General features: G+C 42.5%; 1 protein-coding gene across 2 annotated transcripts; it reads left to right on the forward strand.

The window, feature by feature from the left end:
* Positions 1 to 9,139: 9,139 nt before the first annotated feature.
* Positions 9,140 to 88,033, forward strand: GALNT1 (polypeptide N-acetylgalactosaminyltransferase 1). Of its 2 annotated transcripts, XM_054724536.1 has the most exons (13): positions 9,142 to 9,203; positions 36,012 to 36,066; positions 53,039 to 53,280; positions 56,914 to 57,088; positions 61,975 to 62,141; positions 67,843 to 68,050; positions 71,550 to 71,720; positions 73,788 to 73,905; positions 75,118 to 75,298; positions 76,242 to 76,381; positions 81,632 to 81,730; positions 82,189 to 82,323; positions 85,927 to 88,033. In XM_054724536.1, the coding sequence occupies exons 3-13, from the start codon at positions 53,142 to 53,144 to the stop codon at positions 86,071 to 86,073; spliced, it is 1,680 nt and encodes a 559-aa protein (XP_054580511.1). In that variant the 5' UTR covers positions 9,142 to 9,203; positions 36,012 to 36,066; positions 53,039 to 53,141; the 3' UTR covers positions 86,074 to 88,033. The 2 variants fall into 2 exon arrangements, with proteins under 2 accessions (XP_054580512.1, XP_054580511.1); XM_054724537.1 differs by lacking the exon at positions 36,012 to 36,066 and having other exon boundaries at positions 9,140 to 9,203.
* The last annotated feature ends 56,146 nt before the right edge of the window (positions 88,034 to 144,179 follow it).

The following is a 144,179-nucleotide window of genomic DNA, read 5'->3' on the forward strand; positions in this document are numbered from 1 at the left end:
ATGTAAGAGCCATTTAAGAATTCATTCTTCAGCCCTAGCTGGTTTGTTCAGTGAATAGAGCATTGGCCTTTGGACTGAAGGGTCCCAGGTTCAATTCCAGTCAAGGGCATATGCCTGGGTTGTGGGCTCTATCCCCAGTAAGGGGTGTGCAGGAGGCAGCCAGTCAATGATTCTCTCTCATTGTTGATGTTTCTATCTCTTCCTCTCTGAAGTTTTTTTACAAAAAGAAGTCATTCTTTAAGCTAGAGTGCAAATGTCCTGTAGATTGAAGCTCTCTGAGAAATAATTGTGTTCCTTGAAACTCCATGAAAACTAAAAAGCTCTATAGCAAAATCATGGCTTATATAAAACAAATTACATGTAGCAAGGTTCAGAATAGCACATGGAGGGTAATGAATGATTTAACATTCAAACTTTGTTTTCAAAATATTTGTTTTTGAGCTACATATATTTAGAAAAAGTGTTTCATTTCCTTCTTTACAAGTCCAACTACATTTCTTGATTCTGCAGAAAATAATAGTGTTTTAATAGTACACAATTATAGTATTTTAAGTGTCCTTTATTTGATCTAGCTTTTTTACTCAACTTATATACAGAGCATAGATGACTTAATTATAGTTCCAAAACAGAAAGGAAATGTTATAAACCTTCACAATGTATGAGTTATGAGATGGAAAGGGAAGAGAGGGTATGAAAGTATAAGAGTGTACATATCTTCCTTTTTTATTATAAAGGTTTGAGAGATACTGTTTGAAGTTGAATGATCAAGAAATTACTTTCTTTGTATAATTTAAGGTTATAAACTAAGCAAAGGAACTACTAATAAGATGATACAAGCCTCTAACAAAACTTTGAGAAGAGATAGAGGTAGTGTTAATAGGATCAATTCCTTATTTTTGATAAGTGCGAATCAATAGAAACTTATGTGATAGATTGCATCATTGTTCCCAACACTGCTCTCTCTCTCTCTCTGTAATAGATTATACATTCACACTCATTGTCATATGATTTCTGCTATGCCTCCTGGTGGGGCATATATCTGTAGTATCATCCCTGCCCCCATAAATTCTGGGCTTGGCGGTGTGAATTATTTTGAACAATGGAATGTGGGTGGAAGTGACAGAGGCTAGTTCTGAACAGAGGCTTTCAGAAGTATCATGTGTTTCTGTGGCTTCTCTTCAGCTATGGCCCTTTGCCATGGGGAGAGCACACCCCAAATAATGATCACTTCTTTAGCCCAAGTCCAAAATGAGAAGACACACGGAGCCACACCTAGCCAAGTCAGCATCGAGGCAGCCAATGACTTGTGAGCTTGCAATACGTGTTTACTGTTATATATTGCAATATGTGTTTATTGTTATATGGCAGCAAAATTGACAAACACACTCTCTAAAGTTGATAAATTAGAAATTGGAACTATAAGTATTTATTTAGAGTTAGAGAGATATCCACCAGGAGAGGTAAAGGTGACAACCACGAAACAGAGTTAGTTAAAGGTAGTTTTGGTGATATTCTTGGGGGAGGGAACTAAAGTTTTTGTTTCACACCGTCCTGTCCCATTTGACTCTTAATCATATGTATGTATTACTTTTACATTTAAATGTACAAGTACAGTGCATACCATCCAGGAGGTAATATAAGCCTTAAATACATGAAACATTATAACAACAATATGATAAGGCAGCTAATTTGTGTTGGAAAATAAAATGCTACGGGTGATTAAATTATAGGAATTTAGAAGAAAGAAAATATCAACTTGACTGAAGAGGTTGTAGTAGGTAGAGAAAATTACACTAGAACAGAAACCTTAAGGCTTAAAATAGGTGGAGAAAAGTGGCCAAAGAAGAAACAAATAGCATGACAAATAGGAGAGTGAAGTGGTGGTGTGGCTGGAGCAGAGAATTCTTACCGGTGAGCTGTGGGCAAGAGGTCTGGGACTGGTGGAATGGGACCAGACTGTGACGAGCCTGGAATGCTTGACTAATGTGTGCAGACAGAGACTGGCTTCATGAACTAGGTGTTTTAGGAAGACCAATATAACAGGGCTGTGTAGGACAGATTGCACTGGATAAAAACAGCCCTCAGAGCTAAAGCAGAAACTCTCAAGGGTCATTTAGGCATGTGTTCTGGCATCTGCCAAGGTATTGCTATTAGTCAGGTGGCTTCTCTTACTACATCCCTTGGGCCTAAATTTATAAAAAGCAGCATTTCACTCCCTTACTAGAAATATGTAGAATCATTGTTTCGATAGACTGGTGCCTTGTAGGACTAGAAAGATATTACTTGGGGAAAGATAAGACCAAGAAAACATATTTTATAAATCTCTAAAAGCCACTGTTAGCTGGAAGAGACTTGTGGTACTTAGAACGGTTTTATTGAGTCTCCCTAAATGCCATCTAAGCATAGCATTAATTCGTGTTCACTCATAGTTAAACTTTTGGTCAGATTACTCTATAGCATCTCTTTCGAACTAAGAACCTATCATCTCTTCAGTTCTCTTTATTTCAGGTCCATGCCATTTGATTTCCTTTTGAGTAATGACGGCCCAAATCTAACACCCACCAAGACTTGCTTTCATTGTCCTTGAGTTTTGTACCTTAGATTGTCCTTCTATTCTGACTCCTGCTTTCCATAAAATTAATATATATATATATATATATATATATATATATATATCATATTGAAGACTTGTCTGACTTTTATATTCAGTTTCTTAGGTTCATTTCTGCCAACTACCTTCTTTTTAAAAAAATATATATATTATTGATTTCAAAGGGGAAGTGAATCATTGATTGGCAGCCTCCTGCACACCCCCACTGGGGACGAGCCTGCAACCTGGGCATGTGCCCTGACCGGGAATCAAACCATGACCTCCTGGTTCATGGATCGACACTCAACCACTGAGCCACAATGGCCAGGCTGCACACTACCTTTTCCATTCATTGGCCACGGTCTGAACTGTGTATCCTGCGCCTCATCAGTTCAAGGCCAGTTCACCTGCATTGCCTCAGGCCTGTTCTCCCTTTATCAACTTTTTCACTCCTCCATTCTTGCTGCTTCAGATTCCAGTGTGTCTCTGATCTAGCAGTTTCCATCATTTCCCCATTTTTTCTATATGATAAACATTATAGCCCATATAAATGTTCAGAGTACATGTGTGAAATTTCCAAGAAACTGCAATAGGTCTTCCTTTTCCTATCTCAAGATAACCTACTGGAATGCAAGAAACAGGGAGGGACATTTTTAAAGGCATAATCTGAAATCTGATCTAATTTGTTTTTCAACTTTATTCTCAGCTTCTGGTTCCAGACCAAGATGGAATCATGGATGGAGTACCCTTCAATTTTAAGAACCACTAAAAGCTCTGGTTATGGCGCATAAAGCAAACATAAGAAGATTCTGAAAGGTAGAGAGAAGAAGGCAAGTGACTAAGGACCTTGGGATTGAGGAATGACAAGGCAACACGTTGCCTGAGTTTTCTTTTTGCCTCCTGGACTGAGTGTTGGAGAAGCTGGCAACTGGAAACAACACAGGGACAGGTGTTTTTTAAAAAATCTCCGGGGTGGTGAGTACACAATACAGTATACGATGATGTGTTAAGCACCTGGAACCTGTATAATTTGTTAACCAGTGTCACCCCAATAATTCAATAAAAAGGAAAAAACCCTATCTACCTCCCAGGTCCCGGGGGAAGCGCCGCAGCCCTGAGTAGAATATTATTACTTTAATAAAAGAGTAATATGCAAATTGACCATCACACCAACACAGAAGATGGCCACCCCCATGTGGTCAAGATGGCTGCCCCCATGTGGACACAAGATGGCCACCACAAGATGGCCAGCAGGGGAGGGCAGTTGTGGGTGATCAGGCCAGCAGGGGAGGACAGTTGAGAGGGACCAGGCTTGCAAGGGAGGGCAGTTGGGAGGGACCAGGCCTGCAGGGGAGAGCAGTTAGGGGCAACCAGGCCTACAGGGGAGGGCATTTGGGGACGACCAGGCTGGCAAGGGAGGGCAGTTAGGGGCGACCAGACTGGCAAGGGAGGGCAGTTAGGGGTTACCAGGCCTGCAGGGGAGGGCAGTTGCGGGGGACCCAGCTCTGCAGGGGAGGGCAGTTGAGGGGGGGACCAGGCCTGCAGGGGAAAGCAGTTAGGGGTGACCAGGCCTGCAGGGGAGGGCAGTTGGGGGCCACCAGGCCTGCAGGGGAGGACAGTTAGGGGCGACCAGGCTGGCAGGGGTGGGCTGTTAGGGGCAATTGGGCTGGCAATGGAGCAGTTAGGCATCAATCAGGCTGACAGGGGAGTAGTTAGGGGGTGATCAGGCTGGCAGGCAGACACAGTTAGGGGCAATCAGGCAGGCAAGCAGGCGAGCAGTTGGGAGCCAGCAGTCCTGGATTGTGAGAGGGATGTCCAACTGCCCTCAAGGGGTTCCAGATTGGAGAGGGTGCAGGCTGGGCTGAGGGACATCCCCCCTACCCCCCCAGTGCATGAATTTCATGCACCAGGCCTCTAGTAAAATATAAAGGAAAAATATCTCCAAGGTTTGCTTTCTAGAGCCAAAGGATTGGGAAAGAGGTATCCTAGAAAACTTAAAAAAAAAATTTTTTTTTTTAATATGTTTTCATTGTTTTCAGAGACAAGAAAAGAGAGGGAGAAATAGTCAGAAACATCAGTGATGAGAGAGAATCACCAATCAACTACCTTCTGCACATCCCACACTGGGAATCGAGTCTGCAACCCAGGCATGTGCCCTGACTGGGAATCGAACCGTGACCTCCTGGTTCATAGGTAGATGCTCAACCACTGAGCCACACCGGCCATGGGCTTTTAGATATAACTATCCTGTATAGTACTACACCTATTAGTGACCATTACCTGCCCACCCCTCACAAATGCCTACAATGTACTGCTCTTATCACTAGATCCCAAGCAAGATACCTTCCTGTTTTTGATCCACCTTCAGCCCCCAGCCCAAGGACTGCCCTCCCTATGCCGATATACCCTCCCTGCCTGACCTTACCCATGATCACCACCCAATGGATGAGTGGACCAAGCGCCTGCCTCCCTTCAATTTGCCCCTCCTGCTGCTGGGTGTTAGAGCAATGCCGTGGTCATGACAATGATGTTGTGTTGTGGGCAGGAGAGCTGGGAGAGGAGGAAGGGCACCCAGGTTCCTGAGGCTTCAGTCACAAGGCAGGGCTGTCAGGTCTTAGGTTGGCAAAAGCAAAAACAAGGAGTAAAAAAAACATATAATAATAGCATCTATGCGTTCTGCATGATGACCACTGACTCCTGTGTGGGTTTGTATTTGCCAACCCACCTTCTTCTGTTCTTCAATGTCACCTTCTTCTGTTCTTCCTCATCCGGTCGGCATGTTTGACCCACAATTCTGCGTAACAGATCCCTTCTCTCCTCCTCCCACCTACCAGGTGGGTCAATTATTCTTGGGCAGTTTACCCTGCCCTAGGCAATCTCCCACATCCCCCATTATAACCAATCAAGCCAAGGCCCTATTCTCTTGCTTTCTAGCTAAGTGGGGACAAACAACTAGTTCTTATTCACAAGGTAGAAGAATATTAGTATTACTCAAATAACCATCATTTTAAAGAGGGCCTGATAGAAACAACGAAGGGAGACAATCGCTCACCCAAAAGAGCAGGTCTGTGTGTTTGCTTCTCAGGGGCTGTAGTGAAGAAGCGTCAGGGCCGGCTGACTACTTCCTGTGGGATAGTCCACCTTCAATGTGTCTCCATAATTAATCTTCAAGGGATTCTTCTATGGTAAAATCATAGATATCATAAAAATCCATAGTCATGAAAACAAATTATCAATCATACCGTTACCCAGCCCAAAGGTAGTGCTCCCGCTGAAGCACACCTGCCCTAGAGGAAGCCCGTGGGTCAGGGCTCAGGGCCAATGGAAACTAGAATAACTTGGGGAAAGATTATGTCATTGTCCTTACTTTGGATTCCCAATCTGAGCCCTTACAACCTCCCCGCCACCCCATTGTTCTTTTCCTCTTTTCAGCCATGCTTACCATTTCTACCCCATTTCTAATTCTTTTAGTAAAGTGAAGATACATTTTTGAATAAATAGGAAATAGACTTGAGTGAGATGTGGAAGAGTAATTGTGCTTGGTTATACAACCAGTTGCAAAAAGTACATTTTATTACCTTGTACTGTGCTACCAGCACACGATTTTCCATTTGTTTTAGAAGAATTTTAAAAAATTTATTGCCGCCAAGTCCGGTTTGGCTCAGTGGATAGAGCGTTGGCCTGCGGACTGTAAGGTCCCAGGTTTGATTCTGGTCAAGGGCATGTACCTTGGTTGCGGGCACATCCCCAGTGGGGGGTGTGCAGGGGGCAGCTGATCGATGTTTCTCTCTCATCGATGTTTCTGACTCTCTATCCCTCTCTCTTCCTCTCTGTAAAAAATCAATAAAATATATTTAAAAAAATTTTTTATTGCCAAGAACTAGTTCCAACTAGATAGGGTACTATTATCCTGGGCTACTAATGGCATATAGATCCCTTCTCGCCCCCAAATACTTTGAGGTAAAATTTATGTACCATAAAATTCATTAGTTCCAAGTACACAATTCAATGATGTTTAGTAAATCTATAGTCCTGTCACCATTACCACAATCTAATTGTAGTGTATTCCCATCACTCCCAAAAAGATCTCTGGGCCCCTCTGTAGTCTCTCTATTCCCATCAGCCCTAGGCAACCACTAATCAACTGTCTGTCTAGATTTGCTTTTTCTAGACATTCCATATAAATAGAATCATACAACATGTGCTCTTCTGCAACAGGCTTCTTTCACTTAGCTTAATGTTTTTGAGGTTCCTCTAAGTTGTATCTGCTATTACTATTTCATTGTTTTATTGCTGAATAGCTTTCCATTGTATGGATATATCACATTTTATCTATCCATTCACCAGGTGCTGGACATGTGGATTGTTTCCACTTTTGGGGTACTATGAATAATGCTGCTATAACTACTTATGTACGTGTTTTATGCACATTTTCAATGTTTTGGGGTATATACTTAGGAGTGGAATTGTTGGTTCATATGGTACTTCTATGTATAACTTTTTTTTTTTATTATTGATTTTTTACAGAGAGGAAGGGAGAGGGATAGAGAGTTAGAAACATCGATGAGAGAGCAACATTGATCAGCTGCCTCCTGCACACCCCCCACTGGGGATGTGCCCGCAACCAAGGTACATGCCCTTAACCGGAATCCAACCTGGGACCCCTCAGTCCGCAGGCTGACGCTCTATCCACTGAGCCAAACCGGTTTCAGCTATGTATAACTTTTTAAGAACCTAACAAATTTTTCCAAAGTGATGTACCATTTCATATTCCCACCAACAATGTATGAGGATTCTAATTTCTCTATCTTCTCACCAAAACTTTTTTCAGTCTTTTTTTTTTTTTTTTTTCAGCCATTGTAGTGAGTAAGTCGTTTTCTCATTGTGGTTCTGATTTGCATTTTCCTAGTGACTAATATGATGAGCATCTTTTCATGCTATTTTCGCCACTTAAATATTTGCTTTTTAAAAAATACCTAGTCAAATCTTTTGTCCTTTTCAAATGATTAGTCTTATTGAGTTGTAAGAGTTTTTTTATATGTTCTGAATTCAAGTCCTTTATCTGATATGTGATTTGCAAATTTCTTGTCCCCTGCGATACGGTATTTCTTATTTAGATGGGTAATTTTAAGAGACACAAACTTCAAAGTGGTTTCCTTGTGGTATATTAACAGGTCAATGATTCGCGTTGTTTCAAAATATTATATAAGTACTTTTAAAAAACAACTTTTTACTTTTATCTTACAATACTTGGGAAATGTATTAAGCACAAAACAGGATAGAAAAATTCCATTGATCATCTTTGGTAACACGTTTTGCTTACAGCCAGGCTGTGTGGTAAACACACACAGCACTTATTTAAAAATAAAATAACATTTAATTAAATTTAAAAAACATTTTAAACACGAGTCTCTTCTCATTCCAGTCTTGGCTGGCAAGCAGACACATAAACCACTGAATGGCTTGAGTAGACAATTTATTAGAACAGTGGGTTATGGCTAGTGTGAGTGACGAGGGCCAGGGTTGGGTCTTCTCATCAGGGTCAGACACAGCTAGGTATGGAATCAGGACCAAAGAGGGCTGTTTCCCACGTGGGCACAGTGGAAGGGCCCCTCTCGGAGCAGGAAACGCTTCCCCAAACTGCCCGCCTCTGCAGGCGACCGGGCGTTTTAGTCCCCCGAGGACTGAAGCGCCTTCCGGCGGTGCCAGTGCCGCTCGTGACCTCCCCTCTCACCGCCCGCCCCGGGTCCTGGACCTCCAGCATCCCGGGCGCCGGGCGCAGGGCCGGCCAAGGCGCCGCCGACAGTCCGCCAGCTCCAGGTCCGCCTCGCTGCCACGGGCGGCCCCACCCGGGTCAGGAGCTGCCCTGAGCTCGGGCCGCGGCCGGTCCGAGGGCCTCCTCCGCGCGGTGAGGGCACTTCATTTCCTCCCAACCCGCGGTCTACTCGACGTGCAGCGGCGCGAGTCCCATTTTTTCTTGCTGCGGCGGCCTCTTTGTCCGGCGCGGGTTCAGGTGCAGACCACCCGCCCCGGACGGCACGCCGAGCTCGTCGTACACGGAGTCTCCCGCCCCGGCGCCCGGGTCCGCGCCTTCCCGCGGGTCAGGGAGGCAGGGGTGGAAGCGCCGAGACGCCGGAACCTCCCCGGTCCCGGGGGAAGCGCCGCGGCCCCGAGGTGGGCTCGCCGCAGGGGCGGAGGCGGCGCATCCGGGTGAGTGCGGCGCCCCCGCCTCCCCGGCGCAGCGCACGGCCCCCGCCTCCCCCGCGCGCGCCGCGCCGAGAAGACCACGCCCGGGCGGTCGGAGCGGGCGGCCCTGCGTCCCGGCCCGCCGCGCGGAGGCGCCCCGAGCGAGCGGCAGTGGCGGCGGCGGCGACCGCATGCGGCGCGACTCGGAGTAGCGCGCCCAGCCCGCGAGGCCGGCGCGGGGGCGGGAGCGGGAGGCGGGGCCCGCGGCAGGCCCGCCCGCCCGCCGGGGGAGCCGTGGGCAGTGGCCGAGGAGGCGGCGCGGCGGACGGCGGCCCGAGAAGAGCGCCCGCGCTCGGCCCGCGGGACCGCGCCGCCACCACCCGGGCTGGCCCCGAGGAACGCCCGCGCCGCCGCCGCGCGGACCGAGGTGAGTGCCCCCGGCGCCCGGCCCTCCCGGAGCCGCGGCCGCCGGCGCGGGGCTGGCGCGGGTGCTGGGGAGGCCCGTCCGCTTTCGCGTCCCGCGTCCCTTTGTGGCCGGCGCTGCCGTGGCCGGGGTGCGGGCGCGCTCGGCATCGGGTCCGGGTCGGGTTGGGGACTCCGGGGCTGCCGGCCACGCGGCGCCTCTGGCAACTGCGGCGAGCAGCGAGTTTCCGTCCTAGTTTGACATTGAGTTAGAACCGTTTTTTCTTTAGAAGACGGAAGTTTGTTTTATTGACCAAAAATACAGCTAAATATGGCTCCTAGGTTCGGCCGGGCCGTGGGGGACTTGGAGCCCCGCTGCCAGGCTGACCCTCGCCGGATCGGCGCCGCGGGGGAGGGGAGGACCCGCGGGCCCCGGGCGGGGGCTTCCCGGCCCTCTGCGCGCGAAGGAGACCCGGCCTCGAACGGCACAGGTCTGTGGGTGGGGAGTAGCGGGCGTTCGGCACTGTGGCGGTCCTTCCTGGAAGAATGAATGAATGAAATGTCATTTGCTCTTCTGTAAGCAATATAATGCCCATTTAAAGATTTGCCAGGAATTGTGATGACTTGCATTGTCATCGCCGCTCTTACCTGTTCAAACTTGTTAAGTGAGGGTTCCCCCTCCTCTAAACTTATGACCTTGGCCTGATTCTCAAAGCCGTGGAGCTAAGCCACGGAGCTAACCAAACCGCGCCTCGCATTTTCTGGCAAGTGTGGGCAATAGGCAAAGTAGTCTTTGTGATTGTGAACTGTTTTTGGAGGGCAGAGAATGGTACCTTAATCATACCTTATGGTTAATACATTGACTTACAGTTCTTCCTTCAAGAACCCAGAGAGGTGTGTGTGTATGTGGGGGTCGGGGAGCAGGGGAGCGGTGTCTTTCCTCATTTCGCAGATGAAGAAGTTGGGGTCCTGAGAAGTTGTAACTTTCCAGGTCACAGACTAAGCAGCAGAGTTGGGATTCACAACCCAGGCCTTACTAATCCAGCACTTTTTAAATCACATCTGTGTCTGGACCTGGATTGTCCATTGTGGTAGGCACTAACCACATGTGGCTACTTAAATTAATTAAAATTAAATTGAAAAAAAATTCAGCTCTTCCCTCGCACTAGCCACATTTCAATTGTTCAGTAGCCAAATTTGATCAGAGCCTACTATTGATCAGTGCTTGTCTAGACTACATATCCATTTATTTACTCAGTAAATATTTATTGAGTGCCTCCTCTCTATGAGGCACAGTTTTAAGTCCTGCGTATACTGTGGTGAAAAAGAGAGACAACATGCCCTTGTTTTTATGGCGCTTGCACTTTACATGCTAGTTGGAGGGATGTTTCCATGGTACTTCAGAGCCTTGCTAATTCAAAGTGGTAAACTCGCAGCAGCAGCCCTGTCATCTGGGAATTTAGAAGAAATGGAGACTCTCAGGACACAAACCACATTAACTGAATTAGTGTCTGTTAAAGTGACTTAACAGATCACAGGTGATAGATCGTAGATCCATCTCAGCTGGTTTGTGTTCACATTGAAAACTTTATTCAGAACACCGGTGATAACTGGTTTGAGGAATGTTCTGATAGATTGCTTGGTGGGGCTTTTAAGAGTCAGGCTGTAAAACTCTCGGGAGCTTTCACAATTTATGCAAATACTTGTTAAATGCCTGGCTTCTCCAATAGAGTCTCAGCTTTATGAGAGCAGAGATTGTCTTCCTTTTCCAGCCACGTGTGCCAGAAACTTCAAGGTGCCTGTTAAGCAATGGGGTGCTCAATAAATGCTTGTTGAGTACAATCGTGCCGAAGGAAGTTTGAGTCAACAACAGACCACAGATATGATGATGGTCCCATAAGATTATAATGGAGCAGAAAGATTCCTTTTACCATAGCCCTCGGAAATTGTAGCACAACACATTATTCATGTGTTTGTGGTGATGCTGGCATAAGGAAACCTGTGCTGCCAGTTGTATAAAAGTATAGCACATACAATTATGTACAATACATAGTACTTGATAATAAACGGCCATGTTACTGGCTTATGTATTCACTATACTGATCTCTTTAATCGTTATTTTAGAGTGTACTCTTTCTGCTTATAAAAAGTTTGCTGTAAAACAGCATGGAGTGTTAAAACCCCAGCAGCATCATACATCTCTTGTTCACCGCATCTCTTGATTGCATCATTTTCTCTTGTGCTTGTTTTCATCTCGTGTTTTGTACAGTAACATGCTGTAGAGGCTTGTGGAGCAATAGACTGTACCATATAGCATAGGTGTATAGTAGGCTATAACACCTAGGGTTGTGTAGGTGTTTTTTTCTCCATAGGCGCTGTGCACTCTATGATGCTCACATATGACACATTTCTCAGAATGTGACCCCGTCCTTAACACATGATTGTATGAATGAGCATGCTAAGGAAGTCAAAACTAGTAGTTAATCTCAAGCAATTGCAGGCAAGGTAATTCTCATGGCATTAGGTAAGAGCCAAAATGAAGGTAGATCTATATATGTGATTTGCTTTTCACCTTCAGGCCTCAGCTACCCTGGCCTGAGTTGCACTCCTAACTGACTTGCCCCATCTCTTTCTCTTTCATAATAATACTAGAGGCTTGATGCATGAAATTCATGCAAGAGTAGGCCTTCCTTCCCCCGGCTGCTGGTATCGGCTTCCCTCTGGCACCCAGGACCCGGGCTTCCCTCGCAGCCCTGGCTTAGTCCGGAAGGTCGTCTGGTCTAGTTAGCATATTAGTCTTTTATTATTATAGGTAAAATGATAAATTTGAATCGTAATCATTTTTTAGTGCCATATATATTTTTAACTAAATTCCAGACTCTATTTGGATTTCACCAGTTTTTCCATTAATATGTGCTTTCTGTTCCAGGATCCATCCAAGGTACTACATTGCATTTAGTCATTGTGTCTTCCCAGTCTTTAGTCTGTGACAGTTTCTGTCTTTCCTTGTTTTTCATGACTTCAGTAGCCTTGAATACAGCCAGATAGGATCATCCAGTTATGGGAAGGACTCTCGTGTTCAGGAAAGTAAGGCAACAGGAATAACTCTATTTCTTAAAAAAAAAAAAATTTAAATTGATTTTAGGGAGAGGAAGGGAGGGGGGAGAGAGAAATATCGATGAGAATCATCAGTGGGCCTCCTGCATGCCCCCCCTACTGGGGGTCGAGCCCACAACTCAGACATGTGCCCTGACCAGGAATCAAACTGGCAACCTCTCTGTACATGGGATAACATTCATCCAACTGAGCCACACCAGCCAGGAAGACCTCTGTGTCTGCTCTTGTTTGTTCATGTAATATATACATCTATTACGCTTATGTAACACATACAACCGTAGTACTTGCCGTAACAGATTTCTTGAGTACCAGTTTCTAAGTGGTTGTGATTCAGAAGAGTGTTAGAACATTGCAATTCTGAACCACGGTTTTAATATATATATATAGTTTTTATTCTTATAATGGATTAAGAGCTGGGCTGAGGTGAAGGAGTAAGGAAAAAGGAGAGATTAGCTAAAAGAGGCGGTAGATCAGAGAGGGACCAAGGTGAATGAAATGACATATAATGGAGGAAGAGGAGTGGGGTAGCTGCGTAGAAGAGAAGTTAGGAGTGAATACTTTTAATTTGTTCATTCCTTCAGTTAATACTTTATTGAGTGCTTCTGGTGTGGCAGGCCCAGTGCTAAATACTCAAGATAACAGGGTAGGACAGCACTAAACAAATGAACATGCAGATAAGTACATAATAATTGTAACTTGTGATTAGTTCTATAAAGAAAAAGTGAAGTGTGCTGGAGAGATTATGAGTGGGAGAGCTGCTGCTTTTGGTTGGCTGGGATGGTGAGGAAGGCTTCTCTGAGTGACATTGAACTCTTCTCTCTGGCTTTTGGGCACCCTGCACACTTTCTGTTGTTTTATAGCACACATGTGCCTTTTTCTCCATAGGCGCTGTGCTTATTTCTAGCTCTGGGTCTTTATATATGACTAGAGGCCCAGTGCACGAATTCGTGCACAACTGGGGGGAGGGTACAGCTGGAGGTTGGCTGGCCCGCCCCGCCCCCCGCAGTGCATGTCATAGCGACCAGTCATTCGGTCACTTAGGGTTTTACATATAGATTTCTTCCCAAGATGCCCTCCTCTTTGCCTCCACTTGTGGAAGTGCTACCTCTTACTCAAGGATTTACTCAAATCTCATCTCCTTTATGAAGTCTTCACTGTTGATTTGTGCCTGTGTTTGTCAGTCTACTTGAGCATATGGTGTTTGAGGGTAGGGATAATATTTTCTGTTTATATCTGTGTGTCCTCACTTAGTCCAGCACAAAGCCAGAATTAATAAAGGTTAAGAGCGTCGATCTGTTCTGAAGTGTTAACATTTGGATGATGGATCTTAGAGAGGTCAGGGAGGTTCAGTTTTTTTGGTTTTGTTTTCTTAAATCTTTTTGTGACATCATTGTAGATCCACATGCAGTTATAATAATTCAGAGAGATCCCATGTACCCTTTACCCAGTTGCTCCCAACATATGGAAACAGCATGATTTTTCTTCTTTAGCTTATTTATATGATGGATTGGTTTATTTTATTTTTATCTTTTTTTAATATATTTTATTGATTTTTTACAGAGAGGAAGGGAGAGGGATAGAGAGTTAGAAACATCGATGAGAGAGAAACATCCATCAGCTGCCTCCTGCACACCCCCTACTGAGGATGTGCCTGCAACCGAGGTACATGCCCTTGACCGGAATCGAACCTGGGACTCTTGAGTCCGCAGGCCAACGCTCTATCCACTGAGCCAAACCGGTTAGGGCGGATTGGTTTATTTTTGAAATGAGACTGTCTTGCAGCCCTGAAGTAAACCCCACTTGATCATGGTGTATAATTCTTTTTATATATTGCTGAATTCTATTTATTAATATTTTGTTAAGGAGTTTTTGCATTTATATTTATGGGGGCATTTACACTATACATTTCCTTCTCAGCACTGTTTCAGCTCTGTCCCACAGATTTTGATAAGCTTTATTTTAATTTTCATTCAATTCAATGTATATTTTTATTTCCCTTGAGACTTCTTGGACTTATGGATTAATTAGAATTGAGTTGTTACGTTTCCAAATGTTTGAAGATTTTCCTATTATCTTTCTGTTTTTGGTTTCCAGTTTGATTTCATTCTGATTGGAGGACACACTGTATGATTTCCGTTCTTTTAAATTTGGTGAGCCTGCTTTATGTAAAGCTCAGTATATGACCTGTCTTGGTATATGTTCCATGGACACATGAATATAATGTGTCTTCTGCTGTTGTTGAGTGGAGTATTCTGTAAAGGTCAGTTAGGTCCTTGGTGGTGTTGAGTTCTTCTATACCCTTGCTGCTTTTCTGCCCAGGTAGTAGTCCATCAGTTGTTGAGGAGGGGTTTTGAAATTTTCAACTACATTTGTGCATTTGTCTGTTTCTCCTTTTGAGTTAAATCCATTTTTAGCTTTACTAATTTTGCAGGTCTCTGTTTGGTGCATACACATGAAGGATTGTTGTGTTTTGGTGGAGTACTCTTTTTATCATTATATAATGTCCTCTGTCTCTAGTAATTTTTTTATTTTTTAAAAAAATATATATTTTATTGATTTTTTACAGAGAGGAAGGGAGAGGGATAGAGAGTTAGAAACACCAATGAGAAAGAAACATTGATCAGCTGCCTCCTGCACACCCCCTACTGGGGATGTGCCCGCAACCAAGGTACATGCCCTTGACCGGAATCGAACCTGGGACCTTTCAGTCCACAGGCCGACGCTCTATCCACTGAGCCAAACCGTGTTTTTTTTTGTCTAGTAATTTTATTTGCTCTGAATTCCATTTTATCTGATGTTGACATAGCTACTACTTCTCTTCCCCTTTTTAAAAAAATATATTTTAATTGATTTCAGAGATGAAGGGAAAGGGAGAGAGAGATGGAATCATTGATCGGTTGCCTCCTGTACGCCCCCTACTGGGAATTGAGCCCGCAGCCCAGGCATGTGCCCTTGACAGGAATCGAACCCGGGACCTTAAGGTTAAACAGTGAATGAAAATTTTCTGGCTATGTTGTAACATTTTCCCATTTCTAGGAGTTAGCATGTTTTTCTCAATAAACACTTGACCAATTTTTACAAGTCCCCATGCATAGCAGTGACTTTTAAAGGGTAAGAAGGTAGTAGCACTGTCACAGTGAGAAGCCTGACCACTTCAGAGATTAAAGTCCATATTTTGCTCATAATAAGACTGCAGCATTAATTTTAATTATTTTGAGTGTTTCCATGAAAGGAACACTACCTGAAGTAATTAGGGCTGTTGTAGGGAGAGGACCCATGAGAGTTTCAACGTTTACCCAGATTAAGGGCATGAGAGAACTCGGACTAGAAAATGGTGGTAAGGCGGTCTCTGATATGAAACTTGGGTTGGGAATAAGAAAGTAGAGGGAAGAAGAGGTGGTTAATTGTAGCCTAAGAGTCTTTGAACAGGGCTGGAAATGCTTTGATGAGCAACCTTTGGGTCATTTCAGTGCATGAGATAGAAAAACACTCCTGGAGAAGAGCTTTGTGGCAGAGCTTTTGACTGGAAACACCCTTGAGTTGGTGGAGGAAATGCAATACTGGCAGCTTATGACTGGTGCTCCCCCTGCTGTGGGCTGTTGCTTCAGAAGGGCAAGTTGGAGGAGGAGGAGGAGCAGAACAGTGAGCTGGGTCTAAGAGGCCGGGATGTAGGCTATTGGTAATTGGAGATGGGGCTACAAAACACTGTGTGTATAGCAGTGACCAGTGCCAGGCACCGTGCTGAGTGTTCTACTTATATTAGTTAATTTAATCTTTGTAACCGTATTCTCTTATCATTATCCTCGCTGTCCAGATGAAGGAACGGTAGCACAGAGAGGCTAAGTGGTGAGGCTGAGATCTGCACCTGTCCCTGTGTATTAACATGGCAGTCTGGTCCCAGAGTCCAGAGTCTCACCCACCAAACTAGATGGACTTGCTAGGATAGTTTTGGCAAGATTGCTAGGCTTTGATTAACAAGCGAAAGAGGATGGATGCTATTTGGAAGGCAGTAGGGAGCCATTGAAGGGTTTTGATAAGAATATTGATTATGTTGACCAGAATTAAGCTTTAATGTACATGTAGATGGATGATTGTTATTTTAAAAGACTAGATGTAGGAAATGAATCTAATGCACTAGTTCAGTTGACTGCGTGTACAAGAGCGTACATGTGCATATTTAGAAATGGAATCAGATGTTCCTTTCAATGGGTAAAGAGGGAAGTCAGTCACTCGACCTCCAAGAAAATGCCATCATTAGCAGCAATGGGGGAAAAAGGAGAGTCTGTTTAAGGATATAAATGAACGTGTGTCTTGAGACTTGTCCAGCTGCAGGTGCCAGAGAGAGACTGTAGGTGGAAGTAACCTGTAGGCATCATAGTTGTGGAACTCAATCTTGGGAGCCAGCAGTGAGATGATGGAAATAGGGAGTGGTAAGGAGGGCTGAGAAATAGACCTGAGGGGATGTTTATGGTTGGGACAGAGGAGGAAGCAGTCTTTTACATCCTCATACACAGCGAACAAAAGAGACCCGGTGCCTGTCTTGTTAGTTATACAACCTAATGGAGCAAAAAAAAAAAGACAATTACGTAAATGGGGGAAATGACATTCCAGCAGAGACCAGAGAGAGGTCAAAGCATTAATACAAAGAGTGGGGGCAAGAGGATTCCATGTAAAAAGAAGGGTATGTGCCGAGACCATGTGTCAGAAGAGAACTGATTCTGTTTAAGGAACTGAGAGATCAGTGAGGCTGAAAGGCCACCGGTGGAGTCAGATGAAGGGAGAAAAGTCATTATGGGGCAGATGATGCAGGACCTATGCTCAGTGCTAGCAAAAGGTTCTGAGCAGCAGAGAGCCCTGTTTGGAATTTTGAGCAGGTCACCCCTGTGCCCTGTGGAGAATGGATTTGGGCGAGGGTAGGATGGGTGAGGTGGAGGCATGGAGACCAATCAGGAGACTCTGGGACTAAAGTGGTGGCAGGGGAGCTCTGTGAGGCTGAGGAGGCTCTAGTGTTTCTCTCAGCAAGCTGCTCGCTGTCCCTGGCCTTCCCTGAGGGCTGCTGTTTTTCTCTGTCATATCCTGGTATCATGTTGACACTGTCAGCTTATCCATCTGTGTCCCTTTTGGACTGACTGACTGAATTTCTTTGGCAGGGACTGTCTCTTACTGGCCTCTTAAGCACCAGTACTACCACCTGAGAAGTGATCAGTAAATGTTGAATAAATCAGTGTACTTAAACCTTCAGAGATGCAGGACGGACTCTAGTCAGGTTTTAGACCGAGTCTTTTTCCTGTTGTTCTCCCCGCCTCCCCCAAACTCCAAGACATGAGTTGGCCAGTAGCAGTATTACAGGGAGGAGTATGATGACTGCTTGGGGCCGCATGGCATTCAGAGGTGTTTTCAGATGTCTGACCTTTGGAGGGTTTACATGATTTCCTCAGTAGGAGAATTAGAAGAGGCAAACTCAGGAACCCCAAGGGAGGAGACCTTATGAGGAATGACTGACATTGCTTCCTCTGCTCCTGTAGTTTCAGCAGAGAGGGAACAGCAGAAATCTACCACAAGGGGCAGGAATGAGGGCCTGGTGGCAAGTGGTGACCACAGACTGGTCCTTAAAGTATTGTGGGGAGGAGGAAGGAGGAGGGTGTAGCTTGCATTGTAGGTAATTGAGGAAAATGTTTTTTACTAGTATAGTAGGAAGGATCAGAGCCAATTATTTGTCAACAGTAGAGTGTGACCAATGAGAGTCAGGGAGTCAGATGGATGAGAGTCAGTGTGGGTCTGACAGGGGACAAGGAGAGGGTATGGTGATGCCCTGGAGATGGCAGGTGCCCCACTGCAGGGCTGACCATGTCAGCTCCTAGGATTTTGCTGTTTGGGTGTGCTCGCTCACTGCTGGCAGAGGATTCTGTTCGTTTTAACAGAGAAGCCAGAAATCCTGATTATTTGAGTGAAATGTCCTGATTTTTAATTGTTCTATGAATATCCAAGTTCTATGAATCTTTTTTGGGGGGCAGTGGGGGAGAGGGACAAAACCTTCATCTCTGGGCACAGTTTGGCCTGAAAGTGACCCTGAGAGGAAGAGCTGGTGGAGTTGGTGAGAGAAGGGCAGGAGAGGAGTATTTGTGGAATAAGACTTCCAAGGCTCTGGGAAGGGATGCAATTAAATGCACAAGTGGAGAGCATCCTCTATAAGGAGGAAGGACTCAGAGAGGAGCAGAGGGACTGAGGTCAAAGTGAGGTGAGGGAACTTGAGTCTGAGGAGGTGAGAGAGACTGGTAGAGTCAGAGGGCAGGACTGTGTCAGATGGTCAGTGAGAGTGTGCACGTGTGAAGTGGGGTGTGAGGGGAGTACAGGAGAAGAATGGTAAAGAACAGTAAGGGCTCCATCGGGCTAGTTAGTACAGGTTTACAGTGGGCTCAGCCAGCCTTGTTTCAAAACTTTCTCTGTGGTGTTAATGTCTTGGAAATTGAAGCAGAAAAAGTGAGTTAGTGGGACTTGTCTAAGATTAGGAATTGAAAGGCTGAAAGGTCCAGTAGGTGAGGGATTTTTTTGTGTAACTTCTCAGTAGGGAGCTAAGCACATGAAGCCAGAAACCTGCTTAGGTGGGGGAACAGAAGGTGAGGAGGAAGCAGATGGAGAAGAGCAGGTTTGTCGGGGCGAGAGAATCTAAGTACCATATGGTCAGAGACTATGGTTGGGTTTGTGTCTGGGTTTGATTTTGACTGAAGCGTCGGTTTAAGATATCCATAGACAAGTTGGTGTTGGGCCCCGGGACAGAAGACATCACCAGGTTCTGGGCTGCTGAAGACAATAACTATGTTAGAAGGCAGCTTAAGAGTTGCAGGCAATAGGGTAGGTGGGGGTGGAAGATGGTGAAACTAGTGCTGACATCAACATACTGGGAAGGTGGAAGGAGCCTTCAACATCAGTCTCAGACTATAACGATACATCTTTGGGAGTGGGATGTAGATGAAGTAGCAGATTTTGACTAATCCATAATTCTAATTTATTACAACATGCTATTATAACATTACTAGGGGCCCAGTGCATGAATTCGTGCACCTTGAAAGGAACTGTGGTGAGTACAGGGGTGGGTCTTAGCCCATCCTCTGCACCCCCGCCCAGCCCCTCCTGCCGCAGCCCCGCTCCTGCCGCCACTCCCACGCACTGATGGAGCCGGCCCTGCTCGCACCCACTGATGGCATGGAGCGATTGGGGCCGGTGCCAGCAGTGGGTGCGAGTGGAGCCGACCCCGTCAGCGGGTGCAAGCACTGGCTGCAGGTGCGAGCAGGTGCGAGCGCCAGGCGGGACCGCAGCATGCGGGAGCAAAGAATTTTCAGTGACCACCAGAGGCCTGCCCCAATGACAGCAACTGGCACCCTGCCTTGGTCTGGCGTACCCGCTCACCTGCTCCACTGTGGTAATGCCCGCCATGTTCTGTGCTCTGCCGCCTGCTGCCAACGCCCGCCGTGTTCTGTGCTCGACCCCTGGTGGTCAGCGCACATCATAGAGACCAGTTGGTTGTTCCGCCATTCCGTCTGTTTGCATGTTAGCCTTTTATTATATAGGATGGGAAATATCCTTTGTAAAACACTCTCCATACTTAAATAATCCAATATCAAATAATATGTGAGAAGATTTGGACTGATCCATTTTGCTTAGGGCAGGCAGGGTGGAGTCCATGGGATTCACTTCAGCAACACCCACAGAGATGCTCAGTTACAGCCCTGACCTATTCTGATCTGATTCACCAGCAACTCCCAGACTGAGAAATGGCAGTGACTAACCCAGGCATGCTGTCACCTGGGGACCTGGAAGTATGTGCAGAACCACTTGCTGAGGAGTCAGGGGCTTGGAACAGGTCTTGAGGTTTCCCTTACACTTTCAGCAGTGGAAGAGCATTGTTTTGTGTAGTAAACTGACTAAAAACCTATGGCAAGAAGCTGCTGCTGTTCACTCACCACCCTCCTAACAAAACTAAACAAAAAGGATTAGGAATTTAGGGATGCTGTCGTCTCATCTGATGTTCACATGCATAAAAATACTATCCACAGAGTAAGTAGAGTATAACTTATTTTTGCATTATTGAATAATGGGATTTATTTTTTAAAAATAGGAAAAGTAATGTGTATGTGGGAAAATATCAAAAGGTATACAGTGAAAAGTAATTCTTCCATCTAGTATTTATTTACTTAACATAAATGGAAGTCATAGATAGTTCTGGGCCAGATGAAAGTAGCTTCAAGTGTGTGTGTGTGTGTGTGTGTGTGTGTGTGTGTGTGTGTGTGTATGTGAACTAGAATATTATGAAGGTATATGATTACTGAGCTAGAGGGGAAAGAAACCATCATGTGATTTGCTAGTAGGCTTTTTTTTTTTTAAAAAAGTTAATTTTGTGGTGCATTTTGAGAAATGGAAGAAGCTAAGGAAGTGTATTTTGGAGAGGGGGGTTGCTGTGAAGATCAGGGAAAACAGGAGAGAGTTTAGGGAGAAGGTAGGACACTGGGTGTGTGATAGAGAGAGTGGTTAGGGTAGATTATGTCAGCAGAGAAAAGTATGAAGTCAGATAACGTGTATCTGAGTCCTGAATTAGAAAAACTTCTTTTCTCCAGGGAGCTAAAAGCAGTAGCTTGATCAGATTGGGTGTGAAGATACAAATAGGTAGACAAGTCAAAGTAGTCTAGGATCTAGTGATGTAGATTGGGATAGGAAAAATAGAATTCCTAGGAAAAATTGTTGAGGACCTTAAACCCGTATAAGCCACCTGGATAACTTTTATACTGTTCTCTCTGATTAATCTCTGTCCTTAAGTACTGTCGAGTTGTAATAGAAGTTCATTATTAATTTGAACCTTCTATGTGCTAAAGTGTAGTGAACTAGGAAAAAGGATTTCTACCAGAGACTGAGAGTAAGCTGGGGAAGGCCTCCCCCTTTGTATCCTTGTATAGATAGCAGCATTGAACTTGAACTCTTTATATATTAGAACTCTTTGAAAAAGGTCTCATAAAAACACTTATCCTAGAATTTCACCAAGCAGAAAGTTTCAGTGAGAAGTAGGTGAGCTCTCTTCCATGTAACTTGCCCATCACACCACGGTTCTCCAGACCTCAGGGGTAGTCCCTCACATCCATACACGGGAATAAACCTTATCCCATTTCTCATCACATCTTAGTCTTCTGGCTTCTCCTTGAACTTTCTAAAACATCTTCCTGACTTACCTTTCTCATCTTCACAGAGCCCCACTTCCATTCTTGAGTCCCAGCACAGTACGTTCATGCTGTACTCCAGGGACTAATCTTCGTTCACTTCTTATTTGGGTCCTTTGGGTGAGGCAGCAGAATCCAACTCTAATTTAAGTAGGAGGTAATGTATTGGAAAGGAATTGGAAACTTACAGAACTATCCCCACTGCTAGGGAACCAAGCGTAGGAACAGGTGGAAACTTAAGGCAGCTTTGGGGAGCTGCAAAGCAGAATTTTAAGAATGATCTGATGAGAAGGTCACCACTGGGATGAATGACTGTCCCCTGTATCTCTCACCTTTGCAAATTACTTGCTCATGAGACTCCTAGAGAGCACGTCTGATTGGCTGAATGTAAGTCATGGTAGATATACCAGGGATTTAGTTTAAAGAACCTCCAGGAATCCTTTTGGCCTCATAGTGGGAAGGGAGATTCATTAATTTACAGTCTCAGCAAGATTATATAAGGCACTGGAGAGGTAATTCTCCAGAAGGAAATTAGGAAATGAGAATAAATAGATGCTTGGCAACCAAAAAGAAATGCCTCCTTTTCAACATCAAAAATTTCTCCACATCATAAGTAATTTACTTGTGTGAGACAAGTAATAGCTAGAATTTACTTAGTGCTACGCTCAGTACAATTTATACCGTGCCTGATCTCGTTCCTTTACATGCTGCCTGTTTTGTTGCAATTAATCTTGTGATGTATGTAGGTAACCACTTGGGTGAACTGATACCTGATTGTAGGTATCAAAGCCAAGCACAAACCCAGGTAGTAATCTGGTACTGTATTGCCCTATGCCATTTAAAAAATTATTATGGATTAGTTAATACTTTTAAATAAGTTTGGGTTTTATTAATTTTAGAGTATTTGTGCATATTTTAAAATGGTAGTACCATGTTTCTCTCTCTCTCTCTCTCTCTCTCTCTCTCTCTCTCTCACTCTCTCACACACACACACACACACACACACACACAATTATATAATTCAGAAAGAGTTAGGCTCTTTAGGCTGTCGATTACTGATCACTGCCTGTCCTTGTGCCATGTGGTTCTCTCCCAGTCGTGGCCTCTCCTTCCCTGCTGTGTGGCAATCAGTGGTGGACCAGGGTAATCTAAGGTAATGATGGTAGTCCCATTCCCCCTTGCTAAGGATTGATTTAGAAATAGGCATGTTATCATTTTAGGCTGAGCAAAATTTGCAGAAGCTTCTGGAAAAGACTTTTTTCCTTGTCCGAGGCCACCTCTCTTTGTGTAGACATTGTCATACATGAATGTGAGGCTCTGAGCTGCTGCAGTAATCTTATTATCAAACCCACAGAGGAAACCAGCTCAGGGAGAAACCGGCTTATAGAGCTGAGAGAATCATCAAGGGATGGAGCTGGAGCTGCTAGGTTAAGCCAATCCTGAAATTCCACCCCACTCTTGGACTAACAGTTATGTGAGTCAGTAAATTTCCATATGTTTAAGCCACTTTGAGGTGTGATTTCTGTTCACTTTATAACATCCCAACTGATGGCATAAAGCAGAATTGCAATGGGAAGAGAGGTTTCTTCTGCTGGATGTTTAAAGTAAAATCACAAAACTTTTTTTCTTTTAAAGGGTCTAACCTGGCAAGAATTAGAGTAAAGAAACCTGGGCTATGTCACCAGACCTAAGTTTTCTATTGGTAATAACAGGGTTGCCCTGGATGAGCTGTAATGTACTTTTCATTTAAAATGTTTTCTAATTTTGGAACCCATGAAAAGTATCTGGTTAAACTTAATTAGGATTTAAGGAGATGGTTTTTAAAAACCAGTGAGCCATCTCAGCTTTTTACTATAATCTAGTAGCCCCAAAACACTTCATTTCTACAACTTGTCTCTAAGTAGTACTGGTAAAGTCTTTTTAATCTTCACTCGAGAATGGATTTTATATTGATTTTTAGAGAGAGTGGAAGGGAAGGAGGGAGAGGGAGGAGAGAGAAACATCGATGTGAGAAAGACACATCAATTGGTTGCCTCCTGCATGTGCTCTGACTGGGGCTGGAGCTTGAACCTGCACCCAGATAACATGCCCTTGACTGGAATTGAACCCGTGACCTTTTGGTTCTTGAGCCGACATTCTAACCACTGAGTCTGGTAAAGTCTTTTAACAGTGTTATTAAAACTTTTTTCTTTCTAAGGGCTTAGACCTAGTAGCACTTAAAAAAATATTTTGGTTTCTTTAAGATTTTTCAGATTTTATTCTTTGTCTCTCTGTTTCTTTAACTTTTTGTTGTGAAAATCAAATACATATAGAAGTAGAGAGAAGTGTGTCATGAACTCGCACATCCTCACCTCTCACCTCAGTAACTGTCAGCACTTGACCATCTTCAAACAAGTGACTGTCAGTGCTTACATTTGGCTCTTCTCAGCTAAACTTCAGGTCTCCCTTGTTTTAAAGTTTCAGTTTACTTAATATCTTTTTTAACATCAAAAGAAGTTACAACACTGAAAACAAGTCTTTATATTAGTAGGTGTGGTCAAACAATTATGAATATTTAGGCATTCACATTTGTACATGTCAAGGTAGGAAGAGTTATACTGTCCTAACATACAACCCCCAGATCTCAGTGGCTTAAAACAACACAACTCTGGTACTGGTTGGCTGTGGACTCTGCTCTGCCTCAGACCCCGCTGGGACCCACACTGAGGGAGCCGTGACTGTCCTGAAGGTTGCCAGCACTGCCCCAGAAGGAAACAGAGCAGGGCAAATTGTGCAGTCTCTTAAAGCTTCTGTATGAAGAAAGGCATGCCATTTTGTTCACACGTCATTGGCAAATCACAAGGCCTAACCCATTTTTCAATGGGATGGAAAAGTGCAAATCTACCATGTGCCTGCAAAGAGAACCAGAAATATAGGGTGTCCCCACAAAATGTATACACACTGTAACAGCTGATAGCTCAGTTTTTAAAATAAAATGTATTTTAGTGAACATTGCCTTTATAATTATTCACAATGGGTGTGTACATTTTTTTGGGACACCCTATATTTGGTGGATAACACTAATGACTCACACTATCATGACCAAATGGAAAATCTCATCTGCCTTTCACCTTTATGTGTAACAGCGAAGGCTTCAAGACTTGTTAACTCTCATGGAACAAATGCAGGTGTTAAAATTAACCTCATTGTTTTTGTAGCTCTTGTTTATTTAAAAGCCACTTTTAGACCAGTTAATTAGAAAAAGTCCTCAAGAGAGGCAATACCAGTTTCTAGATTGGATCCCGTTGTTTTTTTTTTCTGGAAGATACAGACTTTTCATTTTTCTGGGTAAGGCCGTGTACCAGGGGAGGGCAGAATAATTTAGCTTCTTTATTTCTCATTAGAGGATGACCTTCCCCTCATCTTCTTTATTTAATTAATTATTTATCTATCTATTTATTTAAATGTTTTTCTTGATTTTAGAGAGAGAGAAAGGGAGAGTAAGAAAAAAACATTGGTGAGAGAAATATGGCAATGGAGCAAGAGGCTCTCAAAAATAATTAGGCAAGCTGATATTGAATGTCAGCTATAATTGAAAAAAAAAAACACACCAAAAAAATTAAGGTAAGCTGAATACAGTGAGTATATAAAGGAAATACTGCATATTGAACAAAGGGTTTCTTCTAGGCAGGCAAGCATGTTTCTGCATTAGAACATCTATTAATGTCATTATCCACATGAACAGCTTAAAACTGAAAAACAAAACAAAACCCAAAAAACCCATATCACCCCAAAAAATGCAGAAAAAGCATTGATTAAAATTCACTCTTTTAGGATAAAGACTCACCCACACTAAGGATAGGAGAGAAGTTTCATAACCTGACAAAGGACAGCTACAAAAAAACCTACAGCAAACATACTTGATAATGAAACAATAAAAATATTCCTTCAAAACTCAGCAACAATATAAGTATGTTCCTTGCTATCCCTTCTCTTCAGCATTGCACTGGAGCTACTTATTAGTTAGTACAGCAAGAAAAGTTATGAGGCTGGATTGGCTGTAAGGAATGAGCAAAAAGAGTCAGTATTAACACTTTCATAGAAAATTCAAGTCCATGGATACATTTTTAGGATTTATAGTAGCAAGTTGCTGAATATAAGATCAATACAGTAAAATCAGTTCTATTACTCTAACCTAGCAGCTCACAATAAAAACTGTAATAAAGATATTTCACAACAGTATTTTAAAAAAAGCTACCTAGGAATAAATATAAAAAGAGGTACCAAGATCTTTTTATAGAAAGTTGTAAAGTTGTATTGGAAGACACTAAAGACCTAAATAAATGTGGGGCATATCATGGTTATAGGGAGAAAGACTCTCTCTTGTAAATATATCAATTTACCTGTCATTAATAAATTGATAAATTTATTGCTATTTTAATGAAAACCCTGAAGGGTATAGTTTTATTTGTTTGTTTTTGTGGAACTTGACAAGTTAATTCTAAAGTTTATTTGGAAAAGCAAAGGGCCAAGAATAGCCAAGATATTTCTGAAGACTGCTTATCCTACCAGATTTTAAGTTAATGTAAACTTTAATAATTGAATTAGTGTAGTATTAGGGCAAGGAGAGACTTATAATTGGCAAAGGATTTTTTAGTCACTAACGCACACACATGACTTGTGCGGAAGGCAGTCAACGAATGTCTCTCTCCCTCCTCCCTTTCTGTCCCTTTTCTTCCCTCTTCCTCTCCCTTTCTTTCTCTAAAAAGAAAAACCCACAAATAAACATGTCCTTGGATGAGGATTAAAAAATAATAATAATAAAATAAAAATGAGAACTTTTTTTAATGTAGCCACAATCTTGATAAAACTAATTCCTTAATATCATCTAATACCCAGCCTATAGTCAAATTTCCCCGATAGTCCCAAAAGTGTCATTTGACTTGGTTTGTAGATTCAAAACTCAAATCTACACATTACATTTGGTTTCTATGAAAAAAATCTTATGAAGAAATAAAGCAATAACTAGATTTTATTATTTCTCTCCTTTTTCCTCCTTTCCGTTTTTTAAAAATACCTCTCCCTCCCTGAAGATTATGCTTCTTTATAATAAGAGTAAATTTTGCTATATCAGATAAAGTTTTCATCTCCTTTAAGACTGCTTTGCTGGATTCTTTTTTTGTTTTAGTAATCAAGCAGTTAACATGTATAGGGCAGTACTACAGTTTACAGCACAGCAGAAAGCAAAACTGACAAGTTACAGTTAAAATTAACTATCCCCTCAATACTATTAGGACTTTTCATTAAAGCTGTAAAATTATTTTATAGTCATTAAAAAGTGTATGCTGCCAAAACCGGTTTGGCTCAGTGGATAGAGCGTCGGCCTGCGGACTCAAGGATCCCAGGTTCGATTCCGGTCAAGGGCATGTACCTTGGTTGCGGGCACATCCCCAGTAGGGGGTGTGCAAGAGGCAGCTGATCGATGTTTCTCTCTCATCGGTGTTTCTGACTCTCTATCCCTCTCTCTTCCTCTCTGTAAAAAATCAATAAAATATATATTTTTTAAAAAGTGTATGCTCTTCGTTAATGTTAAATGTATCATATTTTATAATTATTCCTCTTGATTTTATGGTTATAAAAAGGAAGCTGTAACACAGTATGTGTGTTGGAAAATTTTGCTCATGAACTTAATTTTTAAATTTTCTAAAGCTAAAATGTAAAAATGCCATTTGCAAAAAAAATTATCTTTTAGTTCTATTGGTAATAAAGACAAATGTGCAACTGTTTAGTGTATGTAAGGAGGAAAGGAGGGATAACCCAGATGTTTAGAGGTTTTGGCAGATTACAATTTTGAGAATTAGGTAGAACTTAAAAAAATAATGGAGAAGAAATGTTTTGAGTTATTGGTGTGAATTAAATAGCAGTATTATTTTAGGGACTTTAAAACAATTTTCTTGTTAATTTTCTATTAATATCCTAATCACAGTGGTGTTTTGGGTTCTGAGAGCAGTAAACAAATCCTATAATCTGCCCCCAAAGAGCAGAAAAAGTTCAAAGAAAAAGGCACTTGAGATGGTATATTTAGTGTGGATCTTAACTAGTAGCAGTGCAGAAGCAATCTGATACTAGGGGAAGACTGAATTGAGAGAGTGGAGCCTAGAAGAGCCATTCACAGAAATAAAAGGTAACGGACCAGAAAGTTGAATCAGATCAGCAGGGAGAATGCAGAACAACCACTAAAGTTGTAAGCTAAGAAAATAAGTTAAATGGCATTAGGGTGAAACCAAGTAAGAGAGAAACCATTCAGGAAATAAAAAAACCACAAAACAAAAATGGATGTACCAAATTGCTGACTAGTTAAGGAGAAAACAAAGGGTATATGTGTTTTGCAGTGTGTACCTGTGATAAATCTATTCAGTAGAATTCATGATTAACTGGAGCACAATCTTGCTGTAATATACTAATAAATGAATGATTTGTTTTTTTCACAAGGTAATTAAATATTTCAGATTATTACTGTAGGCCAAAATCTACCCCTATCCCAAATTTCTGTTTTTATTTGGCCTGTTGAGCAAAACTTTAAACTTTTTAGATTTCAAAATACTGCTTCAATTAATATGCAAGTAATATCACATAGTGTTTTAAGTGAAGTAATTCTCAAAAGAACCTTCAAGTTTGCAATTGTAAAAGACAAGTAACCTTCCTCTTAGGTCCTTACTGTCCTTTGATATTTTTTCTTCTCTCTCCCCAGATGATTCAGTTGTGGAGGAGAAAAAGTATGGCACTGAACTCCGGGGAATGCAAGAAGGGAAAATGGGGGAAAGGGAATGACAACAGAGTTTCCATTTAGTTTGCAGATTGTTTTTGGTCTTTTCATCCCTAGACCAGAGCCAGGAGACTGTGGTGTCTTGCAGTCTTGCTTGTTATCCAAACTGGCAGCAGCAGTGCTGGAGGCGATAGTATAGTGACTGCTCCCTCCCGGTGCCGTTGCCGTTTCTAGTGTGGGGGTGAAAAATAAAGTTCCCTTCCATCTTTCTAAGTTCTTCAGGCTGGACTAATAGTCAAATTAACATGAGTCAGGTTAACAAGAGAAAATGTCCAAATTGATTACATACATATATGTATGTGGAAGTTCCATAATCACATGAGGCTGGAGGACAGATTGGGCAATTGAGAGTTAAAAGAGAAAGTAAGGGAATGCACGGGTAAATGAGAACGCAAACGCATGTGGTAAACAAATTCTTACTGGGCCACCTGAAACAATAGGACCCAGAGGGGAGTCCTACAAACAGGCTTTGCCCTATTTCTCCCCTCTGCCAGCCACCGATGCTGCCTTCTTTAAGCAGGCTTTTCTATCGGAACTCCTATAGGCAGGTAAGCGGGGAGGGTTAAAGGTTCTTTCTGAGACTTGTGTTTTAATGACCACCTTAAAATCAATATTCCGAAAGGCATATTTTAGGGTGGCAAACTATGGTCCCTCACTAATGGATATCTACTCTGGTTACCCACCTCATGAAGTATATATGTTGCCTTTGCATTTTTGGCTTTATCTGTTGGCTAACAGTTGTGTATGGGTGTAACATTTTAGAATTTGTTTGAAATCAGAAATGTAACATATTTTTTAATAAAGAAAGTTAAACATATATATCTTTTACAGGTCACCCCGGTAAGAGAGAAAGAGAACTCTTTTTGTTCCCTGGGAATTACATTATCTCGGATTTGGGAAGAACCAGAAGTTTTTTTGTTTTTTTTCAAATAACCAATCAACTTCCCAAGCTTTCGGGGCTTCTGATGGGTCCACCCCCTAACCAATGATCCCTTTCCCAGGTTAGACCGATAGGCCTCTGTTGTCAAGCGCCTCCCTGTGCCAGTTTGGCTTCTGCTGTGCATGTGCTTATCTCCCTCTGCTCCCCTCTCTGCCCCACAGAAGGTCGGGGAAGGGAGGGGTGTTAATCTAGGTGGGGTAGTGCAGTGATCCCCTGGAGTGTGTGTATGAAGCTGTAGCTTCCTGGTGTAGCAAACAGGCTTATGTTCCTTAGTTGATTATGCTTAATAATATCTGATCCCCTTTGTTCCCTTCCTTTATTGATATCTAGCTACCTAGGATAACACTAACACTTGAGTTTGGCCAATTTGATGAGGTCAAATTAATTTCCCTGAAGACTACTGAAGTGGAGCATATCCTATATAATAAAGATGTAATATGCATATTAACCCTCACGCCCTCACAAGATGGCTGCCTATGACCAGGCCGGCAGGGGGGTTAGTGAGGCACAACCAAATGACTGAATGAGCAGGCTGCGTGGGACAACCAGGCCAGCAGGGGGGTTAGTGAGAGATGACCAAACGACTGAACAGCAGGCTGCATGGGGTGACCAGGCTGGCAGGGGGGGCAGTTGGGGGCAACCAGGCCAGCAGGGGGGGGGCAGTTGAGGGCAACCAGGCTGGCAGGGGGGGGGCAGTTGTGGGTGACCAGGTAGGCAGAGGGGGAGCAGTTGGGGGCGATTAGGCTGGCGGGGGGGGGGGAGGGGCAGTGAGGGGCGACCAGGCCAGCGGGGGGGGCAGTGAGGGGCGACCAGGCTGGCAGAGGGGGGCAGTTGGGGGCAACCAGGCAGGCAGGGGAGTTAGTAAGGGGTGACCAGGCAGGCAGGCAGGTGAGCGATTAGGAGTCAGCGGTACAGGATTATGAGAGGGATCGGGCCTAAACTGGCAGTCGGACATCCCCCGAGGGGTCCTAGATTGGAGAGGCTGGGCTGAGGGGACCCCCCCACCACCACCATGCACGAATTTCGTGCACTGGGCCTCTAGTTTTTATATGTTCATTAGTTATTTGTGCTTTGCCCATTCATACCTTTTGGCCATTTCTCACTTATGTGTTGTTCGTTTTGATTTGGAGAAGTTTTTAATACATTCTTATTTTTGGTTGATTATTTCTATTGTGGATATTTTCCTTGACTCTTTGCCTCTCTGTGATGTCTTGGGTTGCATAAAAAATTTTTAATTTTCAATTAAACTAGAAATTACTCATTTTTTAATGGTTTGTGCATTTTGAGTATTTAAGAAATTCCTCCCTACCCAAGGGCATGAAGATATTTGCCTATATTTTATTTTAAAATTGGTGTTTTGTATGGTGTGAAGTAGGAATTTTATTTTATTTTTACATATGGATAAACATTTATTAAATAGTCTATCCTTTTCACACTGGTTTGTAGTGCCATCTCTGACATATTCTTATCAGAAATTGAGTGGACTGCCCTTCTCCATTGCTAGTGAGAGTGGGGTTCTTGGGGTACCGAAGGAATAAGGATTTCTGGAGGACCCCATGGGAGGATGAGATGTGACAGAAAGCTTTATTGCATGGAATTACATCCCACTATTTCCAAAGTCCCATTTCCCTTAAAACAGTCATGGAAAGGGTGCAGCCTGGGATTCAGCAGAGTTAAAAGCAAAGCCAGTGTCCAAGGTTCCCATTCCATGGTGGAGCGGGGTCGAGCAGAGCATCAGGCTAATTTTAGTCCATCAGTCCATTTTGTGTGGGTCCATGTGGCCGTGAGCCACGTGGGCGAATGCAGGAGCGTGACAGCACATCCCCTGCAACAAGAGTCCCAGAGAGCAGATGGGCCAAGAGAGGGATCTCCCTTCATTCAGGAGTTTATGTATCTCAGAGTTGACACCCTTGCAGTGGCCACGCCTAGTCTGGCCAGTGGCCTGCTCCTAGGTATGATGTCACCTAGACTTTCCTGGGCATGTCTGTAGTCTTTTTTTGTCCAGTCCCTTTCCCTAGGATCTTTGAGAAAAGACCTGGGGAGTGTTAAACTGCAGCTTTCTGGCAAAGCTATACAAATGGCATGCCTTTATTATCCAGCCTTCCCTTTGCCCTTTTTCTGTTAATTAATAACTGGGTTAATTACAATGGTATCTATATATCCAGTCTGTATATTCATGTGGGTCTGATTCTGGACTCTCAGTTTCATTGGTCTTTTAATCTATCTTTGCCATTTTATCACACTGCCTTAATTACATAGCTTGATTTATGGTAGACACTGCTCTTTCACCTTGTTGTTCAAAATTATATTGGTTTTTTTCCCCCCGCTTTGTTCTTCCATGTGATTTTTAGGATCTGCTTTAAGTTCAATACAACTTTAAGTTTTAAACTTTAAGTTCAATAAAAAAAATACATTGAGATTTTGAGTAGAACTGTATTAAGGTAGGTCAATGTTGAGAGAATTTACTTCTTTCTGTAGTAAACCTTCCATACATGAACATGCCCTCTCTTCTTTTTTTTAGGTCTTTCTAAACAAAGTTCTAGTTACTATTGGCAAAAGAATTCCATTGGATTTTGTATGTTAACCTTGTATCCAGCAACCTTGCTAAAAGTTCTCATTAGTTCTGATTGTCTTTATTTTATTGGATTTTCTGTTTCTTTTTCCCTCCCTTCTTTCTGGTTCTTAAGTGTGTTTCTTTTTCTTGTTTCACTGTTCTGCATAGGACTTCTTGGCAGGAAGAAATGATAGAAGGCAGCTTTTCCCTTTTTTCTAACTTTAAAGGGAATACTTCTGTTACCAAAACGAACAAGGTTCCACTCACCCAATGAACAGCAAATCCAAACACTGAACATTGAGGTTTGCATTGAAGAAATTTAAAGCTGTTTTATTTGCAGATCACCAAGCAAGTAGACAGGAAGTTATCACTTAAAACCCAAGCTTCCTGATGGCTTTTAATCAATGGTTTTTAAAGGCAAAGCTTGAGGGCATCGGTTGTGCCGTTTTTAATCGGAGGGCTTTGGAACTGGGCCATTTATTCTAAGATATGGTAAGGAGCTTCAGCACTAGATCGTCCTGCACCAGGAACCCTTCGCTTCTGAAGGGGTTCTGGTGTTCAAGTTTCAGTCATGTCCTGGTCCTTTGTATCCATGACGGATCAGGGGTTATGTGTGGGGGAGAGGCTAGACTTTGGTTCCGGGGGCAACTGGAGGTCAGCATTCTCTTCTGCATGTGCTTTAGCTGCATGACTTGAGGTTTTGGTCTGTTGCCTCTGAAAGGCAACTCAGTATCTTGTTAGAAACAGGATAGAACAATTTTGAACTGGTTCTGTGGTTACGCTTCTAAGACGTAACCAGTATGTATTTTGTTTACTGTAGATTTGGGGTTCCTATCCTTTATCAGGTTAACAAAGTTCATTCCTATTTCTGATTTGCCAGGAATTCTTTGTTTTTGTTTTATTTATCATGAATGGGCCCTGGGTTGTACTATTTCAGATAAAATTTAAGTCTGTTGCAACTATGTAGTTCCACTTAACTCCCACCTCTATCCTTTGCTCTAATTTCATGGGTATCACATATTTATATTAATAAGTTTTAATTACTTATGTTTTGAGATTTAATCCTACCATTTCATTTTGTGCTTTCTATATTTGTGGGGTTTTCTGATTTTAAATTTGTTTTTTATTGTTCTTTTTATTCCTTCTTTTTTCATCTTTGATTTTTAAGTTCACATTGTCTTTGCTTAATAAGTTAACTTTTAATTTTTAATATTTGATCTTAAAAAGTCTAAAGTAAATTAAATATACCTAAACACAGCAACCTTAAAATGATTTAATTTCAATCACCATTATTCCTTCTTACATGGCATTGTTTTCTGGTGTTTTTATTCATTTAACAAATAATTTTTAAACTCTTCTACCATGTGTCTGTCAGGTACTATTCCAGGTGCTGTAGTAATAGCATTGAACAAAATAAAGTCTCTGCACTCATGAAGCTTACAAGATAATTCATAAAGTGATTCATATGTTATGGTATAAATTAGTGTTTGGTGTTAGAATGAAAAGGAAAGCATTAGGAAACTAGAAAGAATAATGTTGGGATGGAGATGCTGTTTTATATATGAGTGTCTGCTATCTTGAGACATTCCATAAAATTTTTAGGATTCAAGTATGAAAACCATAATTCTCATTCTGGAGGAGCTTATAGTCTAACCAGAGAGTTCCAGGAAGATGATACAGATATGGGAGCCATTGGCGCATGGCGGGTGAAGCTTTACCACTGGTGAATTTCCATGGAGGGTATGTAGAGTGTCAGGACAGAGTGGAATGAGCCGGTGAAGAAGACTGAAGCATGGTTAGAAAAGTTGAAGGACAAGAAGTGACTCCGGGAGCCAGGAAAAGAAGAGGTTATATTTTATTTATAGCCTTCCTATTCCAAAAGTAATCAAGGAGGCTGAGATATCAAGTAGAATGAGTCTGAAAAGGAGATTGGTCTTGGTAATTAGGACATTACAGGGACTGATCAACAAACGGTTTTGTTGAAGTGAAGCCAGACTACACTGGGTTGTGGAGTTGAGAAAATAAAGACTACTTGTTCAGAAGATGGTAAAGGAAAGAAGAGAGATAGTTTGAGAAGAAGAGAACTCCATTAGAACTCAGGGCTAAAGTTGGTGTTTTGGCAAAAATACAGAACAAAAACCTTGGAGATTTTGAAGACTCCATGGCCAGAAAATAGCGTGGGCCCCTGGCCTGGAGGAAGTTCCTGCCTGGTCCTTTACTTGCCAGAAACTGCTCCCCAGGATCCCTGGGGGTTTCAATTGTTGATAGTGGCAATATATTTCCTAGTGTCTGAGATGGTGGTTGAACTGAATACTGAAGCCACAGTATTCTGTTGTAATTATTTCAACATAGTCAAGAGATAAAAGTAGAAACATGGGTAAACTCCCCCTGACCATTGCTCTTCAAACTCCTTAGCATGATAGTCAAGATTTTCCCTGTTCTGAACTCACCCCCTCAACCATATCTCCCAGTTTGTCTGTTTGTGGTCGCCTGGACACTCCATGCATTTTTTAAAAATATATTTTATTGATTTTTTACAGAGAGGAAGGGAGAGGGACAGAGAGCTAGAAACATTGACCAGCTGCCTCCTGCACACCCCCTACTGGGGATGTGCCTGCAACCAAGGTACATGCCCTTGATTGGAATCGAACCTGGGACCTTTCAGTCCGCAGACGGACGCTCTATCCATTGAGCCAAACCGGTTTCGGCACACTCCATGCATTTTCCTGCCTCCCTATTTATTTTAGCTCACATTGTTTTGTCCACTTGAAATATCCTTTTGTCTTTTCATAACTCAAATCAGTTCCCCATTCATTCTCCCTACCACTTTCACTCCTTTGTGCACTATACTAGTAGCCTCTATCACTTGGCACCTGTCGCAAACATACGAAAGTGTTTTGTAAATGATGAAGTGCCACACAAACTTGCCTTGTTATCTCTCCCCCTAAACGGCAAGCTTGTTGAGGACAGGGACTGAGTCTTTTTTTTTTTTTTAATGTGTTTTTAAAATTGATTTGAGAGAGAGAAGGGAGAGAGAGAAAAGGAGAAACATTGATTGGCTGCCTTATGCATGCTCCCTACCAGGGATCAAGCCTGCAACCCTGGCATGTGCCCTGATCGGAATTGAACCAGTGACATCTTGGTACCTGGGATGACATGCAGCCAACTGAGCTGCACCAGCCAGGGCAGGACTGAGGGTTTTTTTCACATTTATCTACATCAGATTTTACTTGGCATAGTGCTTACACATGCTTGATATTTATTAAAGTTTGAATAAATTAGGGACATGTGATTGTGATAGGTTAATGATGTGTCTAAGATGGACATGTTATATACCAAGTTCTAGTTTGTAGCTATTAAATTTTCATTGAAATTCTACCTCTAAGTAATCTCCTGTAAAAGTAGACTCCTTAATTTGGATTCTCCACTGATACACATCTCATTTTTCCTTCACAGAATAGATGTCTAAGTAAGTAATTGTAGGTTACAGAGTGGTGTCTTAGGATGTTTTTGACTATGGTTAAACAATGCAGGCTTTATCAACTGACCTAACAAGAGGTCCAGACATAGAGATTTCAGGGTTTGTCTGCTCAGTGACTCCATGTTATCAGGTGCCCATGTGCTTTCCATGTTTCACTTTACCATCCTCAGCGTGTTGTTTCCCTCATGACCTCAGATGACTGTGTATCCTATGCAAACAATTCCCAAAGGCAGAAAAGGATAGGTTTTCCTCCAGCATCTCGATGAGGGAACATGACTGTTTCTGAAAGCTTCCCAACATACTTCCTCTCAGGTGTCATGGGTTGAAATTTGGTCATTTGCACTGGCAAGAAGAAGGATCATTTGAATTCAGTTGGGGGTCTCATGCCTTGAAAAACATAGGGTCTGAGGGTGGGATAAGGCATAATATCTGCCACACGTGCTGTTTATGTGTCTTTGGCTTGCCCATCTGGAAAGTTAATAACCTTGTAGATTTGTAAGAGGAGGCAAGTATTTCCACTGAGCTTGGTGTTGGTTCCAGTAATAATACTTTATCCATTGACTCACTCATTCATGGACTGACATTAACTGAATGCATTGTGTGCCAGGCATCATGCTCAGCATTGGGAGGTGCGGCTGGTATAGTCCAGTGGAATAGGGTGGCTGAGGTAAGGGGGGAGGGTAGAGTTATTCTTTAATAAACTGATTATAGGAAATTTATTTTTCAACAGGAGATGTGGGACATGTGGATTTGGGATATGAATTCATTTGAAAAACCACTTTGGGGTAAGTTGATAGCTGGGAGTGAATGACTTCAGGATTCCGCTTCTTTTTACATTAGGGTTTGTTCTTACAGCTCCAAAGGTTTCAAACTTTTGTTGATTGTACTTTATGCTGCATACACAACAAGAAAATGGCTTATACTAAAATTCCATTTTAGTAATTTGAGAAGTTTAACCACCAAGCATAGCTCAGTACTAATTAGTGCATTCACTTCTCAGTAGGGAGGTTAATTTGAAGACTAAATGAAGACCAGGTTTAGAAATGAAAAGATACTGATTATATAGGGTTTAACCTGCTTGATCTTACCCAATAATTCTGCCATGTGGACTGGTAATCACTCATAGAGCCAGTGTTGAAGATAGAGGGTTAAAGTTGGTCTTTTCAGTAATCCAAGTGGCCGTTTGAATTCTCATTGCATCAGTACAAATATAAAAGGTTCCCAATTTTTGTTTTATCTAAGAAAGTGCTCTAAAATACTATTTCACATTTATTGACTGTGTACTATAGTATCTGAGTGGGTTGTGCATTACTTCATTTAATTTTGTGTAATGTAACTATAAGTTGGTTATGATTTTTTTCATTTAGAAGAATAAAGAGTCCCATATTTATAGGATCATCATAATACGGTGTTGGAATTGAAACCAAGTTTTAATATGTTGATTATGTTGGGGGTTCCCAAGATCACCTTCACGTTCAGTGATTGGCTAGGAGACTCTCAGGATTCAGCATATCTATACTAATAAAAGGGTAATATGCTAATTAGACAAGATGTCTTCTGGACAACCATCCGGATGTCATTCTGGACAAAACCACTGTGGCGTGGGCCGAGGCAGAGGCAGTTAAGGGCGACCAGGCCGGCAGGGGAGGGCAGTTAAGGGGATCAGGCAGGCAGGCAGGTGAGCAGTTAGGAGCCATAGGTCCCAGATTGTGAGAGAGATGTCCAACTGCCAGTTTATCTCTACTAATAAAAGGGTAATATACTAATTAGACCAGACGTCTTCAGGACATCCTTCTGGACAAAACCACGATGGCAGGGGCCAAGGCAGAGACAGTTAGGGTCGACCAGGCCATCAGAGGAGGGCAGTTAGGGGTGACTTGGCTGGCAGGGGAGAGCAGTTAGGAGGATCAGGCCAGCAGGGGAGAGCAGTTAGGGGGATCAGGCATGCAGAGTGGTTAGGGCAGGCAGGCAGGTGAGCAGTTAGGAGCCAGAGGTCCCGGATTGCAAGAGAGATGTCCAACTGCCAGTTTAGGCCCAATCCCACAGGGGATAAACAAACAAACATTTATTTATACGGTGTAAAATTTTTAAACTGGCAGTTGGACATCCCCTGAGGGGTCCTGGATTGGAGAGGGTGCAGGTCAGCCTGAGGGGACCCCCCCCCCCATGCACGAATTTTGTGCACCGGGACTCTAGTAGTCATAATAATGGCTAAGATTTATTACAGTGAGAAGATACAAAGCAATGTTAACAAGGGAAAGAGTGTGGGGGTTTGAGGGGTGACGTCTGTAGGAACCAGGCACAGGCTTCCAAGAGCCCTCTCTGTTCTGTGGAGTAGCTCAGGATGTGCTTCATTCCTCCAGCAATGAGCTTTGACAGCCTGAAGTGCTGTCAACTAGGGGAACTCGTTAGACTCTTTGTCAGTGTTTTATTGGGGCTCGTGATGGAGGCACCCTCTGCCTAGCATGTACCAAAACTTTAGGCTCCCAGAGGTGTTCTGCATAAACCATTCTGTTTGTACAAATAGTTTAGGCACAGTGGGGCACACTTGTCCTTTAAGGTAAGTTTTATATTGGTGTAGGGAACTGTTAATCATTCAAGTTCTCAGACACCAGCCAAGGACCAACCTTACAACCAAGTCTTTCTGAGGATAGCAGTCTCAGGCTTACTCTGTTAACTTTTATCCTGTACACTGATTCATTCATTTAAGGAGATTGTAATTATGATCATTTAGCTTCTGAAAAATGAGAGAAGTAGGTCATGGCCAGTCAAATTCTTTGATATGTTTGTTTTGTGGATCCCATGATTTGCTGGAAGGACTCACACGACTCAACATCATGTACTCAGGTTCAGATTTAATACAGCAAAGGATACAGTGCAGGAACAGCAGGAAAAAGATGTATGGGTGAATGCTTGAGAGATCTGGCACAGACTTCCAAGTCTTTCTGCTAAGAGAATTACACGGACACAATTTCCTCTGTAGCTGTGAATGATCAAGACATGTACAAAATGTCTCTCTGGCTAGGGAAACACATGAGTATTACAGTCCAGAGTTCTTCCAGGAAGTTGGTCACACAGGCACATTTCTGCCATCTGGCCAGCCTGGTAACTGAAACTCAGAACGTAGAAGAGATACCAGGCACACATCATAAATCTTGATGACTACTTTAAACATTGCTAACATCCTGGTACATCCTGACCCACTGCCTCTGACATCCTTAATCAGTGGCTGAACTTTTCAGGAGTTCAGTTCTCAGTCTGGCCAAGAGTCATTGCTATGCTCCAGGCATTCTCCCAGGATTAGCAAGGACTGAGTAAAATAGACCTGCTGTGTTAACTCCTTCCTCACAGCATCCTACCTGAGATAAGGCTGCATTTGCTGAATGTAGTATTTGCGCTGATATAGTCTTTAGAATATGATATTCTAAATTTTAAAAAAAGAATTGATAGTAGAAATATTTGACAAATTTCACTTTTCTGAGAAGTTTGTAGAATATTTTCTTTTAGGGATTTATATAATGGTGACTTTTGGATTTCCCATTTTTGTCCACAACTATTTATATTATATCCAGATATGTATTATGTTAAGGAACAAAACAGAAATAATGAAGTTAAAATGGTTAAATCAAGATATTAAACAGAATTAATTTTTACTTTATGAAGGCCTATTTTGTGAGGGACTTTTAAACAGAATGGGATCTCTTTTTTACAGAATTTGCAGATATACACATATAGCAGTTTTGCAAAAAGAAAGTAACCCATAGTTTAAAAATTGCCTGATACCAGCATTTGAAACCAATCTCTACTACTTTATTTATTGCTATTTGAACCTGCTTTATGTTATGCAAAAAAGAAAAACAAAGGATATGGGGAAAGTTCCATGCTTGAAAATGAGAAGTTCTGAGTTAATAAAGTTAAGTAGGTTTCCTTATTGCAGAAATTCACAGAACCTTCGGTGCCATAATATATAGTATGAATCTCCCAGGGCAAGGAGAGCACATAGCATTCCCCTAATTTATTTGACCATAGACTTTCTTTAGCAAGGACTCTCAGGTTTGAGTCCTGCAATAACAGTGTTCTTTAGAACAAAATAGAAGAACGGGGAAGCCATAAAAGGTTTTAGATAGAGAAAAGACAGAAAACAATTACAGAAAAATTTACTTTAAGAAAATCTTGTTGCAGAAGGTTTAGTGTCTTATATTGCCTTCTGAGAAAACCTGTTTAGAAACTTCCCTATCTGGATGTCTTTTCCCTGCCAAGTTTGCTGAATTGATGTTTCTCTTATAATGTGAATGGCATGTCTCTTAGACTGGTGATTAGCAGTGTGATAAGTGCTTCTGTGGTGTGGATCATTGCCTTTATGCTTGTACCATACACAGTACCCGACACGGTATAAAGAACATAGTTGGCCAAGACTCAGTAAATATCCAAAGAGCATGTAATGAGTTGTGACTCTAAAAGACTGAAACTTTTTTTTAAAGAAACAAAATATAGTAGACATAAAAGTTATTTTGAAAATCATGTCATTTTGTAAAATTCTTGGAACTTAACTATTAGACTTGAGTTTAATTCCTCCTTCAATACCAACTTCTTTTTTATGGTCTTTATGATTTTTTAAATGTACTTTCTCAGAGCAGTAGAATTGTTCCACCATAGTTATGTAAACAGTTTTAACTACTAGGTTTCTTTTGCAATGGATAGAATTTTAAATAATTGAGTGGTCAGCAAAGTTAAGGAAGACCAATGAGTCAAGAGTAGCCAAGGCATTCCTCAAGAAGTAGTGAAAGGTGACAAGGCTTGCTTTACCACAGATCAAGAATTATTTTAAAGCTATTATAATTAAGACATCAATGTGGTGTAGGGATAGACAGACCAATGGAACAGAAAATAGAACCCTAGAAACCAGGTTTGTAACAAAGTTGGCATTGCACACCATTAGGGAAAGGATGAACTTTCCATAAACAGTACTCAACAGTTGGTTATCCACATGGAAGAAAATGACATTCAATCTCTACTGAAACCTAAAGCGTAAAACTTTAAAATAGTCTCTACATAGAGAGGAATTTTAGACTTAGAAAATGTGAACCATAAAAGACAGCTCTTCTTAAGAAGACTAGAGGCCCGGTGCACGAAATTCGTGCCCGGCGGGGGGGTTGTCCCTCAGCCCAGCCTGTACCCTCTCCAATATGGGACATCCCTCTCACAATCCAGGACTGCTGGCTCCCAACTGCTTGCCTGCCTGCCTTCCTGATTGCCCCTAACTGCTTCTGCCTGCCAGCCTATCACCCCCTAACCACTCTGCTGCCAGCCTGTTTGCCCCCAACTTCCCTCCTCTGCCGGCCTGGTCACCCCTAACTGCCCTCTCCTGCAGGGTTGATCACCTCCAACTGCCCTCCCTTGCAGGCTTGGTCCCTCTCAACTGCCCTCCCTTGCAGGCCGGGTGCCTCCCAACTGCCCTCTCCTGCTGGCCATCTTGTGGTGGGCCATCTTGTGTCCACATGGGGACAGGATCTTTGACCACATGGGGGCAGCTATATTGTGTGTTGCAGTGATGATCAATCTGCATATTACTCTTTTATTAGATAGGATAGAGGCCTGGTACAGGGGTGAGGGCCAGCTGGTTTGCCCTGAAGGGCGTCCCAAATCAGGTGGGGGTTCCCTTGGGGTGTGGGGCGGCCTGAGCAAGGGGCCTGTGGTGGTTTGCAGGCCGGCCACGCCCCCTGGCAACCCAAGCTGAGGCCCTGGTATCTGGAATTTATTTTCCTTCTACAATTGAAACTTTGTAGCCTGGAGCGGAGCCAAGTCTGGGGCTCCCTCCGAGGCTAGCAGCCATTTCTGTTGGGGTTATAATTGAAACTTTGTTGCCTTAAGTGGGTGGGCACGGCCAGGGTGTGCGGAAAGCTTTGCTTTCCCTGTTGCCGGCGGCAACCCTGGCCTGCTCTCTCAAGCTCCATTCTGCCGCCATTTGTTTGAATTTGTTTACCTTCTATAATTGAAACTTTGTAGCTTGAGTGGAGGCTTAGGCCTGGCAAGGGCAGGCGGAAAGCTCAGCTTCCTCTGTTACCTAGGAAACCTTGCTCTCTGTGGCTGTAGCCATCTTGGTTTGGGTTAATTTGCATGCTCGCTCTGATTGGATGGTGGACGTGCTTGTGGGAGTGGCTTGTGGATGTGTTGGAGGTATGGTCAATTTGCATATTTGTCTATTATTAGATAGGATAAGCTATAGCCTGACCAGTGTGCTCAGTGGTTGAGCGTCGACCTATGAACCAGGAGGTCACAGTTCAATTCCCGGTCAGGGCATAGGCCCAGGTAGTGGGCTTGATCCGCAGTGGGGGGGGGCGTGCAGGAGGCAGCTGATGGATGATTCTCTCTCATTATTGATATTTCTATCTCTCTCCCTCTCCCTTCCTCTCTCTGAAACCAATAAAAACATATTTTAACAAATTAATAAGAAGAAAAACTAAATAGACTTCAGTAGGCAGTGGAAATGGGATGGCCAGTAAGGTTAGAGATGGTGGGGAAATGCAGATTAAAAGTACGTTAAGATACCAACTTCACACCCATCAGATTGTAAAAAAATTAAAAAATTGACATCAATGAGTGTTGACAAGGATATAATACATCCAGAGCTCTCATTTTGCTTCAACCATCTGGGAAAACAAATTGATCGTATTTAGTCATATTTAAAACTAGGGGCCCGGTGCATGAAATTCGTTCACTGGGGGTGGGGGGCGTCCCTCAGCCCAACCTGCCCCCTCTCACATACTGGGAGCCCTCAGGGGATGTCCTACTGATGGCTTAGGCCCAACCCCCACGGGAAGCGGGCCTAAGCCGCAGTCTGGCCTCCCTTTGTGGGAGGCAACTGGGCTGGTCAGGGGAAGGCACCAGCCCCATCACCCTGCTGCTGCAGCCACTGCCAGTGACCACAGCCACCAAGGTGTTTTCATCAACACGACTCCAGTCCCTTCACCAAGAAAAAAAAGACAACTTTCTTTAGGCATTTTCAAGATGTGTCTTTCACAGGATATGCATTTCTTTCTTTCTTTTTTTTTTTATCCTCACCTAAGGATATGTTTCCATTGACTTTTTTTTTATTTCTTTATTGATTAAGGTGTCACATATTTGTCCTCATCCCCCCATTCCCATCCCACACCCCTCCCCACGGATGCCCCCACCTCCCTGTTGTCCTTAACCATTGGTTAGGCTCGTATGCATGCACACAAGTCCTTTGGTTGATCTATCCCCCCTCCTCACTCCCTCCCCTATCCTCCCTCTGAGGCCCGATAGTCTGATCAATGCCTCCTTGTTTCTAGTTCTGTTCTTGTTCATCAGTCTATGTTGTTCATCATTTCCCCTAGATGAGCGAGATCATGTGTCACTAGAAATCCTCTCTAATAAAATGGTAATATGCAAATTAACCATCACTCCACTACATAAGCCACGCCCACTAGCCAATCAGGGCAAGTATGCAAATTAACCCCAATCCAAGATGGCTACAGCCACAGAGAGCAAGGATTCCCAGGTAACAGAGTAAGCCAAGCTTTCCATAGCCGTTGCAGGCCTAAGCCTCCACTCAAGCTACAAAGTTTCAATTATAGAAGTTAAACAAATTCAAACAAATGGCGGCAGAATGGAGCTTGAGAGAGCAGGCCAGGGTTGCCGGCGGCAACAGGGGAAGCAAAGCTTTCTGCACACCCTGGCCGGGCTCACCCGCTTAAGGCTACAAAGTTTCAATTGCAGAAGGTGAATTAACTGCCACAGAAATGTCTGCCGCCCCGGAGGGAGCAGCAGGCTTGGCTCTGCTCCAGGCTACAAAGTTTCAATTGTAGAAGGAAAATAAATTCCAGATACCAGGGCCTCCCCTTGGGTTGCCAGGGGGCGTGGCCGGCCTGCAAACCACCACAGGCCCCTTGCTCAGGCCGCCCCATGCCCCAAGGGAACCCCACCCTGTTCTGGGACACCCTTCAGGGCAAACCAGCTGGCCCCCACCGAGCACCAGGCCTCTATCCTATCTAATAAAAGAGTAATATACAGATTGATCATCACTGCAACACACAATATAGCTCCCCCCATGTGGTCAAAGATGGCTGCCCCCATGTGGACACAAGATGGCCACTACAAGATGGCCAGCAGGAGAGGGCAGTTGGGAGGCACCCGGCCTGCAAGGGAGGGCAGTTGGAGGTGATCAACCCTGCAGGAGAGGGCAGTTAGGGGTGACCAGGCTGGCAGAGGAGGGAAGTTGGGGGCAAACAGGCTGGCAGGGGAGCAGTTAAGCATCAACCAGGCTGGCAGCGGAGTGGTTAGGGGGTGATCAGGCTGTCAGGCAGAAGCAGTTAGGGACAATCAGGAAGGCAGGCAGGCAAGCAGTTGGGAGCCAGCAGTCCTGGATTGTGAGAGGGATGTCCGACTGCCCGTTGAGGCCTGATCCCAGTCGGACATCCCTCCAGGAGTCCCAGATTGGACAGGGTATAGGCTGGGCTGAGGGACAACCCCCCGCCGTGCACGAATTTCGTGCACCGGGCTTCTAGTATACTTATAAGAACTGAATATGAGACGAGCAATAATAGTTATGCTGACAGGCAAATAAATCAGTCTGTAGTGAGTTTCTTTCTGGACCAACAGTTCTTTTGAGACCCAATTTCAATGTCCACCAGTTCCTTATGTGTACATGTCGGCACTGACTTTTCAGCTCTGGATGGTGGACAAATGGTGGTAATGCAGGTCTGACTCCCTCTGGTTTGGTCTCGGCCGGACCCAGGGGCACGACTTCACCCGGACTCAGGGGTGCGTGGCCTCACCCGGACCCAGGGGCGTGTGGCCTCACCTGGACCCAGGGGCGCGTGGCCTCTCCCGGACCCAGGGGCGCGTGGCCTCACCCGGACCCAGGTGCGTGCGGCCTCACCCGGACCCGGGACCCAGCCTCACCCGGATCCAAGGGCACACGGCCTCACCCAGACCCAGGATCCAACTTCACTCGGACCCAGGGGCGCGTGGCCTCTCCCGGACCCAGGGGCGCGTGCGGCCTCACCCGGACCCGGGACCCAGCCTCACCCGGATCCAAGGGCACACGGCCTCACCCGGACCCAGGATTCAGCTTCACCCGGACCCAGGGGCGTGTGGCCTCACCCGGACCCAGGGATGCGTGGCCTCTCCCAGACCCAGGGTCGCGTGGCCTCACCCGGACCTGGGACCCAGCCTCACCCGGATCCAAGGGCACATGGCCTCACCCGGACCCAGGGGCGCGTGGCCTCACCCAGACCCAGGGTCACGTGGCCTCACCCAGATCCAGGGGTGCACGGCCTCACCTGGTCCCAGGGGGCGGCTTCACCCGGACCTAGGGGTGCATAGCCTCACCCAGACCCAGGGGGGCGGCCTCACCCGGACCCGGGACCCAGCCTCACCCGGATCCAGGGGTGCACGGCCTCACCCGGACCCGGGATCCAGCTTCACCCGGACCTAGGGGCGCGTGGCCTCACCCGGACCCAGGGGCGTGTGGCCTCACCCGGATCTAGGGGTCCATTGACTTTTAGAGAATGTGGAAGATAAAGGGAAAGACAGAGAGAAACATCAAAGTGAGAGGAACACTTTGGTTGGTTGCCTCCTGCATGAGCCCTGATCTGGGCCCCAGCCAGGGAGGAGCCTGCAACCTAGGTACATGCCCTTGATCAGAATCAACCCAGACCCTTCTGTGGGCAGGCCGAGGCTCTATCCACTGAGTCAAAACAGCTAGGGCAGGATATGACATTTCTTAGCCTTCCAGCAGCGGACCTTCGTTTTTTTCTCCAGAAGTGTGGTGGAAAAACCCTAGATCACCTTTTTGGATTCTTATTACCCAAGTTACTAAGAATATTACCAGTGGCATACAGGAAGCTTAGCCAATGTGCAGTCAGAAAAGGTGTTTCCTCTATAGTTCACACCAATCACTGGCTGTGCCCTGCCCAGGCCTAAAGCCTCTGGCCAAAGCTTTAGACCTGGGAAGGGGACCTCCAGCTCCCTGTGATCGCAGACACCACCCATTGAGCAGGGGACCCCAGCTCCTTGCAATCCACCACAGGAGCAGACCCCCTCGCAGGAGCCGACCCCCAGTTCCCTGCGACCCATCGCAGGCTTCCCCATTGGTGCCCAAGGCCGGAAAAGCCTCCAGCGGATGGTTTCCTGGTGGGTGTGGCTGGTGGGTGTAGTGGAGTGATGGTTAATTTGCATATTGCTCTTTTATTAGGTAGGATATGCATAAATCTGTGACCTAATACCCCTAAGGATATACTCTAGATCAAGGCTCATAGTTAAAGGTTTTTTAACAATTTTTAAATGGTTAAAAAATTAAAATAATATTTTGTAATTTGTGATGTGAAAATTATATGACATTTACATTTCAGTGTTCGTAAAGTTTTATTGAAATACTGTCGCATTTACTTGTTTACATATCATTTATGCTGCTTTTGTGGTACCAGATTAAAATGGTTGTGACATAGATGTCCTACAGAGCCTAAAATATTTACTATTTGACCTTTTGCAGAAGAAATTTGCTGGCCCCTGCCCTAAATAAATATATTTGCATGTTGTACCAGGAAATACGTTCATGAATGTTCCTAGCAGTACTGCTTGTAATAACAGAAACCTAAAAAGAACCAAATGCCCATTAGAAGTAGAGTGGATAAACGGGGGTATGCTAAGCCAATGAAAATGAAGTAACTACAACTATGTGCAACACATGGATAGATCTTGGGAACACAGTGTTAAAAAAAAAAGCAAGTCTCAGGTTTTTTCTATTTATAAGCAGTTCAGAAATAAATGTAAACAAGGCATTGTTAAGAGAGACTGTGAGGTAAAACTATCAGGAAAAAGAGTGTTAAGTTGTGAATAAAGGTTGGCAGTGAGGAGCTGGGGAAGAGATGGGATTGGAGAGGGAACTAAAGGTTATGTTCTTTATTCTTCAGCCAACTGATGGATCTGTGTGGTGCTGTGTTGTGTTGTGTTGTGATCCTTTGTTTCTATGATGAGTTTTTGTATACTTAGGATTGATATGTTTTTGTGATTTGGGGCACTAAGAGGATGAACCAGGACCTGCTTGGTTTTACCTATACTAGTAAATTCCACTTCCCCACCCCCGCCACCCCAGATGTTCTGACTATGTCAGGAATCCAATGGATACTCTCATAAGCAGAAAAGGGGATTGAAGGAAGGACTCCTGGGTATTCACAAAAGCCAAGGAAGAGTGCAGGACTTGGTCGCCACAGGACCCTCTGCCTCTTGATCTGTATGCCTCTGCTTGTCCCCCTCTTGGACTGCAGAGTGTGTTCAGGAATGTTCATAGCAGTACTGCCTGTAATAACAGAAACCTAAAGAAAAGTGTGTATACATTTTTTTGGGACACCCTACATACTGTTGGGCTTTCTCTGTGTGCTGGGCAGTGTTGGCAGTCCTAGATGCACAGGCTTCTAGCTCTGTGACTCAAGAAGCCAGGGATGAGGTTCTGTGGTGGGCCTGGCCAGGTCATTTGTCTTGTGTCAGAAGAACCCTTCAGGGAGGGCACAGAGAGCAAAGGTCAGAATCATGAGGCGCAGGGAGCCACCTCAGTTTGTATCCATTTATGTCTATTCTTTAAGTGTTCGACAATATGTGGCATTTTGACATTGACTGTGAATATCAGTACTAATTTGAAGCAGCCATTAAGGTATTTGATGTTGCTTAAGACATGATGCTCAGTGGCAGGGGTGGGAAGAGGGGTTAGAAGTGTCTGTTGAGCATATTATTTTAATTAAAAAAACATACATCAAAATACAGCATCACCGTGAAAATCTCTTATGCTAACCCTTTAAAGTCACACCCATCCCTTTTCTCCCTGATAAGGGCTTTTAAGACACAAAAATGAGACAAAATAGATATTACAGACTTACTTTAAGACATAATATTTCTAATATCTATTCTGAATGAATGAACAGACACTTAACCCATTGGTGGTAGTAGTGCTTATTAGGGTTTATAGGTGGTTTTCTGTGTTTCCTTAGTTCTTTGCATTGAACATGTATTACTTTTATAGCTAGGAAAAAATATAGACTTTTAAAGGTATTCCTAGAAATTAAGTCAGTTTTACCTTAGAAAGTGACATTCTACTTAAGATACCAAACATTGCATGCTCTACATTGAAACAGTCAAGCCAGTAAATTTTGTGGGAGTCTATACCAGTGGTCGGCAAACTACGGCTCGCGAGCCACATGCGGCTCTTTGGCCCCTTGAGTTTTTAGCAAAGGCTAGCTTAGGAGTACCCTAATTAAGTTAACAGTGTACCTAACTATATAGTTTAAGTTCAAAAAATTTGGCTCTCAAAAGAAATTTCAATTGTTGTACTGTTGATATTTGGCTCTGTTGATTAATGAGTTTGCCAATCACTGGTCTATACCATTAGTATCCAAAATAAGCCTGTTCCCCCAACCTCTAAACTTGGGGTAACACCTGAAAAAGAGAAGATCCATGTCTATATGGAATGTGGACATCATCTTATGCAGGGGTTTGAGATTGGTTTTTACTGTCTTTGTTATTAATGCAGGTAGAATAAGAATCTGCTAATACTTGAAAAAAATTTGGTGTTTTTTTTTTTTTTTTGCTAGTGAATAAGCCTTCTCAGTACTAAATTTTAATTATCATTTGACTCAAAGACAGTGGCAGAAATGTAGACCTTTATAGGAAGTGGAGAATAGAGATGTGCCCCCAAAATGTATATGCACTTTGAATGATTATAAAGTCAATGTTTATTAACATACAGTTCATTTTCAAAATTTAAAAGAAACTACAGAAATGAATAATTTTCATTGTCAATGCCTGTTTTCAAACTGATGATTGTTTTGGCACTGCTGATAACTCGAAGTAGTGGAATAGCAAACATCAAGAATCATTTCGTTTGGTATTTGTGTGCCCTCAGTTAGTTATCTGTTGCTGGTTTTGTACCGTAAACTTTATCTTTTATGTATCCCCACGAAAAAAAGTCTAGTGGCACTTCAGGATTAATTTTCTTTGTTCAAAACTTGGTTTAGTTTCACCCATTATTTCAGATCAGTTAAACTTGAAAAGAACTGAAAATGAAGTGACTTATCAGCTGTTAAAGGGTGTGTACATTTTGGGGGGACATCCTATATACTATTGAAACCTAGGGGATTGTTGCCATCCTGACCTTAGCCAGACAGTAGGTAATTGGCCAAAAATAGTTGCTCCTTTGTTTGAACAACATTGGCTTCAGTTATTGTCTATGCACAGATTTACTGTTGTTGGTATAAGGTGGGATCTAAATTTATGTTTTACCATATGGAAAGCCGTTTGTCCCTGTACCAGTTTTCTACTCTGCTTTGTTGTAGCACCTTTTCAGTATTCCACACACGCATGGGTTTATTTTTGAGAACCACATGGTTTTAGATACTTCTGCTTTATAATAAATCCAGTCCCCCAAAGCTTCATTTGTATTTCATTCGAATTATATTAATTTATAATGTTACATGTCAATTTTACCTCAGTAAAAAAAAAAATTATACCAAATTTATAGATTAATTATTGGAAGAAGCTGGGTTTTTTTTTCCTGAACATGGTATATCTATTCATTAGTCAAATGTTGTTTTATATCCTTTGATAAGAGCTTCACAATTTTCTTCATGTCTTGCACACAGTTTAAATTTGTTCCCAAATACTGTATAGATTTTATAGCTATTTGGAATGTGATTTGTTTTTTATAGTCTCATTAGTTATTATGATCATACAGGAGCATGATTAATGTTATGTTCATCTTGTGTTCAGCAACATTAATGAAATCATAAATTAGCTCTAATGGTTTAGCTATTGATTCTTTTAGAATTTCTGTATAGAAATCATGCTATCTGCTGAGATAATTTTGTCTCTTTACTTTCTAATTCTTTTTTTTTCTTATTGCTTAGACCTCCAGTACAATGTCAGGTTGAACTGAGTGCCTAACTCATCTTATTTATGTGACAGAAGTTTCCATCATTAAATGTTTACTATAGTTTAAAGAATTTCCTTTCTAGTCCTAGTTTGCTCTTGAAATTCTCTGTTGATAAACTTAATGGCTTTAAACAATAAATATTTATTTCCTCGTATTTTTTGGATCAGGAATCAGGAACAGCTTAGCAGAGTGGTATTGACTCAGGATCTTTCAGGATGTTGCAGTCAAGACGTTGGCTAAAGCTGCAGGTACCCGAAGGCTTGCCTGGGCCTGCTTCCAAAGTGTTCATTTCCATGCCTGGCCAGATAGTGCTGGTTGTTGGCAGGCTCCAGTTTCTCACCACGTGGACCTCACAGTAGGGCTCCTTGAGTGTCCTTATGACATGGCGCTGGCTTTCCCCAGAGTGTGTGATCTGAGGGAGAGCTAGGAGAATGTTTCATGACAAGCCTTTGAATCACACACCATTACTTCCACCATAGATTGTTGGGTAGAAGTAAGTTACTAAATCCAGCCCACACAGGAGGAGGGAAATAATGCTCCACAAAAGTTCGTTTGTGTGTTGATGTTTTTTAGCCTCTTTGCCCCCACAAAGTTGCATGAGAGTAGGGGCTTCTGTCTGTGTATCTTTGCCTTAGACTCCTCCTTTGAGCCCCAAACTTTTGTATCCAGCAGCTGTGGCTAACATCTCTCCTTGAAGGTATCAAAGGCACCTCATATTAAACAAGTCCAAAATCAAACTTAGGTTTCTTCCCATCTTGATTCTCCTCCCTCCCAAAAATTGGTCCTCATTTACTAGCTCATTTCTGTGATCGGCACCACTCTGTATCCAGTTGTACAAGCCTGGATTTTCTCCTCTTTACCCTCATCTAATCATCCTTAATCCCACTGAGCTTGTCCCTTAATATCTTACATCTGTCCACTTTTTAAAAAAATATTTTTAAAATATATTTTATTGATATTTTTACAGAGAGGAAGGGAGAAGGATAGAGAGTTAGAAACATAGATGAGAGAGAAACATCAATCAGCTGCTTCCTGCACATTCTCTACTGGGTATGTGCCCACAGCCAAGGTACATGCCCTTGACCAGAATTGAACCTGGGACCCTTGAGTCCGCAGGCCTACACTCTATCCACTGAGCCAAACTGGTTAGGGCATACATCTGTTCACTTATATCCAGCTCCAGCTTCATCTCAGTTTCCTCTTTTGTTTTCAATCCACTGACCTTTCAGTGTTGGGTTCCTCTTGCTGTAGATAGAACCTTTGCTACCCACTGTCTGAAATGCTTCTTTTCCCCTTAAATCATGTCTTCCTCAGGGAATCCTTTTTGACAAAATCAGGTCGATTACAGATGTTTATAATACTATATACATCCCTTCAAAGCATTTTCACAGTTGAAACATCTATGTGACTGACTAATGCCTGCTTATCTATAGCCAATTCTAAACTTTATAAGGGCAGGGAGTGTGTATTTTGTTCATTTTTGTATTCTCTACATTTGAAACATTCCCTACATTTATAGAGTTTGTGTTTATTGAATGGATTAATAAATGAATGAATATAATGATTATAGTTCTGTTTGAGAAATGGAGCAAATGGAGAATATAATTAGTATATAAATAAAATAACCCAGGCTCTCCTTACTGTGTTAGAGGATAACTATAATCTTTTTGAGTATTTTAGTTCTCCTGGAAGAGAGTCCAGCTATAAATTAAATGAATAGATCTTCTGAAGGGTCTCCTATCTCAGACCTCTGCCTGGTCTGTAGATACAAAGTTAGTGACCCTATGTCTAGGTGCCTGAGAGTGCTGGGTTGTTTTTTGTTGTTGTTGTTAAAGAATAGTTTATTGATTTTTAGAGAGAGAGGAAGGGAAAAGAGAAACATTCATGTGACATCAATGTGCTTCTACTTGCTGCCCCCTACTGGGGATTGAGCCTGTAACCAGGGCATGTGCCTTTACCGGGAATCGAATCAGCAACCTCTTGATGCACTTGGATGACGCCCAACTAACTGAGTCACATTGGCCAGGGCTGTTTTTCTTTTTTTAAATACTAGAGGCCCGATGCGCAAATATTTGTGCAAGAATGGGCCTTCCTTCCCCAGGCTGCCGGCATCGCCTTCGCTCTGGTGGGAGCCACCTTTCTGCCTTCCCACCTTCCCACGCTGCCCAGAGGCCCAGAGCGGCTGGGGTGGTGCGAAATGCCTGCGTCCTGCCCCTGCCACTCAGCGCCTGTGTATGCAAATTAACCCACCATCTTTATTGGGTTAATTTGCATACTCCTGATTGGCTGGTGGGCGTTGCGAATGCACGGTCAATTTGCATCTTTCTCTTTTATTAGTGTAGATATTTCTTTTATTGATTTCAGAGAGGAATGGAAAGGGAGAGAGAGATAGAAATATCAATGATGAGAGAGAATCATTCATTGGCTGCCTCCTGCATGTCCCCACTGGAGATTGAGCTCGCAACCCGGACATGTGCCCTTGGCTGGAATCGAACCCAGGACCCTTCAGTCCGCAGGCGGATGCTCTAGCCACTGAACCAACCTAGCCAGGGCTGTTTTTTCTTAATAATTTTTTTTCCAATTACAGTTGACATACCATATTATATTCGTTTCAGCTGTATAACCCAATGATTAGACATTTATACAGTTTATGAAGTCATCACCCTGATATATCTACACATGTGACACCATACATAGTTCAGGTAAATACATCTGTGCTGCCCGCCATGGGACATGCAACATAAAGTTGCCCTTGTAAGGGATTGCAGCATTGACCACAGCCTGGGCCTTCAGAGCATATGCTCATGAGGCTTCCATATGGGTCATATGTGCTGAGTGTATGTTTCCTCCATCTCCCTCCTCTGAATGCACACCTCATCTGAACGCACTTGGCCAGTCTCTCTCCTAATCAGCAGTGTCACAGGCCTTTGAGGCTGGTATCAGCTGCTCAGTGGATGACTCTGTACCTCTCTGAGGACTCCCAGGCTGCTCCAGAGGTCCCCAAGGTGAACTCCTTAAGTGCCAGAAACGTTTCTGGTCAAACTATCCCAAATTTGGTGACAGTTCCTCAAGTCATTTTCTCATATTTTAACAGATGGGGGTGTGGAGTTTGGGTAGGAAATAGAAACTAAAGATCAGGGAAGTCTATAAAATTACTGTCAGAGCCAACAGTAGGTCTCAGATTTTATGATACTCTTTTCTTTTTCAATACAATTTCCATGAGTCTGCTTCTGAATGGCTGGTGACTGTAGCATTTTTGGGATGGGACTCAATGGCACAGAGGGACAAGAATTAGCTCAATAAACTGCTGTAGTACAGGCTCCTAGGAGAACGCATATGTCTTTGGACCTTGGGAACTGAATGTGAGTACTAGTTGAAATGAATTGGGAATCACTGGTTTCTTAAACTCCTGTGGCAATCAATGGCTTGGCTTTGCCTTAGCATGTAATACAGTAATTGAATAGAAGACAGTTAAGCCACCTGTGTTTGATGGATATAATATAATAGCTCACTGTTTTCATTTGCATTTTCCTAATTAAAGTGAATTGAACACTTGTCTACATGTTTATTGGCTATTCAGATTTACCATCTACAAAGTGCCTGTTATATCTTTTACTTATTTTCCTGCTGGGTTGTTGTATATTGATCTGTAGGAGTTATTTTTTATACAATTTTAATGTTTAAAGTATTTTTCTAAGTTTGATCTATAAACTTATTCTCCATAGTAAAATTTCATATGCATATTATTTTTACAGTTCTCTACATTCTGAATTTTTAAGTTAATGTGGTTTTTTTTCTTTTTCTCTCTATAGGTTATGAACGTGATTTTTGATGAAACTGGATTGGAAACATTTTCATGGTCTTTGTATATTTATATATATGTATTTTAAAATTTTGCATTTGACTTAAAGTGCCATGAGAAAATTTGCATATTGCAAGGTGGTCCTGGCCACCTCCTTGATTTGGGTACTCTTGGATATGTTCCTGCTGCTTTACTTCAGTGAATGCAACAAATGTGATGAAAAAAAGGAGAGAGGACTTCCTGCTGGGGATGGTGAGTGACATTTTATAATAAAACACTCATTTTGATAAGTTTGTCACTGTTTTTTTTGTTGTTGTTGTTAACTAATTTGGATACTATATAATTTTAACGTTTTTAGATTAATAGTGATCCCTGGTTTCCTGTATATGATGATCATATTTCCAACAATTTTTTGATGGTTCTTTCAACAGTTAAAAATGTTGCATTATCATGCAAAGGATGGCTAAGTAGCTATTGTGTAAACTTACACTTCTTTATTCTACTACCATGAGAAAAATATAAATTAGTAACTTACAAGGTTTATTCAAGTACATTCAAAATTATGTCATCTGGTTTGTATACATTAATTTTACTTGGTGTCATACATAGGAAACTTATAGTTTTCTTGATAATTAACTTTTCTAAAACACGAAACTTTTCTACATTCTCATGTAAATGAAGTTTAACTGAAGTATAAAATATCTTCATTTTCATAGTATAACACCCTAGTCACTCCCTTATTAATATTGATTTGATTTTTATAATCGGCATATAAAATTATATGCCAAGAAAATAATTTTTTCTTTTAGTTCAGAAAATTGATGATATCCAAACCCCATTTTAGTTACTTTCAAACAAAAATTTCACTGAACTCACTTTAAATTTACATAAAAGACTGGTAAGTAGAATACATAGGAAGTTATGCTTACCATCCTCTTTGTTATTGATTTTTTAATACTGCAAATGCATTTGTAGTAAAAATATTCACTAACTACACACATTTTATCCTAGCCTTTTTGCCAAAGAAAAGTAATTAGTCCATTTAATTTATCTGGCAGATTCTGTAAGTCATATAGTAGTCATGTAATTTTTGATTAATAGTAATTTTAAATGTGGCTGTGAAATCTCAAGTGCACCAATAAGTTAAAATATATAATGTGCTGGGCACTATAAGTATCAGATGATCAAATTTGTAAAATATTGCAGTAGCAGGATTGTGTATGTTGTATAGTTTTGCCTGATTCTTTACGATCTCAAGGCGAGAGTTTTTTTTACTTCATAATGATGGGAAATAAAAGTAGAAAAAAATAGACAATTTAATTTGAAATTTTTATTCCCAGATACCCATCATTTGGCTTCAACAGTTGTCAATTCAAGGCTAGGCTTATGGCATGAATACATGGATAACTCTTTCTTTTTGCTCCCTCTCCCCTCTTTTGGTTATTATTGAAGAAGAAGAAATTGGGTTCTCTTTTTCTTGTTCCCCACAGTCAGGATTTATATCCTTCCATATTTTTTATCATGTCCTTCTGTGCCCGTTTCCTGTGAATTTGTAGTAGGTTCAGAGGCTTGATCAGATTCAAGAGCTCCCCTTCATCCCCCTCGAAGAATATGTTATAGATGGGGTTCTGTATAACAATACTCCAACACTGAGCAGCATGAAAATGTTCCCATTTTAACTTTTCCATAAAGCATCATCTTAAACTAGAACAGGGCACAGGATACTTAAAATCAGGGCCACTAGAGGCCCCCCCTTGCTCTTTGTTGCCTATGCCATGCCCTAAAGATAATTGTCAGGTCCAGAGCTCTGCTGCGTTCTCTTGACCCCTGAACATCCCAGTCCCCAAACCTGCTGATTGCTCTTTGTTTTCAGAGACAGGTAAGTAACCAGAATTGATTCTAAGAATTAAAAGTAATGCCCCAGACAGGAATTTTCATCCCATTATTGTCCTCACTTCATTGTATATCCATTCCTTTTAGGTGGGACGTTTAACACCCATTTATCCAAATTTAATACATCCTAGAACCTATTCTTCTTGGAATGTTTTTAACATCTCAAAAGCATATAACAAAGAATAAGATTGTGGGACTGTGGATCTGAAATACTCTTTCGTCTATATCAAGGTGTAACATTACTTCTGATAAGAATTATCTTGCATGATGCTCCACCTTACATGGTAAACTTTCTGGCGTATAAGATGACTTTTTAACCCAGGAAAATCTTCTCAGAAGTAGGTTAGAAAAATCTCTGACAATGTGTATCAGATTGCTTAAAACCCAAATACCATGTTTTCCACCGTATAAGACCCCCAACTTTTGAGATTTTTCCTGGGTTAAAAAGTCATCTTGTATTTTGAGACTTTCCTGGGTTAAAAAGTCATCTTATACGCCAGAAAATACGGTATATTATGTGCTTATCAATTCTGGGATTTCACTTCGACCTGTTTTGAAGAGCACTTTTACTCACATATTAGTTCAGGATACAGTTATAAAACTCCTATAAGACATTGCTAAATTCCACAGAAGGTACATAAATTAATTTTAAAGACCCAGCTAAAAAGAGATCATAACCTGGTGGGGTGTGATAAGGCAGGTTAAGCAATCATTATAGTGAGAAATAGCAATTGGGCCCTCTCCCTTTTGGAAGCACACCCACACCTTTCTTCCTTCTCAGGTGCGCATCTTTACTTTTCTCTCCTAAACTCTAAAGGTCTTCACGAACCCTGTAACTGGGGGAGCAGCGGCAGTCCATCTCAGGCCAACCCCCTGAACCTGTCCCCTTTTTCTGACTTTTCATTGAGCCAAAGCAGTCCCCTATTAGCTCACTTCTTTACTGTGGCGTTTCTAGAGCCAAAGCAGCCCTGCATAGGTCTCTCCTGTTGCTTCTATCCTAAGCCATTCCTGTTTCACTGTCCTCAGCTTTAATAAATAAGAAAATACCAAAAATCCTATATAATAAGGCTAATACGCAAATTGACCGAACTGCGGAAAGACCCTTAGCTATGACGCACTACCAGGGGTCAGACTCTCAACGCAGGAGCTGCCCCCTGGTGGTGGGGCTCGCTGCTCAGCCAGAAGCCAAGGTCACTGCTGGCGAGCACAGTGGTGGTGGTGGGAGCCTCTCCTGCTTCTGCGGCAGCACTAAGGACCCCTTGGGGGATGTTGGACTGCTGGCTTAGGCCTGCTCCCTCAGACAGACTGTGCACGAATGTCATGTACTGGGCCTCTAGTAAGAAAATGAAGAAGTAGCAGTTGGTTAGAGACATAATAACTCTTAGATGAAATGATGTGGAAGCCAAGAGTAGTAAATGGACAGATTCAGAAAAGCTAGAGAAGCCACTTTAGCTGGGCCTTCAAAGACAAGGTGTTGCAGAGATAGGGTGGGAAGGAGATGACAATGGAGGAGGAGCTGTGTTAGCAAAGGGACCAAAGCAAGAAAACATGAGGCTATTGGGTGGGGGGGGGCGGAGTGGGGGGAAGAAGTGAATTGCTATTTGACTGAGGATGAAGTACTGGGGATGGGGAGGGGAGAACCAAGCAAGTGGTTTATTTGGCAGGTTAGGTTAAATTTCACATTGAAAAGATTGGACTTTTGAAGAACATGAGAATAGTGAAGCCTATGCTTTTAGGGAGGTTAATGTGGTAACAATATTTGAATGGGTGTGCCACGGCAATGCAGTGATTCAGGTGAGTAGTGATGAGAAAGTCTTAAGCCATAACCCTGGCATGAAATGGAGGACAGGGCAGCTCCCAGGAGGTGTTGCAGGCTGGGAGACCTGAGCTCAGAAATGGCTCTCGTTGAGGGCACTGTTTAAACTCAAATGTTATTAAAAAGAAGCATGAATTGATGGTTCTAAAATTGTTAAGTTTCCTCCTTATTCTTAGTTTTAGAGCCAGTACAAAAGCCTCATGAAGGTCCTGGAGAAATGGGGAAACCAGTCGTCATTCCTAAAGAGGATCAAGAAAAGATGAAAGAGATGTTTAAGATCAATCAGTTCAACTTAATGGCAAGCGAGATGATTGCACTCAACAGATCTTTACCTGATGTTAGGCTAGAAGGGTGAGTATCCAGGATGGTCCTAATAGTGTTTAATTTGAATGAAAGGTATATTCTGAATTCCTAATCAGTTGCACATTAGTGTTGACTGCTCCTGGAGTGAATGCTGTATCACTAACTTACCACTTACCCCACTTAAAAATAATTAAACACTGATAAAATAATACCTCAAGTTACTAGCGATCATTAGGACCATGTATTTCAGGCTTTGGGAAATAATTGTTTATCTTAATAGGTTAAGGTGGTAGGAGATTTTAAACTTCATTATTACCAAAACAGTCATAGTATCAACTTCCTAAAAAAGATTCTGTTAAGTTTTCTGCAATTTAAAACAGTGAATTATGCAGTTGTAAGTGTACAGATTACTGAATTTTTACGTATGCATATACCTGTCTGTCTTCCAAATCAAGATGCAGTTTGTTCTCAAAGAACATTTCCATCACCTGAGAGTTCTCTCCTGTTCCTTTCCAGTGCTCCCACCCCGAGAGGCAGCCTTTGTCTTGACCTTTCTAACCATAGGTGATTTTTGTCCTTTTTGGGTACTTTTTATAAATAGATCCATACAGTATATATTCTTTTGTGTCTTTGAAATCCATGTTGTTGTATATATCAGAAGCTTTTTCTTTTCCATGGCAGTGTAGTGGTTTGTTAATGTGAATATACCATAGTGTATTTACACATTGGTAGACATTTGGGTTGCTACCACTTTTGACTATTATTAGTTAAGATGTTGAGAACAGTGTTTAAATGGTGTGATACATAAGCTTGTGCACTGAATTTCGGGCTTGCTGAGGCCTCCTCATACTTAAAAAGATTCTGTTTCATGCAAGCTGCTAATACACACTCCTGGCCAACCATTGGGAGCTTATGGGAGAGAAGGGAGCACACAGTCACTGCTACCTCTAAGTAGCCCTTTTATACCTTCTTGCTCCATCTCTGTGTTTGTAGCCTCATTTTAAACATTTTATCATAGAAAATATCAAATGGGTACAAAAATAGAGATAATAGCATAACGAACCCTCATATATTCATTACCCTGCTTCAACAATCCTAACAGTCTTGTATTATATCCTCTAAGATGTCCTCTGACAATCTCCATCTCTTGGTATTGATACCTGTGCCTTCCTCTCCGGGTTGTACTAGGGTTGGTCTGTATGACCAGTAGAACACAGAACCAGTGATCAGAATTAGGTTATAAAATGCACTGTGGGTTTCAATTTGGTCTTTCACTCTCACTTGGATCACTGGCCCTGGGGTAAGCTCGCTGATGTGACCGGAGCAGCACTCTGGTGTGTGGCCTTTTGTAATCAGCCAGGTGAGTGAGGTTAGAAGTAGATTCCCCAGTCCCAGGCCAAAGGCCGACCACTGTAAATATTACAGTATGTGTCCCTGAAAGATAGGGACTCATTGAAGAAAAAAGAAAAATCATGGTACCATTTTTATACTTAAAAAATATTAACAGTGATTCCTTCATAACATGAAATACCCAGTTAATGTTCAATTTTCCCTGGTCATGTCATGTATCTTTATTTTATAGTGTTTGTATCAGGATCCAAATAAGATCTACATATTGCAGCTGGTGGATAGGTCTCTTAAATCTTGAGGTTCTCTCTCCATCTTCTTTTTCCCCTTACAGTTTATTATTTGAAGACCAGGTAGAGTGTCTTGTATCTTTTTTTTTTTTTACTAATGATCTATCAAATTTTTTTGGGAAAAGTAGCCTTCTCTTTCCTTATTGTGGATTTGACATTTCTCTAAGTCAGTCATTCTGTTAGTTTATCTTTCAAGGCTGCATCATTGGATGCATTTAAGACAATTCAATTCATGGTGTTGGGGGTTTTTTAACCCCGTGTTCACTATATCTTTATTAACTTTCTTTCCCCCTGGTTTTCATAGTGCTATACCACTTTTAGTCTGTTTAATATTTTTCTGGTATGTCTATTTTTTTTTCTATTTCTTTAATTTCAGCCATCTGTATGATTTTGTTTTAGGTGTATCTCTACTAAATGGCTGGATTTTATACTTTTAATTCCCTCTGATAGTCATTGTTTATAATGGTTTGAATTTGATGCATCTACAATTATTGTGACTATTGTTATAGTTGTACTTTTTTTAGGTTGAACCATACACAGTTGATATTCATCTTTTTTTGACCTATGAAAGTGATAGTTTCATAAAGTTCAACCTAATAAATCTTGTTTTCTGTTTACCACCTTTTTCATTTTCCGGTCTAATAGTATTCGTGTTTTTCTGTCTCTTAGTTTGGAACTTAGCTTTATCTTCAGCTACATGCTCATGCACATAGTGTACTTTTGATCTGAGCAGGCGTATTATTCTTCAGTTCTAGGACAGTTCTAGCAATAATCTCAGATGTTGCCGCATCACTGTTCCCTCCGATCTATTCACCTGGAACTATTCCTATGTATATACTAGAGCCTCTTAATCCATAGTTATTCTTGTCTCACTTTTTGAATTGTATCTAGATGAGTTTCTTATTAATATTTTGATAGTGGCAAGGCCTAGGTCTGGCTCTGCTGTTTACTGGCTCCGTGGCTTTGAACAGGTTGCTTGATGTTTCTGTACCTCATGATCCTAAAATAACAAGGGTTGTGTGCAGATTTGCAGTACTTTGAATACTTCCTGGCACCTGCGATGTAGGCCTGCATTCATGGAGTGAGCTGCATGCTTTCCCATCTCCACTCTCTTTTACTAAGCGCTATCTGACTTCTGAAGTGTATTCACGATGGAATGTTAAATGAGAAATAGATTAATACTTAACTATCCCTCTTTTAAAGCTGGACAGAGCTGGCCAGCGGGTGCTTTTCAGACTAGTTCCCAGGGGTAGAAAGATGAAGAGTGTGGGACAGCCCCTAGAGTGCAGCTCTTCACCTCTTTTCTGAATCCAGAAAAGCCTCACTTGTTCTCAGCCTGGCCTGGACCAGTGGTGTAGCCGGCCGTGTCCAGGTCACCCTGTGCCTGCCAAGAACCTTTTCTGCTTGCAGGGTCTCCAAGGGCACATTTCCTGGAGGAAAGAATAACACTGCTCCAGTGTCAAGAAGCATTAAATAGAAGTAACAATAAAAGAATAACTTTTCTAATGTGTGATCCTAGCAAAGCAGGTTTAAGACAAATTCCAAGTCACTTAATAAGGCAATTTTATTCTGTATTTAGTCTCAGATGTTTAAAAAGTGATACCATTTATTGAATGTTTATTATGTTCTAGGCACTATACACATGATCATATTTAAGCAGTTGAGCAAAACAGTAGTAGCATGCCCAGTTTGCTGGTGGGGAAATTCAGAGAGATTAAATGATTTGTACCAAGGATGGTTAATAAGTGACCCATGTGAAATCTGTCCATGACAAAACATGCACTCTTAACCAGTGCGCTTTGCCTTCACTCTTTGGGTTAGATCTTGCCTGAATGAGCATACACAGAGGAGAAATTATGAAACATTGCAAAACACTGTCAGGCAGGTAGCCAGACATCTTAAGAAATATAGACTTGGCCGTGGTGAGTGGTAGTGGCAGGCTAAATTTAGTGGATGACAAAGAATACCTTGAAAGTCTTAGCTCAAAGGGACATGGAGTAGAGGATGGATTACATGTGCATATTCACTTCGCTTAGCCTGTTTCCTCACCTGTAAAATTGGCATAATACCTCTGTCTTATGTGTTGTTGTGAGGATAAAGTGGCATGATGCATATGCAACTCTTAATGCCATTTCAGGCTGTAAGAAGGTTAGGATAAGTAGAGTGGGACTTGAACAGTTGAAAAATAATAGAAAAAAATAATTATCAAGGGACTTCTGTTGTTCTACATTCCTGAATTATTAGGTATTTGCGTGGATTCTCTGGTAAGCCCATTCTTGCTGAGATGAACACTATCCTAAGCAAATTTAATCTCTTTATTCCCTAAAACACTCTGGCAGGCGCTCAAGCTAACTCTCAGACCATACAGTGAATTTCCTGCATTAGAGTTTACTCAGTAATCCTTTCATTCACATATAACGAATGTGCTCATTGTATAGGCCATCTTTTAATCAGTGTTGTACATAGGGGCCATAAATGAAACCACTTGTGTTTTGACTCATTCTTTAAAAAACAGGGATTTTCAGTCAACTCCAACTCCACTCCAGTATTTAACTCACTCACATTAATAGCATCAGCTCACTATGGTAGTGATTCTGTGTGCATATATATTTGAGTGTGTTTGGTCTTTCTGATGATTGCATTTCTAGATACTGTCTTTACTAAACAAGATGCATGTTGATATTTCGGTATTGAGGAGGCAGCATTATGAGCTTGGCCAGCAGAGCATGGACTGTGGAGTCCTCAGCCAGGCCCTGCTGTTCCCTGGCTGTGTCTGTCTACTGGATGTGAAATGTAGCTCTTCGTACCTCACGGATTTATTAGGAAGCCTAATGCCTAGTACACCATAGGTACTCAGTGAATATTAGTTCTCCTCTTTTGTGGAAGGTATATATTTGTGTAGATTATTAAATTGTGTAAATTCTAGTGGTTCTGTTTTTTTGTTTTGTTTTTGGTCCAATTGTATTCTTGAGATAAATTCAGTTTGGATGATGACACAGCCTTAAGTACATTCTCCGTTAAACTGAATCAACAGAAAACATTCATCAGGAAGAGGTGCCTAATTGTAAGAATACAGTTGTCCTCTTTAAAATAATTTTAACTTAAACATATAACTTTAAATAGGTACTATTCATTAAACATGCAACATTAACCAAAACCTAAATAAATGGAAAGTTACCCGGAGTCCCACCACTAGAGCACACTGTTTTTATTGTTCTACTACCCGTTCTAGTCTAGATTCATTCATTGTGCTATCGTAACAGTCACTTTCTATAAAGGCATTTGCTTTGTCTCTAGGTGTAAAACAAAGGTGTATCCAGATAATCTTCCTACAACAAGTGTGGTGATTGTTTTCCACAATGAGGCCTGGAGCACACTTCTGCGAACTGTCCATAGTGTCATAAATCGCTCACCAAGACACATGCTAGAAGAAATTGTTCTAGTAGATGATGCCAGTGAAAGAGGTAAATTTTAAATTGTGACACCAATAATATCCTACACCGTTTGTCATTAATGATTAAAAAACTAGTTGCTATCATTTTCAACCCAGTAACTTTATACAAACTTCTAATTTATCATAAAAATATTTGTGGCATTTGGACTTATTCACATATGCAAAAAGAATTACACACTGAAACTTTAAACATTAATTAACTTTTACTTTGTGTCTCCTCTTAATCTTGTTTTTAAAAAAAAGAAATAATGCTATATAATACAGACATTTATGCAGAATAGTGACTAAATCCACATAACTTTAGGATTTTCGCTGTGAGAAGCTGCAGCCCCGGGTCATTGGAGAGAAACTGGGTCTTAGAACCATGACTGGGGAGCGTCAGTTCTGTGTCCAATGGGAAGTATCCCTGGTGGCAAAATGAAGCCCTAGTGGTAAGCCTTAGTTCCCCAGATCCTGCTTAGGTTTTCCCATTCCACTCCATTTCCAAGCTCAGGAATGACCTGTAGCGAGGTGTCAAAAAAGGATGAGGAAGGAGCCTGAGAAAAAGTGGTATATGACTCTGATCTCATAATAAGACTATATTCTTCCAAGAATCTCAGAATTTTCCACAAGTTTAGAATCCCTCAAACTGTTTCATGAAGTACTCTTTTTGGAAAGGTGTGTTAATTAAAAGTATCTTGGCCCAACATTATTTATTCTGCATCCTTCTTAGAGATTTTACACTACAAGCTATAATGTAGGAAAGGCTTGGCTTAGCCCATCATTAAAACAATCTGTTAAGTTCAGAGATATCTGGCCTTTCCCAGACTCCCCCCCACAACCTCCGCCCCCACACACATCTATTTGGGATCATTCTTGTCATGTATTCCCCCAATATCCCTAAACTCACATGAGAAAAACTTGAAGGGAACTACCAAAAATGGCTTCCCTTCCTTCTTTGATTAGTCTTAAACTTCATGACCTATCACTTCTACTCTCTTGCCTAATATTTCATTGCATCTGCTAAGATAGTTTAGTAACATATTATACCTTCTCCTTCCTGTGCTCACGCTAAAAATGTATATATAACCATGATTAAATTTAATCATATCCTAATTATTGGGAGCAATTTGCTCATTAATCACAATTTAAAGCTTATTAGTTTGCTAGATTATAGTGCTATAAAGAAAGAATAAGTTATAGTCTTACCTTCTCACATACCTTATAGTTTATCTAGCTAATCCAATTAAGGAGACAGTTTATAATCATGCAATAATAGTATAATATATAATGTGATTAATGTAAAAATTAATGAGAGCTGTTATAAATTAAGAATACATTTGAAACAAATAATTATTGTTGACGAAGTATAAACCTCAGGTGGATAATTGTTTGCTAGGAGTTAATCCTTTAAGAAAATTACCTGAAGTTCATTTAAGCAGTGATCTACACAAACATCTTTACTGCCGGTGACTTGTATTTGGTTTACTCGTGTTGATATTTGCTAAATTAAATATTCCTCAAGGAGAGAGATTTTTCTTCAGATAAAATGACTTACTTTCCCATTTCCTCCTTTGGTTTCTCTGTTACTCTATTGCAGTGATGGCGAACCTCTGACACGCGTGTCAGTGCCATTTCTGATGACACACGGCCGCTGAGGCAGCCGCATGCCGAGGATGAAACATTTATGTTATTTAAACTATAAATATCGCGAAATAATGTTTTTTCCTCAAAGGGACACACTACCCGAGTTATGCTCAGTTTTTTGGCGAAGTTTGAAACACCAAGCTCAAAAGGTTGCCCATCACTGCTCTATTGGGTGCCTGAGAAGGCTGTGCAGAATAGTAAGTTTCTGTAGGATGTGGCCTAATTAGGAAGATGTGCCCACAAGTCTATAAAGTGACAAAGTCACATATATCAATTATTGTTTCCCCTTCCTCATCTGTAGGAGAAAACATGGGGGGGGGGCTTTTCCTCACTGCTCCACCTGAGCTCTTAGTCACTCAGCAGGGTCCCTAACTGTTACCAGCGCCCCCAGCAGGGATGTGCTTCTCCTTTATCATCCTGCCTAGAAAGCTCAGGAGCTTAGGTCACCATTTCTGATATTTGCTAGGCATTGTGTTTTTGTGGTTATAACTGTGGTCTTGCTATTCAAATTGAGAATTATCTAATACTAGAAGTCTGGTGCATGAAATTCACGCAGTCGGGGCGGGGGGCGGGGGGAGGGTTCCCTCAGCCCTGATAGTGAAAGGGCATAACCAGGCCGAGGGACCTCACTAGAGCACGATCAGGGCCAGGGAGGGACTGCGGAAGGGCTCCAGGGCATGTCCCACCTGTCCCGATCGGCTGGACCCCAGCAGCAAGCTAACCTACCAGTCGGAGCATCTGCCCCCTGGTGGTCAGTGCATGTCATAGCGAGCGGTTGAGCAGCCTTAGCATATCATTAGCATATTACGCTTTGATTGGTTGAACGGAAGACCGGACACTTAGCATATTAGGCTTTTATTATATAAGATAATTTCCTTTGGCTCTCTTGTTTAGGTGGTAACTGTTGGGCCCAGGAACCCCAAAGCAAGTTCTTTATTTTTAAGTAACTCTCTAAGTCTGCTTTTTCCTCTTCCTAAGGCACATCCAAGCACTGTCATTTCTCACCTGGATTGGTGAAATAGACTAGTCTTCTCACATGCACTCTTACCCCCACCCCCATCCGCTCCCCATGCTGTACTGCATGCAGAGCGAGCCTTCAGACATGCACATCTGATCATGCCACTTCTCTAATGAGAATCTTTCCTCAAAGGCCTTTATCACTGGCTTGTTCCTGCATCTTCAGTCATATCTTAACCATTCCCTGTCCACCCATCCCCACAGCACAGCTCCGATGTTTTCTCAGAATCAAGTTATTTTTAGAGAGGCCTCCTTGACCTCCCAAGATCAGGTTCTGTTCTGAACATGTCTTGGAAGACTGTCCTCCCCCACAACTCTCACCAGAGATTTAATTGTTTACTTGTCTCCTGTCCTCCAATTAGACTCTACACTCCAGGTCTGTTTGTTCACCATGATCTCCTCCGTGCCCACAGTGCCTATTACTTAGTGCACAGATTTATTTAATGAATGAATGAGTAATCTACCAGTCCGTTAATCCTTGCTTTTATGGCCTGTCTGTACAAGCTTCCTATTGTGTAGCATGCATAGTCTGTTCATGGCCTCAGGACACTTGATTTCACAGCTAACCTGCTGAGTTGACAGTAACTCCATTTATTAAAGAAGTATGAAGTAGACTCTATCATTATTTCTATTCTATTGATGAGGAAAATGAGGCTTAGCTTTATAAACCAAGGGCTTGACCTCTGAACTGCTCCGTATATCACATCTGTTATAACTTTACTGTTACAGGGCCTCTAGTAAAGACAGTCTAGATGAATCCCTAGTTCATGTCAGAAGTTAGTGTAATTGTCATCTCAGGTTATCTTAAGACTCAGAACTGATAGAATGTTCCTCATCCAAGATGACTATTGTGTTTTTCTCATTTTACACAAAAGGAAAGGGAGTTTCTTATTTAGTAGGGATTAGGAGTCAGATTATTAGACTTTAAATTCCTTGCTCTTTCTAAAGTTCTGGCTAAGCTTTCTCAGATTTTGCTACGAGCAGTGAAATGTCCCCTGCCACTCCCATTCTCTGACAACCTCACACTCCCTGGTGGAGAGATGCTTAGGCATCCATTTGTAGGCTACAGCTATAAAGATATTCTAATCAACACGATTCTCTTATTTTTAGATGACAATAGTAGCTTCTAATCACAGTCACCTAACACACCCCCCCCACCCCCTATGCTCATTTTTGTAAAATGAGGCTTGAATAGTTACTAGTCCCCCACCCAGCCCTGAATCCATAACTCAGTGTCAGCTGTTAGGAAGACACCTATTTCTTAACATTATTGCATGAAAGCCACAAACGTGTCAAACTACAATGTCAAGAAAATTTGTGGAATAGTAACTTTTTTGAGCTGCCAGACCAAAGAGTCATTCATTTTTCATTTTATTTATAGACAGGACAGAATATTATAGCCTTCAAACATGTGAGATTCTGGAATTAGATTGAAGCACTTTAAACTGTCTGATATTTGGGGGGAAACTTACTGGGAGACACACTGTTGATGACACACCCAGCGGTGGCTGGTGTAAAGTACTAGAACAGAGCTCACACCCTTCCACAGGAGAGTCTGTCAGACTCTGGACATACGATAATTCAAATGTGTGTCAGATCAGGCAAGTCCATAGTCCTGAGTTGTTCTCTCTGCAGCTTCCTGCTGGGATTTCTTGCTATGGATGAAAAGATGGGCTTCAAAGTCAGGCAGACATGGCTTTGAATCTTGAATTAACCTCTTGACAAGCTGTGTCACCTTGATCCGTTCATTTAATATTCTGAGCCTTAGATTTCCGTATCTAAAATTTGTGACAGTCTCTGGGATTGGCACTACCCTCATGTTTTTACTCAAAGTATATCTTTTTGACTGTAAGATTTGATTCATAAAATCACAGTAGTAATCAGATAGGAGTTCTATTCCAGATATTTTTCAGATACTCTTTTTAGCCCAAATGTATTAGCAGCAATGGAAATGATGGCTCGTCTGGTGCAGTGAGGCACATCCCTAATTATTTCCACATTGAGTCATTGTGGTCTTCTTACTAGTTAAACAGACAAGATCATTTCACTCCTATTTGTCTTTCCCTCTCCGTTATGTAGGAATCCCTTTGGATCCCCACTTAGAGACCCCCTTAATAGATACACCTGATTGACATGTCACCTTTTCATTATTAGAGTCCTATGGAACAAAGCTAGTCATCGGAGTCCCAGTAGTTCCAGCTCAGGTTTTTCCTTTCCTAGAGAGATTATCCTCACACCTACCGTGTGGGGCCTAGTTGGACATTGGGCCATTCCACCATCAATAGCTTCTCTGGCATGAACACCACGAAATAACCTGATCGGAAAAATTCTTTGTTTTCTAAAGTCAGTTATGTACTTTGGAGGCAGGACATCCTTAGCTCAGGGTCATAACTCTGTCTGCATGGCTCTAGGATAGCTATTAATTTCATATACCACTTCCTCTCCCTTTCTCTCTTCCCCTTTTTCTCCTTACTTGCTCTTTCCTCTCAAAACCGCTTCTACTGATGCCTACTTGTCTGTTAAGGATCTCTGTTTGGTCTTGCAATTACAATCCACCATTTCCCTTCCGAGCTTGACTTCATTATTATCTCCTGATGAAAGAACTAATAAAAGACTGTAATAATCAATATGACAGTTTCTACTTTGGAAGAAATCCCAAATTTTTCTGAACTCTAACAGCTATTGCATATGCTGTTCCTGTTCTCTACTGTGGTCTGGATTTAATGCCCTCAAACTATATTCTTTCTATTCCTGATCCTTAAGCACAACTAGAAAAAGTAGCAATGAGCCTAAGAATCTCTTAGAGAAATGTGGTAACGTGCCTGTCTTTGAGCCTGAATTCCAAGGCGCCCTCCCGATTCCTTGTGTAATAAGGGAGAGACAGCCCTGGTACTTTCTCTTGGGAGATAAAAGGTCAGGTCCCCTATAGCAAAGTGGGTTTGTGAGTCAGGGAGCCTCACCGAAGTGCTCAGGAAATATGTGTTGAATGAATATTGCAGCTCAAAATTGCTTTACATCTAGATAATGCCAGTCCAGTGTTTCATGTTATTTTTGCTTTAATTTTTCAGACTTTTTGAAAAGACCTCTGGAGAGTTACGTGAAAAAATTAAAAGTACCAGTTCATGTAATTCGAATGGAACAACGTTCTGGATTGATCAGAGCCAGGTTAAAAGGAGCCGCTGTGTCCAAAGGCCAAGTGATCACGTTCTTAGACGCTCACTGTGAGTGCACAGTGGGGTGGCTGGAGCCTCTCTTAGCCAGGATCAAACAGGACAGGTAATTTTCTGGAGTCTGTAAACATGTTTTTAGTGTGTTTGTCCTAAACTGCATGGTAAGTTGCAAAATTCTGTATTTGTGAATAATACAAAAAGTTTCCTCTGAAGTTTCCTTTAAGATACCCTTGAAGAGCACTCTAAACTAATTATGAAGACCACATTCTAAAGTCTGGATGGAATGTTTGCAAACTGTCTTGTTAATGAGGCTAGATTAGGAAGCATGCTGTTAAGATGTATACTGTGTATATACTCTGTTCACTGAGCGGGGGCAGAAGAGATGGACAGTGAAGTCAGGAAGAGTAGGGTAAAACCCTTTGCTTGGCTCTACTCTGTGAAGCCAACACTGGGGCAGGCAGGACATCCCAGCTCGGTTCAAGCATGTCAAACTCGTTAAACAAGGCATACAACCCACTGGTCGCGAGTTTGATATACTTGGTGTACATCTTTCCTGGAAATGTAGGACAGCAAGAAGTAGAAGGGGGTGGGGAGACACGTGTTACATCCTGAAATGCTTAACTGCATGTCGAAAAGCACTATAATCTTAGATAATACAGGAGCAGCGTTGGGCACTGTGGATGCCCCTGATTGTCTTTTTTTTTTTTTTTTAATTTATTGATTTTTTACCGAGAAGAAGGGAGAGGGATAGAGAGTTAGAAACATCGATGAGAGAGAAACATCCATCAGCTGCCTCCTGCATACCTCCTAATGGGGATGTGCCTGCAACCAAGGTACAAGCCCTTGACCAGGATCGAACCTGGGACCTTTTAGTCCATAGGCCGACGCTCTATCCATTGAGCCAAACCAGTTAGGGCTGATTGTCTTCTTTCTTAATGGACATTTGTTAAAGAATATCTACTATTGGGCTCTGGCTTGGTTCTTGTGTATCAGGAGAGCACCTGACTCTTCAGTCTGCTAGACCTCTATTAGTTGAATTTCTCCTTGTCACAATTTGAGCTAGAACCTATCTGTGTCAACTTAACATTGAGGTTTAGATTTTAGCAGGCTAAACTTTTATTGGTCACGTGGAGCATAGGGCATGTCACAGCCATTACATCTATTCTGTTTGTTAGCAATTGCTGGACCTCAATCTCTACCCATTCAGAGATGAACAGGAAGCACCTACATTGGCAATGAGGAGATACAGCAGCTTTAGGAAGTAATAGGTGACTGGCTTAGGAAATATTTGCTTGCATAAAGACAACACATAGCCTTGATGACGCAGGAGCTGGGACCCGTGGAGAGAAGCACCGTGAAGTGACAACAGAAATAAGGAAGAGGATTGGCTGAAATCATCACAGCAGCTTCCAGTTCAGGCTGTGTGGTAGATTAGGGATCCCGAGTAATTTTCCCAGCTGGAAAGCTAAATGCTGGATAAAATACAAAAATCAGTTTTAAATGCATCACTGACTTGGCAGCAAAGTAAGAAATTTTGCAGGTCTCAAAACAAAGAACAAGTGAGTAGTTCAAACACAAAAGCCAGCTTTCACTTGTACAGTTTCCGCTAAACTTGGGGACACTGAGCCTCTGCCTTGAAAGACAGAGAGACAGGAGAACAGGAGACAAAGCCTGGGCCCTGTCTGAGTGGGAAGGTGAATAGCAAACACCTGTCTAGAGCTAGGACCTGACATCTGTACCTCAGTGTAAGTGAGGAGGGGAAATAAATCCCACCACCCCAGAGAAAATGGGCCTGCTTCAACCTTGGCATGGGTGGCACAGGGGGAACAAATCTCTCCTGAGAATTTATACACAGAATATGGAATAATAGAGGACCAATTCAACTCGTTTTATGAAACTAGTATAACCTTAACGGGAAAACCAGAAAAGATATATGTTGAAAAATATTCAAACCTACTCATGAATGCTAGTACAAAAATATCACAATGCCAGCAAACTGAGTCCAACTGAGAGGGAGATGATTATATATATTAATATGTGTAATATTTTATATAGACACATACATATATATCATAGCATGACCAATTCATTTAGTTTAATATAAAGCCAACTTATATAATATACCCCATTAACACATTTCTGAAACTATGATTAAAACTCTGGGACCACTTCAGTAGGTACAGAAGAAGGGTCCATTTATAATTAAAATTACTTGGCAAACTGTTATAGAATGGAAATTTACTAATCTGAGAAAGGACAACTTAAAAACAACAAAACCTTAGTAAGCAGACATCATGTTAATGGAGAAATGTTGAAAGTATTTTTAAAAAGATGTGGAACAAGGTAAGGATGCCGTGAATTCTGTTCCTCAGGATTATTAGGAAGCTGTAGGTTTTACAGTGATACGAGAAGTAAGTAAAGGGTGTCAGGGTCAGCAAAGAAAAAAATTGGTGCTCTCAGTTGTAGAGGATTTGTTTTTTTCTGTAACGAAAAATAATTTTGCTGTGTAACTAATTGGCTGTGAGGCAGTTTTGCCATAAAAAAGATGAAATAACTGGTTGACAGGTTGGAGTATTTTTGTTTGATTTCATTTCTCCATTGACAAATCAATCAACTGTAGTAAAAAAAAGATAACTTCCTACCAGTTTGGGTTTGGTTGGTTGGTGTCATTTCCTTATTGACAAAGTTCTTACAATAACTCCCATTTTTATATAAATTTTAGCTAGCCCTCACATGTCTATACAGTGACGAGTAGACATGGTGGTCTTAAAATAGTTAGCATTTCGCCTGGGGCTGGGGGCAAGTGTGGTTAGAAGGGGTCAGTGGGGGGAAAGGGGACATCTATAATACTTTCAACAATAAAGATTAAAAAAATAGTTAACATTTCTTTCAGGTGACAGTGATTTGCCCTAAGAGTCGGTTTCTTATTTTCAAGCACAGCAGTAATTCAGGGCATCCTTATACAAATCTAGCACATTGAGAATGTTCTGTTTACACAAATCTAGTGCACACTGCAGCAGGAGAGAGAGGCCGAGGGCCCTCTTTGAGGTCGCAGGGTTGAACCCATATTTCCCACAGGTCAAATCCACAACGTAAAACCAGTTATTTGCACAGTATTGCCGTGAATCTACACACACTTTAAACAAAATGGTTTAATTTTTGTATCCATACTTTCATGTATAACGTCTCTTGCTTGTGATTTTATTTTTATGGCCAGTTCATTATACATTGAAAATGCCTGAGGTAACGTTTTTAGCAATGCTTACAGCAAACATACTAGGCGGTGGTTGTTTGGTGGCAAATAATGTAAAAGTATGAATGAAAAAGAGATGGAAGGTTATCAAAAAGTTACAGTCTTGATGCTAGCTTGGTAGGATATAGCAGGTGTCCCCTTTTCTTCCCCATTGACCTCCTCCACCCCGCTCTCACCTCCTCCCCAGGCCTTCACTGCACTATTGTCTGTGTCCATATATGCATGTAAGTCTTTGGTTAACCATTTCCCTCTGAAATGTTCGTATTTTAAAAACACTTAGTGTACTATTGTTATAGTAGGCCTCAAAAAGGGAAGTTTTGGAAGATTTTTAAATTTGCCTTTCTGACTTCAGGAAAACAGTAGTGTGTCCCATCATCGACGTGATCAGTGATGATACTTTTGAGTACATGGCGGGTTCTGATATGACCTATGGGGGATTCAATTGGAAGCTCAATTTTCGCTGGTACCCTGTTCCCCAAAGAGAAATGGACAGAAGGAAAGGTGACCGGACTCTTCCTGTCAGGTAATTAATTTGTCAAACATTTTCCCTAGAGTGTTATTGGCAGGGGATTGTGAAGCTTTGGGAATCAGAAGGATTATAAGTATATTTTGGGACACATGAAACATATGGGTACCTTATATGTAGTTAAGAGCCATCTTTCACATACATCATTACTTTCAAAGAGGTGTTTTTTTTTTGTATAAGCAAAAAATAAAATTAGAATTTTTTGCTTATACAAATCTAGTGCACACGAGAAATGGTGACATGCATATGTTCTTTCTTTCCTATATGAACATCATTTTGCAAATCTATAAGTCAGAATTTATGCTTTAATACAGTTGTTAAGGATAATATTGATAATATTGATCTTAAATCAAACTACCCCTTAATTATAAGTGTTAATATGTGAAAATATTACTTAAAACTGGGTCTTTGTACCAAAATATAAGATTTTAAATTCAGCCTAGCACCATCTGGATGATACTTACTGACTGGTAAAGTTTAGAAAGCTTGTTTTAAATATAAAAAGGACTAGAATTGACATATGTGTAAAAATGAATTTTCATTAGTGCACTTCTGAATTTTCTTTTGTTCTACATTTGGTCATATATAGCCTTTTTCTTTCCAGAAAGGGATAATAATCGTCCTGCTATTCACACTCTTTAACCTGAGAGCCTGAGCTTTCTGAGCCTTCCCAGGATTGATCCCAGCTGCATCCACAGGCTGTTGCCGTAGTCATTAAGAGTGCCATCAGAAGCAGGCTTTTTAGGTTTCCCCATCCTGGGCTTCTCAGATCTGCCCCCCCCTGAATTCAAGCCCTGTCCTGGCAGAGTACACAAGAGGTGTCAGTGATTCTGACCTCCTTCCCCTGGCTCACTTGAGTTCTTTCCTGGTAAGGGATTTCCCACTCCTACGCTGACTAGTCAAATCACCACCTAAGCCAAGGGTTCCTAAACACTTCGCAAATGACGGACTTCTCTGAAAAATCTGATGAATGCTATGTCTCCTCTAAGGAGGGGGGTGCACATATACAAACCAAAGATACAGCATATAATTCTAGGAACCTTAGCGATGCCCCAAACCCAGGTCAAGAAACCCCTGTACTAAATGCTAGCTCTGGGTGTCGGCCTAGTTCCTTTGACTCCTACGATACTAGACTTTCTTTTTCTCTTCTAAAATCAAACTAAGTCCTGATTTTGTGTGTGTGTGGAAACAACTATTCCTCCTGGAAAAACCAGTGTGCCAACCTCACTAGGGCACGGAATGAGTGCATTTCAGCATTACAGAGGCAGCCCAGTTCATCCTAAAACATGACCTCCGTGGTGTCTTTCTCCCTAGAACGTCATAGTTTTCTTCTAGTCGGAACCTAGTTTTTCTTCACACTCATTTTTTCAAGGAAATCAAATGTTAGATAGTCATTTAGTTAAACCTTCTTTGTTATGTCTCTGCCTGATTCCATATTCCCACCTGTTCTGCATACGGGGGCCATGTTTTGCAGAACGAGGCTCCTCTCTTGCCAAGGATATACCATACTTGGTGGTCAGGATGATGATCCCCTTAGAAAGATGTATAGATTTTATTCTGTACTTCATCTTCTTTCCTTAAAGGTTCCAGTCAGGTATAGGGAAAGGGCCCCATGGTTTTCAGCCTGTTTAGTCTTATGTCTTTGCAGAATTTGCCTTCCTTTAGAGGTGTGTTAGAGTTGCTCACACGAGTTTAGTGGGTTAACACAGCCGCTTTGAGAGTTGCTAGGAACTGTGGTGTAGGTGCGTGCACTCTCAGGTAGAGAGGATTTTGAGAAATAGCTTCAATTTAAGGAGTTTCCAGGTGGATGCTGAGGAAGAGCCTGTGGGAGTGGAGAGGAGGACTGTGGCGGCCTGACCAGGGTGCAGGTCATGTCTGAAAACCTAACAGCACAGCAAAAAAAACAGCAAGCCCCTGGGGGCTGCTATGAAAGTTCCCCAAGAGTGTGAGAATAAGCATTTATTCTGTCATTATAAACAGTTACAAAACAACTTTTTAAAACAAAAACTGATTGTAAATTTAAATTGTTACAATTAACGGTATAGTATTATGATTGAATTTCAGAACGCCTACCATGGCTGGAGGCCTGTTTTCAATAGACAGAGATTACTTTCAGGAGATTGGAACATACGATGCTGGAATGGATATCTGGGGAGGAGAAAACCTAGAAATTTCCTTTAGGGTAAGTTCCCTTTGAAAAAGTAATCTACTTAACCTTAAGTATGGATATGGTTTAATCATTCATGTTATTGCTAAATAAAAAAATGAATCTTGTATGAGTTCAACCAGATTTCAGAGCCTTCACTTCATAAAAAAGTTGGCGATACTATTAAGTGTTCATTGTAAACTATTTTAAGCAAGTAATTCAGTTATTTTAATAGTCTACCTATAAAACTTATACAAGATTCCCTATTTGTTTATAATTTCTGTTACTGAAGTAATTCAAGATAGCTCTAAAAATAGCATGTTATTTAAGTGACATTATGTATTTCTGCAAATAATCTAGTTTTAGACACACAGCTAACGGTGGAAACCACACCAACTGCACTGTAATCTGAACCCGCTTGCTCCTTATTGGACGTCTGCCTCTTATATAAGGGGATCTCCCATCCTCTTGGAGATCCTAGTCAGCTTCTCACTTTATGATCCTGAGAAAAGGTGAACGTACACACACTGAATATTTAAATTGTAAGCAGTTGGTAGATTTTTAATTTTTGGAAACACTTGTCTTTTGAAAGGAGCAAAAGGATAATTTCATTAAATAAGCACAGGAAACCATACTTGATCTTTTATCCCATTTTTGTTTTTTGCTTACAAGGACAACAGAGTGTGCTGTCACAGTCTCCCTGGATAACTCAGGAGAGATCCAGTTAAATTCCTGGGTGTGTTTAATGTGCAGGCTGTGACACAGGTTTGGAGGAGAAGGAACAGACAGGACTCTGGCTGACTACTCCATGGTCAAAGTTTTTTTGGCCATGAACCATATTAATAAGTACATTATTCATTATACACACACGACACATAAACATTTCATGAAACAGTATGTCCTTGTTAGCAAGTACTGGTTGCAATTCATCAAATTTGAATTTATGATCCTTTTATGACTCATGGTCTGCAGTTAGGAAAATACTGCTCTAGACCTCATTATTGTGTCTGTATTTAGCCTTTAGCCTATCTTTTCTGAATTTAACTTTCACCTTCTGGTTTAATCAGAACCAAAATTAGAGAAAGGTTTGCTCCTGAGGAAGCGTGGTTTTAAAAAGATCATGTAACAGGGGCTCTACTATATGCCTGTGATTCTGTGAAATTTCAAGTATGAAACTCAGCAGATGCGAACAAATTTCTTTTTCAACAAGCAGTGTTTAAAACGAGTCTTCTCTGGTGTTGTGTTCAGATTTGGCAATGTGGAGGCACCCTGGAGATCGTTACTTGCTCACATGTTGGACATGTGTTTCGGAAAGCTACACCTTACACGTTCCCGGGAGGCACAGGACAGATTATCAATAAAAATAACAGACGCCTCGCAGAAGTGTGGATGGATGAATTCAAGAATTTCTTCTATATAATTTCTCCAGGTTAGCATTATTTTACATTAGAAATACAAGACTAACTTGCTTGTCCCTGATCCTAATGCCTTCTGAGGAGAGGTAAGAAGAGGTAGAAAAAGCTTTGAGCAGAGGTGAAACACCCACATAAGTCACTGTAAGAAATAAATGAAATCACACACAGTATAAAAAGCATGTAGTAGCCCTGGCTGGGTGGCTCAGTTGGTTGGAGCATTGTCCCGTACACCAAAAAAGGTTGTGGGTTTGGTCTTTGGTTGGAGTGCATACAGGAGGCACCAATCGATGGTTTCTCTCACATCAGTGTTTCTCTCAAAATCAATAAAAGCATATCCTCGGGTGAGGATTAAAGAAAAAAAAAGTGCTCAGCAGAATGCCTGATCTAATATATTATTAACAACAATAAATTATCCAGGCCATTATTGTAGAAATTACTGTTAGTCCAGGTGTTAACGTGTGTTGTAACCTAACTGCGACATTTGACGTTGATGTGAAGTGCTGAGGATCTCCAGCCAGTCCCAGCCCAGTGGTAACATGCCTCCAGGGACTTTTCTCCAGACGTTGCTCTGATCTTCAGTTTTGTGGAAATAGCTCTTTGATGGGCTGGAAATCTGCCTGGCAGTGTTAACATTCCCTCCTCGACATTATTTGGGCAAATGTCTTGATTTTTGTTTTTGCCTTAACATAGTAAAGTTTTCTGATCCCATATAACTTAACGTTTGTATTATTATTAGCATGTATACCATTCTCATATTAATTTTTCTTTGGAAAACGTGTACTAATCTATTTCCTCGTTTTATACTTTGGGAAGTGGATCTATGGTATATCACTTGAATAGTCACACATCACCAAAATGGTGCCACTTTCCTCATTCACCTGGCTTAGATGTAATACATAAATAGAAATATGCTATGGATAGAACATCAATAATTCAATCACTCATTTCTTTTAACAGGTGTTACGAAGGTAGATTATGGAGATATAGCATCAAGACTTGGTCTAAGACACAAACTCCAATGCAAACCTTTCTCTTGGTACCTAGAGAATATTTATCCTGATTCGCAGATTCCACGTCACTATTTCTCTTTGGGAGAGGTAAAAAAAGAAATATATATATATATATATATATAGTATTCTGTGTGGTTATTATAATCTCACTTACGTATCAAAATCAATAGAGGTTAAACATCCAACAAGAAGTACCTTCATATTAAAATTACATAATCATAAGTGTGGGAAAATTCTTATTAGTTGACATTCTACCTCATAATTTGAAACCTTATTCATTTTTTTTATCGTATTTTCTTAAAATAAGAATGCTCTACCCCTAGCCTTTCATAGTTGGACTCCTGTTACAACATATCAGTGTCTTCTATAGACTTCTGATTTTAACAAACTGACCCATTTAGTTGAAACCATATACTCCTAAAGCTAATGTCCTAATGTTAATTAGCCTGAATCAAAACTTGAAGAACTTCAAAGTAAACATAATAAATTATAAAGAACTGACAAGGAAACTTGCAAGACCATTGATAATTATATTTTTAACACTCATTTTTTTTCCTTTGTGAGTTCTAAATCTCATTTTGGGTGGGGTGATGGAAAGAATGTTGGTAAGCATGTTTCTGATGATGCCTTTAGTTATTGCTCTTAGAATTCAGCAACAAGTTTTCTTGAAACCTGAAATGTGCTTTTTAATGCTTACAATTAACACAGTTAGTTGTGCTTTGGAGTTTGGCCTTTGTATCTTTATGGGTGCCCATAGTATAGGGTTTGATGTGAGAGAGACGTGTGCCCTATTCCACAGTATTCTTAAAGTGTCCCCAGCCATCCATTCTGCCTCCCAGCCCAAACTGTGCTCTGTGGATGGGAAATCCAGGTCCTTTTCTTTAATGAGAGGTCTGGTCAAATCAAGGAGTCTGTGTCAGGAGAGGTTCCGTGGAGATTGGTAGGGACAAAGTACCTGATGGCTTCAAAGGATCGAGGGAGAAAAGGAAGTGGAGATCATGAGTGGACAAGTCTTGGAAGAAATCTTGTTACAGAAAAAAGCAGAGCAATGGGTGGTAGCTGGAGGGGAATATGGGGTTCAGGAAGAATTTTTGTTTATTTTTGCTATGATGAAACTGTGCTAATGCAAATAACCCCAAAAAGAAAATGTGAATATGCTCAAATCAAGCCACTGATTGCAGGAGTTATGTGGGAATCAGATGGGGAGGGATGCGCCACTGCAGTGCACAGGGGAGGGAGGGGTAGGCAGGGGAGAAGGCAGTTCATCCATTGGTACAGGGAAAAGGTAGAGGGAATGGGCTAGTGCTGGCCAGTTGTAGATTTGGGTGGGGCGGGGGGGGGGGGAAGCTGGTGGTTTGTGGTGGAAGTGTGAGGAAGTTCTAATGACTTGTTTCCTCATATAAGAGGGAAGAGAAGGTATTGGGGACGGGGTTTGGGGAAAAGATGTCAATTAGAAGCATAGGATGTGGGAGCAAATAGATCCCAGAGGGAGCCGATAGTGGTGAGCTAGAGTGATTTCAACCTGCTTGTGTTTTCTCCCGTGTCGTCCTTAGTAGTTACTGAGGCTGCTTCAGGGCTGAAAGTTCCCTACCTCTGAATGTCGTTGTGCTTTAAGGAATTCACCCTCAAACAAGTGATGTGGAGTGTCTGCCGCATTAATGAGCATCGGTTCCCTTTGCGGCAGCCTCGTTCAGGTTGAGAAAGGCCCAGGGAAGGTGATGTGCCATGGGGAGATTCATAGCAGTTGCTCCTGTCACTTGCCTTTAGAATAGAGAATGAAAAAGTGTTCTTTCCCTTTGAACTGACCCAGTTTTGGACAACACCTGGGCATTGTTAGCTGAGCCAGAATATAGGTGTATTACAAAGAGCCACTTGTCTGACCCATAGCAGGCGATTTTGCCAAAGCAAGTTTGCCTTTTACCTGCCTCTTGCCAGCTGGCTTTCTGTGTAAGGAACAGATTTAACCCTCAGTGGCCTGCTTGTTCTTAACTAAGCAGCTGGCTTACGCTTGTGTACCCTTCATGGCAAGCCACACTACGCAGATGAAAGCTGATTTCCGGGCTGGAGCGTTCTCAAGTTTGTGATCATAGCTCTGCCAGCGTGAGCCTCCTTCACTACAGCCTGGAACCTAGCCTTCAAGGGTCTTTTGTCAGACTCAGGGGCCAGGGAAACCTGGAATCACAGGCTTTTAGAGTAGGAAGGGAAATTGGAAAGTGTAAACTTAGGCTCCGATTTCACTGAGCCCAACTGTCCTAAGCTCCTGTACGACCTGGAACTGCATAAATGTGTGTCATTATGATATCTAATAGCTCTTAATCCAGGAGATGAATATTCTAAACAACCACCACAAAAAGCAAGGAATTTAGGCCCCTGGTGGGTTAGCCAGACTCTAGACTAACCGTAGCCTCTCCAGGCAGATCTGACCATCCTAAGGTTCAGTGAGCATTAGCTCCATGTCCAGCACCAACCTGAGTGCTTCACAAATATTAACTCTTTATCCTCACACTAACACTATGAGATTATAGGTGCTAAACTCCCCACTTCACAGTAAGTAAATTGAGGCATAAGTAAATGGTTTAAACAACAGGGCAAAGGTCACAGCCACAAAATAGAAGCGACGGGATTTGAACGCAGGAGTCTGGCTCAAGAGCCTGTATTCTTAGCCACTGATCCCATACTCTTCCTCGCATCTAACCAATCTTTACCTTATGGCAAGGATTGAAAAGGTATCTCCAGAGTCTATTTTACTAGATTCCAAAAATCCTTTAACCGCTAACGTTGTCCCCCCTAATGGAGACGGCAAGATTTGGGAGGAGGCTAGAGTAGAAATGAAGGAACTTAGCTCTGATTCATGCCTATTTCCCAAGAATGAGTGCGTTCACAATGATTTTCAGCTCCTAAAGTGAAAAATAATATTTTAGAGATAGCTGTGTACTTATTTTCGTTGCTACTTCATGACTAATTTTGCTACTGTTATGAATCGTAATGGTAAATATCTGTGTTTTCCGATGGTCTTAGGCTCTACAGCAGCGGTTCTCGAGAAAACACAGATATTTACATTACGATTCATACCAGTAGCAAAATTAGTTATGAAGTAGCAACGAAAATAAGTTTATGGTCGGGGGTCACCACAACACGAGGAACTGTATTAAAGGGCCGTGGCATTAGAAAGGTTGAGAACCGCTGCCCTAGGATGTCTATCAGCATCTAGTCCTGCACGGCCAGTGTTGTAGCCAGTAGCCACATGTGGCTGTTTAAATTAAATTAAATTCAATGTCTCAGTCACACTAGGCACCTGTGGCTGGTGGCTACCATATTGGACGGCACAGATACAAAACATTTCCATCATCATAGAAAGTTGTGTTGGACAAAGGCGGGGACATTAGCACAATTACAGGAGGCTGTTCATCGATCTTGCCATCATTTCACAAATTTCTCCCTGCCCAGGCCCTAAAGTTGAGGTGTTCATATTTGCTTGTCAAACCCAGCGAATTAAAAACTCATAACTGCTGTGTATCTTCCATAATCATCTTTATCCTCAAGTGATTTAGAATATGTAATCCAAAACAACTTTCTTAGGGATGTATTACATCAAATTCCCAACCATCCTGTCAGTAGTTATTTTCTGCTCATTAAGGAGAACATCAGGATCACATTTATGTTCAGGAGTATCTACTCCAACGAGGAGAAGAGCTCCCTGCTTTTTCTAGAGCATGTCGGTCTTTTAGCTGGAGGTGACTTAATAACTTAGGGTCTCCGTTGGCATTGGAAACCCTGATAATCTTCAAGTACTGTGTTACCAAACAAGGGGGCTTCTCTCGTTTCTCTTTCCCAGATGGTCACCAAGGTATCACAGGGTGTCACTTGGAATATGAAAAAACTAGAAGAGATTCATAGTGTAATAAGCACTTTCTGTGGATCTACTGTGTATACCACATGGGACAGAGCCCTCTAAGCTGGGAGAACCCAGAAGCTAGCCCGTCTTTTCCTTAGATTACACGTCAGAATACTCAGTTGTCAGAAGGTTATCACTTTTTATTCTAGTTTTTGTCCTTTTTTTTTTTTTTTTGAAATCCAACAAAGGCGACAATTTGACTAGAATCCTTATATTAACCACTCTTAAATTCTTTCCTGTAATTTCTCTTTTTCTTTATAACATGCCTGTACATTTTATGTCATTCTGTATTTTCCAAGTATCAGCATTATACTTGGAAAAATCCTGTCTTATATGAACCGAGTTTGAGATGGAAGGAATAGCAGATTGTTACTATTTCTGAGCGAGACTCTGAATAGATACGTGGATGCGTTGTGTTACCTAACCCAGCACAGAGCCAGTTACCTCCCAGGTACGGTTAGGAAATTGATCTCAGAGGTTTGGGTCATTTGGATTGAAGCCCAGGTCTCACTTATGTCAAAATCCCAGTTCCTATTCCTGACAGCCATGAATAGTTTTCACACCTATGTCTTGGCATCTTTATAATAATGCATATGGGCTTGTTAGTGCCTTATAAGATATTGGAATAATATGTAGACTGTACATTTGCTTATAAAAAAAATGGCTTATTTGTGGTTTTAACTTTATCCCCACTTTACCATACAAAACTAGTTACATTTTTTTTTTTCTGTCTACATGACATGACAGGTATAGTATATCTCCCTTTGGCCTACCTGCTAACATCCATGGGAATAGATTTAGGACTTTCAAATGTCTATTAGTTTACAATATGCTTTTAAACTGCAATGATTCAGAGGAAATAAACATATCAAGGGGCATTGCTTAAAATACTCTTCCTGATTTTGATAACTGATTTAAATTCCTTTTATGTAACTGATGGTTATCTAACGCAAGAGTGGTGTTTGCACCACACCATGATTAGACTCCCAGTTAAGCCAAGCTCCAAACTCTGATTAGAAAGTATCTACCTTGAGGAGCCTAAGAGCTCACCGGAGTAGTCATCAAAATTAATGCCCTTGTGCTTAACGGTGTCCACAGGAAGTTGTTAAATTGCTTTAAATTATTAGGCAAAATAGAGCTTATTGAAGTAAATACAAATCCTAGAAGAACAGCTTGGGGGGGTGGGGGGGGGCGTGGAGAAGGAAATAAGAATTTCTCCCTGAAACAAACATTATATCAGAGTAAGACCTTTCTAGACCCCAGATAGACAGTGAATTCCGCTGCTGCTGCTCCACCCCTCAAACTCATAGCCCTTACCTTGGCATGCATCTGAGGTTGTTTTATAGTAAAGTTTAGGTTGATTTTAATGTGTGCGTATCTGTACTTGTGTGTCCGGTTAACCCCTTTCACTTCTGATGTTTGCGTTATCCTTTGTCCCATAGATACGCAATGTGGAAACAAATCAGTGTCTCGATAACATGGCTAGAAAAGAGAATGAAAAAGTTGGAATCTTTAACTGTCATGGTATGGGAGGTAATCAGGTGAGTATTTTAGTAAAGCTTTAAAAGGGAAAATTTTCAGATTTTTCTATTCATTTAATCTCATGATGTCATTCAGGAAATATTTTCCTTCCTTTAAAGAGAAAATAATAAAGACCTTTAGGAGAAGGGAGCCTTCAATCTAATGATTATTTTTAAGTGAAACATTTGAAAAGGCCCTTGTGAGAACTGTATTTACGTTGCTGTGCATGAGGTTTATTTTGCCCTTTTTCGCACAGATGACAGTCCGTGACAATACACTCAGTGTGTACATAGAAATTTTTCTTTCCTCTGTGTCAAGTTAGTGGTAGCTTTTCTGAGTCACTTATTCTCTATTACATTAATAAACTTCAAAATGGTGTTTCTTGAATTATTTGTTTTTCCCTTCCAGATTATTGGGTGTATAAAACCCTGACTGGCTTTACTGTGACGGCTTGCACATGGGCATGCTTGTTTTTCAGGTTTTCTCTTACACTGCCAACAAAGAAATTCGGACGGATGACCTTTGCTTGGATGTCTCCAAACTCAACGGCCCGGTCACAATGCTCAAATGCCACCACCTAAAAGGCAACCAACTCTGGGAGTATGACCCCACGGTGAGTTACATATAAAGTTATGTGCTACTGGGTAGACTTATAGACTTTCTCGCTAAAAAATGAACTCGGGGAATTTGAATATAGGTCAAACTGACAGGTGGGAAAAACAATATGCCTAAAATAAGCATGTTTTAATCTCCCTGATAATGAAACTGGCCTTGCCTGGGTCCTTGTCACTAAGTAGCTCCCCTCCCTCTGCATGTCCTCAGGCTCACAGGCTTGCATGGGGGAATGGAGCGGTAAGTAGGCTGGTAAGTCCTGCATTCGACACTTAGGTAAAGGTGAGCCCCAGTTAGTGAAACTCTCTGGCTCAGGAGGATAGTTCAGTGACAACCCCCCTCACCGTCCCCTCCTCACTCACACGAGCCTCTCCCCTCACCTCCTGTCTGACCAACCTCCCAACTTGTGGTTTCGCTCTACGGTTCTGGAGGTTCTTCTTTTTCTGTTTACAAGCCCTGGTGTTCTTCTCTCTGTAAGGAAAGACTTGTTCCTACTTTACTTTCTACGCGCATTGGTTGATGGCAGGTGAATGGCCAGCGCTCGTGCCTCTGCTGCTCAGCCCTGGCTCCTGCCTCCGCCTGGTTTCCCGGCGGCTCTGGATGCGGAGCTCCTCGTGGCTGTTGCTGAGCTGATGGTAGTTTAGAAGCCTCTTAGCCATGGGCTTTAGATATACCACTGTTTAGTTTCTTCTCTTAGCTTTCTCTCTGTGTTCCTTTGTCTGCTTGGCTCACTCTGCTTTTCCGTTCTATCCCTTAAATGGCATTGTCCAAAGTTATGACTTTACCCATCCTTTCTCCCTATATGGTGCCACATACAAACCCTGGTCCACTGTCATCACCAACCTGCCGTTCTCTGAACTTGCCTTTACTTTCCCACTTTATATTTAAGATCATACACGTCCCTCTACCTAACAGATCCTACCCGTTCTTAAGGGCCCATCTTTGACATCACGTGCATGAATCCCTACCAGAAATTAGCTCTCTGTCATAATTTAGTTATAATTGTCTCTGAGCCCTCTAATGCTCTGCTTCTTTGTAGTGTTTATTTTTTATCTACCAGTCTTTTCTCTACTATAGATTGTTAGATCCTAGAGGGCAAACACCGTGTTTTATAATTCCTGGGTCTCCCTTCACCATGTCAAACTATAGTAAAAAATAACATTAACTATAGCAATAGCCGAGTTAAAATTACCATTGGAAACGGCCTGAATATTCAGTTCCAGGGTTTTCCATGGTACATGCTACTGCCATTTTGGGTAGTACTGCGTACTGCGATGTGCAGTGTCTGACCCCAGACAGTAAATGCCAGTGGTATCCCATAGTCATCGTGACAACCCAAATGTTTTAAAAATTAAAAGCCTCCCAATTATATGCTCATTAAAAAAGGACAGCCTACCGATTAGGTAACATAAACAAGCAGGGGTTGGCTTGTCTCAGTAGGCCTTCCGGTGTGGATTCAGCTGCACCCAGCGTGGAGCAGTAACCGGTGTCTGTGTTAGGAGTTCATTTTAATGAAACTAAATAAGTGAAATAATTTTAGAAATTGGAATGAGAGAGGATCAATTCCCCAACTAAATTTTTTGTTGTGTCCAATTTTTATGTTTTTATTAACACTAACAGTTGACACTCAGAGAAGCTTTTCAGGGCCTTCTGGAATGTCTGAAGGTTTTGTCTTTTTACTAGAGTTTGACATGGTGAAGGGAGACCCAAGGCCTGGGCAGCAAGCGCAGTGCACGGGGACCTCTGGCTCTGTGTTCTGCCAGATCGCGTTCCTGGCTACGGGGGTGTTGCTAGGATATTGAGTTTTTCCAGCGTGAGTGCCATTTATCAGGAGCTTCCTCTGAGCTAGGCAGCACTTCCTGTACATTATCTTAATCTTTCCTCATAACAGTTTCGAGTATTTTCGTCCCCATTTTATAGATGATGAACCTGGGCTCAGAGAGGTTTTTGTTCAGGGGCAGTCATGCACCACATACAACAGACCACGTATTACAATGGAGCTGAAAAATTCTTATTGCGTGATCCAGCGTTACAGCACATCTCTCACTTATTTGTGGCGACGCTGGTGTAAACCTCCTGCGCTGCCAAGTGGTATAACACTACAACACAGACATTATGTACACTACATAATACTTGATAATGATAATGACTGTGTTACTGGTTTATGTATTTAAAAATAACAATATATAGTAGAGTCTGCTCTTTCTACTTACAAACAAAAAAGGTTTGCTGTAAAACAGCATGTCATGTTTAAACTGGCAGCACCCTCATACATCCCGTGTTTATGACATTTCCTTCCTTGATTGTATCAATTTCTCTTCTGCTTGACTTAATCTTGTATTGTTTTCTATAGTGATATGCTGTACAGGCTTGTAGCCTTGAAACAATATGCTGTACCATATAGTGACATAGGCTGTACAATCTAGGTTTGTGTTACTCTATGATGTTCACACAATGATGAAATTGCCTGATGACACATTGCTCAGAACATATCTCCATCATAGAACATTCCATGGCAGTAGTTGGTATGTGATAAATCTGGAATTTATTCTAGAAATGTCTGACTGCAAAGCTCGCTCTTTCAACAAGTAAACTATAGAACATCTGCATAAAAAACCACCACAACCATGCCGACTCTGGTCCAGGTTCTATAAGAATTAACGTATGTAATACTGAACCTACAGGCAACGTTGGTAGTGAACTATGACATCTGCACTGCCTTTGGCCAATTTCTACTGTGACCACAATACGGAATAAATGACTGAAAGCTAAAATAGTTGTATTATACTCAATCATTAGGTTTTTAAGTTGGCGCAATAGGAATTTTTGCGCTCCACTGTAATGTTAATTACATTAAAATAGCGCCATAAGTAAAAAGGGAGATGTATATCAGTAAACATATTTCACATTTCCTTTACATGTAGAGACACTTATAGGGTAACACTCAATGCAGATTCCTACACAGTTGCTTTGGCGTCCCTACCCTGACCAGGGCTGCTGAGAATCAGATGCAGTACTGTGAGTCAGTGTGTCCCTGTTAGCTCTCCTCTGGCCTGTCCTTTTAAAAGTATCCCCAAAACCAGCATGACAGAAGGTACATAGCTGTATCTGTTGGCCACTTACTAAGAACTGCTTTATACATCTTATGATTCCTTATGATTTTGAGTCTTCCAAAGGACCTGCATGGAAGCACAGGATTCATTTGAACAGCCTTATCCTAGGGAAATGAAGCAATTTTGAAATAGCTTTTTGAAAATAGGTTAAGGATCCTAAATTAAGGACAGCTAATCCAATCATATTTTTAGGAAACTGAAGCACAAAAATGTAAAATTTCTCAGAGAGCTTATGGCAGAATAGAACTTAGAATGTAGGTCATCTTACTGCAAGTCCAGTATAATCCACTTTACCCCAGTGCCTTTCTCCCTCCCACAAAGCTCCTAATGCTATCTTTACATAGATGCCTTTTCTCCATTATTATTTACATAACGTATATTACCCAAAAAAAAATCCCTTTTCTACTGAAGATTTCAATAATCACCAAAAATGATGGTTGAGATGTTTTTGTTTTCCACTTTCATGTTAACTCTTTTTCTGTCCTTTTCAGAAATTGACCCTGCAGCATGTGAACAGTAACCAGTGCCTGGATAAAGCCACGGAGGAGGACAGCCAGGTGCCCAGCATCAGAGACTGCAGCGGAGCCCGGTCCCAGCAGTGGCTTCTCCGCAACGTCACCCTTCCAGAAATATTCTAAGACCAAATTTACACAAGAAAAAAATAATGGTTGACTGGGCTACCTCAGCATACATTTCTGCCACATTCTTAAGTAGCAAAAAGGGGACAGTGCTCCCTCCTGCAGGGTGAGGGTCCTCAGCCAGTAAGACTAGACTCGCTCCTCACGCACCGCGAACCAGCCTCCTGCCACGTAGCGAGACTGTGCACACTGATGTTTACAAGGTTGAAGAGGCTTTCGTCAAGAGTCATTGTAAAGACTATTCCGACAGTGAAACAATCAACAACATGTGCTTCCGGAAAGCTGCACCCCTGAGGGTCTGCTTGCACAGCAGTGATTTCCGCTGGACATGCTGTCACGATGAAGAATTTCCAAGACAGAACTGGTAGCCAGTATATTAAATATTGATATAAAAATATATGAAAAGAACTGGAACCAGGTTCAGAATCATGAAAACAACATTTTTACAAAAAAAAAAAAAAACTATATTAAACAGGGTTTAAAGGAAATTAAAACAGAACTATGAGAAGTACAATTTGTTATAGTATAGTATCAAATTTCTATATAGATTTTATACCTCGGTGGGGAAAAACAACTGATTCCAATGACGTTCATTTTGTTTTCATCTGTGATAGTCATGGATGCTTTTTTATTTCTCCTTGGGGTGCTGAAATTGAGCTGGGGAAAAAGGCTCTTTGAACGTAGTTTTAATTGCTTTCTACAATTTTTAAATAATGGTTTGTGGGCTGTTGGAATTGTAATTTTTAATTGCCTTCCAAAAATGGAGATTTAAAATAATGTCTGGTCTCACTGAACAGTTAGATATCTCAGTTGCTCTTGGGTCAACTGGCTTACAGACTTTCTCACATGCACACACAGATTTCTTATCAGATTTTCAACTTAACTTGATTCAACTGATTATGCTTAATACCCAAGATTCATCTACTGTACTACAGGTTTGTTTTCACAGCAATAAATCTTCAGTTTTTGGTTTATGATTCCACTCTACAAAAGGCCTGCGGAAGTGATTTATTATTTGGGTATTTGGAGATGATGCATTAGATGGTTTTTTGGAAAACTTTTCACTCCATACTCAGATGTGCTTCATTGTCAAGTGCATATTTAGATTAGGTTCTTGAATTGTAATGATCTGCTGCTTTTTTAAAAAAATAATAAAATTTGACTGAAAGTGTTTAATTGGCATTTTTTAAATGAGTTAGCCAAAGAAGTGCAGCTATTCCATATTATTAATCCTGCACTTCTTCCCTAAATTTAATTTAGATTAAATTGGTTTTCTTTTTCTGTTTTCTAATACTGCAAAATAACCTGAGTATCAATTAAAAGTTGAATATCAATTAAGTTTTAATCTCATAGACAGAAAATCTCATTGTGACATTTTTCCTGATAAGTAAAGCAACCCATTGGCAAAAGTGCATATATTTTCCTTTATTTATAAGATTTTATTTAAGTGATATTCTTTTCTTTGATTATCAAAGACTTTCAATGCAGGCACTGCTATCTCTTGTGCCTTCTGAAAGTTGCATCACTAGCTACTCCCAAGTCCAGTGTACAGAAAGTTCTCAGACCCACTCAAGTTCATCAGTATCAAGCGCACATGGAGGCTCGAAGGTGAGTCTGTAGTACAGAATGCAAACATTCTGTCCCCAGGAAATTTGGAATTAAGCAGAACTGGTGGAATTATTTTTCCTGCTTCATGTAGGCCTAATGCTTGAGTAAACCAGATGTCTAATCAAAAATTATTTTCATGCTCAGAATTTCAGGTTTTGTACTCTAGCATAGCTTGGTTTTCTTCCTTACTGTAAGAAAGCTTAATAGCAGTGTGATTTAAGGTTTTGTTTTGTGTTTTGTTTTTTTAAGAGGGGCATGTGAATTCATGAGTACTTTTAGAACCTGTTAGATAACCCCATTGCCTTTATTTTTCTAATTAAAGACTTCCTAAATACTTTGAAGATATAAAATATTCCTGAATAGTTGTGCTTCATTACATTGGTGTTATTTGAAGTTAAAATGAGTCCCTGATCATTATATCCATTTGCAGGTTAGGCAATATGCTAATTACTCTGTTATAAATCAAACTGAGAAGAAAAGGATAAATGAAAAAGAAGGCAAAGGTTGAAGAGATGGGATTATTATTTGACCAGTGAAGAATTCATAAATGTGACCAGGATAATTTAAATATCACAAATCTATCCACCCTACTCCAATCCCAATCCATTTTAATGTCTTTCTGTTCTTATTGGCATTCTTGAAAAAAAATACTTTGTTCACCATTCTGCAAAAAGGGCAGCACGTAGGCCATATCCTCCTTTCCCTATTTGACATTCACTGAAAAACAGGTTCCTCTGGAAAGATGTGGTGCCCTTCTCATCTCCCAAGAAGAATACCAAGAGCAAGTTAATTCCAGAATCACATGGTCTTCAAAGGAGAAAGAAAATCAGAAGGTAATATTCCTGAGGAATAACCGTGAAAGGAGGTATACAAACAGTGAGTCACTTCTTACACTGTTTGGAAAATTAGATGTATTTCTAATTATATGACACAGCTCCCATTATTTGATTTCTTGAAGATTACCAAGTGTTTGCTTGACACATCTACCAGAACTAAACATTTTGCAGGATATGAGGCAAAACTCTAGATGTACTCTCTCTATACTAGCAAAGAATTCACAAGGGAAATTAGAAAACAATAGCAGCATATAACTCACATAACTCAAAAGAAAGTAAGAGATGTATACAACTTATGAAAACTATAAAATGTTGCTAAGAGAAACTATAGAACACTGCAATAAATATATTATGCTCATGGATTGAAAGACTGCAAAATGTTAAGATCTCCGTTTTGCACAAATTAAGCTATAGATTCAGTGAAATCAAAGTCTTAACGAGACTGTCTTGTATCAATTAGCAAATATATATGGAAATGCACCAGACCCAGAATAGGCAAGATGATATTAAAGAAAAAATTGGAAGACTTACACTACTCAATTTCATGACTTGCTTTAAAAGCTATAGTGATTGAGAGTGTAGTACTAAAGTTAGGACAAACACATCAGTAGATCTAATAGAGTCCAGAAATAGACCCACACGTGTGTATGGTCATTGGCTTTTCAACAAAACAATTCAATAGGGAAAGTTTCTTTAGGTGGAACTGGAGTAACTGGATATCTGTATGAGGAAAAAAACATTGGTGCTTTCCCACAGTACACAATTTATTCAAAACGGATCACAGACCTAAATAAAGGGCAAAACAGTCTAGAACCGTGGTCGGCAAACAGCGGCTCGCAAGCCACATGCGGCTCTTTGGCCCCTTGAGTGTGGCTCTTCCACGTTAATACCATGGCCTGGGCGAGTCTATTTTGAAGAAGTGGCGTTAGAAGAAGTTTAAAAAATTTGGCTCTCAAAAGAAATTTCAATCGTACTGTTGATATTTGGCTCTGTGGACGAATGAGTTTGCCGACCACTGGTCTAGAAGAACACAATATCTTCATGACTCTTGGGGTAGGCAAAGATATCATTAGGACACAAAAGACAACCATAAAAGAAAAAAATGATAAACGTCACCAATATTAAACCCTTTTTCTAAAAAAGATACTGTCAACGTGAAATGGCAAGCCATAGCCAAGGAGCAAATATTTGCAACACATGTAACTGACAAAGGACTTGTATGCAGAAAAACAACTAAAAAGGCACTGCAAAAGCAACACAATATAAAAATAAAGTACTGAATACACAGTTCACAGAAGCTATCCAAATGCACCATTGGCACAGGAAAAGGTGCTCAACGTCAGGCTTCAAGGAGAGAATATGGAGCAACTAGAAGTGTACGTGGGTATAATCGCCTTGGGAAACAGCCTGTCAGCTCCTTTAATGTAAGTATATGCCTAACCTGTGACTCATTGACTCCACTTCTAGATATACAACTAAGAGGAACTGGCTCATACGCACACAATAAGATTTGTACAAGAATATTCCTGGCAGCTTTATTAATAATACCCCCAAACTGGAAACCACTCATCCACCAGCAAATTAATGGATAATCAAATAATGGTGTATGGAATACTAGTCTGCAATTTTTAAAAATGAATTGCTTATAAGAGCGTAAGTCTAAAAATTTTTGTTGAACAAGAAAACGACATATCAAGCTCAAAAACAGGCAAAACAAATCTAGGGTGATAATCTCTGGATGAGTACAGACTGAAAAGGGACAAGAGAGAACATTCTGGAATGATAGAAGTATTCTATAAATTGATTTAGATAATGGTATCATGCATACATATTTAAAATGATTGAGCTGTATACTTAGGATATATGCTTTTTATTGTATGTCAGTTAAATCTCAATAAAACGCTGGGGGGAAATATGGAAAACAGTTACCCCTTTGGCATCAAGGTTTTCTAAAAAGTTCTCCACTGCTACAAAACACTCAAAGGCTAAATTGCAAAAATATATACTTTTAAGTGGGATGCTAAGTTCACAAGGAAATATGGAAAATCCCTAGAGTCCAGGGAAAAAATGGGGGGAAAAGGGATATATAAACTTAAGCCACAGAAGTAACTTACATATGAACATCCTACCTCTCCTATAAAATAGACTCAACACAATACTGGTATGAGATTTCAATTCCCCACTTATAATAGTGGATAGAACAACCAGACAGAAGGTCAGTAAGCAAGTGGAGAAATTAACACTACAGAGTAGTTTGACATAAATACGTACAGAGAACTCCAATTATGGCGGAATGCACATTCTTCTCAAGTGCTCATGGTACACTCTAGAATATACCACATATTAGGCCACAAAACAAGTCAACAAACTCAGGAAGACTGAGATCAAACAAGGCATGTTTTCCTATGACAATGGAAGGAAATTAGAAATCAATAGCTCAAGGAAAACTGGAAAACCCACAAATATGTGGAAATTATACACTCTGAACCAATGGGTCAAATAATTCATAAGGAAAATTAGAAAATACCTTTGAGACAAGTAAACATTAAAACAACATACCAAGCCTACAGGATGACCTGAAAGCAGGGCCAAGAGGGAAGTGTATACCTGTAAATGAGTACTGTAAAAAATCAGAAAGATTTCAAGTTAACCTAAATTTACACCTCAAGAAACCAGAAAAAGGGAAGGAAAAAAACACCCTAAAACCAAATATAGTAGGAGGAAGGAAATAATAAATATTAGAGTGGAGACAAACTAAAAAGATTTTTAAAAGATAAACTAAATAACAAATCCTTAGCTAGATTAAGAAAAAAGATTCAAATAACTAAAATCAGAAATTAAAGAGGGGGCACTACAACCGAGAATACTATGAACAATTATACACCAACAAATTTAGTAACATAGAAGAAATGGATAAAATCCTGGAAACATAACATGCCAAGACTAAATCATGAAGAAACAGAAAATCTGAACAGACCACTAATGAGTAAGAAGACTGAGTCAGTAAGAACAGTAAAATGTTCCCAACAAAGAAAAGCCCAAGACCAGGGGGCTTCACACGTGAATTCTACCAAACATTTAAAGATGTAACACCAATCCTCCTGAAACCCTTCCACAAAATTTAAGAGGAGGGTACACTTCAAAGCTCATTCTTTCAGGCTAGCGTTACCCTGATACCAGAGCCAGACAAAGACAAGAAAATAAAGCAATATACCAATGTCTCTGATGAATATTGCTGCAAAAATTCTTAACAAAACACTAGCAAATGTGTAATTCAACAAAACATTAAAAGGATTCTACACCATGACTAAGTGAGATTTATTCCTGGAATGCTAGGCTCAACCTACAAAAATCAATTGCTGTAATACACCACATTAACAGAAATGAAGGACAAAAACCACATAATCCTCTCAATTGATACAGAAAAGCATATGAGAAGATTCAATACGTTTTAATGATTTAAAAACAATCAACAAACTGCCCTAGCTGGTTTGGCTCAGTGGATAGAGCATCGGCCTGCGGACTGAAGTGTCCCGGGTTCGGTTCTAGTCAAGGGCACATGCCTGGGTTGCAGGCTCGATCCCCAGTAGGGGGCATGCAGGAGGCAGCCAATCAATGATTCCTCTCATCACTGATGTTTCTATCTCTCTCTGAAACCAATAAAAATATTTTTTTAAAAAACCCAATCAACAAACTGAAAATAGAAACTATCACAACATAATAAGGCCATATATGAAAGGCCCACAATGAAGTTTTTCCTCTAAGACCAGGAACAAGGCAAGGATGCCTTCTCTTGCCACTTCCGTTCAACAAAGTATTGGGAGTCTTAGCCAGAACACTTAGGCAACAACAACAAAAAGCCAAGTAAGAATGGAAGAAGTAAATTATCTCTGTTTGCAGATGACATGATCTTTATGTAGAAACTCCTCAAGATTACACACATACACACACACAACCCTGTTAGAAAAAACAAATTCAGCAAGACTGCTGGATACAAAATCAACACACAAAATGGCAGCATTTCTATACACTAAACATGAACCATCTCAAAAGGAAATTATGAAAACAATTCCATTTATGACAACATCAAAAAGAGTAAAATACTTAGGAGTAAACCCGACCAAGGAGATAGAAGACTTATATACTGAAAACTACAAAACATAGCTGAAAGAAATGAAACACAATTAAGTGGAAAGATAGCCTATATATTAATCGAATGATTTAATATTGTTAAGATGTTTATACTACTCGAAGCAATCTATATGTTCAACACAATACCCATCAAAATTCCAAGAGCATTTTTTAAGGCAGAAACAGAACAGCCTCCTCAGCAAGGTCACCAAGGAGAAGAGGCCTGTGCTTTAGGAGGCACTGACTGGCTGCAGAGGCCGGGTCGCCGCGGAGCTGCAAGCAGATGACCCGGCGGCATCTCTGAAGCCTGTGGAGATGCTGCTTGTTTGAGCAAAGGGGGTCACAGCACAAGAAACTAAAGGGGGTGTAAGAGTGGTGGAGCCTCTATTTCCCCAAATGCCTGTTGAGTCCAGGATTTCCCTTCCTGGAGGTGGTGGTGTGGGGTGAGGCGGGGTCAGGAACCCACTCACGGAGCAGCTCCACCTGAAGGGGCTCTGCTTGTTCCCCTACCTGCCCGCCAGCCATCCTTTGGGGCCTCCTACATTTGGAAGGGGCTCCCTTAAGAACAAAACGTTTCCAACTCCACAACTTTTAGCCACTTCCTTTGTTTCCTTCTGATGAAATGAAGCCAGAAGGGCTGCCCTGACTGCTCCAGCTCCTGCTCATGGGCCAGAAGGAATCTTCGCTTTCTGCCCCTGCTGTGGGCCTTTGCCAGGCAACGCTGCCCTGCACACCCTGTGGGAGGGAGAGGGAGAGACAGCCTCTGTTCAGAGCTGCACCATTTGAACAGCCAGAGGGAGGGCGGGGTCGGCGGTGAAAGCAGAAGTCTGGCCTTGTGGAAAGAGCAGAGCTTTGAGGTCAGTCACCCACTCAAACACACGTGTCAGCTGAGACATCTTTAGCAAGGCCTCAATCTCTCTGGACCCTGTCTCGTCATCTCTCAAAGGCCCGCCTCTTCGGGCAGTTATAACACCTTGACGGATGGCATTAGCAAGCGATTCCCCATCATTTGCCTCTGCTAGGCTGGTGCCTGTGGTGGGGCCGCTGCACCCAGGGCGTGCCAGACCAACCAAGAGTGTAAATCTGGTCCTTGGCCAATCTCTGACGTGATCTGACTCAACGAAGAAACATTTAAAACTGCAAAAAATGGAAAAGAAACAGCAGAGGGTTTACTCTTCCTTATTGCCATTGTGACTCAGCCCAGCCCACCTGACTCCGCCCTGCACCAGGGAAGGCTGGTCAACAGACCACAGGCAGCTGAGGGGATAAAGCGCTGGCTGGAGAAGGAGGGACACAGGAGGGAAAAGGAAAGTCCCAATGTCCCTCAGGATTGAAGACTCAAGACCCCTAGATACAGTATCAACAGAGAGCATTCAACACTGGATTAAAAGTAAAATTCTTTTTTTTAAAAAAAAAGTAATTCACTGCAACCAAGTTGGGATTGTCTCAAAATGTAACTAAGAGTCAACAGAAAAATCTACGAATGTATTGGACCAGTGGATGTTTGGTTAAACATTACTAGTAAAAACTTGTTGCAAAAGCATGTGCTTAATATATATTTCTTAAAAGTACCCTTGTGCTTTAATTAATATTTCAAACCAAAACCAAAAGTTCTATTTAGAGACAAAACCCTAGAGACTATGCTATTTAAGTCAAACAAAACAAGGATGCCTGCGAGCACCATTACCCCTTAGCAGTGCTGAGGAAGCTCTGGGCAATGCATTAGGACGTGAAACAGAAGGGAGGGGCAAACATAAAAATAAAAATCAAGGCCTGGCCGGTTTGGCTCAGTGGATAGAGCGTCGGCCCAGGTTCAATTCTGGTCAGGGCACCTGCCCGGGTTGTGGACTCGATCCCCAGTGGGGGACTTGCAGGAGGTAGCCAATCCATGATTCTCTCTCTCTCTCCCTCTTACTTCCTCTCTGAAATCAATAAAAATATTCTTTAAATAAAAATCAACAATTTGCTGTCATTATTTGCAGATGACTGTCATTTATTTGTTCATTGATTCACCAAATATACCCTGAGAGCCTCCTCTATGTCCCACACCATTCAAGGACTCAGAAGGAGGTGGGCAGGGGCAGAGAGACAGATAAAAAAGTAAACAAAAAAGAATGTGCCTTGGAGAAAACAAAGTGTCAGAGGGGAGGGGACCTCCCACAGCAGCTGGACAGCCTAGCTGAGGAAGGGATTTTGACCAGACCCTGAAGGGTACAAGATGAGGCTATGAGGCAATTGGGCAGTGCTCCAGGTGGGGGCGCTGCAAGGGCAAAGGCCCTGGGGGTCAGATGTTATAGGCAGAATAGTGGGGCCCTAAAATGGTCAGGCCCTAATCCCTGGAACCTGTGAATACAGTGGGTTACTTAGCAAAGGAGAGTTAAGGTTGCAGATGGAAATAAGGTTGCTAATCAGCTGACACGGAGATGGGGAAATTATCCTGGGTTAGCTGGGCGGTTCCAACACAATCCCAGGTGTCCTTAATGTAACAGAGAAAGGCAGAAGAACCGCGCTAGATGTAACAAAGACTCAAGTGGCCACTGCTGGCTCTGAAGATGAACAGAAGCCACGAGCCGCCGAACCAGCAGCCTCGACAGCTGGAAATAGTGAGAAAAGAGATGCTACCCTAACATCTCCAGAAGGAATAGGGCCCTATTGACACCCTGATGTTAGGCCAGTGAAACCCATTTTAGACGTCCAGAATGCAAGGATAATAAATGTGTCTTTTTAAGCTACTAGTTTGTGTTCATTTGTCACAGCAGCCACTTACAATAGTGGATTACCTTGATTTATTTTCAAATAATGAGCACTACATGTTTGGCATAAACCCCATTTAGTCATGGTGTGTAGCTACTTTATAGACTGATAAATTGTTTGCTAATGTATGGTTAAGAGTGTTTGCATTTATAGTCATGAGGGATACTGGTCTGTAGATGTCTTTGTTGTGCTATCATCATGCAGTTTGGAAGCAGGAGAAAGCTCAGTTCATAAAAATGACCGAGACTTGTTCCTGAAAGAGATTGTGCAGCACTAGAATAGAATTCTTCAGCTGTTTGGTAAAAGTAATCCAGTTAAGCCATTTCATCCTGAAAACTTCTTTTCTAGAATTTAAACTACAGATTCAATAGTTCTAATAGTTGTAAGGCTAACCATCTGTTTCATATTGGGCAGACTTGGCAGTTTGTATTTCTCGAGGAATTAGTTCACTTCATCTAAATTGTCCAACTTTTGTGTACAGAGTAGTGTGTAGTACTCCCCTATTATCCTTTTGATGTCTGCAGGGTCTGTAGTGGTAGCTCCTGTTTCATTCCTGATATTGGTTAATTTTTCATCTCTCTTTTTAAACGTTTGTCAGTCTTGCTAGAGGTTTATCAATATATTAATCTTTTCAAAAAATCTATTTTGGTTTCACTGATTCTTTTATATTATTTTTCTATTTTCAGTTTCATTGATTTCTGCCCCCATCTTTATTTCCTCTGTTTTGCTTTCTTTGAGCTTATTATGGTCTAGTTTCTCCAGGTGGGAGTTTACATTGATTTGAAACATTCTTTCTTATATAATTGGTGCTACAAATTTCCCTCTCAGCACTGCCTTGGTTGTATCTCACATTTTGATATGTTTGTATTTTCACTGTCATTTAGTTCATTTTGTTTTTAATTACCCTTGAGATTTCCTCTTTGACACATGGTTTATTTAGAAGTGTGTTGTTTAGTTTCTAAGTGTTTTAAGACTTTTCTATTTTTTTCTATTATTTATTTCTAGTTTGAATCCATTATGGCTAAAAACAACAAAAACAACCCACAATCTGTATGATTTCCATTCTTTTAAATTTGTTGAGGTTTACTCTATGACCCAGGATATGATCTATCTTGGTAAATGTTCGTTGGGCACTTAAAAAGAATGTGCTATTGTTGGGTAGACTGTTCTAAAAATGTTAATTAGATTCTGTTTTTTGATGAGGATGATGTTGAATTCTATATCCTTGCTAATTTTCTAATTGTTTTATCTATTGTTCTTAGTTTTGTAACCTGTTTTTTCTCTATTGTTTGGGTTGGGTAATTTTTCCTGTGTTGTTTTTTTTTTAATTGCTTACATGTTTGTTTATTTTTTACATAGATGTATAAATTATTATTGTCTATGTTTTATATTTAGGATTCTTACTTTATATGTACAAATAAATATTTATAATAATTATTTGCCTGTAAATCTAAGGACCCCCCCCTTCCATCATCCCCACCCAAATAACAAATCTGTTTGATGCCCATGTGCCCACTCAGGCTGTTTGTGTCACCTCTAAACAGACAGGTTCCACCACCCTCCCATACTTCTCTCCCACCTTCCCCCACGTCTGCTAATCTCAGGAGGCCATCTCAAAGCAATTTCACCACAACCACGTCAACAAGACGACCTCTCAAAGCAAGAAGCTCGGTACAGGGCAGCACCAAATGGACAGCTAGCAAAAAGGTCCTGTCGCCTTTCCCCAGACCCTTCAGCATCGAGTCTGGCTCTTGCCACCTATCAAACAAACCCAAATCCTCTTTGAAACTTCCCCAACCCAACGGTCAGAGTCACACTGTGACAGTGGCTCACTGAGGAGCCTTGCAAGGAATGAGGCTGATCCCAGGGGCCCCGCAAGCAGGGGGCAACCAGGTTCTGCCCCATCCCAGGCCCCATCAGAGGGGAGAACCTGGCCTGTAAGTACCAGGAGCCTCTCACTTCCCAGGATGCCCAGAGCCCAGGGGACCAAAGCCCCAAGATACCCGCACAGGCTCCAGGGGCACCAAGCCTCCTCTCACCAGGCCCAGGTCACAGCAAGGTTACATTATCACATCAGAAAATAAGACGTGTCAGGACGGCAGCCTTGGACACCTTCCACCACGGCCAGTCTCCTCGTTATCACAGCACAAGCTGGGTGAAAACAAGCAAGCAAGCAACAACAACAAAAACCCAGCCCTGACCCCCAGAACCCGGGCGGCTAAGGGGCACACAGGCCTCAGCTGCTGCAAACGCACCTTGAACTACCCATCCCGAGCGAGCAGGCTTGGTCAATTTAGTGCACTTCACGCAGTTTTCGGGGGGGGGGGGGGACCCAAACATGGAAACACACATAAACACACACAAAAAAACAAAACCCCGCCTACTCACGCACATCCTGGGCCAGCTGTCCCTGCGGGCAGCGAGGTGTCTGGAATTCGTCCCAGGAGCCCACGGCCACCAGCGCCTCGGGCCTTTTCCCTGGAGAGCAGCTCAGCACAGCTCCCCCTTCCACCCAGCGGGGCGCAGGGAGGCTCCGAGAAGGGTGCATCCAGCCCCAGGAGCTGCGGCCTGGACCACGCTTCCCAGAGAAAGTCAGATCTCGTGGGATCTCGAGAGACCCACGAGCCTGGGAGGGGTCCCAGGATGAGAAACACCTGGTGCCCCAGGTGCTGAGGGCCCTCCTCTCAGACTCCTCCTTAAAGAGTCTGCTCAGGCCACCATCAACCAAACCCCTATTCTCATTAACACCTCACCCACCCATGGGGAGCCACAGTGATACCTCCCTGCCCCTCCCAGGGTCCCAGGTTCTAGAGACCAGCAGCCCATGGTGTGCATCCCGGCTAGGGAGGGCTGTGAGGAGGCTGGCACTGCCCTGAGGAAGAGCTAGAACATCCAGGGGAGGTAGCCAGGGGGCGCCAATTCACCCCACCTCCCACCCCTCCTGGGCCACGTCCTCCTGGGAAGATCCCCACCTTCAGGGCACAAGTGGTAGTTGTATGCCGATGAAAGCACACAGCCGGCCAACTTGTGCCTCTTCCCCAACCTGGGCTCCCTCCTAGGTGTCTGTGGAGTGGAGTCTCCATGGGGTTCTGGGAGGCAGCCTGCACATCCCAAGGTCAGATAGCCCCTGTCCCCTCACAACTGAGCCCTTGTCACCCCCAGGGATGCCCTGGAGGAAGCCTAAAGCAGAGTTCTCAACGTGTGACCCATGTACTTGTTAGAAATCAAATTCTCGGGCCCCACCCCAGGCCTAATGTGTGAGAAGCTCTGGGGTTGACTCTGATGCGCTAAAGTTTGTGTTAAAGGATAATGTTCAACAAAAAGTAAAACTCTGACTCTCACAGATATGAAATGCACACGTGCAAAAGATTTTATTTAGCTCATTATCAATGAGGACGCCTGTAGGATATTACAGTTTAAAGGAGAATCCCAAAAACAGATGCCTGGAACCTGCAAAGGAATCCAACATTGGCTTTTCCACATGGGGGAGGGTTGTGCCTCCAGCAAAATTCCTTTCTGTCCATAGATAAGAATCGTTTTGCATTGCTATCAGGCATCTGCAACCTACAGTTACAAAACAGCACTTTGGCAATAAAAGGCCAGAATCAGGTCCCACACAATTGTTGTCATTGAAGCATATTTTTTTCCGCCACTGGAAGATCTGGCCAGCTGGGGACCGCACCCTGAGGGAGGCCCAAGGCTCTTAGTTAACCCTGGAAACCCCAGCCTCATCGCCCTTCCAGGTGGACGGAGCGGCTTTGACAGCCTCTTAAGTTGCATGTTGCACCTTGACAAGGACCTCGGATTCCCACAGTGCAGACCATCACACCTTCAGAGTAACCTCCGAATGCCCCCCAAACACGCTGGGATAAACAACTGACATGACTGGCATCTGTGAAATAATTTGCTTCTAAAAGGAATGGGTTTGCCAGGAAATACCTGGCTTTAATTACTGGCAGACACTGCCGATCTGTAGAACAAATATTTACTGAAATGATTAGAATGAACACCTCGAGGCTGGGTTTTTCCGACTCGGCACCTGTTGTGTTTTTTTAAAAAAAATATTTTATTGATTTTTTACAGAGAGGAAGAGAGAGGGATAGAGAGTTAGAAACATCGATGGGAGAGAGACATCGATCAGCTGCCTCCTGCACACACCCCCTCCCCCCCACTGGGGATGTGCCCGCAACCAAGGTACATGCCCTTGACCGGAATCAAACCCGGGATCCTTCAGTCCGCAGGCCGATGCTCTATCTACTGAGCCAAACCGGTTTTGGCTCGGCACCTGTTTTTAAAGGCAGGGTGCAAGGAGTCAGAGCTGCTGGCAGAGTCCAGCTTTTGTGAAAGATGCTGTCACTGAGCATAGCAGGGCCGGGCAGTCCACAGGAGCAGCAGTCACCTCTGCCCCAGCTCAAGGTGCACCACCGAGGTGGGAGGGAGCTGGGGAATGAGGCCCAGGTGTGGTTTATCTATGGAAATGGTACTTTCTAGGCCAGAGCAGGGCAAGCAGGTGGGGGCCAATGTCATTCCTGGATCATATAATGTCCGAAAAGCACTGAGAACTTTTTGGAGCAGAAAAGCTGCCCTAAAGTGACCACACAGTGCCTGGCACACAGTAGTTCCTCAGTCCTGCTGGCATTCACTATGTCCTGATGGCGTTCACTATGCCCTGCTCTTAGGAAACTGGGCTCTCGGCCCCCTTTTAATCCTGAGCTTTACAAGGGGCAGCTGGGGCTCCTGGGGAGGTGACCATGGGTCAGGTTCAGTTCAACCTGCACATAAGTGCCCGGGAACAGGGACTTTGGGCCAGAGGAGTGGGTGAAGGGGGGCGGGGCACAACCCCATTCAGGCCTTCATTTGTTTAGTAAATGTATATATTGGGTACCTACTACACACAAAGCTAAAATAGCAAAAGGTCATCCAGGAGTTTCTCAGTGTGGGTCCCATGGAACCTTCGGAGGTGCTCTGTGGAAACTAAATGCCCCAGTTACACAGGTTTGAGAGACTGTAGGTTAGACAACTTCAGGCAAGCCTCTTGTTTCCGGGAGTCTTTCTCCCCCGAGGTGACTCCAGCCAGGGATGCCATCATGAAGGTACCGGAGCGCCCTCTGGGGGAAACATCTATGGATGCAATAGGGGTGGCTCCTCTAGGCCAATCCCCTCCTTTCAAGTTTAGGACCCTGATTCGGGAGTCAAAAATTCAGTCAAGTTCTTTTTTTGTTGTTGTTGTTAATCCTCACCTGAGGATATTTTCCCATTGATTTTTTTTTAGAGAGAGAGTAAGGGAGAGGGAGAGGGAGAGCCAGAGAGAGAAACATCAATGTGAGAGAGACACATCCATCGGGCTCCCTGGGACTGCCCTTCCCTCTCATCTCCACCTGGGCACCCCTCCCCCTCAGTCCTGGTTCTGGGTGGGAGGAAGAAAGCACTTGCACAAACCCCATGTGCCCTGCCAGCGTTCACGGGGTTGCCCTCTGAGGACTCAGACGTGCACAGTAGCAGATGAAGGGGATAGAAGAGCGGAATTTGAAACACGCCAGCCCCAGCGGTGAGTTCACCATGTTTGTCCTCCAGCACCCCCTGCCTGGGCTTGAGGCAGCCGGAGTCTGCAAGTGGATCCAGGGTAGCTATGGCTGTGATCTGGGCAGTGCCAGCTAGATGAGCAGGGTGACTCCAGTTGGTCTTATCAAGAGAATCCTTACGAGGACATCTGCATCAGTGACTCAACTGTCTCATCAGGGGTGGTGTTTTGTTCCCACAGTTTGCTGGCAGAGTCTGCAGTCTGCCAGTCCAGGCCTTCCCTGTGGGGGGCCAGATGTAGCAAGGGTCATCAAAGGGAGTCGGCCAGGGTGACTAGGCCAGCAGTGAGTTCTGACCCTGAGCAAATACTCATGGTCACTTTCTGCAACAGTGTCATTGATGTCATCAACTTTGCTAAACCACCAGGCCCAGGAATTTAGGGGAGCCTTTGTGAGCCGAGGACCCCCTGAGTCGGTGGCTTTGCCCTAGGGGGCATGGTGAGGGTACTATTTCCCTAAAGGGGTTGCTGTCACTTTTTAATGTAAAGCTGAGGGACTGGTGGGGCCAGGCCAACTGGCTCTTGAAAATGCCCTTTCCTAAGGGAGCCCACTGTATGGGAGAACATATTTGACAATGATACATCGGATAAAGGGTTAGTATCCAAAATATATAAGGAACTCATACAACTTAACAGAAAGAAGACAAACAATCCAATTTAAAAATGGGCAAAGGACCTAAATAGATACTTCTCCAACGTGGACATACAGATGGCCAAGAGACATGAAAAAAATGCTCAAAGTCACTGATCCTCAGAGAGATGCAAATTAAGATGACAAGGAGGTATCACCTCACACCAGTCAGAATGGCTACCATCAACAAATCAACAAGTGACAAGCGTTGGCGAGGATGTGGAGAAAAGGGAACCTTAGTGCACGGCTGGTGGGAATGCAAACTGGTGCAGCCTCTGTGGAAAACAATATGGAGTTTCCTCAGAAAATTGAATATGGAACTGCCATTTGACCCAGCGATCCCACTTCTAGGACTAGATCCCAAGAAATCAGAAACACCAATCAGAAAGGATATATGCACCTCTATGTTCATAGCAGCACAATTTACAATAGCTAAGGTCTGGAAACATCCCAAGTGCTCATCAGTAGATGAGTGGGTGAAAAATCTGTGGTGCATCTACACCATGGAATACTACGCAGCAGTGAAAAAGAAGGATCTCTTATCCTTTGAGACAGCATGGAGGGACCTGGAGAGTACCATGCTAAGTGAAGTAAGTCAGTCAGAGAAAGACAAGTATCACATGATCTCACTCATGTGGAATCTAATTAACAAAATAAACTGATGAACAGAGTGGATCGAGAGACATGGAAGCATGGAACAGAAGGCCTGGGGCAAGGAGCGGGTGGGAAGCAAGCTGGAGGGGATCAGTGGGGCGGGGAGGAGGAAATGCCTTTTCCTTTTGAACAGAGGGCTGTTGGGCTCTTTTCACCTTGTCAGTCATTGAGTGTGAGTTGATCCACCCAAAATGGGGGTGTCTGGTCAAAGAGTCCCAAGGCATTCATGAATCAGGCATGTGGTTTCAACAGGAGCTTGAGAACAACTTTCTCAGAACAAACAAAAAGTGGCTTGTCCGGCAGGTGGCGCCGGCATCCTAGAAAATGCCTCTGAGTAGCCAGGCAGCCATTGAATTTTTAAGTAAAGTGGATTTCTCTTTCTCTTGCTGGAATTCTGTATTGTTTCTGCTGGACCCCCAGGGGTGGTTTAGAAAGGGAAGGATGAAGGGGAAGCTGCACTCTACATGTGCCTCTAGCAGGTCTGTAAAAGCAGAGACCCGGATGGGAGAAAGCCCTCCCACCCTATGGGAGGGGGAGTGCAGACATGGAACCCCTTAGTTCTTACTATCAGCCCAGCCCTGGGAGCCACAGCTACAGCACAGGAATCGGCCCAGGGCCCCGCGGCCCCTTTGATTTCCTTCCCCTCCACAAACTTCACCCAAACCCCATCAACTTACGTTGAGCTTTTTCTTCATGAGACGTGAACCAAGGAGTCTGACATGCACACAAGTCAGGGACTCCAGTGCTGGCGACCCGCACACCAGGAGACCAGGCCACCCCTGGCTGGGAGCTCAGGGAGCGCGACGGGGAGCAGAGAACAGGCCGCGGGGACAGTGGAAGCTGCGGGAAGCAAACACCGTGGGCTGGTTTTCTCCCTTCCTCGGGGTCTGTACCTGAGCATGGACATTTCTTCCTTCAGGGTCTGGGGTCTGAGCTCAGGGGCACCTGTGTCAATAACCACCTTTTCAACCTGCAGTTCTCAGTGCTTTGGGGGGCCCCCAGCCCATGCCCAGTGCTGAGAAATGGCCGGAACCAAAGAGTGGCCAGGGCTTCGCAGTGCTGGTACACACAGTGGGAGATAAAGGAAAGCAAGAAGCTCCAGAACTGTCTCTCCCACACGGAACAAGCTATGCAGAGAGAGTGTCAAAAATGTATTAGATAACTGAGATGGAATACTTTTTAAAAGTTTCAGTAATCAAAGGTAGGAGAGGGGAAACAGAGGAATGAAAAACAGAGGGAATAGACAACAAAAAATACAGTGGGAGGCCTGTATCCAAACATCAATTACATTAAGTGTAAGTGAAGTGAATGCATCAATTAAAAGATAGAGATCAGCAGAATGGATTTTAAAAAATGACCCAAGTACATGCTGTCTACAAGAAACTCTTCAAATATTATGATACTAGAGGCCCAGTGCATGGATTCGTGCACCAGTGGGATCCCTCGGCCTGGCCTGTGCCCTCTCACAATCTGAGGTTCGGCCCGATCCCCACAGGCCATATAAGATCTTTGGTTAATCTCTTCCCATCTTCCCCCCTCCTCCCTTCCCTCTGAGATTCAACAGTCTGTTCCATGTTTCCATGCCTGTGCACTGAGCATCTGCCCCCTGGTGGTCAGTGTGTGTCATAGTTACCGGTCAATGGTCGAACGGTTGAATGGTCACTTAGGCTTTTATATATATAGATAGGTAAAAAAAAAAAAAATAAAAATATATATATATATATGTGGAAAAAATTACACTATGGAAGCCCTGAAAAACCAAAGCAAGAGTGACATTAACATCAAAGTAAACTTCAGAGTAAAGAAAATTACCACAGTTAGAGAGAGACATTACATATTGAGAGAAGAATCAATTCACCAAGAATCCATAACAATCCTGAATCTATAAGCACCTGAGAATAGAGACTCACAATGTAAGAAACAAAAAAATTGTCCAAGCAGAAAAGGAGTAGATATGTCCACAATTATACTTGGAAACAGTAACATTCCTCTCTATGTAATATACAGAAATAGTAGACAGAACATTAGCACGAATGGAATTGAACAATGCCATCAACTCACTGGAATTAGTTTATATTTATAGAACACTCCACACAACAGCAGACTACACGTTCTTTCCAAGTGCACACAGAACATTTACCAAGATAGACCATATCGTGAGTCATATATTAAATCTTAACAAATTTAAAAGGATTGAAATCATACAAAATATGCTTTCTGACTATAATGGAATTAAACTAGAAATTAATGACAGGAGGATAACTGAGGAATCTCCAGACACTAGGAAAAAACACACTTTTAAAAAAGGAAATCTCAAAGGAAATTTTTAACTGTATTAAAATGTACTGCCATTTGCAACAATGTGGATGGACCTTGAGAATATTATGCCAAGCGAAATAAGTCAGTCAGAAAAAGCTAAGAACCATATGATTTCACACATACATGGAACTCATGGATACGGACAGACAACAGTGTGGTGATTACCAGGGAAGGGGGTAAAGGGGATTGTAGAGGGTAAAGGGGGCCAGATATATGGTGACAGAAGATGATTTGACTTTGGTTGGTAGTAACACAATGCAATATACAGATCCTGTATCATAGAAATGTACACTTGAAACCTATGTAACCCTATTAACCAATGTCACCCCAATCATTTAATAAAATAAGTGTATCAAAGTGGAAGAAAATTCGATATATCTAAATTTATGGGATATAGCTAAAGTGGAAGGAGAATTTACTGCATTAAATTATGAAGTATACAATACAATAGAATTATACAATGTTTTATAGTTTTCAGTGTTCAAGGCTTACCCTTCTTTAGGTAAATGTATTCCTGTTTTACTTTTCAGGTGCTATTATAAATCGAATTATTTTCTTAATTTCACTTTTGAATTATTTACTGCAAGTGTATATTTTTTGTATATTGATCTTGAATTCTGCAACTTTGCTGACCACATTTCTGTAAACAATTCTATTGTTATGTATATTACAAAATGAGAAAAGTCTCAAAGCAAACATCTAAGCTTGCCTCCTAAGAAGGTGAGGGCATTGGGTGTTTCTTCCTCCAAAGCAATTAGGAGGAAGAAAATAATAAAGAACAGTTATTAATGAAACTGAAAATAGAAAAACAGAGAAAATCAATGAAAATAAAAGGTGGTTTTTTGAAAGACCAATACAATTCACGTACCTCTAGTCAGACTGACAAATAGAGAGGACAGAAATATCCAAATCAGGAGTGCAAAAGAGAATATAACTACAGATCACAAGGCATTAAAACAACAATAGCATCTACTTGCAAATGAAATGGACCCAATCCTCAAAACCTACAAACTATCAAAACTCACCCGATGTAAAATAAATAACTCAAATAGTCCTTACAACAATTTTTAAAATTGGATTTGTAGTTTTAAACCTTACTTTAAAAATCTCCAAGCACTAAAGCTTTTGTTGATGTATTCTTTTATTATTATTTTTTAAATCTTCACCTAAGAATATGTTTATTGATTTGAGAGAGAGAGAGAGAGAGAGAGAGAGAGAGAGAGAGAGAGAGAGAGAGAGAAACAATGATAGGTTGTTGCCACATATATACACCCAGACCAGGAATCAAACCTGCAACCTTTTGGGTATATGGGACGCGCGCCAACCAATTGAGTCACCCAGCCCAGGCCATTCTTTTCTTTAAATGCCTTCTTGGGATATAATTCACATACCACACAATTCAATTATTTTGTGTATATGCAGAGTTGTGGAAACATTTACCACATTTCAGAACATTTTTATCACCCCAGAAAGAAACCCAGTACCCATTAGTAGCCACTCTTCATTTCTCCCATCCTCTCAGCCCTAGGCAGTTAATCTAATTTCCGTCTCTAAGGATTTGCCTATTCTGTACAATTCATATAAATGGAATAATATAACATGTGGTCTTTTTTACTGATTTATTTCTCTTACCATAATATTTTCAAGGTTCACCCATGCTGCATCAGTTACTTCATTTCTTTTTATGGTCAAGTAATATTACATTGTATGGATATACCACCTTTGATTGATTCATTCATCAGTTGATAGATATTTGGGCTATTTTCACTTTTTGTAGCATGATATAGCTACAAACATTTGTGTACAAGTTTTTATGTGAACTTAATGTTTTCATTTCTTTGGGGTATACACTTAGCAGTGAAATTGCTGGGTCAAATGGTAACTCTATGTTTATCTTTTTGAGGAACTGCCACTTTGCCAAAGCAGCTATACCATTTACATTCCCACTGCCAGTGTATGAGAGGTGTTGTTTTTACAAAAGTTGCTATTATCGGTTTTTTAAAAAACGGTAGCCACCTTATTGAGTATGAATTAATATCTCAGTACAGTTTTTTTTATAATATATTTTTATTGATTTCAGAGGGGAAGGGAGAGGGAGAGAGAGATAGAAACATCAATGAGAAGAATCATTGATCGGCTCCTCATGCACGGCTCCTACTGGGGATCGAGCCTGCAACCCAGGCATGTGCCCTTGACCGGAATTGAACCTGGGACCCTTCAGTCTGCAGGCCGATGCTCTATCCACTGAGCCAAACCAGCTAGGGCTCTTTATGGTTTTAATTTGCATTTCCCCAATTGATAATGACCTTGAGGCATCTTTTCATCTGCTTATTAGCCATTTGTATATCTTCTTTCGGGAAATGGCTATTCAGATCCTTTGCTTATTTTTAAATTAATGTTGTCTTTTTTATTATTGTTTTGTAAGTATTCTTTGTATACTCTAGATACAAGTCCCTTATCAGTATATGATTTGCAAATATTTTCTCCTATTCTATAAGTTGTCTTTTCATTTTCCTGGTGGTATCTTTTAAAGCACAAAAGTATTTAATTTTGATGAAGTCCATTTTATCTTTTTTTTATTTGTTGTTTGTGCTTTTGGTATTATATTTAAGAATGCTTCTTCTAATCCAAGGTTATAAATGTTTATGCCTATTTTTTTTCTATGAGTTTTGTAGTTTTGGCTCTAACATTTAGGTTTAGGATCCATTAGAGTTAATTTTTATGTTTGAAGAAGGGATCTTTTGTATGTGAATATCCATTTGTCTCAGTACCGTTTGTTGAAAAGGCTATTTTTTCCCTATTGAAGTGTCTTGGTATCCTTGTTGAAAATCAATTGAATTAAATATAATAGTTTATCCCTGACCAGTGTGGCTCAGTTGGTTGAGCATCTTCCCCATGAACTGAAAGGTCACTGGTTCAATTCCTGATCAGGGCACATGCCCAGGTTCAGGTTCCGTCCCCAGTTGGGGTGTGTACAGGAGGCAACTGATCAATGTATCTCTCTCATCTCTCTCTCTCTCTCTCTCTCTCTCTCTCTCTCTCTCTCTCAAGTCAATAAAAACATTTTAAAAATTGATATCTAAATATATATTTCTTTCCAGACTTTGAATTTGATTGTATTGGTCTATATGTCTACTCTTAGGCCAATACCACATTTTATTGACACTGTAGCTTTGTAGTAAATGTGAAATAGGCAAGTGTAAGTCCTGCAACTTTGTTCTTCTTTTTCAAGATATTTTGGCTATTATGGGTTCCTTGCATTTCCATATGAAAATTAAGAATATAAATATTGTCAATCTCAGCCCAAAAGGCACCTGGGATTTTACAGGGATTGTGCTGAATCTGTTCATTAATTAGGGAGTGTTACCATCTTAAAGTAATTGTCTTCCAATCTATGAACATGGATTGCCTTTATTTACTTAGGTCTTCTTTAATTTCTTTCATTAATGTTTTATAGTTTATAGTTCAGTGTTTTATAGTTTATAGCTCAGTGTTCAAGGCTTACCCTTCTTTAGGTAAATGTACTCCTGTTTTACTTTTCTGGTGCTATTATAAATCGAATTATTTTCTTAATTTCACTTTTGAATTATTTACTGCAAGTGTATGTGTTTTGTATATTGATCTTGAATTCTGCAACTTTGCTGACCACATTTATTAGTTGTAATAGTGTTTTAGTGCATTCCTGAGGATTTTCTCGATTCAAGATCATATCATCTGCAGTGGTAGTATCAGTGGTTTTTTTGTGAATTTGACTCCAGGGAAACAAAACAAAAAATTAACAAATGGGACTACATCAAACTAAAAAGCTTCTGCACAGCAAAGGAAACCATCAACAAAACAAAAAGGCAACCAATCAAATAGGAGAAGATATTTGGAAATGATACAACTGATAAGAGGTTGATACCCAAAATATAAAAGAACTTACATAACTTAAAAACAAACAACTCCATTAAAAAAACAAGGCAAAGGATCTGGAATCAACATTTTTCCAAGGAAGACATATATATGGTCAACAGGCACATAAGAAGATGTTCAACATCACTAATTATTAGGGAAATGCAAATCAAAACCATGATGAGCTATCATCTCACACCTGTTAGAATGGGTGTCATCAAAATAGCAAAAAATAACAAGGGTTGGAGCAAATGTGGGGAAAGGGAGTCCACTTGCACTGCTGGTGGGAATGTAAACTGGTGCTGCCAGTTTGGAAAACAGTATGAAGCTTCCTCAAGAAATTAAGAAGAGACCTGCCATATGACCCAGCAATCCCACTTCTGGATATTTACCCAAAGAATATGAAAGCACTAATTCTAGAAGATATATGGACCCCTATGTTTATTGCAGCATTATTTACCATAGCCAAGGTATGGAAACAACTTAAGTGTCCATTCATGGATGACTGGATAAAGATGTGACCTATGTATGTCACATCTTTATCCAATCATCTGTTTATATATACACACACACACACACACACACAATGGAATACTACTCTGCCATAAAAAAGATGAATTATTGCTATTTGCTACAATATGGATGGATCTTGAGGGTATTATACTAAGTGAAATAAGTCAGAGCAAAAGGACAAAAACCATATGATTTCTCTCACGTGTAGAACATAAAACAAAAATGTAACAAATGAATTAAAAAAAACACACAAAACAAACAAACTTATAGATACAGACAACAGAATGGTGGTTACCAAAACGAAAAAGGTATGGGGAGGACGAAAAGGGGTAAAGGGGGTCAAATATATAGTATCGGATGGAGACTAGACTTTTGGTGGTGAACACGCAATAGAGTATACAGATACCAAATTATAATGTTGTACACCCAAACCTTATATAAAGTTATTAAGCAGCGTTACCTCAATAAAAAATTATTAACTAAAAAAAAAAATGATGTCATCTATAAACAGGGAGTCTGAGGGAAGATCACGTAAGATAGTGCGTGGTGAGCTCTCCAAACGCGATGGCTTGTCTCATTCACCCTTGGTAGGTGCTCCTCTTCTCTTGCTCCCAGAGGTGGGGGCCTCTCTCCTCGGCAGTCAGTCCTCCGAAGGTGGACCCTGCCAGGCAGGACTCCCAGGAGGTGAGCTGCGTGGGTGCTGCCCTGCCTGAACCAGTTCTCTCTAAGCCCTGAGCACCTCCTTCTCCAGCCCTGACCCTGGCTCCAGCCCCTTCTCCCAGGCAGAAAGCAACCCCAGACCCAAAATGTGCCCACTCCCTTGGTGTCCCCAAAATAGAGAAAGAAAAAGGGAGTAGAGGTTTTCACAACCCTGGATGGCCCTGGAGTTCTTTCTGTGAGTCCTGGGGAGAGGGGGTTATTCGGGGAGGGGAGGAAGGTAGGCGAGAGTAACCCACCTTAGCACAAGGTCCTTCAAACCACCTTAGCACAAGGTCCTTCAAATCCTCAATTGCTCCAAATAAACAGAAGTAAGAAGAGCTACATAAATGCTAATTTTCTATTAAAATTTTTTAATGTATAGTATTTTAAATAGAAATTCTGCACTTATACATATTACATACCTATATACTTAATAGTTTCTAAAAACTCAACATATTTATTGCTTGCTCACATGAGCTGGGCCCTACTCCAGGTGCTGAGACCATGGCCCCACCCTAAGGTGCCCAGTTCAGTGACAGAGATGGGGTGAGCTGTGCTGGGTGGCTTTGCCTGCTCCCTGACAGAGTTCACCTTGAACCAGTTGGTTCTTAGACTGGTCTATGGGTTTGGGGGGCTTTCAAGTGCATAGTCTCCTCTTAGTCAAGGGCATAGGCCTACGGATACCCGAGGGCCTTTGAATATACCCTGGGTCCCCTGACTGCTCCCAGAGTGGGCCAGGCCTTGGTGGGGATGGAGACCAAGGCATCTGCTCCTGATGCCTCTGAGAGCAGATGGCTTCCCCCAGTGCCAGGCCAGGCTGCCTGCCAAGCTCTTCCCCAGCTGCCTGGTGCCCAGTTCTCTCCACACACAGGCTTAGGACTAGGGTCAGCCCCCTACAGAGCCCTAATGCCAACAGCCATCACTGTTCCATGCCCCCTCTTTCCAGCCTCTCCATCAAGTCAGGGCAATAATACTTCCTCCTCAGGGCCCCTGGAAGGTGACATGGCACCTGGCACAGCATGAGGCTCAGTAAGGTTTGGTCACCGCCCCGCCTCTTTCTGCACGAGGCAGGAGGGTTCAGAGGTCAGCACTGGCAGGGCACGTCCCCTGAGTCAGGCACTGTGTTTGCCTCCTTTTGAGGAGTGTGTCATTCAGGCCTTGGCTCAGGAAACCCCATGCGTCCTGGGCTGTGGGCAAAGTCAGTTTCGGCTCCTCTGGACACTGTAACCAGATGGGCCGGGGCAGGACAGCTCCCCCTTAGCCCAAGGCCCTGTCCAGTGGATGCCCCGGGCTTCTGCGCCGCTTGGCCAGTCCCACAGGGCCCAGGGGCACAGGTACCAAACCTGCCCCAGAAGAAGGCCCAGATATGCCCTAAGTGCCTCCAGAACCCCATGCGATCACGGCAGCTGCACTGCAACCGCACAGGGCTTCTCAGACTTCTTCTCTAAGGTGAAAAATAGCAACACTGTTACCCGCAGAGCCTGCTGAAAGAAGGGAGAGAGCATTCCCAAGATGCACTGCTCTTAGTCGGGTTTATGGCACATTTGCATTTAAATAGAGCCTTTAACTCTCTTTCTGAACTTCACAATAATATAGCCTTAAAGCGCTGACTAATAGCGCGGCGGGTGCTTCATCTTCGCTCTCATTTAACACTGATATATTTCTTATTATAGTCATTCCAGCTCAGATGACACTTGTAAATGCATGTTTTAAATGTGTTTTGTTCTTTTGGGGTCAAAAATCAGACAGTTCCTGGACCTGCATTACAGGAAAGGTGCCATCTCACAGGCTGGCTCAGCTGTCCCAGCTCTGAGCTCTTCTTAGCAGCGCCACACAGGGCGTCTAGTCCATTCCATCCTAAAACCACACGGTGATAGATGGCCAATAGACTTAGTGATGTGATCACATCGGAGGGTGTATAAATGTCGAATCACTGTGCTGTACACCTGAAACTAATACAATATTGTATGCCAGCTATACTTCAGTAACTTTTCTTAGAAAAGAATACATACTTGTAGTCTGGCTGGCGTGGCTCAATGGTTGAGCATCGACCTATGAACCAGGAGGTCATGGTTTGATTCCTGGTCAGGGCACAGGCCCAGGTTGCAGGCTCAATCTCCAATGTGGGGCATGCAAGAGGCAGCCGATCAATGATTCTCTCTCATCATTGATGGTTCTATCTCTCTCTCTCCCTCTCCCTCTCAGAAATCAATAAAAATATATTGTGTGTTTTTTTTAAAAAAAAAGAATACATGATTCTACACTGGAAAGGAAAAAGAAGTCAGCCAGTCATGTGTCCTGCCCTCCAGTTTCCTGGGGCAGGAACGAGCCTCCCAGCAGCAGGAGAGCTCTGTGGGAAAGGACCCTGAACATCAGAGCTCAATCCCGCCCCGGGCATCAGCCAGTGGCCTCCAGACCTGGCTTGTACCACCCCTGGAGAGCTGATTATTAAATTTTCAGGAACAGTCCAAGCCAGTTCTTCAACAGTCATTATTAAAAATTAAATTATGTAAACTTACAAGGAAACATTATATTAAAAATGAAGGTAAAAATACTCAAAACTCCTTTCTTCATTACTGTTTCATTACTATCTATGTCCTTGAGGTCCCTCGTATCCATGGTGGAAGGATTATATAGTGATGTTCAGTAAGGTTAAGCTGGTGGCTTGATATGGGCCCTGCTAGGAACATTTACAAATCAGCCCCCAAAAACAGCAAGCAAAAGCAGCAAAGGACACTGGGAAGAGAGTCTGCCTATTCTCTGTGCACTCCCCCCTCTCTAGGAAAATGCCCCAAAGGGACCTCTACCCCATACTCTCCTTCAGCCCGGTGCCCATCTCTCCTGGGAGACATCGGGCCCCCAGACCCCGCAGGTCCTCTCCAGAGGACACCTCAAAGTTCCTGCTTTCCACCTGGATGGCTGACTTTCCTTCCAGGGTCCTTACCCCAACCATTTCTTGACACCCCCAACTCACCCCCTACCCACCATTATCTCTTGTACAGATGACCAGCCTTCAGCTGTCCCCTTTGTCATCCACTCCCAATAGTTTGTTTATATATATATATGTATATATAGATATATATATATATATCTATATATATAGATATATATTATTTATATATTATTTCAGAGAGGAAGGGGGAGGGAGAGAGAGATAGAAATATCAATGATAAGAGAGAATCATTGATTGGCTGCCTCCTGCACACCCCCTACTGGGGATTGAGCTGCAACCCGGTCATGTGCCCTGACCGGAATCGAACCTGGGACCCTTCAGTCCACAGGCCGATGCTCTGTCCACTGAGCCAAACCAGCTAGGGCCCAATAGTTTATTCTTTACACAGCTGCCAGAGCAACTTTTCTGAAAATGTAGATCGAATCACCTCATTCCATGGCTTAAACTTTCCAATTGCTTCCCGTAGTATCCAGAACTAAAGCCGCAGATCTTGACCCTGGCCTGGAGGCCAGGTGTCTGGTTCCTCCCACGCTGATCCTATGCCTCACCATGGTGCACTTCTCTGGACTTGGGGTTTTGCACACACTGGTCTTCCCTTCAGAAACACTCTTCCCCAGGTCGCATCCTTCAATGCTCAGCGTAAATCTCTCCTCCCTGGGGACATCTTCCCTGATCCCTTCCCGCCTCCTTCCACGGAAGTTTCTCCCCTTCGCCCCAACCCTTACAGCACTCAGCTTTCTTCACAGCTTACTTTGGGTTCTTCACACACTGATCCAATCGCTAGTACTAAGAGCTGTCCTAGGTGCTGAAGATGCGGCCAGCCACAGCCCAGACCTGCTCTTCTCAGCCAACGCTCCACACGAAACAGTGTCTATTCTGCTGCCCATAGGTCTGGCCAGCACAGAGAAGAGGGAAATGAACATTTGTTTAAAGCATTTCTTGTTTGTGTCATTAATGGATTTGTGTAGGGACTAGGCTTGAATGGATTAAACAGTGTCTTAGCTGTAAAGTCTTACAGAAATAGAATATTTGCAAATCAAATAAACCAACTGGAATTTACTGAAAGGCATTTAAGCCTTAGTAAATCCTTTTTTTTTTTTTTTTGGAGCAAAGAATCCTTTTGAAATGTAAATGGTCCATCGCTTCCTCCCAGCTCTTTGTTGTTCTTGCTCAAGAGGGTTCAGTGAACCCTCTAAAATTATATGCAAAATGTGTGCACACGGGTGTTGAGGCGTTCCCATCTTCCATTAGACTCTTGGAGGGGTGCATTATCCCAAGGAGGTCAGGACACATGGCTCTGGCCTGTGCCTGTTTTTCAGGACTGTTTTGATGGGCCCTTTCCTGGTGAATGAATTGCACTGATAACCGTCTATTTTTAGAAATAGCTCTGTATTAGCCACAAATTTCCATCTAGCCATCATTAACTGAATCCCCAGTTCCACAGAGTTGGTGAAAGCCCTTATATGTAAAGCATAAAGGTACTTTTTGTTACAAAGATAGAAAAAACATTTTTATTTGTATTTCAATAAGGCTGAAAACAAGTCTCAAAAAAATACGAAAAGCTAGGTAAGTTGCTCAAAAGCAGGAAAGCCCTTGGAAATGTCTTGATAAAGAAAAAAGAACACTCCTTTTCAAGCTGCTGCTGGGTCTCCAAGTGAACTGTACTCAGTCTGAGATGAAGGACTCTTCTCCAGAGATTAACATTGTAGAGGGAATTTTTAGGAATCACAGCCCCTTATGCAGCATCCCTTACAAATGCCCCCCAGAGCTCCAGCTCCTTGCCTCCAGGAGTCACCCCAACCTCCATCTGCCAACAACCAGGTGCCACCAGGTCATCCTCCAGGCCTGACGCTCACCTCCCACCTGTCACCAGGTCAGTGAGGGCATTTTCATCTCCTCCCTTTCACCAAAGGCAACCACCCTGCTTCCTTCATCCAGGGCCAAATCGGACCCCATAGTTACCACCTGCATTTTGCCCTCCAGAGTCCCCAAGGTGGGTGCTGGGGTATGAAAGGGACCTTGTGGGCAGATACTATTCTTCCTAGGGGTGGGGCCAAAGAAGTGAGGAAGAGAAAAGACCTCGATGTACAATGTGCTTGGGGCTGTCTCTTACCTCCCTTTATGCCATTTTCAAATTGCTTTCCAAAGCTTTCTTTCTGTGTCTGCAATCTTTGAGGACAGACTGCCCTGACATCTTCCAAGCTTAGGGTCTAGGTCAGGAATGAATAAGCTGAGGAATTTGGTGGAGGTTACAGAAAGTGATACTTTGGGAGTTTAGAAGAGAAAACATGCCGAGATGTTCTAAATTAATTACAGCAGGCGGGAGCGTGAGAGGAAGAGACAAGGAGAGTTCATCAGTAAACAGACCGATTGCATTCCTGAATGTGTGTTGAAATCTGATCAATTTCCAGGCAGCCTTCCCAGCAATTGTCTATGAATAGCCGACTCCTAGATGCCACTGCATCCTGCTTCCACATGGGCCTTCCAGACATTGCCCACAACCAGTCCAGAAGCAACAAGTAGATTACTTATCCCAGAACTTGCCCTGCTTCACCTCCCGATTTCTCCCCATCAATAGGGAAAGTAAATGCAAAACAACTTACATTTTTCGTCTCCAAACTCGTTGTATAAAAGAGCCCAATCACCCCCAGACAGAGGACTCTGTCTTCACCCAGCCCTGCTGCTGGTTCAGACCAGGCTCAATAATCCCTTCCTTTCAGAACAACTTTCAGTCTCAAAGGTGGGTGTTTTTGTTTGTTTGTTTTTAATTGACAGGAGATTTTTGTTTTGTTTTCCTTGTTTTTGTTCACTTTTCCTTGTGGAAAATTTCAAACGTGCAAAAATGAGCTAATAGATGATAAGCCTCTCTAATACCCCCCACCCAGCTTTGACAATTCCACTTCTGCCAGCCTTGGTTCACTCATCTTCACCCCACTCCCCCGAGGATTCTTTTGAAGCAAATTCCAGAATTCAAAGCGTTTCACCTTTCAATATCCCCATATGTATCGCTGTGACATGAGGAATCTTCTGTGTAAATATAACCACAATACAATGATCACATCTAAAAACGTTTGATGATCATTCCTTCATATCATCAAATATGCAGGCGATATTCATCTTTCTCTGATGGTTTCCTAAACGATGTTTTTTAAATGGCTGTGTTTAAATCAGAATCCAAGTAAAGTCTACACTTTACTATTAAGTTAATTAAGCTCTAAACTCTCTTTTAATGTATAATTTTCCTTCCAACTCTTCTTTTCTTGTTATTTATTTGTTGAGGAATATGCTTCCACTTTAGATATTCTCTTCATTTCTAGCCATTGTCTCTGCCTCCTGTGAGATTCTTGTGTATTCCTTTGTCTTTTCTGAGGGCCAGGTGGGGGAGAGGGTTGGGAGTCTTGCTGTGATGTCACCAGTCATTTAATGCCCCGTTCTGGAGCAGTGCCTTTCCTCCAGCAGGGCCTGGTGTGCCCCCGCCTCAGTCCCCAGGCCCAGCCTCTCCAGGGCACCCTGCCATCCCTGGCTGTCTAAACTGGGGCAGGGTGGATGGCGAGGAGAGAGGAGAGAGAACTGGGCCTTTTGGTGTTCATAAGTCACAGTCCACAGGAGCACACCTCTAGTCAGACAAAGTGGGGCTTATTGTCTTGTTGCAATGAGAACTGTGGGTGCCCTGGAAGAGTGTGGGGAAGGACTTAGAGCAAGCATGTCAAACTCACGGCCCACAAGCCACATGCCTCATTTATTTGGCCCATGTTAGCCTTTGAGTTTGACATGCTTGACTTAGAGTATGATTTGGACTTGAGTTAGGTGATTTGGAGGAGGTTCAGCAAAGTGGCGGTTTTCTGGGGATTGGGTGCTGCCTGGATGAGGAGTGACCCTGTGATGATGTGATCTCATCTAGGAGTCGGGGGAAGGCTGCAGTTAGTAAAGAAGCCTCGGTCATTATATGAGTCATGAAAGGGGTCAGGGCCATTCTGCAGGTCTCGGCAATATTCCTGTTCTCCTTGGTGTGCTGGCGTGCTCATGGGATGGTCTTGTTTCCATCTTCATCTCACATCACCGAGTGGCCTCGTCTGATGCAGGTGTTCTAGGTGACTGAATACCATGGCCTAGCTGTACATATCAGACCAGCTCCCAGCCAGGAGGGCCTGTTTTTGTTTTCTCGGGCCTTGACTGCACCTGTTCTCAGTCCCGTCATGCCTCTGGCATCTTCCAGGCCTGGGCTCTTGGCTTTCTCTGGTTTACTAGGTCAATCACTCAGAGATCTGATTTCCAAATTTTTGTTCGTCTCCTCTCTCTGCTGTGGCCGCTTGGCCTAGTCTCTTCACCATCGGGGACTTCTGCCTGTTTTGTTTTTGCTTTTGTCCATTTACTGTTGTTTAGAGCAGCGGTCGCCAACCGGTGGCCCATGGACCACTGGTGGTTCGTGAGGTCTGAAAGCTTGGCGACCGCTGGATTAGAGGACCGTGGGGAGAGAGCAGAGGCTGGGTCTGCACCCCCACAGCCTGGGGAACTGGCAGTCCTGTGGAGCCTTCGCCTGGGCCACTTTGTCGGAGAGCTGCTCCTCAGTGAGGTCCTCGTCCCACGGAGGGATGCCTGGTGCTGATGCCCAACGAATCTGCTCCTTGATGAGCTGGGGGAGATGTGTGGACCACAGGCTGACATTGGGATCAAAAAGGTTCCAATCTCCACCCAGCAGCGTGGCTCAGTGGTTGAGAATTGACCTATGAATCAGAAGGTCACAGTTCGGAGGTCATAGTTCCATTCCCGTTCAGGGCACATGCCTGGGTTGCAGGCTCAGCCCCCCTGCAGGAGGCAGCTGATCAATGATTCTCTCTCATCATTGATGTTTCTCTCTCTCTCCTTCTCCCTTCCTCTCTGAAATCAATTAAAAAATTATATATTTTTAAAAGGTTCCAATTCCCTTGTTTGGTGAGAACTGCATTTTTTCTGCAGGCACTTGCTTCATCTATCGTCTGATTCTGTGCCAAGGGCTGTGTCGTCACGGGAGAGGCTCATAGATGCATCTGTTCTCTGCAGTCAACTTTCCCTGGCGGCTACGTCTTGTCTGTGTACCTGGAGCACAGACACATGCGCTTCTTAGAAGCTGTCAGGGTAGCAAATGGACACTTTCCTAAGAACCGCACTTCCCGTCTGTGCAAGCCGGTGTTTTTAATTAGCTCGTTGGACAGCTACTTGTCTTTTTCAAGTATAAATTATTAAATACCACAGGGGGGACACGTCCATTTTATGCAATGACATGCTTATATCATTTGTCTCAGCAACTTGCCTCACTCAGTTGCACTCGGTGGAGAAATTACACAGTCTTTCCGAGGCATCATTACCCGGCCGTGATCCCGGGAGCCGCGTTCCCCCACAGCCCTAATCACACCTCCCTGGTTGTGTGCTCAGTGTGAGGGAGACATCGTTGATGCTATCGCTCAAGAAGGAAGGCCGCACTGGGGACGGGAAATCTGGTTGCGGTTCTGCAAATCTCCCAGCATTTAATGAGGCTTGTGGCAGGCGAGTCCGGAGGAAAGAGGGAGACAGCATGGCAGGAGCTGCAGAAAACAGGCTGAGGTGAAACCATCGCAGCACCGTTAGAAACCTCGTTCTTCCCCGTGTCAGTGTATTTTCATTTTTAAAAAATATTTTTCATTGATTTCAGAGAGGAAGGAAGAAGGAGAGATAGATGTTCTCAAGCATCAATGGTGAGAGAGAATCATTGATCAGCTGCCTCCTGCATGCCCCACATTGGGAATTAAGCCTGCAACCTGGGCATGTGCCCTAACCGGGAATCAAATCAAACCGTGACCTCCTGATTCATAAGTCAACACTCAACCACTGAGCCATGCTGGCCGGGCTATTTTCACTTTTTAAATAATATCTGATTAACGTATAGTTGGCACACAATATTATATTAGTTTCAGGGGTACAACATAGTGATTCGACATTTTTATACTGAACAATGTGATCCCCACACTAAGTCTGGTCACCATCTGTGTAGTTGTATTTTTAAAGAGCTGTATTTGCTCGTAGGCTGGGATTTGCTCCTGGGAGTGAATATAATAACATGAGGGTGTGTGATTCGAAAGCAGCCCCTGTTATCAGGAGTGTGTGGAATGCTAACGCTGGCGCTTCTGCTTATGGTGCGTGTTTCCTTTTCACAACAGCCCTCTTTAGCCAGTGAGGAAAGAAGGTCACACTGTTAGGGAGCGAGGCTGCCTCCATTCAACCCCCTTGGTCTGACTCGGCTCAGGGTCCCCTCCTCCAGGAAGCCTTCCCTGACCTCCACACACCATGCTCCACTGTGGCACTTGTGTTGTACCCCAGGACCTGCCCTGCATCTGCCCCACAAAAGCAGCCTGGCACTTCCTCTTGCAGACATCACCATGAAGAGCAGGCTCTGCCAGGGACCACTCAGGTTTGGATACCAGCTGTGCCAATTTCCAGCATGTGACCTTGGACTAGTTACCAACCAGTCTGTGCCTCAGTTAAGCCCTCTGTAAAATGGGGGTGATGACAATACATAGTTAACTGGGTTGTTGTGAAGATGAGGAAGGTAAATACCATGAAAAGCTCAGGTCAATAAACATAGCTAATGCGGGGGAGCACCTGCCATGGGCCAGCACTGTGCTAAGTGCTGGACACATGCCAACTCACAGGATCCCCGTATAACCCCAGAGAGGCCGGTGCTTCTATGGCTTCGTCCCCATTTTCCAGATGCAGAAACTAAGGTACAGATTGCCTACTATCTTTCCCAAGATCACACAGCTCAGAAGTGGCCAAGCTAAGGGTTGAAGCTTGACATGGTGATGCCAGAATCCTCTCCTAACCACTGTGCTGTGTCACCTCTCAAAAAGACTAAGATTTCCTTCCTTATTTCCTTCCTTCCTTCCTTCCTTCCTTCCTTCCTTCCTTCCTTCCTTCCTTTCTCTCTCTCTCTCTCTCTCTCTCTCTCTCTCTCTCTCTCTCTCTCTCTCTCTCTCTCTTCCTTCCTTCCTTCCTTCCTTCCTTCCTTCCTTCCTTCCTTCCTTCCTTCCTTCCTTCCTTTCTTTTTTTCTTTTTTGAGAGAGAGGTAGAGAGAGACAGAAAAAGAGAGGAAAACATTGATTGGCTGCCTCCTGCATGTACCCCAACCAGGGATCAAACACACAATCCAGGTATGTGCCCTACTGGGAATCAAACTCACAACCTTTTGGCATACGGGATGACACTCCAACCAACTGAGCCACTTGGCTGGGACAATGCCCAGGTATTTTTGTTAGTATCAAGATACCTGTTGTATGTTGAATTGTTTCCCCTAACACCTGGTACCTATTTGTTCTCATTTGGGTCATTTTTCCCTCATGTGTCTAAATTTGTTAAGAATGTTTCACAGCCCAGCTGGTGTGGCTCAGTGGTTGAGTGTCGACCTATGAACCAAGAGGTTATGGTTCGATTCCCCATCAGGACACATGCCCAGGTTGTGGGCTCAATCCCCAATAGGGGGCATGCAAGAGGCAGACAATCAATGATTCTCTCTCATTATTAATGTTTCTTTTCTCTCTCTCTCTCTCTCTTTTTTTTGTTAATCCTCACCCAAGGATATTTTTCCATTGATTTTTAGGCAGAGTAGTAGAGAGAGGGAAAGACACAGAGAAACATCAATGTGAGAGAAACAAATTGATTGGTTGCCTCCTGCACCAGGGATGGGGAGGAGCCTATAACCGAGGTACGTGCCCCTGACCAGAATCGAACCCAGGATCCTTTGGTCCACAGGCCGACGCTCTATCCACTGAGCCAAACCGGCCAGGGCTCATTGATGTTTCTATCTCTCTCTCCCCCTCTCCCTCCACTCTGAAATCAATAAAAACATTTTTAAAAAAGAATGTTTCACATATGCAAGGGTTCAGACAACTGGTGATGAGACTGACCAAAAGACCAGGTCCCCTATGATAATACCACACACAGCCTCAGGGAAGAGAAGCAAACTCAGTCAATGAAATTCCGCTTTACACTAACAAAAATTCTTTAAGAAGAATTGATTAACTTCTCTCTTTAAGAAGAATTGATTAATTTCTGGCTCCACTGTTGCCTTTGAAGTCTTGCTTGCCTCCTCTCCCCTGTCCCCAACCCCACACTCTCAGCTCAAAGGAGAAATGGTGACAGTGAGGACAAGCTCTCCTTGTCACTTCTGTCTGACCAGGAAGCAAGCACTGGTTGGTGATGTGAAAATGGCAGGACCCAGCACCATGTCCCCTGGAGACAGAGAAATATGGGGATACAGGGCACTCTGGGAGTGCCCCCTAAGTCTAAAGGGACAATTCAAGTCAGCAGGTGTAAGCCATAGCTCAGCAAGAAACCCCTGCTCTGACAAAGAAGTACTGAGCAGATAAAAGCTAGAACTCCACAGCCACTGAGGACCGTGCTGAAAGCGGGAAAGCAGGGTCCAGAATCCCAGCTGGGCAGCATTTTTGTGGAAGAATGGAAGGCTACCAACTGCCATATTACAGAGGTTAATTCTGAGTGGCCGGGTAACAGATGGCTTCTGTTTTGTTTTAATTTTATTTTGTTCTGTGGGGTGTTTTTTGTGTGTGTGTGTGTGTGTGTGTGTGTGTGTGTGTGTGTGTGTGTGTGTTTTCCCTCTGTGCTTTGCATGCATTCTGCACTAAAGGCCTATGACTTCTGGAATTATAAAGTTATTTTTAAGAATATGAGGATGGGTGGGGGGGAGAAGATGGGATATCTTGCAAGACATCAGGAAGTAATGGCCTAAAAGTCACCATATAAAAGATCACCATTGAAAGGCAAGCCATAAACTTAAAATTTTTACTGTGAGAAAGTATTTTGTAACTGGTATTTAAAAAGATGAAACTTTGAGGAGTAAAGAATCAGTTTGTCGCCCTAGCTGGTTTGGCTCAGTGGCTAGAGCGTTGGCCTGTGGACTGAAAGGTTCCGGGTTCGATTCTGGTCAAGGGCACATGCCTGGGTTGCGATCTGAATCCCCAGTATGGGGCATGCAAGAGGCAGCCAGTCAATGATTCTCTCTCATCATTGATGTTTCCATCTCTCTCTCCCTCTCCCTTCCTCCCTGAAATCAATAAAAATGTATTTAAGAAAAAAAAAAGAATTTGTTCGTCTCTCCAGTGTTAGAATCACATCACATATTCCTGACTCAGGGCCCCTGCACTGGCCACTCCCTCTGCCCCACAGACTTCAGACAGGCATCCTTCCTCACCTCCTGCAGGCCTCTGTGTCAATGTGTATCAAAACATCCTCTATAGAAAGGCAGCCCCGGAACCCCATCACACGTGTGTGCTGTCTTCTTCTCACTAGACCGTCATCTCCATGACAGCAGGACTAGGATGCCCTGAGGCCTGACAATAGATATGATGGGCAATCATTAAGTATTTGTTTAGTTAATGAATGAAGTCACTTAGATGTTTCAGGGGGTGGTACAAGTGTCATTTTCTAGTGACACATACATGGACTCTCAAAGCAAAGCAATGGCCTTAGCCCCAAACTCTACTATATTCAGTCCTTGGTGAATTCTTCTAGTCCATGAGAACTAAGGACGTTAGACATGTAGCCCCTGCCAGGTGGGAGTATAGTCTCATGCACCAAAAGGTGGTTTTGATTCCTGGTCAGGGCACATACCCAGTTTCGGGTTTGATCCCCAGTTGGGGTGCCTAAAGGAGGCAATTGATCAACGTTTCTCTCTTACATTGATGTTTCTCCCCCTCTCTCCCTACCTTTCTCCTTACCTTCCTCGCTCCCTCCTTCCCTTTTTCTCCCTCTCTCAAATAAATAAGCATATCCTCAGGTGAGGAGTAAGAAAAAAGAAATTAAACACATAGAACACCGACTGTGGTCCATAAATGCCAACTCCCTCTAAATAGAACCAGGATTCCTTAGAGAAATGGCTGATTCTAGGCCTGGGCCAAAAGTGTATCAGATGAACTTGGGACAGCTTGTCATGCCTGACAACAAGGAGCTCTCCAAGATGGCCGGGTGATGACAAAAAGAGAACCAAGAGCCACCTTGAAGGGGCTCTCATTGCCCAAAGATGGGACCCTTTGAATAATGACAAACATATCATTTGTTTGAAAACATGTTTTGAAACATATCAAATATATTAAAATCCATGAGTTCATAGTGATACTAAAAAAAAAAAAAAAAAAATCCAAAACCAAATTAATTACTCACCTTAGGTAAGGCACAAATTTGTTATTCTGAAAATTGATAATAGAAGAATTTAATATCTTTATCCTATTTTCCTCTGCAGATTATATTTCAAAATAACAAAATAAAGAAGGAATGTTTCTTTCCATAGAAAGTAGTCAAGCTAATAAATGAAGCAATGAGATTAGAAAATCACCAATTTGCAAATCCCCAATGAAAAATGGATCTAGGTAGCAGTTATTAAAGGCTGCTAACCATTAAGTAAAAGTCAGTGGCATCAATAATGAATGGATCGAGGCGAAAAGGTAAACCCACTGATCCAGGTTAGTTAGCGTCACTACAGGTGGGCAATCACGTGCACATGTCCATTGGGGTGATGTGATAGGACGCACTCCACATGCCTAGGAAGCGATTTTAAAGAAAAACAAGCCTGAATCTAATAAAGCCCTTAACGTCCAGGAAAAGGAACTATTAAGGATAGAAAAACAGGTTCACAGACAGTTCTAGGAAGAAATAAATCAAATCCAGAAAGGTGGAAAATTCCACAGGACAAATGTCACCATTTCAACAAACAATGCTTTAAAAAAAAAGAGAGGCAGCAACTTTAGATGAAAGGAGATGTGCTATGTCACAACCAAATGCCATGGGTGGCACTTATTTGCATCCTGATTTGGAAAAAATACAAAAATACATTTTTGAGATAATCAGGGAAAAGTAAATATAAGCCAGGTATTGGATATCACAAGGAATTACTTATTTTGTTGAATGTGATGATACTATGGTTCGTGTTTTTAAGCCATTACTTTTAGAAATAAGCATTAAAGTACTTGCATCTAAAATGATATGATGTCCAGGATTTACTTCAGCAAACATAGAAGTGGGCGAACAGTGCAGACAAGGACACTGAATGGTAGGCCTTTGTGGAGGAGAAGTTGACCCTGCAGTTTTTTTTTTTAATTTATTGATTTTAGAAAGAGAGGAAGGAGGAGAGAAACATCTATTTGTTGTTCCATTTATTTATGCATTCATTGGTTGATTCATGTATGTGTGCTGATTCTGGATGAAACCCACAATCTTGGTGTATTGACAATACTCTACCCAACTGAGCCACATCAGCCAGGCATACTCCCTGCAGTTTTATACCCAGGTAGCTTCTCATTTATTTGGGAGAGGACTGGTTTGCTTTTTTTTTAATTTTCAATTTATTATACACCAATCCTATATAATAAAAGGGTAGTATGCAAATTGACCCTAATGGCGGAATGACCAGAACGACCGCTCAACCAGTCATTATGAGGCGCACTGACCACCTCTTGGTCCCTTCCCCCAGCCAGCAGGCTCCCATCAATCGATGGTGAATGGGGAACTGGGGGTGGGTGGCGGCGGGGGGTAGGGCTGGCTGCCGGTAGCTGGGGAAGATGACTCTGATCGCAGGCCAGGCCTAGCGACCGTACCCGCACAGGAATTTCGTGCACCAGGCCTCTAGCACTTTTATAAAATGCAATAAAAGTGAATTGCCAAAAAAAGATTAAAAAAAGACATACAACATACAGTATAATCTAATATTTATTGGATTCAACACATAAATTATATTTTAATAAATATAATCAGGCTCTGGCCGGATAGCTTGATTGGTTGGATCATTGACTTGATATGCTAAGGTTATGGATTCCATCCCCCATCAGGGCACATTCAGGAATCAACCCCATGCATAAATGAGTGGAACAGTGAATTGATGTCTCTATCTCTCTCTCTTTTTAAAAATAAGTAAAATTTTTTAAAATAAAAATAATCAGAACAAACATATCTTGTGGAAAAAGAAAATCTTTCAACCACATGTGGTTTTGAATGTGTGTCTATAAGTGATGTATTCGATGATTGCTGTTATATTTGTAACTTTGTGTCATTCCACAATCATAACTCATCAGAGAGAAAGCATAAGCATGTTTTTCTCATATTAAATGCCTATGCAGAAAGTTTCAACAAAAACCATATGCATCAATATTTAAAGCTTTTAATGTGACAAATGAACTTGCTCCTTGCTTGTTAACTGATCTGACCTAGTGTGGATTGATGCCAACACTGCTCACAGGGACAATGTGCACCTAAACGGTCCTTTGTTTCCTTGTCATGACTCTTCTAGCAGGGAAATCAGCCTCACAGAGCTGTGATGATTGGAATAGCAGAAGAGACTTTAAAGTGATTTCAGCAAGCTCAGGATATTCATTTTTAACTTCTCTTCAAAGTGAAGCAAATAGTGCTGCATTTTCAAAATTCGTCTTCAGTCCTTGATCAGTAGCCAGTGCCATCAATGTATCCTGTAAAGCTGTAGTTCAATTTGAATTAGACCTATTTTTTATGAAAAGAATAGATTCCAGAGCCATAGATTTCTTACATGTGCATTATCTTTTGATGGAAAATAAAATCTGAAGTCACAGGTGTATAAGTGTACAGCAATAGGCTACCACCTACATTCCTGATTATTGTTGAGACATGTCATAAAAATCTGTCGACATTCCCTTTTTTTGTTTTTGCCATTTTTGATCTTTGTTGCATTCCTCCCTAATGTGGAAGTTTTAACATCCTTAAAAATACCTAAGATATCAGACAAAGCAGCAAGTCCAGATGTCCAATTCACATCTTTAAATATTGATTTCTTATCTTACAGAAACATGATGAATTTGTTCTGCATTTTGTTTTGTTTTGTTTGTTAATCCTCACCCAAGGATATTTTTCCATTAATTTTTAGAGAGAGTGGAAGGGAGAAGGAGAGACAGAAAGAGAGAAACATAGATGTGAGAGACACATCAATTGGTTGTCTCCTGCATGGGCCCAGACCAGGGCTGGAGATCAAGCTTGCAACCAAGGTACATGCCCTTGACCGGAATGAACCCAAGACCCTTCAATCCATGGGCCGACCCTCTATCCACTGAGCAAAACCAGCTAGGACTTGTTCTGCATTTTTACCAACAGAATTCTTCCCCAACAAGTATTGTGCCCCGCCATGCACCAAGAGATCATTATGCTCCACTCCACTCCACATATTGCTCATAAAAGTAGAAGGGCCCTTAATTAATGCATTTGCCTTTATGTTATTCACAGATTCTTAATTAATCACTAAGTGCACTATTTAGTTCACCTGATTTTTTTATTTTTTTTTTTTTTTGTAGCAAGATTTTGTCAGTGAAGGAAGCAGGGCATCAATTCACAAGCTCTTCAATCCAGGTGACTGTTCCAGAAATTCTCCCATCAGAACACCCTCTTCTACATAAAACTTAAACTCCAAACCACGTTTGTTAACGAAGTACTCTTTCATAATTTTATATTATTCAGAGTAGCTATGTTTATTGGCAAAGTCAAAAAGACTTCTTCATATCACCATCATGTCCAAACTGCACACATACTAGAATTGCCACATTAACAGATTTGTGCATTCTTTAAGCTACAAAGAAAAATTATTTACTGGCTTTATTTGTTCTTTGGGTTGGTTTTCTGCTACATTAAGCCATGGTCATTGAAATATGTGGTCAAAATAACATAGGGTTAAAAATAAATCATTAGATTGTCATTTTCCTAATTTAGCTAATAATTTGCTAAATTAAAAGCAAGCATAATTAAAAATAACAAGTTATAAAAATTAAAAAATGCTTACATTTCTTGCATTTTTATTCTTTTGGATTTCAGTCACCAAACTAAACTTAAAATTGTATATATTGTAACGTGTATCTGGTATACAGGTCACACCATTCACAACTGATCATGTAAATTGAACAAATCCAAGCTGGTTTACATCCTGCTCCTTGAGATGAGGCCAGTGATGTGCACTTGGAGGTCGTGGCAATGTCAAACTGCTATGAAACTTTCCCAATGTTACTCTCAAGTCCCGTACTTAACTCTTCATGGATCAGAAATGAACATACACTGAGTGGCCAGATTATTGATCTCTGAACACATAATAATCTGGCCACTCAGTATATATCCTATATAATAAAAGGCTAATATGCAAATTGTCCCCTCAAACAGGAGTTTGACCAGCATGCAGGCCAGCCAACCGCCCATGTCCCCTCCCCCTGGCCAGGCTGGCCGGACCCCACCCATGCACGAATTCATGCACTGGGCCTCTAATATATATATAGAGAGAGAGAGTGGCCAGATTATTATGTGCTCAGAGATCATAATAATCTGGCCACTCAGGGTATTGTGGGCACCATGGGTCCATGGACTATAGTTTGAGTAGCAATGCATTATACTATTCACTCTACTTTTGTGTATCTGCTTTCTGATACTGCATAATGAATTAATTACATTTAAAACAACATACGCTTATTATCTCTCAGTTTCCACAGGTTAGGAGTCCAGAAATACTTAGCTGGTTTCTCTGCTCAGGGTCTCACAAGATGACAGTAAAGGTATCAGCTGGACTTCATTTCCATCTTCAGGCTCAACGTGGGAAGAATGAACTTGCAGCCTCACTCAGGTTGCTGGCAAAATCAGTTGTTCCTGGCAGTTGTAGGACTGAGGTGTGTGCTCCTATTGGCGGCCCCTCTCCTCAGGCAGTTCACAGCATGGCTGCCGGCTTCATCAGGGCCCACAGAAAAGAATCTCTATTGCTTTGTGTTTCTTTTTAAAGAGCTCGCCTGGTTATGTCATGTCCATTACGTTCAATTAATATTTGACAATGGAGGCAAGAACATACAATGGAATCTAGACAGTCTCTTCAATAAATGGTGTTGGGAAAACTGGATAGCTTTCCCACATGCAAGAGAATGAAACTGGACCACTGTCTTACACAAACACAAAAATTAACTCACAATGGATAAAAGACTTACATATAAGACCCGAAATCATAAGACTCCTAGAAGAAAGCATAGGGGTAAGCTCCTTGACACTGGTCTTAGCGATGGTTTTTTGGATTTGACACCAGAAGCAAAGACAATACTAGTTCAAAAATAAACTAGTAGAACTGCATCAAAGTAAAAAGTTTCTGCACAGCAAAAGCAACCATGAGGGTAGGAGAAAATATTTGCAAATCATATATCTGATAAGAAGTTAATATCCAAATTATAAAGAACTCACACAACTTACTAGAAAAAAAAAGAATCTGATTTAAAAATGAACAACGGAACCTAATAGACAGTTTTCCAAAGAAGACATATAAATGGCAACAGCCACATGAAAAGGTGCTCAACCACACTCATCATCAGGGAAATGCAAATCAAAACCACAATGAGATACCACCTCCCACCTGTTAGAATAGCAATTATCAAAAAGACAAGAAATAACAAGTGTTGGTGAGAATTTGGAGAAAAGAGAATGTGTGTGCACTGTTGATGGGAATGTAAATTGATAAACTGATGTAGCCTCTATGGAAAACTACTATACCATTCAGCAATTCCTCTTTTTTCCCCCTTTTAATCCTCACCTGAGGATATGTTTATTGGTTTTGGTTTTAGAGAGAGGGGAAGAGAGAGAGAGAGAGAGAGAGAGAGAGAGAGAGAGAGAGGGAGTGAAGCATTGATGTGAGAAAGAAATACTGATTGGTCTCCTCTCGTACGCCCCCATGGGGATGGAAACCACAACGTAGGCATGTGCCCTGACTTGGAATTGAGCCCACAACCTCTCAGCGTACAAGATGCTGCTTCAACCAGCTGAGCCACTGGCCAGGGCAGCAATTCCTCTTCTTGTATTTGTATAAGAAAAAGAAAAATACCTTTAAAATAAAAATAAGACTCCCTCACTCCCACCCCGCCCCCCGGCGGCAGTGCACCCCAAAAGCACAAAAGCGAAGTGAGTGACAGGGTGGGTGGTGATGTAAAAATAAATAAACAAATAAATACAAATAAGAAAGAGCAGTCTCTGCAAAAGGAGCAGAACAATGGTGTCTCCTTCTGATCTTGCTGGTTCCAGAGAGACTGCGACCAGGTGAACACTTAGTCATTGATGTCGCTGAGAGGTCTGTATGGAGTGAAACCGTTAACTCTGAGGGGCAGGGTGAGGCTGCAGGGTGGATCTGCCTCAGGGGAGCAATGCTTTTGCAGTCTGTTGATCAATGGCTGTGATGCTATTAGTGGGTCTTCCAATTAGAGCCCTAGGGGTCTGTCTTCATCCTTATCTTGTCAACATCTTTAGCAATAACTTTGGTGGTTATTTCATGTATGGCAAAACAGAGCCGGGGAAAAGGGAGAAAGTGATAGACAACAAGGGGAAGATTTACAATTATCCTGGGAGTCGGCAATGTCAAGTAAACACTAAAAATGATTGATTTGCACAAGGATGAAGGTCAGGCTTTATACAGATATCCTCCAAATGAATTGTAAATTGTGCGTGTGAGGAGGTCTGAAGGATTCCTGAGTGTGTGGGGGAAAGACCTGGTAATCTCGGTCAATGCCAGGCCCCATGTCAACCAAGAGTTTGATGCAGTAGCTAAAAAATTGAATCTAACCTGGGTTAGAATCAATCCTTTCCAGAGAGCAGGAAGTCGGGGCTGTACGGCCTTTCCATGAACCACCACGTCTGGTATTACGCTCCAGTCTCCTCTCTGGTCTGGCAGTGCCAGTGTAACCACTCAGAAATCCTATTTTATTTTATTTTATTTTTTAAAATATATTTTATTGATTTTTTACAGAGAGGAAGGGAGAGGGATAGAAAGTTAGAAACATCGATGAGAGAAATATCGATCAGCTGCCTCCTGCACACCCCTTACTGGGGATGTGCCCATAACGAAGGTACATGCCCTTGACTGGAATCGAACCTGGGACCCTTCAGTCCGTAGGCCGACGCTCTATCCACTGAGCCAAACCAGTTAGGGCCCTTTTTTCTTTCATGTAGACTTTTCTTTTGATTTTTCCCCTCCTTTGACTCAAAATGGTCTCAATAGTGCTGTGACTCACCCACCTCCCTCTCCTTTGCTTAATTATTAAGCCCTTAGGACAGTGAGGCTCTGGTTAGCATCCCATGGTCTTAGGAACAAGGTCCTGGGTCTAGAGACAGAGTTTTCAATCAAACTAAAGATAACATCTAGCCCTCAGTTGTGTTTTAGCTCCAGACCAGGAAAGCGGAATGATCACACCAAACAAATGGTTGCAAAGTCAGAAAGTACAACACCATGGCTGACATCAGGACCAGCTACAATGATCAATTACTCCCTATGCTAGTACCAGACAATCAGTAGAAACCACAGCCCTAACGCCTTTAGTCACCGTGATTAATGATTTCCCCCTCGATATAATCCATCCCTTGGAAGCCATTGGGGAACCAGGTCTTTGAGCATTAACTCACCTGTGACTCTCTCTGGGCATGGTGCCACCTCCTTAATAAGTTCCTTATGCTCTTGGCTGCAAACTCCTGTTTGTGTCTTATTGGGCTTTGATGCATGCAGGCAAACAGACCACTTCAGTTCAGTAACTCCAGCCTTCCTTTCTCCTCTTCTTTACCCATACAGACAGCTCCATCATTGTATGTACAGGGACCACTTCCACATCCTTGTGCCCCAACCCTCACCCACTCCTCATTGCCTACCAAGTCATGTGTAAGACCTTGGCTTGGTAGTCAGAGATTTCCATATCGGCCTGCTTCTTTTCCAGCATTCTTCTCCCCATTCCCTCTCCTACATGTTTGAAACAAATTGGAGCTCTCCCCATTCCCAGAATATATTCCTGTTTCCCCAGAATATATTCCGCATGGGACACCATCTCTATCCATAGTCTTCCCACTGCATCCACTGAAAGTTTTAATCCTTACTGCACCTTGCCTTATCATCTCCTCGCCCCCAATTTCCCACCCATGAAACTCCATGTCTTTGTTCATCTGGTGGAATTAGGCACAAGGTCCCAAGAATGCCTGTATCACACTTCTCCTCTTGCCCCTGCTCATGGGGCTCAGACTGAGGAATCTGTGTGTAAAGAACAGTAGCAGAATGAATAAAGTGCCAGGATTAAATCTGAACCAATGCCCTTGATCCACAATCTACAGAGTAGAATCCACTAGGAAAATTAAGTTGGAATTGGCAGCTTTGGCTTAAAGTCAAAGTGGGACTTTTATCTTCCCACCTCTACCTCTACCTCCAGTGGAGAGAGGGAGGGAGGGAATGGGGGGTGGGGGGGGGAGAGAGAGAGAGAGAGAGAGCGCCCAAATGGGCACTGAGTCCATTGAACCTGAACAGACACTTAAAGTAAAACAGTGGGTGGCTGACCTATCTCTAGGCTCCAAGTCTTGCGTTGGTGTAAAACAGGAAGGTAGAAAGGGCACCACAAATGGGTGGTGATCTTCTTAAGGCTCAGCCACGCAGTCCTCTAGTAAAACATGGCCCAGTGACTGTCCTGGATTTGCCCAACCACAGGTGTAATCTCCTCCTTAAAGGGATACTGGGGTGGGGCAGAATGAGAAGCATGGAGAGAGGTGCAGAATTGTTCTATTCCCAACTGGAGACTTCTGTAGGGCAGGGCTATTGTTTTATACATGTATGAACTATCTATTTATAATACCTCATTCCTAGCTTGTACCTAACACATGGTGTTCAATAAATGTTTATTGACTCAATTTTATAATTTATATATATTAATATTTTTAAAGATTTTTTTATTTAGAGAGAAAGGGAGGGAGAGGGAGAGGGAGAAGAAGAGGGAGAGGGAGAGGGAAACATCAATGGAGAGCAGAACATTGATTGGCTGCCTCCTGCACACACCCCACCAGGGATCAAGCCTGCAACCTGGGCATGAGCCCTGAACAGGTGGGAATTGAACTGGAAACCCTTTGGTGTGGAGACAACACCCAACCAACTGAGACACACTGGCCAGAGTTATAATTTATATTTTAAAACTGGTATTGACAAATTTGAATCAGCCAGGGATAGGGCATCCAGAATGGGGAGACGTCTGAAAAATGTATAATATGAGCAACAGTTGTAGGATTTGGGTAATGTTTAGGGGTGAGATGGGCTTTTTTACAGAAATGGGGCTGAACAAGAACTGTGAAGCAGGACACTACAGAGACATGGTTTAAGGCGCTAACAACATCAGGAAGCTGCTCCCAGCAACCTGCTCTTGAAACACAGAAAGGGTGGCCTCAGAGGCTGCAGGAGCTTAGAGCAACAGAGGAGATTCCGCTGAGTCAGGAATTAGACTCAAGAACTTCCAAATCGGAGTCTAGGAGAAAACTAACTTCATGTGGGATTTGAGAGAGAGATAAGGGGATGGTTTAGCCAAACATTTCAAAACCAGACTTATATTCTTCAAATCCCATTTAAAAGAAAAAAAGAGGAATTTCATTTTTCTCTTAATCTACCCTACAGAGAATGTATTTCAAAGACATCCATGCCCCGTGTGTTTAATTATGCTGTATTATCATTGAGTCTTTAGAGTCAAATATAATCAGTCTCTGGGAATATTGGGTCTATGCACCATTATGTCCTAAAAATCATTTATATCCAGGCTTAAACGGATTAAAATAAACATACTTTTTCTCTGAAGGTTCAAGGTTATCTATTACTTTGAAGTTGGGAACTAGCTTTATTTATACAGACAGAGCTGTCATTTGACTGAAAAAATGCTACACCAAGTTTAACTGTGAGCTCCAGTGAAAGGTCAAATTATACTTAAATTTTCCTTTTTTATAACACAGCATTTGTTGCAGAATTAAGAAATCTGAAACAGCTCAGGGCAAATTATAGTCTGTATATGTTTAAATATATGAACTAATAAAAGCCACCACCTGAAGCCCAAGAGATAGCCAGCTATTTGTAATTCTGCATCTGGGTGAGTGCTACTTAATTAATGTGACAAACTTGTGCATTTAGTCAATTTAATGATGGAGGAAATAACCGTATTTTGTTTATTGCATATTTGGTGTGACTAAAATTTACTGGAGAAAAATCATCTACGAAAGGTATTTTAACATTTTTCTGAATGCCTCAGTGGCATTCGGGGCAAAAAAACCACAACACTATATCTTGTGTCTAACGTTGAGTTATATTTCTTTATCACAAGCTGAGCTAGATCTGGTCAGAATCAGCCTGTCATAAATCAGCAATTACTGCCACAATTCACCAGAATAAAACAAATTATAGAAAGATTGTTTATTAACTTGAGCCCCTTCTTTATTAGTCATTTGCTACAATTTTATTTTATAGTCTCATTTCATTCTAATACTTTCTCTATCATAAAAATGTCAATCATTTCTCTTAGTTTTCATACTAATTTGTCAAACCAAGCTCATACAATGCCATAAACCTGTTCTGCTGAGACTTGGTGGGGAAGCCACTCAACATCCTGTAGCAGGCAGATAGATGGGCATGAGCAGAGCAGGCACAGTGGGCCAGGTGCAGAGGGTCACCAGGGCCGAGAGCCCCGGGTGCCTAGCAATGGGCAAAACTAGAAGCCCTTGCCTGACCACTCCCTTAAGCACGAATCTCCAGAGATGACATCTAAGTCTCAGCTATGTTTCAGCTCCAGGCCCAGAGAAGCAGCAAAAACTGGCGAAGGGACGCCATGGCTGACATCAGGACCAGCAGTATTGACTGATGACCCTGGCGCTGACCAATCAGTGGGAACCAAGACCCTGAGGAGCCACATCTGGAAAAGCTGCTGAATATTCTATGGAGATCCCCCTTCCCCCCCCCCCCAGACCTCCCGATAAAAGCTCTCAGGACAGAGGACCCTGCACTGCTCTCTCTATGGAGCAGCCCCCATCTTCCCCCACCCTCTTCTTTCCCCAGGGCATCCCCCTTCTCCTGAGCATACCAGCGCCTCTCCTCCCTCTTTTGTCCCTCAAGGCATGTATCTCTCTCTCTCCCTCTTTCTCCTAAGCCCCAAGGGCCCTTCTACTACATCTGTAACTTTCTAAGTAAACTTTCCCTTATAGCTTGAGTCTTGGCACTGAACTCTTTCTTTTTTTTTTTTTTAAATATATTTTATTGATTTTTTACAGAGAGGAAGAGAGAGGGATAGAGAGTTAGAAACATCGATGAGAGAGAAACATCGATCAGCTGCCTCTTGCACACCTCCTACTGGGGATGTGCCCGCAACCAAGGTACATGCCCTTGACCGGAATCGAACCTGGGACCCTTGAGTCCGCAGGCAGACGCTCTATCCACTGAGCCAAACCAGTTTCGGCTGAACTCTTTCTTAGCCAGAACTCAAGGCAAGGTCCGGCCTAACTAGTTGCTTATGCCTGGTGCTGTTTTTCTGCTTCTAACAATACCGGTATCATGGACCAAGTATTAAGTCCAATTGTATTTGTTTGTTTGTTTGTTAATCCTCACGTGAGGATATTTTTTCCATTGATTTTTTTTCAGAGAGAGTGGGAGGAAGGGAGGGATGCAGAGGGAGAGGGAGAGAGAGAGAGAAACAATAATGTGAGAGAGACACGTCGATTGGTTGCTCCTGGGGCCAGGGGATGGAATTTGCAACCCAGGAATTCAACCCTCGACCCTTTGTTTCGAAGACTGACATTCTAACCATTGAGCACACTGTTCAGGCTCAAGTCCAGTTTTTTGGTTTTTTTTACAAAAAAATTATTGAGCACCTTCAATATGGCAGTCACCATCCTGGGCTGACAGTACTGGGTAAACAATATAGACCAATTTCCTGGCCTTGGGTACTCAGTCTGACGGTGGAGATGTAAATGTGAAGACGCCATAGTGTTACAGTGCAGGGAAGTAATGGCAGGATAGAGAAGGGGAGGGGAACCAGCCAGCCAATCACAATATCAAGGTATCTTTTTTTTAAAAAAAAATACATTTTTATTGATTTCAGAGAGGAAGGGAGAAGAAGAGAGAGAGAGAGAAACATCAATGATGAGAGAGAATCTTTGATGGGCTGTTTCCTACATGCCTCCTATTGGGGATCGAGCCTGCAACCCGGGCATATGGCCTTGACCAGAATCAAATCCAGGACCCTTCAGTCCGCAGGCCAATGCTCTATCCACTGAGCCACACCATCTAGGGCTCAGGTATCTTTTAAAAGATCTCTGGATTTGAGGGTCCTGCACCAGATTTAATTAAATTAAGAGTAATATAATACAGAACAATCCCTTTTTATTTTAAAATGTGAAATAACATATGTAGTGGTTAATGCGGTGCCCAGATATTAGGTGAAATATTATTCTGGGTGTGTCTGTGAGGGTGTTTCTGGATGAGGTTAACATTTGGATCAGCGGACTGAGTAAAGCAGATTGCCCTTCGCAATGTGGATGGGCATCATCCAATCCAGTTAAGGCCTGAATAGAACGAAGGGCTGAGCAAGAGAGGACCAATCGACCAGTCTCTGAGCTGGGACCTTGGTGTGCCTCTGGACTTGGGCTGGAAGTTATACCATCAGCTCTGGTGCTTCCGACTCGAACTGAAACACAGCTGAGGCCTCATAATCATCCGCGCCAATTTCTTATCATCTCTTTACGTATACATCCTACTGGCTCTGATTCTCAGGAGATCCCTGACTAATACAACATAATATAGTCAACCTGTGACTATCCCTTAGTTTCCAGTAGAAATGGCATGGCCTGCCTCCCCAGGGGACTTCTCAACTCAATTAAACAAATTGAAATGATATTAAAATATTCCTTTCATTGACCTAAACCAGGCGTGGGAGTTAAGTGGAATGTGCTGGTCAATTACATTTTCCAGCCAGGTGAGGATTAGTTCATTTCACTTCCAAAGACTACAAAGCATTCTCCTTCCTCTTGTGACTTCCACCTTCAGAAAGGAACATTGTAACCAGAAGGAGAAAAAACTAAGGTGTCCTCTGGAATCTGCAACCCAAGTACATGCCCTTGACCGGGAATTCAACCTTTGACCCTTCGTTTCAAAGACCGATACTCTAACCATTGAACACCACTGGTCAGGCTCAAGTCCAATTTTCTGGGACAGTGTTTCTAGAAATGAGGTGCTCAGACCACTCGGGGCCCTGTTAAGAGCATGGATTTCTGGGGCCCCCTCAATGTCCCTGGGGAACCCTGTGGGGGCAGCTGACCCGCGGGTATCCCCCTGCAGTTGGAGCACAGTTCAGCGAGGAGGTCTCAGAGCCCGCCTGACAGCCATTTCATCTCTGCCTTTTACAAGTGATCCTGGCGACCCACGTTTTCTAAATGCACCACTGTTCTGTTTTGTGTGGTCTTGTTTAAAGAACCAACTCTAATTTATGCCACTTCCAATTGCTCTTAGCTCATACATCCCTGCCAGTTCTCATAGACTCCTGACACTTCCTGCTATCTGCGGTGGAGTCCCTTTGGGAAAAAGATTATTTCCTCTCCTCCTTCTCAACTCTCAACCTAGGATTTTTCTGTATACATGCATACATACATACATACATACATACATATATACATAAAAATCAGAAATTGGTCAAATCTATATTTTAGGGGATAAAATGTGCCAAGTCTAGATGTTCCAGCAATACAGTTGTGTCCTTGTGTTGAGAGTCTGGTCCCAGATGGGGTCCTGTGGGGAACCCCTCCACATGGGACCAAAACTGCTTCAGACAGCCTTGGGAGAGGCCCAGAGCAATGGGACCTTCTTGATGCTGGCTCCCCCCACTCACTATCCTTGCCTCCTGGGGCGTATGTTCCCTCCTCTACCTGGAGGGGAGAGGCAGATTATAGATTGATATTTTTTTCCCTTTTTTCTTTAGATTGAGATGTTTACGTTTCACTATCCAATTGCCCCAATAAAATGCATAAATGGGCTGGCATGACTGTTATATAAAGTTCATAATTTATCTCACTGACCCTCCTTCTTGGAGCTTCAACCCACATGCTCATCACCTGATGAATGGGCAAACAAAATATGGTATATCCATACAATGAAATATTATTTGGCCATAAAAAAAGAATGGATGAACCTGAAAATATTAGACTAAATGGAAAAGGTCAGTCTCAAAAGGTACTTGAAAGGCCCTGTGGAACCGAAGTGACAATGCATTTATACCCAAATGCCAAATCCACAGTGAGGGCTCTGCGGAGAGAAACTCTGATGTATGACTGAGCAATCTGGTCCTGGGCTTGGCCTGGCATTTATCAGCTGTATGGCCTGAGTCAAGACTCAGACTTCCCTAAACTTGAATTCTTTTCTTCAGAAATATTAGGATAACTGTCTTTATTTGTGATGATTGTAAGACTCTGTATGTGTTCAGTGCTGTGGGAGTTTGTTACAGATAAATGAGCCCCCAATCACTTCTTCCTGTATTTCACCCTTGATGGTCCCCTCCCTCATTGATTCTGGGATTAACCATGTGATTTGCTTTGACCAATGATGTATTAGCAAACAATATGAGCATAGGCTTAATACTATGCAACGGGGCTTGCCTCCTTGTACCACACAAGTCTACCAAGTAAAAATGCCTGAGCTAGCCTCCTGGAGACATGGGGCTCAGCTGTCAGCCACCCAACCACCAGCCATGTGAGCGAGGCTATCTTAGACTATTCTATCCCAGCTGAGCTGCCAGATGACTGCAGCCGTAGAAGAGACTCCAGATGCAGAACCAGCCAGATTACTGACCTACATGTCAAAGACCCTAGGAACATACTTGTAGCCAAAGTTTAGCTTCAAAGTGCTGCAGCAAGGGAGAGGTGAGCACCAGAGGAACCAGGAAGGGGAAGTTGGGGAGGGGCTTATGATAACATTTGGGTATTTGCTGGGTGATTCTGTAAAGGGTTTAAAGAAGCAGGAGCCTGTTTTTGATGGGGTGCTATCAGAAAATGGGGGCGACTTGGTGACTGGATCTCTTGGTAATTTTTTTAAAATATATTTTATTGATTTTTTACAGAGAGGAAGGGAGAGGGAGAGAGAGTTAGAAACAACGATGAAAGAGAAACATCAATCAGCTGCCTCCTGCACACCCCCTATTGGGTATGTGCCCACAACCAAGGTACATGCCCTTGACTGGAATCGAACCTGGGACCCTTCAGTCCGCAGGCCGATGCTCTATCCACTGAACCAAACCGGTTAAGGTGGTGATTTTTATCTATGAGGTAGGAGGATTAAAGTGGAACCAACGTTGTCGGTGGTAACTCATATTAGCTGGAAGAGGGAGACGTTCAATTATTTATGATTTACAGAATGTCCTTGTCTCTATATAGTTTCGGGCATTGATCACAAAATAGTCTTGTCTCTGTCTTATTTCATCATGGTCAAAGAATGGTATTGTCTGAGTATTATTTATATGCTGTGAAAATTGTTTATCTACACAAAGGAACACTACAGCGACTGCTGTTGTGGGCCACTTTTTACTTTCTTGGATAGAATCATGAGCAAATGACATAGTTGTCCTGAGCCTCTAAGTTTCGGGGTGTTTTTAATTCAGCAAGAGGTAACTGATGCAAGCTCTGTGTAATGCCTAGAGAGCTGGCAGGCCTTCTGATTCCTTCTGGGGTTATATATGTAGAAAGCCCCAACTTCATGGGATTCCAAGTGGAGGAGATGAGCAGAATGTGCCAAGGATGAGGAACAGGTAGGAACTCAGAGGCCTGAGGTGGTCATATACATACTAAAGACAAGGCTTGTTTAATCACCCCTTCTTGAGTCTGGCTCAGCCTCTTTCAGATGCTGCTTCCCAGGACTAGACTTGGATGTTCCATCTTTCTTCCCTAGACCTTCCTCATCCAGGGTCCACTCCCACCTTGAGGGGTAGCAGGACAAGGGCAACTCCCCAGGACTTCTTCTCCGTTAACATCTCCTATGGGCATATGAAAGCCTCTGTCATCTGTGCATGAACAATCTATTCTGTTCACAGAGCTTTCTGTGGGTTTAGCCATCATAAATGATAGAGGAGCCTATTTTATTTTTTGGTCAGAGAATATACTTGCCCTTGCTCTGAGTATAAGAGGTGCTGACCCATTTCAAGGAGGCGTGACTAGGGAGTAATAATTCTTGGTTATTGCTTTACCCCTTGAACGACCAATAACCCAAGAGTGAACTCTTCTGCTTTTCAACCAGGTGCTTTTAGCTTAAATCATTGTCGGTCAGCCCTGGCCATAAATCTCCTGAGAATAGGTCATACTTCTTGCAGTTGCTTCTCCTTTACCCAAAACCTTCAGTGAAGTTCAAGGTAGAAGGACAGTAAATCTTATTTTCTTCTTAAGAATCCTCTACAGGCTGCTCCCTACTGACAGTTTAAAAATGGATTCAAATTTAGTCAACTTATGAGAGATATTCTTTCACTCAACTCACCCTCAAAAAGAGAGGAAGTCACTTTCTCTATCAGTCTGTCAAAGTCGGGTACAGAAAGATCCAGATGACTGAAAAGTAGCCATTCATACTGGCTTCACAAAAAGGAAGAGAGGAAATCCTATTGGGAACACTGGGAACCCTATTGTCTTGGTCCAATAGGTTCCTGAATGAAAATGAGAAGCACCTGCTTCCTTTGAGGGTGTTGAATTGTATTTTATATGAAAATTTATTATTCCAATCACAGGGGACATTTGAATTTCAATGGACCTTTCCTTCCTTCTTACTCTATCAAACCAGCAGAGAGCAAAATATTGGCTGATTGCAGACTCAAAGTATCAACTCAACCACAACAGACTGGATCATCCATTCCGGGCTATACAGTTTGTCAGACAATGTCAATGTTAAGATTGGAATGGAATCCACACTTAGAAGGCACACTCAGCAAAATGTTTCCACCCTTGATGAATAGTCAGATTCCTGACTATTGGTCAGATTCCTGGCCCTGTCTCCCTCTGGCTGTCACTTAGGGTTTTGTATCTCATTGACTTCGTAGAATGTGGTTCTACCCATCTCAGAGGAGTGCTCTGAGGAACAAGTGAGAAAATGCAAAATTTCTTTGAGAAATATAAAATGATAAACACATTCTCCATTAAATTTTATAAATTGATTTGTTATTCCATGACCTCTTACCATCATTCTCTCACAGTGGGATACATGGCAGCAGCTAAAACACATCCTTCCCACAAGTAACAAGAATAGCTTGTGAGCTCCTCAAGGATAAGAGCCATTCCAACTCATCCACAGTAACACATATTCTCCCAAGTAAATATCCCTATTATACGTTTGTTGGGTAGACAGATGGAATATTGAGTGGATGAATAAATAGATGGGTGGATGGATGGATGGATGGATGGATGGATGGATGGATGGATGGATAGATGCAAGGCCAAGATGGTATTCAGATTGTCAAGATATATACTTCCACATTGGTTGATAAAGAGCCCTCTCTCTGAGTTCCTCAGAGCCCCCTGCTGTCCTCTGCCTTGATTCTCATCCTTCCACAAAGCCCTCATCCAATAACCCGTCCTTCCCATAACCAGAAACTGATGGGTTATCACCTGGCACAGTCATTTGTGCTGACAGGCAGTCTAAGCAGTTGATACCAGGTTCACCAGTCAATTGTGAAATATTCTGAATGTCCCTCTTGCTTGCATGGGTGACCATTTCATTACTGGGCTAGTTTTAGGCTATTGACCCTAGGACAAGATTCTTAATAAATCCCATGAATGAGATTTAAATTTGTTGTATTTCCTAACTCATAGGATAAAATCACTTCAAGATTTTACATCATAACCTGAGGTTCCTTAAGGCTTTAATTTTTGTTAAGCTTCTTTTCTTCACCACACTCCAAAATTTCCAGCTAATGATTTGCCACATTTGGGGTAGGACTTTTCCCTCAAGTAATTACTTATTATATTAACTCATTTTCTTAATAGCCTGGGTTTAGGGGATTTCTCATTCAGTGAACTCATTTCCCTTTTTCCCAGCTTTATTGGGATAGTGACGTATAGCACTGTGTAAGTTTAAGGCATGCACTGTGATGACTTCACACATGTATGTATTGTGAAATGATTTCCACAATAAGGTTAATTAGCACCTGCAGCACCTCACACAATTACCTTTTGAGTGTGTTGTGAGAACACTTAAGATCTAAGATCTATTCTCTCAAGTATGTAAAACAGTCCTGTTACCAATAATCACCATGCTATACATCTCCAGAACTTAGTCATCTCATAACTGGGAGTCCACACCCTTCATTCAATATCTCCCATTCCCCTAATTCCCACCCCTGGCAACCACCGTTCTATTTTCTGTTTCCATGTAACTAGTCTTCTTAATAGCATGAGTTTGGGGGGGTTCCTATTTCAAGTACTGCAGCTACTTATATTGACACACTTTTTTAATAACATGGGTTTTAGGGGGGAAATGCCTGCAGAGTATCAGGACCAATGGGTACCTCTAGAACAGTCCTACCTTAAGCCCTGGAAAACAGTCCTTCACTAAACCCTGGACAAGTGTATGCCCATAGGCCCCGCCAGACGGAGCTCATTTCCTGGCGTGCTTTGAAAACAGAGGCGCTGGTCTCACACCGGCCCTGCTCCAGACGCTGCTGATGCCTTCTTACGTGGCTCAGCCCCCTGGCCTTCAGCTCCCCCACTGCTGACCACCACTTAGAACTGGGAGCCTGCTGCCTGCCACCTACACGGTGCTGCCCTGCAGGAACAGTAATCTTTTGGGCAGTAACGCCTCCTACCCAACACCCACACATATCCCAGAGCTAATAACTTCCAGAAGCAAAACAGTGTAATGGAAAGGGAGAGAGGTTTTCCATGGGCCTTTCATTACCGTGTTGGGCACTAGCTGAGTCTTTTCACCCATCCTCCTCTCTCCAGGCCACTCCGAGGGTACGGAGGAAGGGGCTCTTCCTCCCTACCCCCACCCCCATCAAATAGCTGAGCGCTATAGTTTACAAACTCTGGTCAGGGTCTTGAAATAGAAGTTCTTTCCCTTGGGCCCGCCTGCAGGTCTTGGGAAGGTGGCCTCGCTCACCTTGTTTGTTTGTTTGTGTGGGGTTCTTTTGTTGTTAATCCTCACTGGAGGATATTTTAGAGAGAATGGAAAGGAGGGAGAGGGAGGAGCAGAGAGAGAGAGCAAGAGAGAAACATTGATGTGGAAGAGACACATTGATTGGTTGCCTCCCGCACACGCCCCAGCTGGAGTTGGGGATTGAACCTACAACCCAGGTATATGCCTTTGACTAGGAATTGAAACCTTCCCCCTTTGGTGAGTAGGCTGATGCGCCAACCACTTGGCAACACAGGCCAGGACTTTCCACTTCTTAAACACTCATAAGCTGGGGTTACCCTTCTCCGGTATTTGTCTCAGGGTTGGAGGGCAGGATAGAGACTCGTCCAACCCCGTTTATCTCTTTCTGCTGCGTGCCACTTTCTTAAATGTGAAGGACACCATCTACTATTTAGAAAAGTTTTATCAAAGGGAAGTTGCTCTAAAAAAACACAACAGCATCCAGAATGTACACCATAGAAAGACTGTTCCACAGCCAGGGCCGGGCAGTGAAATGGAGCGGTCGCCTCTGCATTTTGAGAAGAGAACAACAGAGTGGCTGTCATCCTTCAACAGAGAGCATATTGAATGATATTTTATAATTAGCTCCCACTCCTCTGACACAGAGAATGAAAGAATCGGAGTGTTTCCGCTCTCTCCGCCGGGGCATCAGGAAAGAAGCATTGCGGTAATATCAGGGCCACCACCTTCGAAGCACCTGCCAGATTCTAAGTGGAGATTTTCTGCTGCCAACATCATTCTGCATTCCCCTACCGCCAGAGAACTGGCTGGATTTCCCCTGCAAATGTAATGTTCCTTTTTTTCGTTTGACAGAGCATAATAACTAGAATGTCAAATACGAACACATTAAAAGAAATAAATATAACACAGAGGGAAGAAGGCTGCAGCGTTTGCTGAATGTGCCAAGAGCATGGGTCTCCGGGGTTACAGGGCCGATTGGCATCAGACCCCTGCTCTTTCCCCATCACCGCATCCCCTCCCGTGGTCCCAGGAGACCCGGCTAGTCAGAGTTCCCATCCCAGTGAGTGGCATTTGCATGTTCCCAGGCAGGATTCCCCCCACACTCACAGATGCTGCCACCAGGGCCTGTTTCCATGTGTCCACGCGGTCCCAGGCTCATGGCTAGTGAACTGAAGCTTTGAGCCCTGACCTCACCCGGAAGGCCTCGCAACCCGGCTCCCAGCAGGTGGCTGTGTCATCGGAGTGAGAGCTGTGCAGGCAGCAGATGTTAATCTGACCCCCTGGGGCAGGTGTGAGCATCTGGGGGAAGAAGGTCCTTCAGTGGGGGGTCTCATGCTGCTGCTCAGGGCTTTCCTCACGAACAGGTAACTTTTAGAATCATAACAAATACAGATTTTTAAAAATATCTATTTTTATTGATTTCAGAGAGGAAGGAAGAGGGAGAGAGAAATAGAAACATCAATGAGGAGAGAGAATCGCTGATTGGCTACCTCCTGCATGCCCCACACTGGGGATCGAGCCAGCAACCCAAGCATGTGCCCTAACTGGGAAGTGAACCATGACCTCCTGGTCACGCTTAACCACTGAACCACACCAGCTGGACACAAACACAGATTTTTAAAAAGAAAGAAATGAGTTCTGGCATCCTTGCTTCCAGGATGGGCAGGGGGAGCAGAGAAGGCAGAGCCCCTTCCCTTTGTCTAGGCAGTATGGTAGCCACGCCCTCTAGGTGTTTGAATAGAGGAATTGAATACAGGGAATTGGTTGATAGGGTGACCAGAGTGCAGAGGAATTCAACCGGGGACAGTGGGAAAGCGGGGATTAGCCACAGCAGGAATATTGGGCACTCAGGCTCTCCCTTTGTCCTGGTTTACAGACCAGCAAGACTAAAACCAAGACCGACCGGTTAGATGGACATCCCAGGATAAACTCCAGCCTAGTCCATCTGGCACCATCACGTCCTTGGAAGGAGGAGCAAGAATGTGCTTAGATGTGGGGAATGAACAATCCTAGAGAGACTGGGAGATGCAAGCACATGGGCTGAGATGAGAAAAAAAAAAGAGGTTGCTCAGACTGGCTCCTAAAGTTGCAGGTGGTTCTGGGGTCTGAGGGTTGGGGTGTCTTGGACAGCAAGAGAAATCTTTCGGGCACCTGTGCTAGAGGTGGTCCATGACACAGCAAAGCACTTAGACCAGGGCTTCGGCTGTAGAAAAGTGATTCTGTAACCATATCGTGTGCTTTGTCCTGGGCAACCTCTTTGTTATTGGAACCACCAAGGTTGGTGGTGGGAGTGCCGTGGTGAGTCCAGGCCGGCCTTGGCAGCTTACCGCCATGGCCACGGACACCTTCTCTAACCTGTCAGCTCCTCTTTTGGAAGATGGGATTGCTAACTCCCGCCTCACAGAGCTGACCATTGTGAGAATTGCACGAGACAATGAATTTCGCAATGAAGTGCTTATCGGGCCTGGCTCCCAGAAAGTGCTAAATATAAGGGTGCGACTGGTCTGCAGGTGAGCGAATCCTCTCACCACGTGGATAGGCCACGCAGCAGCCAAGACCCCTGGATGCTCCGATTGCAGTCCGGGCCAATGAGAACAGACAGCGAA

Source organism: Eptesicus fuscus, chromosome 12 (assembly GCF_027574615.1).
Source record: "Eptesicus fuscus isolate TK198812 chromosome 12, DD_ASM_mEF_20220401, whole genome shotgun sequence".
NCBI lineage: Eukaryota > Metazoa > Chordata > Mammalia > Chiroptera > Vespertilionidae > Eptesicus > Eptesicus fuscus.

What these genes read in the sequence shown, in the direction of transcription:
- GALNT1 (XM_054724537.1), top strand. Translation starts at nt 53,142, where the DNA reads ATGAGAAAATTTGCATATTGCAAGGTGGTCCTGGCCACCTCCTTGATT. An exon ending in AGATGATGCCAGTGAAAGAG is followed by an intron (nt 62,142 to 67,842) that starts GTAAATTTTAAA and finishes TTAATTTTTCAG; the next exon opens with ACTTTTTGAAAAGACCTCTG. An exon ending in ACCTAGAAATTTCCTTTAGG is followed by an intron (nt 73,906 to 75,117) that starts GTAAGTTCCCTT and finishes TGTTGTGTTCAG; the next exon opens with ATTTGGCAATGTGGAGGCAC.